This window comes from Stegostoma tigrinum, chromosome 10 (assembly GCF_030684315.1).
Source record: "Stegostoma tigrinum isolate sSteTig4 chromosome 10, sSteTig4.hap1, whole genome shotgun sequence".
NCBI classification, from domain to species: Eukaryota; Metazoa; Chordata; class Chondrichthyes; order Orectolobiformes; family Stegostomatidae; genus Stegostoma; species Stegostoma tigrinum.
This window is the reverse complement of record NC_081363.1, coordinates 25,415,599-25,537,494: the sequence shown is the minus strand read 5'-3', so window position 1 is coordinate 25,537,494 and position 121,896 is coordinate 25,415,599. Positions and strand designations below refer to the sequence as shown.

Below are 121,896 nucleotides of genomic sequence, written 5' to 3'. Positions count from 1 at the left end.
GTGTGGTAAAATACTCTCTTCTTGACTGGATGGGTGCAGCTTGAACAAAACCAAAGAAGCAGAACACCAGCTCAGGCAAAGTAGCCCATTTAATTCACATTCACAAGCACCCACTCCCTCTACCATCTTTGCTCAACTGCAGTAATGCAAACTATTTACAAGGTGCACTGCAGAAATGCACCAAGGCTTCTTAGGGAAACATTCCAAAATTGGTATCACTTCCAAATGGAACGTCAAGGGCAGCAACATATGCAAGTTTTTCTCCAAGCCACTCAGCATCCTAATTCAGAAACACATTCAAGCAGATGTTCACCTGCACATCTACCAATGTGGTATACTGTATCCACTATACCCAGTGTGGCTTCCTCCACATTGGGGAAGCCAAGCGGAGGCAGAACACCTCTGTTCGGTTCACAATAAACAACTGCACCTCCCAGTTGCGAACCATTTTAACTCCCCCTCCCATTCCTTAGATGACATGTCCATCATGGGCTTCCTGCAGTGCCATAATGATGCCACCTGAAGGTTGCAGGAACAGCAACTCATATTCCGGTTGGGAACCTTGCAGCCCAATGGTATCAAATGTGGACTTCACAATCTTCAAAATCTCCCTTCCCCAACTGCATCCCAAAACCAGCCCAGCTCGTCCCCGCCTCCCTAACCTGTTCTTCCTCTCACCTATCCCCTCCTCCCACCTTCATTTCTTACCTACTAACCTCATCCTGCCTCCTTGACCTGTCTGTCCTCCCCGGACTGACCCATCCCCTTCCCACCTATACTCTCCTCTATCCATCTTCGGCCCGCCTCCCCCTCTCTCCCAACTTATTTCAGAACCCTCTCCTCATCCCCCTCTCTGAAGAAGGGTCTAGGCCCGAAACGTCAGCTTCTGTGCTCCTGAGATGCTGCTTGGCCTGCAGTGTGCATCCAGCTTCACACTTTGTTATAACTGTTCCTTCACTGTTTCTGGATCCACATCTTGTAACTCCATCCCTAGGTGTATCTCGATCAGCCAGGCTGCAGCAGTTTACCATCATCTTTGCAACAGCAACCAGGAATGGATAATAAATGTTGGCCCACATTGAAAAAGTCATGCTGAATTTGGAATACTGACCAGTTTCCCTCTCTCCATCAATGCTTCCAAACCGAAGTTTCCTCAGGTATTCGCTGCACTTTTTCAGATTTCCAGCATTTTGAGTATTGATTTCATTCCTACATTGTGAAATTGCTTCTGTATAAATGCTCCTCCTATTCTGCTCCCTACTTTTATCCAGTTCTCTCTATCTAACCAATCACTGAACACAGTTAATCTTGACCACTTGTGTAATGAAGATTTACACAGGCATAGAAAGAGGAGTAGGGTATTCAACCGTCAAGCCTGCTTCATCAATCAAAATCATGGCTGATTTGACTGAGGTCTTCACTCCACTGCCCCCTCCGCATAACCCTACACTTCTTGTCAATCAAGATCTAACTTGGTCTTGTAAACATTTAGTTATCTAGCCTTCACTGTACTCTGGGAAAGTGTGTTCCGGAGATTTACTATATCCTTAGAAAAACGATTTCTCATCACAGCTTCAATTGTGAGACCTCAACTTTAAATCTGCATACCCTAATTCTGAACTCCCCTGTCATGGATATACCCTCTCAGAGTCCATCTGGTCATGCCTCTTTGTATTTTATACAAAGTAATCTCTCATTTTTCTAAACTCCAATAGGTACAGGCCCAAACTGCTCAACCTTTATTTCAGAAGCTAACTCTTTCGTCCCTGGCATTAGTTGACTTTGCCTTGGGCGAACTGCTTCTAAAGAAATTATATCCTTTAAGTAAGGGAACCAAAACAGTACACATTATTCCAGAAGTGGCCTCACCAAGGCCTTTGATCCAAAGATTTTCCACTGGGCCTTCTAGATAGTAATGCTGCCCCTTCAGATTGGAGCTAGCAACTTCTGTCGGATTAGTGACTTGGCTGCTCTGGGGAAGGCAGACAGATGCAAGAGGGCAGCATTACTGGGAGGAAACAGCAGTTTTGACAACAACCAGCATGTTTGTATAAAAAAAATATACACTTTGTCCATGCTATACACTTTAAGACTCATAACAGTACACAAAATCACCCTCCAAATATTCAACACCTGTCAACTCCCAGACGATTTAAAGTTGAAGTGAGAATTTAAGCCTGGTCCAGCCACTGATTAGGTAATAATGGAAAGCACACAGCTGGGCAAAGATATAACAGAACTAAAACCTGAAGTCAAATTATTTGGTAAAAACAAGTGCAGTACTCAAAAACTCCATCTCTGATATGATGCAGATCTGTTGGACTTGACGTACCAGATATAAATATCAAAACATGCTAAGTTTTTGAAACTAAAACCAACAACACTGCAGGAGTTCGATTATGGTATTTTTATTGGTTGAAGGACAAACAGTTTTAAAAGTGGGACTTCAATGTTGAGCTTTAGTAGGCAAAGTATGCATTGGAAAAACAAATTTGGAAATCCAGGCGATGGCTTGATTTAAAAATGACATCAATTTCACCTGCAAACTGGATGCAAGTAGCTAGGCAATACCATCAAGAACCTTCATCCGTTCATTTTGAAGAAGTTCAATCTCAATATACACTTTAGCAGATATTTGCATTACATATGTAACCACTTTTGGTTGAAATGTACAGTTTCAAGTTGAGTTATTAGTTACAATAGCACTTGCTCTGCATAATTTATCAGTAGTGGGTACACTATTGATATTAAAGTTTTTAATTCTGAATGTTTAAAAGACAGTGCGGTTTAATTAAATATTCATATCTCGTTAAATTTACTTTACTCTCTTCCATATTTAATTGTAAAATAGCACATTATTCATTAAGGCATATCAATAAATCAAATGCAGCAAATAGCTATATTAACACAAAACTTGAAGATTTGCAGAGATGGATTCACAGTTGGCTAACTAGCCTCAATGTGAAAATTATCAAACTGAGCCAGTTCAAAGGAATGTGTTCCAATAGCTGCCCAGCCATTCTGCGGTTGAAGTACATGAACATTCTTCCATAGTGGATAGCCATTCAACAGTCCGAACGCTAAATTGTCCTAAGAGAAAATGAAATTAAAAGGTAAATTCTGCCATTAGAGTTTTCCTCAAAGTAACCCATGTTATTAGAATATTACATACAATTTTTTAATAATTATTAAAATAAAAAGAATCTCTCATATTGAAATTTAAAAACAGGATAAATTTATTTCTGGCAGAACAATTCAAGATTTCTCAATGTTTGTATCCCATTTTCACTGGGATATTATGGTCGCATCTTCAAAACTGCTCAGCAACAGAAAATACTAAATAGCTCTTGAATAAAGGATTTAAACTTTGCTCAACCTTTTTGGTAAGAAAAGAAATAATAGGGAAAGATTTTTTCAAATGGTTTACTGTTAAGTTGGAATCAATAATTACCTAATCCTGAAGAACTGTTTCAGGGATGTGCATGTAGGAGAAAATGAAGTCATATAAAATAAATTGTATCAGTGATAATGGGAACTGCAGGTGCTGAAGAATCCAAGATAATGAAATGTGAGGCTGGATGAACACAGCAGGCCCAGCTGCATCTCAGGAGCACAAAAGCTGACGTTTCGGGCCTAGACCCTTCATCAGAGAGGGGGATGGGGTGAGTGTTCTGGAATAAATAGGGAGAGAGAGGGAGGCGGACTGAAGATGGAGAGAAAAGAAGATAGGTGGAGAGGAGAGTATAGGTGGGGAGGTAGGGAGGGGATAGGTCAGTCCAGGGAAGACGGACAGGTCAAGGAGGTGGGATGAGGTTAGTAGGTAGGAGATGGAGGTGCGGCTTGGGGTGGGAGGAAGGGATGGGTGAGAGGAAGAACAGGCGAGGGAGGCAGAGACAGGTTGGACTGGTTATGGGATGCAGTGGGTGGAGGGGAAGAGCTGGGCTGGTTTTGGGGTGTGGTGGGGGAAGGGGAGATTTTGAAGCTGGTGAAGTCCACATTGATACCAATGGGCTGCAGAGAAGACAGCCACACTGAGCCCTGCCGCATCTTCACCATCCCCCCAGACCTCCCACTAACTGAGGACGAACGGTCAGTCCTTAGCAAGGGGCTCACCTTCGTCCCCCTACAACCACACATCAACAGAATACCAGTCACGGTTGGACATAGAACAGTTTTTCCGCCGTCTTTGCCTCCACGCCTACTTCTTCCACCGGGAGACTAACCCTCCCTCCACTGACCCCTTCACCCGCTTCCAACACAAGTCCTCCTCCTCGACACCACCCCCAGGCCTCCTACCTTCCCTCGACCTCTTCATCTCCAACTACCGTCGAGACATTAACCGCCTCAACCTCTCCAGCCCTCTCACCAACTCCAACCTCTCCACCGCAGAATGGGCAGCCCTCCGCTCCAACCCCAACCTCACCATCAAACCCGCAGACGAGGGTGGCGCAGTGGTAGTATGGCGCACTGACCTCGACATCACCGAGGCCAAACGCCAACTCTCCGACACCACCTCCTACCGCCCCCTCAATCATGACCCCACACCCGAGCACCAAACCATCATCTCCAACGCCATTCATGACCTCATCACCTCAGGGGACCTCCCACCCACAGCCTCCAACCTCATTGTTCGCCAACCTCGCACAGCCCGTTTCTATCTCCTTCCCAAAATCCACAAACCTGCCTGCCCTGGTCAACCCATCGTCTCAGCCTGCTCCTGCCCCACCGAACTCATCTCCACCTATCTGGACTTCATTTTCTCCCCTTTGGTCCAGGAACTCCCTACCTACGTCTGTGACACCACCCATGCCCTCCACCTCCTCCAGGACTTCCAATTCCCTGGCCCCCAACACCTCATTTTCACTATGGACGTCCAGTCCGTATACACCTGTATTCCGCATGCAGATGGCCTCAAGGCCCTCCGCTTCTTCCTGTCCCGCAGGCCCGACCAGTCCCCCGCCACCGACACCCTCATCCGCCTAGCCGAACTCGTCCTCACCCTCAACAACTTCTCTTTCGATTCCTCCCACTTCCTACAGACTAAGGGGGTGGCCATGGGCACCCGCATGGGCCCCAGCTATGCCTGACTCTTTGTAGGTTACGTGGAACAGTCCCTCTTCCGCACCTACACAGGCCCCAAACCCCACCTCTTCCTCTGTTACATCGATGACTGTATCGGCGCTGCCTCTTGCTCCCCAGAGTAGCTCAAACAGTTCATCCACTTCACCAACACCTTCCACACCAACCTTCAGTTCACCTGGGCCATCTCCAGCACATCCCTCACATTCCTGGACTCCTCAGCCTCCATCTCGGGCAACCAGCTTGTAACTGATGTTCATTTCAAGCCCACCGACTCCCACAGCTACCTAGAATACACCTCCTCCCACCCACCTTCCTGCAAAAATTCCATCCCCATTCCCAATTCCTCCGCCTCCGCATCTGCTCCCACGATGAAGCATTCCACTCCCGCACATCGCAGATGTCCAAGTTCTTCAAGGACCGCAACTTTCCCCCCCACAGTGGTCGAGAACGCCCTTGACCGCGTCTCCCACATTTCCCGCAACACATCCCTCACACCCCGCCCCCGCCACAACCGCCCAAAGAGAATCCCCCTCGTTCTCACACACCACCCCACCAACCTCCAGATACAATGTATCATCCTCTGACACTTCCCCATCTACAATCCAACCCCACCACCCAAGACATTTTTCCATCCCCACCCCTGTCTGCTTTCCGGAGAGACCACTCTCTCCGTGACTCCCTTGTTCGCTCCACACTGCCCTCCAACCCCACCACACCCGGCACCTTCCCCTGCAACCGCAGGAAATGCTACACTTGCCCCCACACCTCCTCCCTCACCCCTATCCCAGGCCCCAAGATGACTTTCCACATTAAGCAGAGGTTCACCTGCACATCTGCCAATGTGGTATACTGCTTCCACTGTACCCGGTGTGGCTACCTCTACATTGGGGAAACCAAACGGAGGCTTGGGGACCGCTTTGCAGAACACCTCCGCTCGGTTCGCAATAAACAACTGCACCTCCCAGTCGCAAACCATTTCCACTCCCCCACTCACAATGATGCCACCCGAAGGTTGCAGGAACAGCAACTCATATTCTGCTTGGGAACCCTGCAGCCCAATGGTATCAATGTGGACTTCACCAGCTTCAAAATCTCCCCTTCCCCCACCACATCCCAAAACCAGCCCAGTTCATCCCCTCCCCCCCACTGCACCACACAACCAGCCCAGCTCTTCCCCTCCACCCACTGCATCCCAAAACCAGTCCAACTTGTCTCTGCCTCCCTAACCTGTTCTTCCTCTCACCCATCCTTTCCTCCCACCCCAAGCCGTACTTCCATCTCCTACCTACCAACCTCATCCCACCTCCTTGACCTGTCCGTCTTCCCTGGACTGACCTATCCCCTCCCTACCTATACTCTCCTCTCCACCTATCTTCTTTTCTCTCCATCTTCGGTCTGCCTCCCCCTCTCTCCTTATTTATTCCAGAACCCTCACCACATCCCCCTCTCTGATGAAGGGTCTAGGCCCGAAACGTCAGCTTTTGTGCTCCTGAGATGCTGCTGGGCCTGCTGTGTTCATCCAGCCTCACATTTCATTATCTTGGATTCTCCAGCATCTGCAGTTCCCATTATCACTAAAAATACAGAGTTCTATATTATGTGTCAAAGTTCAGGAAACAGCAAAACATTTTTTTAAAAACCTATATTGTACTGACCTGAATGATAAGAGTGAGGGTATGCCATTTTCCTGCTCGTGTACCTGACTGGCCCGAAGCCAACACAGTTTTACCAGCTTCAAAATAAAAAAAAGAGTTTGTTAACAGCAGCACAAATGTAGCAATAGCTCAATAACAGCACCAAATCCATTTCCAAATGTTCCAAAACACAAATTTAAAAGAATGTTTCTTAAGATTTCACTTAAGTAATGCTTACAAAGGTCTCTCAGATTGGGATGCAGGTCATTTGAATAAAATAGGGTGAATGCCTTTTTCTCTTCATTCAAGGTCAATAACATAAGGCATGCTTTAGATTAATCAGCAATACTTAAAACAGTGACAAAGTTTATCAATAATTTAGAAATACTGTTTCAACACTCCACAAGACAAAATTTAAGAAACATGAACAGGTGTAGACCATAGGATCACGTCCACTTTCCTGTTTATTCCCCATAAACCTCAATTCCTCTACTGATCAAGAATCTATCTCAGCCTCAAATTTATCTCAAAACTTGCAATTTCAAGTAAGAGAGCTCTTCTAAGAAAGATGAATAACCCCTTACTTTTAAACAGTGATCTCTAATTCTAGATTCTCCCATCCTTTCAATATCTTGTCTGTCAACACTGTTGGGATGTTTTAATCAAGTCAGCTTTTACTCTAAACTCCAGGAAATACAAGCTAGCCTGTCCAACCTTTCCTCTTAAGGCTAAACTCTCCAAGGTTTTAGTCTAGTAAACCTTCTCTGAACTGCTTCTTATGCATTTATATCCTTCCTTAAATAAGATGGCCAATACTGTGTGCACAGTACTCCAGGTGTAGTTTCACCAGTGCCCTGCACAAGTGAAGCATAATGACCCTATTCTTATATTTAATTACGCTTGTAACACATCATTCTATTAGTTTTCCCAATTACTTGCTGTACTTGCATAGTCACATTGAGATTCATGCATGAGGATATCCAGATTTCTCTACATCTCAGTTTTGCGGTTTCTCACCATTTAGACAACATCCTTTATTTATCTGCTTATGCCAAAGTGGAAAAATTTGACACTTTCCCACATTTTAGTTAATTTAACACATTTTTTCTTAACCTATATTAACCTATGTCTTTTTGTAGCCTTGTTATTTCCTCTTCAGAACTATCCTTCCTATCTTCAGGTTGTCAGCAAATTTGGCAACTGTACCTTCTGTCCCAACATTTAAGTAATTTATATAAATTTTAAACAGTTGGTTCCCAGCAACGTGGCACATCACTTGTTGCCATTCTGAAAACAAAACAAAAACACTATTCATTCCTAGCGTCTGTTCCCTGTTAGTTAGCCCATCTTCTATCCAAGCCAATAGGCTATTGCCTACATGGACTTTTATATTTCTCAATAGTCTTCAAAGTGGCACTGTGTCAAACGCGTTCTAGAAATCCAAGTACAATACATCCACCGGTTCTCCTTTACCTGCAGAATGTGTTATCTCTTCATACAGTTCCAAGAAATTGGCTAATCTTTGTGTCCATAAGACCATAAGACATAGGAGTGGAAGTAAGGCCATTTGGCCCATCAAATCCACTTCGCCATTTAAAATCATGGCTGATGGGCATTTCAACTCCACTTTCCTGCACTCTCCCCGTAGCCCTTCATTCCTTCCGAGATCAAAAATTTGTCGATCTCTGCCTTGAAGGCATCCAACGTCCCAGCCTCCACTGCACTCCGTGGCAATGAATTTCACATGCCCACCACTGTGTGGCTGAAGAAATGTCGTCTCATTTCAGTTTTAAATTTACCCCCTCTAATTTTAAGGCTGTGCCCACGGGTCCTAGTCTCCCTGCCTAACGGAAACAACTTCCCAGCGCCCACCCCTTCTAAGCCATACATTTTGTGTGTCCATTTTATGAAACCATGTTGACTGTGCCTGATTACCCTGAACTTATCCAAGTGCCCTGTTTGTAACTTCTTAAATGATCGTTTCTTATAATTTCCCCTTTGACAGATGTTAACTGTTTCAGCTGCTTTCTATCTCCCTCCCTTTCTGAAGAGTTACATTCCTCATCTTCCAATCAAATGGGACAATCCCTGAATCAAGAGAGTTTTGGAAAACTAAATTGTTCCATCAATTATCTCACCTGGCCACATCTTTTAAAACCCTGGGATGAAGTTTAGCAGGACCCAGGCATTTTTCAGTTCACAGATCCAACAGGGCCACTTCTCTGGGGATAGTGATTTTTTTGATACACCAGTCAAAAGTAACTCCCTCCCTAACAGCATTGTTAAAAGTAGAAGCCCACCATTGTCTTCTCTCAGGCAGAAATGGATGGGCAATAGATGCTGGCCCAGTCAGCAATGCCCACATCACAGGAACAAAGAAAACAAAATAGCTTCTTCTAGAATGATACTGTAACCTTAAAATTAAAGATCAATTCAGAAGTATTTGTTCAGTTCAACTGCCATTTCCTGGTTTTCAATTAATTCTCCAGTCACTCTTTCCACTGCACAAACAATCACATTGTTAACTCTTCTCTTTAGATATTTATAGGAAATATTACCACCTGTTTTATATTTTTGGCTTGCTCTCTCTTGTACTCTAATTTTTCCCTTAATTAAAAATTTTAGGTCATTCTTTGCTTTTCCTTCACACTTCATTCAATCTTTGGAATTGTCACCTCTCTTCCTTAGCATAATTACACGATTCTTCCTTTAGCTGGTACTAATTTTAACTTTTCTAGTTAATCAAGGATGATGGATCCATACCTTGGGCTTTTTCTTACTTATTTATATGTTTTTTGTTCTCAGCTATCCCCTAATTATCTAACACTACATTTCTAATGACCTATCCTTTAATCTGTCTTGCCAATTCACTTTAGCAGACTTCCCTCATTTTAAAAAACCACTCTTGGATTCACACCTCCGTCCTTCAAACTGACTGTAAAATTCAACTGTAATGCCTTCACTATGAGATATCAATTAATCTTATCTCCTTGAACAGAAGGAGGTCTGGCATAACCTGCTCTCTTACCAACTCAATAACATGCTGCTCTGACAAGCTATACTGAAAATAAACTTCTCATCTTGGCTACATTTCCACATTTGACCTTTCCAGTTTACACAAATTAAAATCTCTGACAATTATCACCATGCCTTTCTGACCAGCTCTCATTTGTCAAATAAAAACCGAAAGAAGTGCGGATGCTGTAAGTCAGGAACAAAAACAAAGTTGCTTGAAAAGCTCAGCAGGCCTGGCAGGATCTGCGAAGGAAAAAACAGTTAACGTTTTGGGTCTGGTGACCCTTCCTCAGAAGCTCTTATTACTTCTTCCTATCATATGGTTAGTGTCAGGGACATGTACACCAGTCCAACAAGTGACAAGTGACTTTTTGCTTTTATTAGTTAGCATTTCTACTCAATCCAAAATTAGTCAATTAGAAATGCAGGGATTATTTTCTCCCTGGACCAAGCAATATGCCTCAATGCCTTGCCAACTGCATTGACTGATAACAGCTATGAAAATATTTAGGAGAGTGTTTACTTCGCTGAAGTTTAGTACAATTCATAAAGACAGTAGCGATGAATAACGAGATAACAAGGTACAGAGCTGGATGAACACTGCAGGCCTAGCAGCAGAGGAGCTGTTATCTCAGATTCTCCAGCATTCGCAGTTCCTACTATCAGTGATGAATAACGAAGTTTCCCCTGGTAACCATGAAATCCTGCAAATTGATCAGAGTTCTTTGCTCCTTTATACATGTTCTTAGACATAATGATCCTTTACCTGTATTTTTGAGAGCTTGTTGTTTTGAGTGACCGGTTTTCACATTAACAGGAAACTTGTGCATTAGTTGAGATACTATCAGAAAAAGAACTAACTCAATATCTTGATATATTTTATTGCTCAAAATGTTTGATCGTGTACTTAAGATTGCAATTATGATCACATAATGTCAATAATGTAGAAAATGATTTAACTACTGTGGGAGAGTTCATTTCCTGTTCCACACACAATTCTCATTAAAATGATTTGCATTATAAAGTTGATTTTATAAAGGAACTGGATACAAAATGTCATTGGTTCATACATGAATGAATAATACCATTATCAGGATCACTTGCCAGCAGTTCCAGTATTCTCAATAATCCCTGGAACAGGCATGTTGAGAGATAAATTCAGTTCTGTTGATGAACGTAATCGAGCAGAATTAGCTGCCTTGAATTTAGTAGCTATTATTAAGTAACAGTAAAATGACTGTACGCTTTAGATAAAGACACCTTCAAAGCATGAGGGAATTAAAATAAAACCAAAAAATAAGCCAGAAAACAACAGTAATCATTGTCTCAAAATATAAAAGGATTAAAAGTAAACAGAAGTGAACTATGCAAACATTAAATTACTGAAAAACTAATCAACATTCACATCAACAAACTGTCTGCTTCAGATACGCTGCTGGGTCTGCTTTGCGTAGTTAGTATTTTCCAAGTTGTACTTTTGAATTTTTTCCAGAGACTGCAACTGGTCTTGAGAGAAAAGGTTGGCCAAGATGCCCATGAATAAATATTCTGAAATGCAATGGCAAACTAAGTTTTAAAAATATTACATCCTTGCCCTGCTGCTGCAGCCATCTTCTTTTAAAAAAATTCAATGTACAGCATTCTCATCCGTATGGATTATAGCGATTCAAAAACTGAGGCTGTTGGCTTGCTCACGGAGTTGGCTTGTTTTTGTTTAGGCATTTCGTCACCATGCAAGGTGACATCAGCGGAACCTCCGATGAAGCAATGTTATTTTACTCTGCTTGGAATTTATACTGTCTGGTCAGTTACAGTGAGTAGTTATTTCTGGTTTTGATCTGAAAGGGTTTGCATATGGGGTCCAATTCTACGTTTGTTGATTGAACATTCAGACAATGAGGGCCATCAGTTTAATTGGGACAATGTAACCATAGTAGCCCAAGCCAAACATAGACATGCATGGAAATTCCTACAGGCATGGTTCTCCATCAATACTTCAAATCAACAAACATATAGAATTGGATCCCATATACAAACCCACACAGATCAAAACCGGGAATGACAGTACTCACCATAACAGACTGGACAGTATAAATTCCAAGCAGAATAGAGTGACATCACTTTAGCGGAGGCTCCACTGATGACATCACCTAGCATGGTGACAAAATGTCTGAATGAGAACAAGGCAGCTCAGAAAACAAGTTAACAACCACATCCACAACCCAAACTACAGATCTTTGCCAAAAAATTCAAAAATTAATTAAATCTGTATGAACATATTGGCAATTTTCTTAACGCGGTAATGAGAAGTAAAATTAAGTTCAACTTTACCAGATATTATAATAAGAAAAAGGACTTACGGAGGTCATTTGTAACTTTGTACCTCCCATCAGCAAAGACCCAGTAGAATAAACCTGCAGCATGTCGAACAACCTGACCTCCTTTGTCTACCCTTCCAGCAATAAATACACCTCCAGTGTTGGCAGTCTCAATGAGTATATCACAAGTTATATTCAGATTTCTCCTAGTAAAAAAAAAAGTTCATATGCAGCATGTCAACTAAAATAACCAAGGTCAGTGATTGCGATAGCTTGCATTAAAAAAAAGATGCACACCTGTTAAGGCTGCAGACAGGGCACAACCTATGAGATTCTTTGAGTAAATGCCTTAAAACCATTGATAAAATTCTGGCATCACATCAAACACATACAGCTTTTATTGCTATGTACATACATCTTAGAATATCCAGGGATCTTAGCAATAGCATGAAGCAGAACAACTTTCTAAAAATATTATGACAAAAACGCCGCACATTGTGTAGTAGTTCATTGTGATTATTTATTAGATTCTCTCTCATTACTCACACAGCAAACATGATTAAAATTGATTACCACTTAGGACTGTTAAATAAATTGCCTGTTGAATAAGCAGCCATTAGTGCAACTCTGCCCATCAAATTCCCTGATGAAAGGCAAAATGTTAGAGAGAGAGAGAATGAAAGGCAGTGTTAATTTCCTGCAAGCACAAGTTGATAAAGTCCCTGAAAAAGATTACTGGGTCAATTCAACTGAAACACTTCTAAGAGGCATATAGAATTTAACCAAGGGTCCTCGGACAGCAATCTCCATATCTACAACCACCACCATCAAGAAGAACAGCAGCAGATATATGGAAACACCCCAAATGCAAGTTCCTCTCTCAGCCACTAACTCTCTTGACTTTGACAATAAGTTGGAGGAACAGATGTAGGCCATTGAATGGCCTATTGGATTGCTTGGCCATTCAACAAGATTATGGCTGATCAGAGAATCCTCAATGCCATATTGCTGTCTTTTCCCAAAACCTTCAACTCCCTTACTGATTAAAATTCTATCTGAATCTTGAATTTCTCAAATGACCCAGCCTCAAAAGTTATCTGTGGTAAAGAATTTCACTAATTCACTACTGTCTGGGGTACCTTAAAAAAACACAATTTTCTACTATTTACTGTGTAGTTTGAGATTTCACTTAACAACTGCTTACAGCAGTCCTAAACTTTCAAAAATTCTAGCATATAAAATAAAGGGAAGAATTACAAAAGAAGAGAGTGTAGTAAGGATGTGGAATGCCCTGCCTGTAACAGTAGTAGACTCGACAACTTTAAGGGCATTTAAGTGGTTGTTAGATAAACATATGGATGATAATGGAATAGTGTAGGTTAGAAGGGCTTCAGATTGATTTCACAGGTTGGCGCAACATTGAGGGCTGAAGGGCCTGTACTGCGCTGTGATGTTCAATGTTCTAAAAAAAAAGGAATTTACGATGCCCAAGACTAGCATCAACAATTCATATGGCACCAGACACACCCTATTATCAATATGCTATTTTTGAAATTAAGCTTAGAAAGAAAAGTAAACTAAGGATAGGAGGCACCACAGAAATCCTGCAGGGCCTAACCCAATTCCATGCTGGAGTAACTGCGCTGGGGCCACTGAATGGAGGTCTCTCGACCTTTCTGGTCCTCCAGCTTGGGGACTTTCCTCCTCTCTAGGCCTCAGGACTAGTGGTGAGGAGTCACTAAGTAGAAAGATATATTTAGAAATTGTTTTAAAATTGTATTTATTTGAGAAGTTATTTCATTTCCCAAGAGAGGATACAGGGAGGCCAAAACATCCTTGCAAGGTTTTCTCAAAGAAGATATCCTCAGGCACACTCTATGACATGGCCAGGAATAAGCAATGTCTCAAACAGGCAGCCTACAGCCTGATGAGTAAAGCTTCCTGGTGCAGAACTCGGGCAGCAATGGCTTCGGTTCCACTCTCCCCGAGCATCCAGCACAGGGAGAAACTGCAAGGTGAGCATGGGAACAGACCACAAGTTTGGGACGTCAAGGTTGAGGACAGGTTGCATGTCAGAAGCTAAGCATCAGAAGCAGCTTCAAGTTACAGGGTCTGAGGGGGAATTAGGCTGCAGTTAAGTGGCACGAGGTGGGTTGGATAAATAACATTAAAATGAATTTTGCGATGCTCAGGAACATTACTATAAAAAAAAACTTACAGGTTTTAAAGCAAAATAAATTTTAGCAGGGCATCTTTGAATGAGAACTTACCGTAGATACAGACAAAAATACACTAATTTTCTATTGCATTGAAATAAGTCAACTCTTCCAAAACGTTGCAAGGTTTAAAAGCTTTGAAAGCTAATTGGAGTGCAATGAAAAGTTCAAGTGCCAATCAAATTTAGTAAAATCGCCAGTCAAAAATGTTGTGCATGCAAAGTAAGTTCTATTTGCATTGTTTAAATATTTTAAATTAACAAAATGAAGCCTTACCATTTGTAGTCACCAATAACACTGATTGTTTGGTCAGCATCATTTCCCCAAGTTATAGGTCGCTGAGTTATGACCTGGCGTAGAGTGAACACATGTTCACCAGGATCTTGATAGTTTATGAAGTACTCAAACACTCCAGTCTGGTCAGCAAAATTAGGTGCTTCACTGAATGGTGGACTCTCTGAATCACAGATAATTTGAACACCAAGATTAAAATTATTTACCAAACTCCATATTAACATCAAGGACTTCAAAAGCCACACTGCTGGGAACTGAAAAAATATTATAACCATGTACACTTGACAAAGCTCTGTGGCATCTCATAACTTCAGGACTATAAATACATCAGATCACTGGTTATATTTAAATCAATTATGTTAAAGCTTTTCATAGTCACCAAATTGCTGAGGCTATTTCTTGGAGCAGGTCCAGTCTCCTCTGTTGAGCAGGAACAGCAGTTGCTACATCGCCACCATCAGCAACAGCAAAACCAGGTCTGCAAGGACAGCATTAGCTCTCTTGATATAGCGGAATTCCAGTGGATTAGGAGGTTCAGGCTGTCACTGCAGTTAAGTGCTGACATCTGCAGCCTCCTGGAACAAGCCCTCCGCCTCAACCCTCAGAGCAGTGAAAAAACGTATACACGAGATAGACAGGCCTAGCTAGATTTCCTCAGCATTCTCAAAAAGATATCTCTTTAAAGAACAGCTGCAATACAACCTGTTTCACTTTGCTCTTCTGAGGAATGCTATCTCTGTTCCACCCAATGAGGAAGCAACAGATTCAGTTCAAAATAACTTGCCACTAAAGTGCCTCCCAGGCCACATCATACTACTCCTCTGAACTAAATTTATAGTAGCAAAAGTCAGTCAAACGTTCCTCACTAATAAATTAGGATAATTGATCCTTGAAGTAATGCTATTGGGTCCCTTCTACAGATGGCACATGTTTAGCTGGGAGCGATAAGGACAGGGCTTGGCACATAAACTGATTAATTGGAAACATAGGTGGTTTAGTGCTGGTGGATAACAGGTGACAAGTTACATGGTTGGCTTTGTGATGGCAAAAAAAAGTGAGTTGCAGCACTTCTAGATACAAGTAGTAAATAGAGGGGAATAGTGAGGGCTCAAGTTCTACCTGCTCCAGAGGTGTATAGTAACATCACTGAGCAGGTTGATTATAAAATATAGAGCGTGTTTGGGGCTCTTGTGCTGCTGCAGTGATAGTGTCCCTACCTCTAAGCCAGAAGCTATGAGTTCACGTCCTACCTGCCCCGGACAAGCTGTGATATATCTGAACAGGTTTACTAAAAATATCTTGAGTTAACTGGACTAGCTTGATCGAGGTTAGTAGCATGCGTCCATTCATCTAGAAAGATCGTTGATGTCACAACCTGCACAGTCAGTACGTTTTCAGCGTCTTTATCAGTGCCCTTGAACATGGTACACTGAGTAGGGTGCATCAGAATTGTCCAGAGGCAGTGGGCAAGTCATTTTCAGCTCCTTCAGCCTCTGTAGCTCTGGTTTATCAAATTTTTTCCATGTTCCCTGGCAATGAGAGAAAGATTCCATGCCATGAACAACAATGGCTGTGGAAAAATAAAATTCTTACAACTGTATCTAAATGGTGAAAGAACAATATTTTTGCGTACTTTCCCTCAAAACTACCAAAATAGGCTGACTCACTACACTGATGATTACAAAATATTTTACATGTTATGACCCTTGTAAATTATCTTACTTTTTCCAAGGTGAACGCAGACAAGTTTATGAGGCCTTCAGTTTTTTTTAAATGCTCACTTACCAACATTAAAGCTGTCCTTATATACTTTGGGAAATGATGTAGAAGGTGGTGGCTCAGGAAAGCTGCCTCGATTTCCTGTATTGACGGTGGTCATGGTGTATATTTCATCCAACTTCAATTGCAGTGAAAATGATCCATTGATAGGCTGAATTAAAATAATCAATTTAAAATCGAGAATTTCTGCAATTTGCAGAATGCATTACAAAATGTAAGATTTTGTAGGTGTAACTATGTACCTATGCCAGATTCTAGAAAGCGGGCTGCTGTCCAACATGAATCACAAAGTCTTTTTGAACAAAAAATGTGAAGGAGTAAAATTTACAATGAATTTTTATCCATTTCATACTGTATCCCAAAACAAACTGTGGAACTCTGTTAGTGAGCTAACTTTAATGATGAGGAAATCTCTGAACTAACTTGTTAAAGAGAACTCATCATCATTGGTATTTGTCTTCCATTCAGACTTCTGTAGATTGAGTTATGGCTCAACTAGAAATGAGACCAAAAACTAATCTTCCAGCAGTTTACCAGCCTGTGAAGTCAAAGTACTAATTAATTCTTCCAAAACCTTTCAGGTGTAGGCTACTTGTAGGCCCCCAGCATTGGATTTAAATGAAGGATGCCATTGCAATATAATGCCTTAAACTTTCTCAAGCTGATGTGATATGAGTGAAACTAACTGAAAAGGCACCACAGCTAGATATAATTATGTGGCAACAGCAGAGAAGGATAAAGAAGGAAGAACTTAGTCAAATGCATTTTGTAACTCATGTTGTGCATTGCTAATCTTTTCAGTATAAAATAGCATGCTAGAAAATCAGAATTAAAAAAAGTCTCATTTTAGTTGGTCTAGAAAAGCAACAAGAATTACCTTGATTTCAGACATCTGGTTAAAAAATGTTGATGAATTCTTGACAAAGTCAAATTTTGAATGCCATACTTTCAAAGCTTCAATATTTTTCTGAAGAAAAATTACACATAGGTTATTAATCATTGCATTTATTGTTGAACAAAGGAAAATAACACATTTAAATCTACAAATAAAGGATAGCTCATAAAGGTGTTACCACAAACCATCTTAAACTAATAAAATTAGCTAGTAATATAGCTTAGGTCATTGATTACATCTCAGTCACATAATTAACATTGACTCATGTAGGCTGTGAAGGAGGGGTTTCGATAAATTTTGATTCAATCCCCTCTTTTTCAAAGCATTGTGCTACTCTCCAATTCACATTACTTCTGCAACTTTCTTACTCGTAACTAATGTTCCCTTTAAGCTCTGATGTTCTGCACATGGTGACCAAGGTAACGATTTGGTTCACAGCACTAACATCCAGAACTGGAACTTGTAACTGTGCACAAATCTTGGAGGTCCATTTAGAAGGAAAAGTGGAGGAAATTATGTTTGTGGCTATTACTAATGACAAAATGCGACTACAAAATAATTTCCTCCCTCCATACACAAAACAAACAACATGCACTGATCAACAAATGGTACTTACAAATGATCCTTGTAATTTAAAAGTCACATTTTGCTGAAAGACATCGTAAGGTGGTAGCGGTGGCCTGATACATATTGAATGATCACGGGTCTAGGTTTAGAAAAAAAAACTTAAAATGATGCTCAATGCTAAAATGTACCATAAATGAAATGACATCCAATGCAATGATAAAGAGATGCCTGCAATTTTACTGAAATCAAAGAATCTAAATGCATATTGTTGACGTGATTTCTATCACAAACCAAGTCAGTTCATTACCCAGTGTTAGTAACATGGAAACAAATCAGTCAGTTCCACATCGCCATGCTAACGTTTACGTTCCACTAGAGCATAAACTTCCCCTTAAATGCATCAATGCCAATTGCCTAAACCCTTCTTGTGGTAGAATTGTTTGGACAAATAAATTTCTATCAAATACCACAATGATTTTATTAATGACTATATTAGATTTATCACTATTAGCTCTATGTCTCGCACAACTGGCAACATCTTCACTAATTTCACCCGATTGAACATTTTAGCAATCATATCTCTGTGAAAGGTCACACTTGCATCTTTTCTTTGCTACAGAAAAGAGCCCCAGCCTGTCAATCTTCCCTGAAGGGCGTAAATTTTCAGTTCTGGTAGCATCCTAATAAATCTCTCTTGTACTTTCTTCAAGACACAAAAATCCATTTTTGGAGACTGGATCTCTTCAGATTTGGCCTAACCAAGATTTTGAACAAATTTAAATCAATTTCTCTGCTTTTCAATTCAACCCCTCTAGAAGTTACCCTCAGTCCCATGATTACATTTTTTGTGATTTCATTCATCACCGACTGCACCTGTACATAAGGTGTTGATTTGTAATCACAAACAGCCAGATCCCCTTGCTCCTCTACCTTAATTAAGCACCCTTTTTCAGAGAATAGGGAGTCTCTCTATTTTTCCAAAAGTTCTAACACCATTAGATATATTAAAATGAGATCATGAAATGAGATCTTGCTTACTAAATGATAAGGTCAGAATCTAATATATCTATAATTAAAAGGGGAAATTACTTTAAAACCGCTCTCTAATAGTAAATTTCATAGTGCGAGATTGCTTCCAATAGCAGATCCTCTAATCTTGACACCACTAAACTATTTTAACTTTCCCTTAGAGGCCTCAATATCAGCTGCAGGTTGTCTCCTAGTTACCTTTCAGATATTAACATTTCACATACTAGCAGATGGCGGTAATGAGTAATGGTGTCACCATTCTAATTATTTATTCCAAATTAGTTTGAAACAAGGGCAAATGAAAAAAAATGTAATTTTGAAGATACCCTAATTAAAAATGACATCTCATGTTTATGTACCCAGTAGTTTGAACGATTGTGTTTTATGTGATGAGAAAAAGTTGAGAGAAAAAGTACAAATACTCTGAATAAAGTAAAAAAGTATTTTGATATGAACAACTTTGAACTTACATCCTACCCTTAAGTTGTAATCTAAAAGACAGTCAAGAGTAAATACTTTTGGAAGACATCGTACTTATTCATGCCAATCTTGCACATCTAACTCATAGGCTTTGTAATAACGAGCAGTTTCATAGAATCAGAAATATTTTCATTCCAGATGCTGTGCAGCAACCATCAGCTACTACTGGGTTTTGAAATGGCTCAATAAATTCAGCAGCATTGCTTTGTCAATTCTGTGCTCAGGAAAATAACCAGAAAGGGAAAAAATGTGGTGTGAAAAAAATGGCCAAATATGATGACAGAGCAACAAACAGGTAAAGATCCATACAAGAACACAGTCTGGGGCCAGGAAACAGTGTAGTATGTAACATGATGAAATGTAGATACCATTGTTTCTATGATAATGGTGATATTTCCCTTCCCATCAGTAAGGGCCACATAACTGCCACCCTTCTGCAAGTGACCAACAGTCTTCAGGTAGTGCCATCCTGGCTGAGTGAACTGTGTGGTGTGTGCTGCAAAAGATAAAAATTAATTCAGATAGCACATCACACATTCAGCATCTTTCTTTCAAGCAAAGCAGGAAACTTAGAGCAATCGTGCTCAATTCTGACAAGATAATGAGTCACTTTAAAATGCGACGCCTTTTATCTATGCATTGTAAAAAGTAGTTGTTTCTTTCTATTTCTAAAATATGTTAACAATTAATGCACTAGGTTGAACAACCAACATGTCAATGGAGGTTCATGACAACAATGGAAGAGTAGATGTGACTAAGCTCTCTGTTAGAGATTTGTTCTGAGGTATCAGATTTTCACTGTAGGCATAAATGACTTGGTTGAAGGGAGAACCACTTTTCCAAACTGGCTGAAACACCAAGTGAAGTGGGACAGTAAACAGCACAGGTGGGAGTACAAAATTACAACGTGAGATTAATAGATTAAATTGGTGGGCATATCTGTGGCAGGCAAAGTTCAGAGATGTATCAGGTCATCTACTGTGTATGCAAAAGAGGAGGTAATTCCTTAAATGGTGAGAGGTTAGAACCATGGAAAAGCAGAAAAGATTTATTGGACCAATTACAGAAATCAATTAAAACTAGTGCACAGGATACCAAAAGGTTACAAGAGGCAAATGAAATGTTAGCCTTCAAACTAAAGAAACTGGAATTATGTCGCAGTGAAAGTCAAGTTGCAATCATATGGAGCTCTTACATAGCCCAGTATAGAATGCTGCACTCTGATCTGGGCACCACATCTCAGGAAGGGCATAATAGCCTTGGAGGTGTGCAGTGCAAATCTTCAGCATCATACTGGCGACAAAATGGAAATTATGAGAACAGACTGCACAGATCCTCATTGTCTGGAGGATAGATGCCTAAGGAATGACGGAATTGAAATGTTTATGATGATTAATGGAATGAGGAACAAAGTTGACAAGATTAACTGATGCAATGTGTAGGAAGGTATCTGAAAGTATGATGGGGTAGTTGCCACTTAAGAGGAGGCAATGACGTATTGCTTGATGGGCAATTCGGAGGTAGGCAAAGGTGGTTCAGGGAGCTGTTGGCTTGGGCTTATTTTAACAATAGTCAAGCAGGAGAGTAAGAATGCTGAGGAATACTCAAGGATTGGGGATATAGATTTGCCAAGGTACTGGGCAGAATAATGGACGTGGTATAACAGAGGGGCACCATTTGGTCCATTTGTGTTGGTGTTCATTCACCAAGTGAACAAGTAGCTGAGTGCCATTCTACTCCCTTTGTTATTTCGCCATTCATTTTCCTCCTTTTGAGATCATAATCCAATTCCTCTTGAATGCCTTGATTGAGCTTGCCTCTACCACTCACTCAGGCAGCACATTCCAGATTTTAATCACATTTCCCAAAATGTCAACTTTCCTGCTCCTCTTTTGCTGCCTGGCCTGCTGTGTTCCTCTAGCTCCATATGGTCTTTAACATCATCTTACTCTTGTGCTTGATGCCCCATTAATAAAACTCAGATAAAATATGATTTATTAACTTTGTTTCTGGCTCAGTGAGTCTGACAGGCAAGTTGCCCAGTCCCCGTCAATGACTCATACTCTACCTAGGTCTCTGTTAATTTATATTTTTAAATTTGTTCACAGAACGTGCACGTCACTGATATTAGAGGTTGGTGTCTCTGTGGAGCATGTTGCCCATTTCAAATGCAAACTAATTATATCCTGTCTTTTGTCTAGTGCTGATTGGAGTCTCATCCTGAAACATTATCTTTATTTTTTTCAGATACTGATAAGGTGTTTTTCCTTTCTATGTTTTTCACTATGTGAATCAGGTACATCTTAGACTAATATTTCTATACAAGTGAAACATTTGCATGAAAAACATTCACACTGTAAATTCAGGCAGGTTAGCAGCCTATGCTCATTTTGAATCTATACTTTCTTTCACAAAAGTTAGAGTAATGTACATATACACAGATATATTCAGAATATTTAGTACCACTAGTTTAAGGAATTGACAGATTTGAGTGTAATTCAGGTAACCACGAGGAAGAAACATGTTCATTATGTTTGATGAAGATTAGATTAGATAGAGGCTTGCGCAGAGAACAGACAATTGCATGGATATGTTGGGCCATATGATTCATTTCTTTGCTGCTACTACTACAGTTGATGACTTGACGTGCTAATGCTTGGCATTTACTAGATCACCTACCTTCTGATGGCATTATTTGCTATACAGGCACATACTTAATTGCTCCAATATTACTGCACCACCATTGTGCCACGAGTAACCGTGAGCTACATCAATCCACTGAGCTTTGGTGACAAAACTCTACCATAATTTATCTACCATAATGCTCATAAGCATTTAAAATCTGGAGAAATACAGTTCTTAACACCAACAGTGCAATTTTCCCAGAACCAAAACAGCTTTCTAAATTGAGTAATGCACGTTAATGATAAAGCATGTTCACCCATTTAATAATCACCATCTAATGCCTTCAACTATAAAAAAGTAACACAAAATTAATATGTATTTTGAATATTTCATGAAAAAGCAAAAGAATTGGATAGTCATAGAATCCCTACAAATGTAGAAGATGGCGATTCGGCCCATTGAGTCTACACTGACCCCCTGAAAAGCAGTCCACCCAGAACCAGCCCCTACCCGATCCCCACATTTTCCACCCAAGATACCACAGGCAATTTAGCATGGCAAGTCCACCTAACCTGCACATCTTTGGGCTGTGGGAGGAAACCGTAGGACCCAGAGGAAACCCACAGATATGGGGAGAGTGTGCAAACTCCGTACACATAGTCGCTTGAGGGTGGAATCAAAACCAGTCTCTAGTGTTGTGAGGCAGCAGTGCTAACCACTGTGCCACCCAGTGTATTTTTTTTTCCTCCTTTTTGTTTTACCTAACAAACAAATAATCAGAACCATTAAAACTGAGTTTTAATGCTCCTCAGTCTCTGTGTTATGTTAATTGATGCAAGGGCAAAAAATCAATTACCTGGATAACTGGATGTTTTAAAAAAAACAGATAATTTACAAGTAAGTATATTGCTACAGAGAGAAGACAATGTTTGGTACTGCGGAAATTGCTCCTAGGGAGAGCCAGCACAAAGACTGGATGGCCTCTATCTGTGCTGCAACAATTCTGTGGTTCAGTCATTAGGTGGATATACAGAATGTTTTGATTTTTGGCCCATAAAGTTTGAATCTTAATGAATATGTGTTTACCTGTAATCCAAATGGGTGACTGCACATCATAATGCCCACTCCACGGTTCATCTGCAGTCATCAGTCCATCCTGGCCAAATGGTAAATCTTTATAATAACTTGCCACTAAGTTCCATGCGATTGTGCTAGCAGAAGAAAAGCAATGCGTTGTTGTAATTTCAGTTTCCAATCAGATTCAAATTTAGGATTAGGCCTTTCAGCCTGATGAACCTACACAGTCATTCATTACGATCATGGCTGATCAAAATCTTCAATGCTTTTATCCGCACTATCCTCATTTTTAAATTGGGCCTCACGGTTCAAGAGGTTCCAAACAGGTGTAACATCTTATGTGGAGGTTTCAATGAGGTCACCTCTCATTCTTCCAAACTTCAGAGCACGTAGGTCCAGTTGCCAAATCTCTCTTCATTGGTCAGTCCGAGGAAAAGGTCTGGTGAACCTCCATGGCACTCCCTTCATGGCACAGTCATGCAGCATAGAAACAGACTCCTCGGCCCAACTCGTCGGTCTCCTAAACTTAACTCCCCATTTGCCTGCATTTGGCCCATCTCCTTCAATCTTTCCTATCCAAGTACTTGCCCAAATGTCTTTTAAAATGTTGTAATTGTACTTGCCTCTACCAAGTGGTCTAGCAGCACATTCCATATATTCACCATCTGAAAAAGTTGCCTCTCAGGTCTCTTTCATATCTTTCCCCTCTCACCTTAAACCCATGCCCTCTAGTTTTAAACTCCCCTACCCTGGGGAAATGACCTTGGCTATTCATCTTATCTATGCCCCTTGTAATTTTATAGACCTCTAAGGTCATCCCTCAGCCTCTGGTGCTTCAGAGATAAAAGTCTCAGCCTATGTAGCCTCTGCTTATAACTTAAACCGTACAGTCTCTAACATCCTTCTCAATCTTTTTTGTACCTTTCTCAGTTTAATAACATTCTTCTTATAGTGGGGGGACCAAATATTATATGCAGTGATCCAAATGTGCCCTTACCAATAGACAGCTGTAACACCATGTCCCAACTCTTGTACTTAAAGCTCTGACCGATGAAGGCAAGTGTGCCAAATGCCTCCTTAAACACCGTCTACCTGAGACACCACTTTCAAACTGCACCTCTAGATCGCTCTGTTTGACAACACTCCCCAGGGCCCTACCATTAACAGCATAAATTCTGCCCTGATTGGTCTTACCAAAACACAATACCTCACATTCATCTAAATTAAAATCCATCTGCCATTCCTTGGCTCACTGGCCGAGTTGATCAAGACCCTGTTGTATTGCTAGATAACCATGTTTACTATCTGCTATACCACCAATTTTGATGTAATTTGCCAACTTGCCAACTGTGCTTCCTATATTCTCACCCAAATTGTTTATATAAAATGACAAAGTGGACCCAATTTCGATCCTTGTGGCACATTGTTGATCACAAATCTCCAGTGTGAGCTACAACCCTCCATCACCACCCTCTATCTCCTACTGTTAAGCCAATTTTGTATCTCATTGTCTAGCTCTCCTTGGATTCCATGTGACCTAACCTTACTAACCAGTCTACAATGTGGAACCTTGTCAAAGGCTTTGCTGAAGTCCAAAATATCCACTGCTTTGCCTTCATCTATTTTCTTGATCATCTTCTCAAATCAAGCTTGAGAGACACTATTTCCCGTGCACAAAGCCATGCTGACGGTCCCTAATTAGTCTATGCCTTTCCAAAGGCACACAGATCTTATCTCTCAGAATCCACTCCAACAACTCACCCACTACCAATATCAGGCTCACTGGTCTGAAGTTCCCTGGCTTTTCTTTGCAGCCTTAAGTAATGGCACAAGTAGCCACCTTCCAGACTTCTGGCATACGGCGGCGGTGCTTTAGGTCTGTTTGTGTGCGGTTGGTTTGCAAAGCAGTGCAACGGCAACAGCACGAGTTCAATCCCCAGTGGCTGAGGTTACTATGAAGGACTCTCCTTCTCAACCTCTGTTCTCGCCTGGAGTATGGTCACTCTCAGCCATCCCTCTCTAATGAGAGTAACCTATGGTTTGGTAAGGCCATGGTAACTTGACTTTGACTTCTGGCACCTCACCCATGGCTGTTGAACATACAAATATCTCTGCTTAGGGCCCCATATTTTCTTCCCTAGCTTCCTGGGAAACACTTGATCAAGCCTATGGGATTTATTTACATTTAATATCTTTTCTGAGGCAAGGATACTAAAACTGCACACAGTATACCAGGTGTAGTCTAATCAAAATTCTATGCAATGGAAGCAGGATTTTACTGCTCCAGTACTCAACTCCTTTTGCAATAAAGGCCAATGTTTCATTCGCCTTCCTACTGGATGTCAGCCTTCAGTAACATGTTGACAATGAGTAAATCTCTTTAGACTCCCTACTTCAGGGCATTGTGGAAGGAGCATCATCCCAAGTAGCACAATAGCTCAAGAGTAAAGTTCATGAATTGCATTATTGTTATCGTTCACAAACCAAGAACATGCTTGCTATGGAATACTGCAGGATGAAACACTGTCAGATGTTTGTCAACAGAATCCATGTTTATACTTACGAAGTCATATTGCCATTGACAAAATTCTGGTTAAGTATACGAGCCCAGCAGCCTCCTCCAACATGATCATTCACAGTACTGTAGTCTTCAGATGACCATAGTTTCTTCCGTGTCTTCCTGGCGTTACTACTTGAAAATGTTCCAGGATAATGGGCTCTAAAGATATAAAAAGAAATATTCATAATAAACCCAAGAAGTTTGTATTTCATTCAAACATTGAAAAAAATTACACCTAGTTCGACTTTAAATAGTTTGGGGAAAAGAAACGACTTAAAAAAAATTACGCTATGTGCAATGGATATCACGCTCAAATCACATCAACTGTGACTTCAAAAACACAGCTAAACGGTAACAAAGTGTGAAAACTAAGAAAATCTCAATAACTTGGTAATCAGCTTCAACAAAGAATCGATTTTACCACATTAGATTTACCACAATTAATAAAAAGGACAATAAACAGGGACTTGGACACTTACGCAAAAACATTGACATGGACACACTGTTGTTTACATTTATTCCTATTTCAAGTTGTTCACTGACATTTATAACCCAGTCAAGAGTTTGTATAGTTAGACTGCTTGACTCTACATCTGCACAAACATGGAATACTTCAAATGTCAGATTTCAAACTCCAGTATCAAGACAGGGAACATTCAAAATGTAAAGAACCTGAATCTATTTTTTCCTTTCCCAAAGAAGTAGCTCACTAGCATTGTAGGCCTAATAATTTTTAATATCTTGAGAGAATGGAGGATATAAATGCCTACCCAATAATGTCGACCACATCATATAGTTCAGTATCTTGAAGCACAGACCAAGATATTGGATCCCAAAGATTATCGCTGGCTATGATTTTCACCTGCTCTAGACCCATTTTGTCCATGGTGTATCTCAGCAGCTTGGCAGAAAAAAACAGAGATAGTCAAAGGAAATGTCAGCATTTTAGCTAGCTAAGCAAAATGCAATTGAAATCAGGACAGGAGATTAATTTCTAAAATAGAAGTTACAATTAGGAAGTGTCTGCAGATACTGGACTATCAGATATCCTAACATACCTTTGAAACATTTTGGAGCTTCTAATTTTTTCTTAAAACAGTATTTTTAAAAAAAAAAATCATTATACAGTACTTCTAATGTGTTGCCATACACAACTGGCTTTCATCCTTCTAATTTCAAGCAAAACTAGCAGATCCACAAATGGAAGAGTGCAAAGCACTGAGGACAGGCATGTTCCCATATCACAACATACAGAAACAACAATCAATTATGGGAGGTTAGAAATTTTAAGGTTGGCCAATATCAAACACAGATCTCAATTTGTTAAGGTGATCTGCAAGTTGACGAACCTATAGCATACAGCAGAGAAAAGAAAAACAGCAACTTATACTCAAAATTGTTCAAGTGAAAAATGTTTAACTAAAGAATAATTCTAAGTGCAGTACTTTTGGCAGTCTTTCACTGAAAATTATTTGTAACATTAAAGTGAAAGAATCTGAGGTGTTTACTGATCTCAAATTGAGCTTTACTCTAAAATTATAGACCATTTGTTTTTAGGACCATAAGTCGTTAAATCAATGCACTACTTGCAGTCCAATTAGAAGCAGATACAAAAGCAAAGTTTAAGAGATATTTAGACGACATGTAAACAGGCAGCGCTTAGAGGGACACACAGATGGGATTATTTTGGAATACCATCATAGTTAGTACAAACATGATGGGCTGAAGAGCCCATTCCTGTGCTGTACTGTCTTATGTTTTGTGAATAAAAACAACATTTGTGGGATGTAGGCAGCGCTGCTTGGCCAGCATTAATTGCCCATCCCTAGTTGCTCTCGAAAAGGTGGTGGTGAGCCATTCTAAACCACAGCAATCGAAACGCTGTAGGTAGACCTACAATACCCTTAGGGAGAGAATTCCAGGAATTTGACCTAGTGACAGTGACGGAACGGTGATATATTTCTATATCAGGACAGTGTGCATCTTGGGAGGGAATTTGCAGATGATGGTGTTCTAATGTATCTGCTGCCCTTGCCCTTCTAGGAAGTGGTCATAAGCTTGGAAAGTGCTCTCTAAAGATCTTTGGTGATTTTTGTGCTGCATTTTCTCAAGTATACACGAATGCTGCTACTGAACGTTAGTGGTAGAGGGAGTGGATGTGTCCAGATGTGCCAAACAAGTGGCTGCTTTATCATGGATGGCGTCAAGCCTCTTGAGTGTTTTTAAAGCAGCACCCATCCAAGCAAATGGGGATTGTTCCTGATGTCCTGGATTGAGAAGACTGACCTCCAATAACCTTCTTATCTCCCAGGTATGACTCCAAGCAGTGGCGAGTCTGCTTTCTAACAAGCACTGATTCCAGTTTTGCCAGGGCTCCTTGATGCAACACTTGGTCAAATATGGCCTTGACCTCAAGGGGGTGTCATACACCTCACTTCTGAACAAGGAGCTGATTTTCATGTTTGAACCAAGGCTGTAATAAGGTTCGGAGCTGAGTGGTAGATCATTCACTTGACACTTCCGGCTGAAGGTCTCTTCAGGGCATCACTGAGCAGGTTCTGCTTGATCGCATTGTTGATGACACCTTCCATCACTTTACTGATGACCAAGAGTAAACTGATGGGGTGGTAAGTGGTTGAATTGGATTTGTCCTGCATTATGTGTATAGCACATATCGGGGCAGCGGTGTGACTGTACTGGCAGAGCTTAGCTAAAAGAGTTGTAAGTTCTGGAGACAAATATTCAGTATTATTGCTGACATGGTGTCACGGCCCATAGCCTGTGCAGCAGAGTGCCTCAACCATTTCTTGCCATTACATAGACTGAATCGAAATGGTTAAAAGACTGGTACATCAATGCTTCCTCCATGTGTTGTTCAACATGGAGGGTACTGATTCATTAGCCAAGGGAGGACTGGTATCTATAATGCTGGGGACTACTAGAGGAGGCTGGGATAGATCATCCACTTGACACTTCTGGCTGAAGGTCTCTTCAGCCTTCTCGTTTTCAATTATATATTGGGGTCTTTCATCGAGGATGGGATGTGTGTGAATCTCCTCCTACAGTGAGTTTTTTTATTTGTCCACCACCATTCATGGCTGGACGTGACAGGATTGCAGAATTTCGACCTGATCCATTAATCGTGGGACTGCTTAGCTCTGTCTTTCACTTGCTGCTTATGCTGTTGGGTAGGCAAGTAGTCTTGTTGGTAGCTTCACACGGTTGACATCTCATTTCCAGGTACGTCCAGAGCTGCTCATGACATGCCTTCCTGACCTCTCTATTGATCCCGGGGTTGACTCCGGAGCTTGATTATAGTGGCTGAGCTGGGGTTACATTGGGCCATGAGGTTGCAGTTTGTGCTGGAACACAATTCTGCTGCTGTGGATGACGATCATGGATGTCGTCTGGACAGGTTGGATCTGTTCGAAATTTGTCCAATTTAGCATGGTGATAGTCAATGTGAAAGTAAACTTGGTCTCCACAAGGACTGTGCAGTGGTCATTCTTACCGATACAGTCAATGACAGATGCATCTACAGCCAGATTGGCAAGGCCCGGTGTGGACTGTAGGCTAGGTGCCAGCGTAGCCTGGGTTGGATGACCACTGTTGTGAGCTTTAATTTCTGCAACATTGGGCCTTTTAATTTCTAAGATTCTGTAACTGAAGAAGCTGCAACTAAAGCAATTCAAATTCATACACTTGCCACTCTGAGCATTTCCTCCACAGGTTGTTCAACATGGACGATACTGATTCATCAGCCAAGGGACGACAGTACGTGGTAACCAGCAAAGGTTTCCCTACCCACATTTAACCTGAAGCCATGAGACTTCATGGGGTCCGGAGTCAACGTTAAGAACTCAGAGGGCAATTTCATCCTGAATGTGTACCACTGTGCTGCCACCTCTGCTGGATCCGTTCGGCTGCTCGGACATCACGTATCCAGGAATTGTGGCAATGGTGTCTGGACATTACAATTCTGCGAGTAGGACTATGCCAGGCTGTTGCTTGACTAACCTGTGAGACAGATTTACCAGTTTTGATACTAGTCCCCAGATGTTTGTAAGGATAGTTTTGTGGGGTTGACAGGGCTGTTTCTGCCATCGTCTACTCTGGTGCCTCTGGCAGATGAGAGTCAATCATGTTGTGTGGTGGCCAGACCAAATGATAATGACAGATTTCTTTCCCCAAAGACTTCAGTGAGCCTGATGGGTTTTTAAACAATCGAAAATGGTTTCATGGTCTTCAATCAATTCTTAAAATCAAATTCCACCATCTACCATGGAGGGATTCAAACCCAGGTTCTCAGAACATTAGACGATTAATTCAGAGCTTCTGAATTAATTGTCTAGTGATAATATCACTCAGTCATCACCTCCCTGTCCTCCATTTAAGAATGGGATTATAGAAATTCCTGTCAAATGCATACGTGAATGGACCACGGCTAGAAATGCAAACCTGGTGAGTTTTCCTTGAACTCTGTGCTGAAATTAATTTTAAAAACAAATGCAGTCTCTGTCACCTTTAGGAAGACCCAAAGCAGTAATGCAATTATGCAGGCTAAAGAAAGAGCAGTACATCCAATGAAAAGGTGCGACATTGTACTTTTTAAACATTTAAATAATCTAAAATCTTCACAGCACAGACCTAATGTAATACTTTGTTATCAACCTGTATTTCAAAATTTCAACTATTATCTAGTTATAGGCAAGGAAGATGATGGGATAATTTTAATCCTGAGACAAAGTCTAATGTTCTCGGTACATGGATTCAAATCCCACCATAACAGCAAGACTTGAAACGTTAACTCTTTGTTGTTGTTCACGGATCTGCCAGATGTACTGAGTTTCTATGGCACTTTCCATTTTTACTTAGTGTAATCTAAAATTTGTTTTCAACAAAGAAACTGAAGTTGAAAAGCTGTTTTCATAATGGTAATGATAAAACCACCAACTGCTATAAAAATACCGTTGGTTCCCTAAAGTCCTTTCTGAAAAGGAACACAAGTCCTTACCTGTTCAGACCTATATGCAATTCCAGATCTGCCACAATGCAAGTGACCTTTAGATTCCATGAAATAGCCTCGCAAGCCACTCAGTTCAAGGCGATTAGGGATTGACAATAAATGCCGACCTTGGCAGCGATGACACATCCCCACCGAAATTTTTTAAAGAAGTTTCTGCCAACCACAGCTATCGTTTAGTCATTTCAGAATATTAATCTGGAATATTTACTTCAGATGAGTCTAAGGCAATGCACTGCCAATTTAGTAGGCTCTAGAGTGTGGAATATCATACTTAGCATGATTTTGAAACTGACACTGAGATGTGTGGTGTCCAGTAAGAATGAGATAACAGGCAGCCAATCATAACGAAGATTTCTCATGAACAGCAAACCGAGAGGTTTTTGTTTTTGAACATTTTATAGGAAATAAGATCATTAAGACATATAAAAGCTTTCAAGTAGAAGCTACAACAAAAACATTTAAAAAAAGAAGCAACTTTAACTATTATGACAGACAGACCGCCACAATTTCCAACCATATGGAGGGAAGTCAAAGAAACTGACTTGTTGGCATATCTGGCCCACAAGCACTGGCCACCATACCATCAATGGGTCTCAAGAAAGAGCAGTAAGCCGTTTAGTCCATCTGCAAGTTGATATTTGTGGCCTTAACTCCATATACGTATAGGAGATCTGAGGGGCAAGTTTTTTTTTAAGGAAACAGAGGGTGTTAAGTGCCCAGAATATAATACCAGAGGAAGTGGTTTAGGCAGGTACAATGAGAAAGCTTTAGAGGAATCTTGAAGGATATGAGTAGGCAGAGAGTTGGTGGATATGGCCAGCATGGAGACAAAAGGTTTTCAGTTTAGAAAGGCATCACGAATCAGTGCAGTATAGGTGGGCCAGGGAGCCTATTCCTGTGGTACAGTTACTTGTACTTGCTTATCCTCAGTAACCTTAATTCCCTTTGTCAATGAAAACTTGGATTATTTTCAAGGCTGAGTTAAACAATGATCCAGTCTCCAGTGCTCTGTGGAAGAGAATGCCAAGAATAGTGACTCTTTCTATTCTTTGATGACGATAATGATGATGAGAGAAGAAAGTTCCTGCCAATCCCCATCTTAAAAGGGCAATAGTCTGGCGAAGACTTAGTGATCCAAACACCAATTATAAAGGCAAGAGTCTTCAGTGGCAACTGACTCCCCACCCCCAAGAAACTTGCCTAAACAAACTTCAATTATTAAGAGCTGACCAGTAAGTTTCTGAGCAAATCATAGGCCTTAATGCTAGAGTCCTGCCTTGCCAAAAGTCAGAAATTGCATTGTAGAATAACTATTGGTGGCCTGTTCTAAAAGTTTCAATCTGCACAGCTACCACAGTGAGTTAAAATTATCTGCAATACATTCAGAAAGGGAAAAAAACACTTGCACTGTAATGGTCATGTCAAGGAGGAAGCAATGAAAAGAATAAAGAAAGGAGATTGCCATATTATGCCCACTCTTCCCACAATAGTGACTCATCAGGTGAAAGAGGAACAGCGTATCAAGATTGCAACTACTTCTGACCACCAAAAGAAAAACTTCATTGCTCAGAAAGATTCATTAGAATTTGGAAGATCATGCAAGCTGAGTCATTCGATACACTAGCAACTCACCTATCCCAGCTACAATGGCCAGGCCATTGGAGATTAGTTTGGATAAGACATGTAAACAGTTAAATATGACAGTGGTCTTGTCACATGTTATTGTCAGTGGAAATTACTAAAATAAACTTAAAGGTCGGAGCACTAAACAAACAAAAAACAAAGAACTACAAATGCTGGAAAACAGAAATTTCTGGAAAAAATACTGCAGGTCTGGCAGCATCTGTGGAGAGAAGACAGAGTTAATGTTTCAGGTCCAGTGACTCATCTTTAGAATTGATTTTAGTCAGGTTGGTATATATGCTGGAGATGGGGTGTAGAAGGAGGAGGACAGAGGACTATGTGATAGGTGAAGATGGAGTCTGGAGAGAAGGCGGGAGAGAGAGAGAGAGACACAGAAAGAGGAGAAAGTGTGTCTGGTGGTGGCATCTTGCTGGAGGTGCCAGAAATGGCAGCTGAGCAGCCTTTGAATGAGGATGCTGGTGGTATGGTAGGTAGAACATGGGGGACCCTATTGCTGTTGTGGCAGGGAAGAGGGGCTGAGGGCTGGAGTGTGGGAGATGGGTCAGACAAACATGGTGGTGATTGAGAAAGATGATGGACATTTCGGAGGCCTCTTTGTGCAAGCTGGCATTACTGGAACCGATGCAATGAGGACAAATAAACTGGGAGAATGGGATATAGTCTTTACAGAAAGCAGGATGTGACAATTTATAATCACGGTACTATGGGAGTCAGTGTACTTGTAGGGAATACTACGGCCAGCCTATCTCAGAAATGGAAACAGACGTGTTGAGGAAGGGAAGAGTCAGAATTTGACCATGTGAAAGGTGAGGGCAGGATGGAAATTGGAATTGACAAACTTTTCCAATTCTGGACATGAGACGGAAGCAGCAATGTCGTCATCGATGTATTAGAGAAAGAGTTGTGGGTGGGGTTTGAGGTTGAACTGGAACTGGGAAAGTCCCACATACCCCACAAAGGACACAAGCATTACTGGGCCCGCATGACTACACCTTTGACCTTCTCTCTCTCTCTGCGATCCATCTCTACCTATTATTTATTCCTCTCCACAGCTCCAACACAATCTTCAGCAATTATGCTAAACTATTCCTCGCTGAAATCTGTTCTGAAGGGTCACTGGACCCATAATTCTATTTTTCACTTCACAGTTCCTATCAGACCTGATGGAGTTTTCCAGTAATTTCTGATTTTGTTAAAGATTGGAGCCCAAGTTTGAAGAAATTACGTAGTTTATTAATAAAGTCACTAAACAGTTAAAACATACAATGCATGCTGAACAGTATTTCATACTGTAAAAAAGCCCTTGTTTTCCTACAGCAATCACCCAATTTTGCTTTGTTAGTTTTAACAGTCATATTTGCATTAAGTAATCATATTGTCAACATTGCAATCAACTAATGAGCAGCTATTGCAATGAAAAAAAGTGACAAAATATACAGAATTGTTCTTAAAACAATTTCTACTCAAGTACCAGTTTTTTTTGGAGAGCAAATAAGCAAGAAATTCTAATTTGTTTTTCTTAAAAAAAAATCACATTAGAAGACATGCAGGCTTGAATATGTAATAACAAGGTGTTAGGGAGAAGTGTTGAAAATGCCTGTATCCTGTTATTAACAAAGCTGATTCACTATGTACAATTATGACAATATACCATTCATGGCACAAAAATAGAATTTAACACCAAACTTAATCAGGTTTCAGTCAAGCCTATTTTTAAAAAATAAACTTGTTTCACAAATTGATCTGCTCATTAAACATTAGTTTTAACAGTCTTCAGAATACACAATCCATTGCCAAATACTACAAATTTTAGTAAATAGGTCGTCCGTATTCAGTGATCACAAAATCCTTAAACTGGATTACATATGGAAAAACAAGATCTACAAAAGTATTTCCTTTGAACAATAGAAAATTGCCAGTTGTCAACTTACACTATTTATTTTTACTCATTCATGGGAAGTGGGTGTTATTCGGTAGGTTGGCATCTCTAATTGCACTTCAGTAGGTGGTGGTGAGTTGCCTTCACGAACTGCTGCAGCTCACATGGTTTAGGTTCATCTAGTGCTTTTGGGAAGTAAGTTCCAGAATTTTGGCTCAGCAATAATTAAGGAATGGTAATATAGTTCCAAGTCAGGATATGCAGCTTGGGAGTGATCTTGCAGTTGGTGACGGTGCCCTGCTTCTGCTGCCCTTGATCATCTACATTCTACATGATAGAGGTCATGGCTTTGGAAATTACAAAAGATCTTTCACGAGTTACTCCAATGCTTCTTGTAGATGGTACACACTACTGCCACTGTGTGGAGGTGGAGAGCATGAATCTTGAAAGTAGAGTAATGACAATTGAGTGGTCTGCTTTGTCTTTGGATATGTTTATCATTTTGAGTATTGTTACAGCTGTACTCATTCAGGCAATTATACACTATTCTATCAGTTTTGATTTGTGCTTTGTAGATGGTGAACAGATTTTGAGGAGCCAAGGTGGCGAGTTACTCACCAGAGAATTCCAAGCCTTCAACCTTCTCCTGAAATCAAACTATTAATAGTGTTGAACCAGCTTTGTTTCTGGTCAATGGTAACATCAAATATGTTGAACTAGTGTAGGATGGCTACCTTCTCCCTTGTAGGAAGTGGACATTTCCTGTCACTTATGTGCAAGTTACAAGAAACACTTGCTTGACTATTGTCCAGGTTTTGCTGTTTTCAGACATGGGCTGCCTCAGTATCAGAGGAGTTGTTAACAGGGCTGAACAAATCAGTAACCATCGCAACTTCTGAAATATTATGGAGGGAAAGTCATTATGAAGTTGCTGAAGATGTTGGGCCTGGGATACTACTCTGAGCAACTCCTGCCGTGATGTCCTGTAGCTGCGATGACTGACCTCCAAGAACCACAACAGCCCTCCTTTGTGTTAGCTATGACTACAAGCAGCAAAGGTCTTTTCTTCCAACTTCCACTGACTCCAGTTGAACTAGGGGTCCTTGAGGCCACCTTAACAAAATATTGTATTGATGTCAAGGGCAGATTCCCTTACTTCCCATTTGATGTTCCATTCTTTTGTTCATGATCGGACCCAGTCTGATGAGATTAATAGTGCAGTGCGCCAGGTGGAACCCAAACTGTACATCAGTAAACAGATTATCATTGACGAAGTACCAGTCAATATTGCTGTTAACGACAGCTTTCAAAGCTTTGCTGACAACTGAATGTAAACTGATGAGGCAGTAATGGGTCAGGTCAAATTCATCCTATTTTTGCATACTGGATACACCTGGGCAATTTTACATGTTGCCAGGTTGATACTAGTATCATAAATTTTACTGAAACAGCTCACTAAGGGCACGAATGGATCTGGAACACTTCACAACTATTGCCACAATTTTGTAAGGGCCCACAGCCTTTGCAGTATCCAGTACCTTCAGCTGTTTCTTGAAATCATGTGGAGCCAGCTAATAGATATACATGCTGGCATTCAAGATGATGGGAATCTCAGGAAGAGGTTGAGATTGATCATTCACTCAGTACATTTGGCTGACAATGCTTGCACATATATACTGTATGCCCCTACTGTTGTAAAGGAGGCCATTTGTGGAGGTCCCCTCAAGTGAGTTATTTTAATTGCCCACCACTATTCACAAGTGGATGTAGCAGAACTCCAAGGCATAAAATCGATCTGTTGTTTATGAGATTACTTAGCTCTATCACACGCTGGTTAAGCTGCTTGGCATCTAACTAGTCCTGTGCTGTACTTTCAGAGTGACACGCCATTAGTTGGTCATTCAGCATGGCGATTGTGTTGTACAACACAATGGAGCTACCCAAAATGTGAATGTCAAGCCCAGTGATAATGTCACAAAGAAATGCATTTACTACAGCCAGTTTAAGTCTTTTGCTTGTTTTCCTGAGGTTTGGTGATGTTAAAATTAAAACAGTTAACAATTTTAATTGAAAATTAAAACAAAAGGTGTGTGTTATCTTCTCTGTAGTTACTTTTTTGAGTTCTAATTTTCACCCAAGTTTGGATGGCAAGAGTTACAGCCAGAAAACTAGACAACCTAACATGTATAAATTAGCAAAATACTCAAAAGGACTACAAACAAAGCAGCACTTTTCTCAACTTCTCAAAATACCCGACACATTTTTCTTTCACATGTATAATACAGTGCAACATAACAATGTGTGTTCAATGTATGATTCAAATATATGTTGCATTGTTTCTGGCATTTTTGCATATGTGAGATCCTTTCAAGAAAGAGATGGATAGAGCTCTTAAAGATAGTGGAATCAAGGGTTATGGGGATAAGGCAGGAACAGGATACTGATTGTGGATGATCAGCCATGATCATAATGAATGGTGGTGCTGGCTCGAAGGGCTGAATGGCCTACTCCAGCACCTATTGTCTATAGTCTGTATATACTAAAGCTCTGGCATATATTCAATGTTGCAATAACTGACATGTAAACTGAACTTGGAGAATTATGTCAATCATAGGGAAATGTGGGCTCAGGCTGCAATAGGTACTTGCAAGAGAAGGAAGTGAAAGGATAAGAACGACAAAAGAAAAAAAGACATGAGAGCAAATAAAACAAAAAACAGGAAGAGAAAAGAGGAGGAAAGAAGGAAGTACGAAGAAAGAGAGATAACAGTTTGACACTAGTGGTTGAAACACAGCATTTACATGCCAAGCTAATAGACAGTCATCTAATTTATTGGCTCCCTGTAAGAGTTCAGTAGAAGAATTCAGAGGATTGGATTTCAAAGGAGATATGGTGAAATAGTGAGTTAATGATCTGGGACATGGATTTAAATCTCTCCATGGCAGATAGTGGAATTTCAATTCAATAACAACATCTGGAATACAGGGTGACCATGTAACCACTACTAATTGTTGTAAAGACTCATCTGGTTCATCAACATTCTTATGGAAGGAAATCTGTCACTTTACCACGTATGGCCTACGTGTGACTCCAGACCCATAGTGTGTAGTTGATTCTTAAATGCCCTCGGGATAATTAGGAGAAAAGGAAAATAAATGCTAGCCTTGCCAGCAGTGGCCACATCTCATGAACAAATTTTTTTAAAAATCAAGAGTTTTCAAAGCAGGTTTTCTTTTGTGGATTCTGAGCATTCGGCAGTCAGATTCCTTTTGACAGGCATCAAAAGGATAGTTAAAAAGGCAGAAAAAATTCACGTCCATGTCAGAAACTTTAGCTGATTTGGAAAGGAGCCAAACTCAGCTAACGATATTCCTTTTTCAGTACACGCCTTGGAGCCAGGCCAGCACAGAACAATTCAAAATATGTTCTTGAAGACACTCCTTTAATATTCAATTTCATTTTTGCTCCACGGTCAATATTTTTGTTTAATCTCCATTCCTTTCATTCATTACATAAACAAACAGGAATACTTTTTTAAAACTACTGGAATTGAACAGAGCAATCCTAATGAATGCAGTCAATCCAAACAGGCTTTCATTAGCATCCTGTACATTTGAAACAAAATTTGACCCCAGGACACAAAAACGATAAATAACATGGGTTGAAAATTCTTACACAATTTAGCCCTAAAAACTTACCCTATAACTTCAACTGCATCATTTAGGTATGGATCAACTAACATATCACTTGCGATCCCCCAAGTTCCATCAGCAGCAATAATACCAACATTCTTTAAACCAACTTTATCCAGAGACTTGCGTAGCACCTTTGCAACAGATAAAAACAAAAATCACTGGACTATATATAGAAAATGTACTAAATATCTACGCTGCAAATTCACAAACTGTTAGTAGCAGAACCAAGATCAAGCCAGTTAACTGCATAAAGCATAGTGATCTCCCTTTGTTGTTTACTGATGATTTTCTGTGGTTCATATTAACAGTTCTTAAAATGTAGTTATAATTAGATACAAAGCTATTTTTGATAAAGTGTCCATTTCACTTATTATAGCATCTGTAGAAAACATGTTGAGTGCCTAAGGAGAAGCACTGGGTTCTTGAAGAACACTTCTTTACAAACTGATGAAACAAATCCTCTCTGTTGATCTCTTTATAAGAGAAAATAGCCTCAACACCACTTAATACTGCACTAACTTTGCTTTCTGTTTAAATAATTGACTAAAGAGCCAAGAGGGCACCACCACAGATATAAAAGTAAAAGCAAATGTTAGGAAATGCCAACAAAATGCCACCTGGGGTCCAAAAAGGCTGAAGATTGGAGGAGGAGGCTACAGAAAGAGGGGTAAGGAGTCTCAAACCTGAAAGATGTCAGAGTTGAACAAATAAACTGCAAAGAATACTCAATCCATTGTGATAAGGTTGCATGGACAGGTCTGCTACAGTAATTTAATACCTTCAAGCGAATGAAAGAAACTTGAAAAAAATTAAAACTAAGAAAAGGAAAGATACTATGGATATATAATAGAAGCCAGAGACAACAGCAGCATTAATCATCGATTAGACAAGATTTTTCCTTGCGTTTTGCAGTAATGCAGAGGATTTGGAAGAGTCTCCACATACATGACAGTCGTGTTCAAGACTTCTACATTTATTAAAAAAGAGTCAAGAGAGTTAGGAGGAAAAACAGAACCAAAGTTTGGCATGGGGTAGTCTTTAAGAGTGAAGACAGGCTTTACAAATCAAGGGAAGATTTCAAGGCCAGAAGAGTTGCTAGATTAAAAAAAAAACTTCAAGATGGTACATGCATTACAACAAAGGCTATGGCAATCCTGCTGTTGTGCTGAAGACTTGCTCCAGAACTTTAAACCACTACTATAGCAAAATTTTAATACAGGCCTCTAGCCAACAAAACAGAGGATCACAGCTGTTTCAACATCGATTTTTCCTCCTAATCCTTGATTCCTCTACTGATCAAGAGTGTATCTCAGCATTAAATATGTGAAGAACTCTGCCCACACAAGTCTCTGTAGCAAGGAGTTCCGAAGATTCTCACCCTCAGAAGAAACTCCTCCCTATCAAAGTTAGAAGTGGGGATTTCCTAATAAATTAGGAATAAAACTAAGGACACAGCAACAGTCGTCTTCAAGAGAAAATAAAAATCTCATCGCTACTTTCGTTAGCCTTTCAAAACACCCACCAACAAAATCTTTAGTCAACTCTGACCAGGAAATTAAAGGTCACTCGTTTTCCGTGTCCCCAAAGTCTTTCCCTCGCCTATAAAGCTCAAGCCAAGAGTGTGACAGAATACTGCTCTTGCCAGAATAAGTGCGCCTCCAACATTCAAGAGGTGTGACACCATCCAAGGCAGGACAGTTTGACTGATCAGCACATAAACCGACCACCCATCACCTAAACTCTCCCCCTCCATTGCCAGTGCAACATTGATGCAATGCACATTCACTAAGACTCCAGAAATCATACCATTGATAACATGTGACCCACTAACTTCCAGAAAGGCAAGCATAAACTTGAAAATATATTGCTGTTCCTTCAGTATTGCTGGGTCAAAATCCTGTAACTTGCTGCCCAACAGCACTGGGCTACATCCACGTTACATTCAGGAGCAACACTGAACCATCACCATGCAACAGTTAAGAGGAAATAAAGTAGCCAAGAACACAGCTTGACTGAGAAGCTGCATGAAAGTAAATTGCTTAGAAATATCCTATCAAATACTTTGAAAAAGTGTCCACTGTATTATGGATCGATTCATTAAGTGCTCATGAGCAGCATCACAGAGGTGTTGTATGGGCAAGGTTTTCACAGAAGAAAAAGTTATTGGCAGCGCATTGCTTTTCAGTCAGTGCCTTTTGAAAGATGTGGCAGAGTCATATGGCATGATGGATTCATCAGGAATATTTTGTTACCGCACAACAGTTTTGTGATACAGAACACCATTTGTAATTATTACCTAGTTCAAAAAATGGTGGCATAGCTAAGAAAAATGGCTTTAATTAACTTTGGTGAACTGAGGTATACGTTTACAAAACAAAATGGCGCTGATTCTAAATCTAATTAGTGTTTCTTTGTTATGTCACAAAGCCAAACCAATATCAAATAATCATACAACTGATTGGAATATAATTCCAAAAGCAAGCACAAAACTAAAAGTCACTTCCTTTAATAACGATAATACCCATTATTTAAAGAACTGAAATGGTCCAACTTATGCTGACTTAATCAGACATAGCACAGTTGACCAACTGACAAACCCTCACTGAAATTTCAGTTTTTCTGAAAGCAATGGTCAAAAACAGATAACAATAAGTTGCTAGTCTTCATTGACTACTTGATGAATGAAGATTTAACAGTTAGTTACATATCATATTCACGCCCTTTCTCTCAAAAACACACAATAGTTCACCTAAGTTTTGCAGCAAAAATAGCTACTTGTATCTTTTGCCATTTTACCACAAAGGGTGAACAAATGAGCTGTCTACTTTAGTATTAAGGCAATGACGATCATTTGTTAAAGACTGCGCATTCATCTGATTATTCAAAAGTCAAAATTTGCCAAAATTAAAATCTTACCACGTCACAGAAACAATGCCTCTCCTAACATGAATGGCCACTGTATTGAAAATTACTTACTTTTGGAACAAAGGAGCAAATTTTGAGAGATATTTTAACCTATTACTTCAAATTCATGAAATGAATGTGATTTTCTACAAGTTCTACAAAGAAAATGTTTTAATCCAATGGACAAAACAGCGCAATAGCAGCAGCGCTCCTTTACCACAAAACAGAAACGTTACTGTAGCTAGTTCTAGTTACAATTTTATTATAGCGAATGACAATGTTGGACCACACAATTTCAAAACCAATTATATTTTACATAATGAGAACTAAATTAATTGTATATTTTATTGTTTGTTCAGCCTCAATGCTACAATTTGAAAAATGATCTTTCCAAAACAAGATATTCACAAAATATGTATTCGGTAAATCTCTCACAGATGGTCAGCATACAGAGAAATGTGTCCTTGTGAAGTTCATTTTATATGTATAAAATCAAAAGTGAAAATAATTAAAAGTTTAGCATCAAGAAATATTCTACACTTACCTCAATGTACTTTCTGTCAAATGCTCTCTCATTCCAAATCTAAAACAGAAAACGCAATTAAATTCCATTTTTATCTACAGATATTTTTAAAGTCAAAATACTTTGTTCTCAAAAGCAATGTCATGCTAAATCCATGAAGCAGCAACAACTTTAAGAATAGTACCAAAAACCAGACAGATTCAGCTACATCCTGCATGCCAAACTAAAATTGGTAATTTTGTTTTAAATTCCAGAAATCAGAAGCAGCTTTGCTGCATGTGCAGATTTATAGGAAAATGCACAGACAGCATTATTCCAAGGATAATTGTTAAAATAAAATTCCTTTTGCTGATTGACATTCATGCCTGGAACCAGTGTACTTCCAGGATCAAGGACAGTCTCTAGTAAATCAGGTAATCTCTCTGCCTCATAAGTTTGCATGGAGTGCAAGAATACTCCGAGACATTCATATAGAATCACAAAAGCTACAGCAGAGGCTGTTATTTGACCCCTCCACCCCCATGTTGAATTTAGCTCAATAATCACGTTTCCATGTCCTTTGGAGCCGAAGAAATTTTACAATATGGAAAAAAGGCAAATCACTTAATCATGTCAGCACTTCTAAACCCACTTCTCAGCACATGATCCACAGCCTTGCAGGTTACCACACGTCAGGTGCAAATCCAAAGGAATCTTTGAAACGAATTAAGGGTTTGTCTTCACCAAATAACCAACCTGGTAATGAATTCCAATATCCGCACCCTCTGGTGAAAGTTTTTCTCATGTCACTTCTAATTCTTTTTCCAAACAGCATAAATCTGCATCCCTAATAATTGACCTTGTTGCTATGGACAACAAGTCTTTCCAATCTGCACTATCTAGGCCCCTCATTGAAATTTACCAAGTCACCCATCAGCCCTCTGTTTTATGGAAATAAGTCGAGCCTCTTCAATCTTTCCCCCATAGCTGCATTTTGAAAATCTCTGCTGTATCCTTTTTGGAGTAATTATGTTCTTCCTGCAAAGCAGTGACCAGAACTGCGCACAAAATTCCAGTGGTGACCTAACCAGTATTTTATACAGTTCCAAATATCTTACTATCATCTTCCCAACCCCAATCAATTCTTCATACTCCCTAGTCAGAAAATTCACAATGTTTGTAAAGCACGACCTTTCTTAACAAAACCATTCTAACTGTTCCCAATTAATCCTGGTCTTTCTACCAAACAATTTATCCTGTCTCTCAGAATGCGTTCTAATAATTTGCTTATAATTGTGTGTGACTTGCTCCTTGCAGTTTTTCTAAACAAATATACAACGTTTGCAGACCTCCAATCCTCTAGTACCTTGTCTACATCCAGCAACAATTAGATAATGATACTCAGAGCATCCTCGTGGTACTCCCTGGCATCTTTTACCAGACCAGGATACAATCCATCTTGCCCTGGTGATTTATTCATCTACAAAGGTGGTCAGTTCCTCCAGTACATCCTCTTGCATCACGCTTATCATAGCTCCTATTCCACATTCTTCCATTTTCATATGAATGTCTGCAACATCCTTACTTCGTCATCTTCACAAAGGATGACGTACTCATGAAGAACCTTGACCATATCACTGGTATCCCCACACAAGTTACCATATACACATCTCTGATCAAGCCTACATTTCCTTGGTTACCATCTTGCTCTGAATGTACTGATAGAACATTTTTGTGTTTTCTGATTTTACTTGCTTTTTTTTTTTTTACACACTTTCCTATTTTACTTAACCTCTGTACTTATTTCTAAACAAAAATCATTCATGGGATATTGTCATCGTTTGGTCACGCCAGCATTTATTGTCTATTCTTAATTAAGTTTTTGTGATGTGCAGCCCTTTCTTTCTTAGAAAAAAAAGGGGAAAAAATTTAACCTACCCTGGATGAACAGGAGGCTCTAGATTTGGCAGTGCTACCCTTTTTCCTCGGTGTGGCGGGGTGGGGGGGGGGGGGGGGGAACGTCTTACATTCTGCCCTCAGAATCCTGCTTTGAGTGCCTCCCACTTATTTGTCACTGGCTTTTCTTCAAGTAGTTGCATGCGGTTTGCCTTCGCCGGATCACCTTTCAGCTTTGTAAAATATGCGTCTCCTCACAACTTGGAACTTTTTACTCATTTCCGTCTCTGTCGCTTACCATAAAGAAACTAAATCTAACCGTATTATAGTCACTATTTCTAAACTGACAATCCACTGCTACATTTCCTAAAGTTGAACCTAGAGTTGTATCCCATGTTGTTGAGTGCTCTCTGTTCTCTTGAATGTAGTACAAGAATTTTGTAGCCTCTGTGCCTGTCACACTATTCATATCCCAAACGATACTACAGCAGTTGAAGTCTCCAATTACTATTGCCATTTTTTAAAAATCACACGCAGAAATTAACAATCATATTTGCTTTTTTTTTTCCCCCGTCTTCCATTTGCTGTTTGGGTGTATATAATGCACTCCTAGCAAAGTGCTTAACCCACATGGCCCGATTTAATGAGTCAATTAGTGTATCAGTTGTCTCAATTTCAACTGATTCCTTCATAAGTCATATTACACCCAACAGTATCATCTCATTTTCTATGCAATCTTTTCAAGCATATTATTATACACTTCTGGAGCAGATGGGATGTTAACCCAGGCATCCTGGTTCAAAGGTAGGTATACTACCAGTGCACCACAACAGTGCCTACTGGCCTCTTATATTCACTTTATAAACACTTTCAGATATTGCCAATGGCCCTCAGGTGGGGTGGTTCCATAGGCAATAACAATACTTAAGTTACAGATTTCTGGGTGCTACTCCGAGTCCAAGGTTACTTTGTAATCAGGCCTGTAATCTCATGACTTGCAGAAGACTTGTTTGTCCTTCCCTCTTCATACAAAAGGGCTCAATTGATTGTTAGGTTAGGTGAATAATGAGTATGGGAGGAGCAAAAGTTTAAAAACAAATACAAAATTTCTGACATATTGGAGTACTGTCCTCGACCAATTTGAACATATGTTATTATGGAAAGAATGGTTAGGAAATAGTGAGCTGGTCGATCAATCCTTCTTTACAATTGTGATGTTCTAAGCACCATTCTACAGCACCCTTCCGGAACCAATGTCACCAGCAGCCATGAAATGGTCACAGAAAGATAAGTCATCCAAGGTAAATTTATGGACACAAAAAAAAGGAAAATTTTTCTGCCCTTTACGTGATCAAAACTAGTCTAGGAGAGCACACTGGTCATGATTTATATTGCTTAGCATTCTACAACTATTTGTACCTCTGTCCCTACCAGGGACTATGTTTGACTTTCTCGGTGGAAGAATGGATGTTTACTTTGTTTGATGTTCATTTATCTTTCAATTCTCAGTAACAGAACAAACATATATCTTTCATATTCAGATATTAACTTCTTTCCCTGATATCAATGTACTCCCTGTTTATTCATCGCAAAGAGCAGGCAATGAGCTTGATACTGAGGAATAAAAGCAAAGGCAACTGATGGATAACAATCAATTGAGCCTTTTTGTTTCGAAAGGGCATAAAGAGGAAAGGAAAGTCAAGTTTTCTGCAAATCACAGGATTACAGGCATCTTAGAAATGTGTAACACAGGGGACTGTACGCGCTTATTCTTTGAAAGAACTGGCTTATTTAAGTTCCTCACCCCAGTGATTTCCCAATGACTCTGCAAATTAGTTCCCTTCAAAATAAACATCCAATTGAATTTTGTAAGTTCTCCTGGAGTTGTGAATTTATCATCCTTTTCAAGTTATAACAGCCCTCTGACAAAATGTGAAAGGCAACGTCTGAGCTCTGAACTATTTAAATGGGTATCTAACTGTGTCAATAATTTGGCTTATCATTAATTGTATCTTTTTATGTCCTTTCACTTTAATGATGTGCCAAATAAAATCTGACGGTTTTGTGCCTCTGAATTTGTGTTAAGTTTTTTTTGTCTCCAATAATGCCTGACTCCAATCTTATTCTGCAAAACCTGAAAGAAATCCCCAAAAACAGATTTTTAGATTAGTAACTAAAAAGTAGGTTTAAACGATTCATTACAATATCTTGTATCTATTTGACTGATTTAAATGTGAACTCTAAATTGAATGAAAACTATATGATGCGTCATGAAATAAAACACCAAGGCTTGTCACAGGAATATTGTGAAGCAAAGTACGGCATCATGTAATACAAAGCACTGTTAGACAGTTGAGTAAAGATTTGATCAAAGATGTTGATTTTAAGAAATCTCAAAGGAGGAGGCTGAAATAGAGACATGGAGGTGCATAGGAACGGTAATTCAGGGACTAGGGCTGAGGAAACTGAAAATAGGGCCAACAATAATACAGCTACTAAAAATCAGGGATCCCTAAGAATCAGAACAGTTCAAATATTTTGGAGGGTTACAGAGAGGCTTTGACAAAGAACAGTAAGATCAAATATGGCAAAGGTGGCAGGCAGATTGCAACAGGAGCCAAGAGAAATTGAGAGGGGTGAGACCTGGGGAGGGATTTAAAAAGAATGATCAGCAGGAGCCAACGTAGGTCAAATGCACAAGGGTCATTGGAACATGGTGCAGTGTTTTAGATAAGCTCAAATTTACTGAGGAAACTAGCAACGGGTGCAAATACAGAGATAACAAAAGGTAGGAACAGGAATTTCAGTAGCAGACTAGCTGAGACAGGAGTCAAGTTGGTTGATATCAGAGGTAGAAATAATCTGTAATAATGATGGCAAGAGTACAAGAATGGAAGTTCATCACAGGTTCAAATATGAAATCAAGGATGCTAAGAGATTGACTTAATCTCAGGCTTTTGCTCTGGAGTGGAATGGATTTGGTATTTAAATAATAGAATTTGGAACAGGGACCAAAGACAATAGCTTCAATCTTGGGAAAAATTTCTGTCCACCCAGTACTGGATATGAGGTAAGGGGTCTGATATTTGAGCAACACAGTGGGAGAATTAACAGCAGTGGTAGCGAGTTAAAGCTAGATGTTGTCAGCACATTTGTGAAAACTAATGCTGTGCTTTCAGATGAGATGATTGAGAGAGAGAGATTCAGGACAGGTCACTTGGAGTTACCAGGGGTAGTGGTTTGGTCGCAGGTTGAGAATCCAGTGCAAGTGGCTCTCTCTTATTATAATTAGATGGACAAAGAATGAAGCTAGGTGAAAAGAATTTCACACAGCTGACAATAGTGGAGAGGCTTTGACAAAGAACAGTAAGATCAAATATGGCAAAGGTTGCAGGCAGGTTGAGAAGAACAATTAGGGAAACAACTTTTCTAACAGTCACAAAAGGTACAATCTGTGGCTTTCATAAGATCTGTTTTAGTACTATAACAAGAACAGAAACCTGATTGGAGGAAGTCACCTTAATAGGAACAGGTAATGGGTTTCATAGGCAAGTTGAGTTCAGGGAGGACATGAGGGTAGGTAAGAGATAAACTAGGGAAAGGTGAGAGTTCACTTTTAGACAAAGGTTGCCCAACAAAGGAAGTTTGGTCAAGTGGATTAATGAAAAGGACAGACGTAGCAGAGGGTAACGGATTTCATGGTCATCATTATAAAGTCAAAGAAGCCTATCTGCTCGTCATTCATTGTTGAAGGGTAGAGAAAACAATGAAAGTTTCATTATTATATGCTATGACATTATCTATATCAGACTATGATTTCAACAACATTCATAATATAGGTCAAAAGAAATCAAATATTATTTGTTTTATTAAGTCTGTACTAACCCCAACATAATCAATATCCAGATTATGATACAATTTAGCACCATGAATCCATGAGGCAACATAATAGGCTGTTTTGTCTGGGCAGGTATAAGGCCAGTCGTTTCCACAGCCAATCCAACCAGGAAAGGCCCAAGGCAGCCCTAACAAGAAAATAAAAACTCACTAAGAAAATGCAATTGGTGAATAAAGCAACATTAGAAGTCTTTCAAATTCAATTTTGTTGAGTTTGTACTTTAGAGTTTCTCTTGAATATGTTGTGATACACTTCCAAGGCTCCAGTTTAACCCACTGCCTCGCCCTTCACTCGGGGGTCTCGAGGTAAATTGCAAAATCCACGCTTCCACTATTGTCGAAATCATCCAACTCATCCAAAAGCACGGAAGCAAAGAGATTGCTTTTTTTTGGTGATTCAATGCCTCAGCACCAATTGTGCGTATGCTTGTGATTGAGGAATGATTAGAAAATATAATTCCCTCTACTCACCAAAAGGCTCCCTAGAAACAAACAAACAAACTCACTCAAGTAGTCATGCGTACAGCATGAGAAATGTGAGTTGAACTAAGAGCAGTGTGAGTTTCCCTCAACTCAGCAGCAGTCCAAGGTTACAACTCATTAGCATGTTCTCCAGGGCAATTAGGAATGGGAAAACAAATGCTGGCTTAGACAGTGATACCTACATCCGATGAATTATGAAAACAAACTAAAATAAAAGTGATTTGATTTATTTTCGTATCAAATTTAAAGGTTAGGAAACTAAAGGGACCTTGTCCTTTGATTCTAAAAGTATTCAAACTAGTCTCATGTCCATTCAAATTTACTCAATGCTTAGATCTATACATGGTAAGATGTAATATCCATTCTATATTTAATGAATAATGAATTTTTTTTGCCTTTCAATTCTGAGTTCCAAGGTCTCAGTTTATTGACCAGTTTTCTTTTAATTCTTTACCAAATGCCCTTTACACTTCAGAAAATCTTGTCTGATTTCCTTAAACAGAATAGAGATGGACCCTTCAATACATTTTGAATGCTATTCGTAGGGATAAAGTATTTTTGGCAAACATAGCATTTCTGCAACAAACCTGGAGACTTTGTTACAAATATAAAAAAAGAGAAAATGGAATATTTATATTCTGTAATGTAAGAGTCAAATAATTTGAGAACATTCTAGAAAAAAAAAACTTTTCCCTTCAACAGCAAAGTTTTTAGTTTGGCATCACTCTAATCTTTGGGTTGGATGGACACAGGTTCAAATCCAACATTTGGTGAAAATAATCTATGCTGTCACTTCAGTATAGTATATAGGAGTGGCACACTGTTGCAGGTGAAGCCCTTCAGAGAAAGTAGTCAGTCAATCATGACCCTTTCGGTTCAGGTGCATGTTAAAAAATTTGCACAGTTAGTTTGAAAGGAGCAAACAGTCCTACGTTCCTTAGCCAACATTCTTCCTTCAGACCAAACAAAAAAATCAGATTTGTCAGTCAATAATTCCGACTGCAATTTGAGAAGCAAAATGATTAAACAATTGACAGAGTGTTATGTTAAATACATACCTATTAATTTAATATTAGGATTCCTCTTCTTAGCTTCCTTCATCAGCCACCACTCATATCCTCTGGAGTAATTTTCATCATTTTCATTGCGCATATGTGATGGTTCAGTTCCATCTATTTAGCAAATATGAAAACACACTTTAAAAACAATTCAATGTTAAAATACAAATTAATATTTAATAGATATTTGTTTTGTTATTGTATCAATTACTAAGGTATCTAAAATAGATGGTACCATACATGTGGCAAATACAAAATTATTTGGTGACACCTAACGTCTATTACAGTCCCTAATGTCGTCATCCGGAAGAGATATTGATAAAGAGGTCGTTGTTAAGATGGTTCAGTATTCAATGATTGCATTCCTGCACAAAGATAATCCTTAGTTTCACTGCACTACCATTATCTGATAGCACACAGTAACAACACAAGCAGCGTTTGCGACTTCATAGTAAGTTGCTGTTGAGCTAAAATGTCATTCTGCCTATCAGACAACTGAACAACACGGTACACGAATGTTAGTGCTCATGTGAAATGAGGAAAATAAGCCATGTGTCACAATAATTGGCACTTTGCATCAAACAGCATTGTTTTGTTCATATTAAGCAAGATACTGATCATACCTAAACCTTAGAATTCTCAGCTAAAATATTGAGGAAAGGGAGCTCAACTGATTGTTCCATTTGTAAAGTAAATTTGAACACAGGACTGAGAATCTTAAAACATGCAAGGAATTTTGTTACATGCAGCTGCAGATTCAACTGTAGCAAATATCCTGTCTGCATATTGGAAATATGTGGGGAAGTAAGGCAGTTGTCCTTCCATCAAGGACACGTCTCTCATTGTTACCTACGAAGATATTTGAGACAGCTGGATCTAGAGGGGATCAAGAGTGGGCCAGAGAGGCAGTGGCAGTTAGCAATGAGAGTGGGCCTTTCTCATGGCGTCGGTCTCCTGGTTGTCCGAGTAATTGCAGCAGCGCCTGTGCCATTGTGGAGATGGGGCTTGGGACAGGCAAGGCCGCCCCAGCAGTACAGATCCCTCCTGCTCCAATACTGATGCAGGTGTCCACGTAAAGGAACCCCTCATTTCCACACCACTCTTTTAGCCACGTGTTTACTTCTCTTTTCTCGTGTCCCTATGACAATTTGCATGCGGCTTGGGCAGTAATCCGGACAGTATAGCTTTTGATGACCTGTTCTTTAATTTCATTCATAGCTCCTGATAATACCTGAATAGGTTCCCTTTCCTTGTCTTGCCTACGTTGTTTGTTCAGATGTGGACCATAACAGTTGGATCTTCCCCCACCCCAACCTTCCCCAATATCCTTTCAAACCAGTCAGAGATATCTCTTACCCTGGCACCAGGCAGGCAACACACTATGAGACTCTTGATTCTGCTGACAAAGGATACTATCTATTCCCCCGACTATAGAATCTCCGACAACTACCACTTGTCTTTTTGCTTCCACCTCTTGAATGGCCTCCCGTACCAGGGTGCAGTGATCAGTTGGCTCATCCTCCCTGTAGCCCTGTTCCTCAGGTGTACAAGGTAATGAGAGGCATGGATAGAGTCGATAGTCAGAGACTTTTCCCCAGGGCAAGATTGACTGCCATGAGGGGTCATAGTTTTAAGGTGTTAGGAGGAAGGTATAGAGGAGACGTCAGAGGGAGGTTCTTCACCCAGAGAGTTGTGAGCGCATGGAATAGTTTACCAGTGGTAGCCGTGGAAACAGAGTCATTAGTGACATTTAAGCGACTGCTGGTCATGCACATGGACAGCAGTGAATTGAGGGGAATGTAGGTTAGGTTATTTTATTTTTGGATTAGGATTATTCCACGGCACAACATCGTGGGCTGAAGGGCCTGTACTGTGCTGTGCTGTACTTCACTTTTCTATGTTCTATGTTCTATCCCCACAGGGAGCAAGTGCCTCATACCTGTTGGATAAGGTCAAGAGCTGAAACTCCTCTGTTCCTGAATGCAGGATACATCTATCTGCCTCACTTGTAATTACCCCCTGCCGTCCCTGGGCACTGACCAAATTTGAAGTACTTAATCTACAGGTACTGCAGCGTTTGAAGCTCAGATTCCAGCTCAATGCTGATCTGAAGTTCCTCAAGCTATCAACACTTGCTGCAGATATGGTCACTGCCATTCACAATGGGATCAGCGAGCTCCCACATCATACAGCTGCAACACACCACATGCCCAGCCATTTCTACTTAATCACTTTATTGAGTTAATTAAATTTATGATACTTCTTTGCAATGTTCTTTTTCAAATTTCGTGCAGAGTCTGTCTGTTAGCATGTTGTACAGCTCTATGGCGCTATAATAATTAGCATGCATGGATGGGAACGAGCATAAAGCAGGTCTTAGGTGACTTCCAGCATGTACATAAACAGTTGAAAACCTGCACCAAGTGGTACACCAGCATTTGGCCAGAGATCCTGCTAAACCTTTACTATTCATATACTCATCCAGATGCCTTTTAAATGTTCTAATTGTACCAGCCTCCACCACTTCCACTGGCAGCTCATGCAGCACACGTTGTCCCTTAGGACACTTTTAAATCTTGCCCCTCTCACCTTAAACCTATGCCTTCTAGTTTTGGACTCCTCTAGCCTGGGGAAAAGACCTTGGCTATTCACCCTATCCACGTCTCTCACGATTTTATAAACCTCTATAAAGGTCATCCTTCGGCCTCCGATGCTCCAGGGAAAACAGCCCCAGCCTGTTCAGCCTCTCCCTATAGATCAAACCCTTCAACTCTGCCAACATCCTTGCAAATCTTTTCTGAACACTTTCAAGTTTATAGCAAGGAGACCAGAATTAAATGTATTATTCCAAAAGTGGCCTAACCAATGTCCTGTACAGCCTATTGTACTAATAACTAAAATGCAGCCACTTACTAGGAGACTTTGCTCCAGTACCGCATGCTTCACATGGCGAGCAGCTTCTCCTTTCTTATATGGACATCTGACAGTGATTTATTGTAGTGATAATTGTTGTTTCTTTCAAATAGGTTGCTGCAAGCTACCAAACGTGTCTGCTTTCCCATATCAGATAGGCTGTCCAGGGACAGTGCTTTCCATTAAGATATTTGTCACCAAACCTTCATAGAATACACATAGTTGATTTAATTTCTTCTTCTAGAACTGCCAGTCCCGATTATGTGACTTCACATATTTTATTGTGACTGTACAGCTGTGTTCCAAACCCCATTCAGTACTTGCTCAGTGTAGTTACATATTTGTTCGGCAGTTTTAAATTTCTATAAAGATGTTAACACTTTAGTTTGTATGTGGTATCAAAATAATTTGTATAATGACTGATTGTTTGTATTTAAATGTCAATTCTCAAAAGAGTGTATTTACTTTCTGTCCATCCTAGTTGGCTTATTCAGAAGTCAAAACTCCATACCAGCTTCCACCTTGTGCTCCCCAGCAGTGGTAATAAATCTTGTACTCAAGTCCTTGATGTGTTTAGAAATGACAGTATGTTTAAGCCTTATTCAATGAACACTGCAGTTGCTAAATATACACAGTTTGGAAATTTATCACAAGCATTTCATTTCCACAAAGAATCACACATAATTATCCTGCTGGGAGCCACAGGGTGTATTGAAAGATATTTGTGTCTTGACTACTGTAGCCTGAATCCACATCTGGAAAGTGCAGCATGAGCTATCAGCGCAGAAGCACGGGCTGAATTCAGTTACTTTTTCCTTCCCTATTATGAGAACACTATTCTTTTCGACTCTTGCTGCTACCCAGTTATTATTTAAATAAGAAGCAAATGTAAAATAGGAGCAAAATGGTATATTTTTATTTCTGCAGTTTTTATACTTGTGGATTGAAATGAGAAAGAACTATTTTAAAAACACTGTTTAAAGATTGCCCGAGTAATCTAACACTCATGGCAAGCATCATGTAAACTACAATTTGAATAAGCAGTAATTGAAGTTTGAATTGTAACAAATTGGACCCAAGGGGCTGTGCACAGATACAACAGTGACAAACAGGAAGTTGCTTTTTCTGTAGACTAGAGACCAGTTAGCAATGACAAAAGCCTTTTGCCCGCGAACAAGGGTGAGACGGATTCTCAGGAAACTGAATAACATGGGGCTCGGAACATGTTTTCATTTATTTTTCTGCTTTTATGTTCTACGTCTTAGCTTATTTTTCAAAGTTTTAACATGGCATTAGAGAGTGGTGCCTCTATACAACACTTTTCACTGTATTTTCTAAGATACATCTGATGATAAAATCAATCAAATCAAGTACGTGATAAGCCTGCGTTTGCAAAACTCCATCGTACTCAACATTAGGTATGACTCTGTGATTGGACAATGTTTACTACATAATTCTGAGTATGCAAAGAATTATACTGACCCTCAATTCAACACTGCATCAGGCCCGTGGTGTTGCAAACTTACGTGCATGAAAAGATAGACATATTAATACACAGGGCCCTGTTATTTGCAGATAGAAAGAAGATATGTACATACAACACCTTGAAATACAACAAATTAGGTGACAGCCAGCTAAACTCTGGTTTATTTCTGAGTAATGCCTTGATCAGAGTTAACCTGCTTAAAATTTGGCAGTTAACTGTCAGTCACAATTAACTGCTACAGTGTAACAGCAATACCTTTATCAATCAGAATCCATCTGCCAGCCAATGAGCACTCTCCTGCCATTTAGTAAAAAGGTTTTTTCCCATTTACTTTGATATTCCTTGCAAATTGTCCTGATCAGTCAAAGATGAAAAGCTTTGTTAAAATGTGACTTTTATCCACAAAAAAAATTCAAAATCCCTTTAATCCTGCTGTACTACCAGGCAATTCTCAGAAAGTGAGAGCGACGCAACTGGTTGTGGTTTCACCCGAGGGTCACTGTGCCTCAGGGGATGCAAAGGGTTGAGAAGGAGATCCTTCACAGTAACCTCAGCCCATGCAGGAAATGAACCCAAACTATGGGCATTACTCTGTATCAAAACTAGCAATCAGCGTACTGAGCTAACGTACCCTCCCTGCCTCATCCACTCTTACCTCTGAGCAGCTACTTGGGCTTGACCCATCAATTCACAAAACAACAAGATGGAAAATAAGCAAATATTTCAAAAAGTTGAGACAACACAAAGCGTAAGATCTAGCAATGTCTGCTCTGTTTGGTCCTAATGTTTATACACAAGATTTAAATACCATGAGATTATATTACTGCAGGGATTCTCCTCACTTTCCATACAATTTTCAGATTCCTACAGAAACCTGAAGGAAACAGTGCAAAGGCATTACGTCCATTATAGCATGGAAAGCATGCTGAGCACAATCTAGAAAACCCTGATAAGACATTTAATCACTATAACCTTTTAAATCAGTGTTTTTCAAAGTTAAAAGAGTTGAGATTCCTACCTGTTGTTTGGGCATCACCACCAATCTCAACTTTCAAGATATGCAGGGAAGCACCAAAGTTTGGCTAACAACAGAAAATAGGTTATGTGAACAAATTATTACAAAGATTATTATTGATTTATGTTACCAAATACCACATCTAACAGATAAGAACAAAAACAGGACTCCCATTCATTTAGTGTTTCTTATTAGTTTATGAAGGATGATGCAACACAACTTGCACTTATACACAGCCTCCTTAATATATATGCTAAAAAAAACTTCAGAAATGGAAATAGACATCAGGCTGTGGAAATGAAATTAGTGGTAGACAGTTGGGAATTTGAAAAGGCTTTCAAAAGATGATAAAAGAATTGGTGAAGTCAAGGGATCAGAAAGAAAATGTTACTGTATAGGTACAAAAAACAGCAAATACCAAGTTAATTTCTCAGCAGTAAAATTCATTTATCCAAAACTAAAGTCATATGTATGAGTTGCATACAGATTTCATGGTTTGTAGTCAGAAACAATTAGCAAAAATCTTTGTGTGAAATGCCCAATTGGCAGGAATTCATGCAGTAGAGTTGATAGTCACTTTTCAATCTTTCTGCTATTTAAACAATCTAAAGATTCCAGTTAAATGAGGTTCTAATCAGAACAATGCTCAATAAAGACAGATACAGACTCTACAGTATTACCATCAGGAGGAGGCACCATCATATACATAACCACATCCATGAGTTTCAGTACAGCTTGTGAGGAACTTGTGGCTGCAACCACCAGTTTCCATTTGAGGTTTTAATGTAAAGTCGATACCTTCACATACTTTGCAGAAGCAACTTCCTACAATAATCGTGCACTTTCGCCTATCTTAAACTATTTAACCATGATTTCACAGATCCAGATCACGTGAGAAACTCAAAAACCTACCCATCACAGAAGAAAATAGAAAGTTTTAGAATAGTAACATAGAAGCTTATTGCTGTCTTTATAAATGTCAAAAAGTATTCTTAGATCTACTTAAATGGAGATAACCTTCATTGGAGGCAAAGCTCCAATCATAAAATCATACATGCCAAAAGACAGATCCTTCAGTCTCACAAGTCTGCCCTGCCAAAAATGGATGACTATCTACACAAGGCCTACTTTATGCCACTTAAAGTATTCATATAGCTAGTGGGACCCTTAACCACGTGCTTTGACAATGCATTACATAGTTACACTCCAAAGCAAACCAAGGCGGTACCAATACACCATCATAGGATCTGTAAAATGTGGAAGTGGGCTAGTCAGCCCACTGAGCCCATACTGACCCTCTAAAATATCCCACCCAGACCCACTCCATCACCTTATCCCGGTATCCCTGCGGTAAGCCCTGGTGCTGTGAGGCAGCAGTGCTAACTAATGTGCTGCCATGCCACCCTATCAGTTGTACCAAAGAGAATTTACAGCGCTACTGCCCTTATCAGTTGATTGTTAAACATCATTACTACACCCTTGGTGTCAAGGATACCACATCATAAATGTCGTTATTTGGATATAATTGCTACCTTGAATAAATAGTCCAAGATTTGGCTGCGATATGGCTCTGGGTAATTCACAAGAAGCCGGGAAGTTGCCTAAAAATAAAAAATTACACAATTTTCAATCATTATTCAAAAACAAAATTCACTGAAATTTACTACACACAAAAACCTACGATAATTACACCACCTCAAAACAGATAATTATTTTCAACAAAGTCAAAGCCAGCAGCACTGAATGTATGATATCTGTGGGTTGCTGTTTCTAAAAGTTATTCTAAGCCCAAATTGTGAACTTATCTGTTTACGCCATGGTTGGTGGCAGATACTTTTCCAGCATTTCTTTCTTTTTTCCCCTGCCCAAAGATTTCCAGTCTTTATAATGTTCTCTGTAATTAGCTCAAATGCTGCAGCCAAGATTAATGTATCAGATACTAGCCAAGTCGATACTACCAGGATTTAGAAATCACCATTGGTTGAGCTGAGTTTTAATAATAATTTCTTTATTATGATGATTGCCATTACCTGCTTCTTTGCAGAATCTGATATTTTAATGAATTTTCTGCATGGAGAAACCAAACCCAAGTTCTGAATATGCAACAGGGCAAAGAGACCATCTTGCACTTATCACATAAGAGGCATTATCTCAATGTTGTTTACAATAAGAGTACTACAAACTCTATAGGAAAGGGAACACATGCACATATAGGGACAAGGACATAAATCCATAAGAAGCAGCTGATAGTGTAAAATAGCTTTACCTGCAGTATCATCTAGAACAGTTTGAAACCAATAATTGCAAGCGATGGCCTAGATACCACAGTCAAGTCAATAGCAGAGCAGTAGAATAGCAACATCCTGATCTTTACTTTTATTCACACACATTCAGTCAGAGTCTTTACAGCACATAAAGTGGCTCTTCACCCTATTGCGTCTGTGGTAGTCATGAAACAGCCAACTATTCCAGTGCCACTTTCCAGCACTTGGCCTATGGCTTTGTATGCACCTAAGAGCTCTTAAATGTCTTGAGGGTTCCCATTATTTTAGGCAGTGAGTTCCAAACATACATAACCAGTGATTTTTTTTTTCTTGAATCTCCAATATCTCATTTCTTACCTTTAAAAATGCTCCTTGGTTATTGACCACCCTCCCACCCGACATTAAGGGCACAAGTTTCTCCATACCTACCCTGTCCATTCTCCTCAGAATTCTGCACACCCCAATCAGATCGCCTATCAACCTTCACTGCTTTAATAAAAAGGCTGGACAGCACTGATTTGTTCCCTAATAACACTGATAGAATTGGTGCTATCCCCATTCTGAAATCTGGGTCAATGATTCAACATTGCAGCACAGGGGATACAATTTTAAAAGATACATGCTTTCCTGTGCATTAGTTTAAGGGCAAATCAGCGAATTAACAGTAGCCACACAAGAAAAGAATATTTACCTTCTGCAGCCTTTTGGAATTAGGGAATGAGGGTTAACTTATTAGGAATTGCTGGAAGAAAATCATTGGGCCTTTTAAAAGAAGTTTTGAACATTTGCATTTATCAGTTATAAAAATAAAAAAAATTGCATAAAGTCAAGTCACTGCATTGAAAATTAAAGATTTGCTCTGGCAATGCACAATCAACTTATAGAGTGGCCAATTGTAGGATATCACCATGATGAAAACTCTGCGATTGAGTCTAGTCAGAGCTGGGAACCCTCATGGAAACAGATACATTCAAGAGACATCTGGATACACATCTGAAAGGAGATTAAGTACATGCAGGGTTGTAGACTTGTTTGCTGAGCTAGTGTGTTTGATTGCAGACATTTCTTCACCCTGTTGGGGAACATTGTCAGTACGCCTCCGGCTAAGTGTCAGTATTGTGTCCTGCTTGTTATTTATATGCCTCGGTTTGCTGGGGTGATTGACATTACTTCTGGCTCTGTTTTGCAATGGTTTATATATACAGTCCAGTTCACTGTATTTGTTGATGGAGTTCTGGTTGGAATGTCAGGCCTCCAGGAATTCCGTGGCGTGTCCCTATTTGGCTTGTGCTAATCTGGATGTGTTGTTCCAGTCAAATTAGCATCCTTCTTTGCCCACGTGTATCGAGACCAGTGAGAACGGGTCATGTCTCTGGGTGGCTAGCCTAACAAATCTGTTAGAATTCTTCGCAGAAAGAACAAGCAGGTTTGACCAAGGACAGCCAATGTATGTTATTGACCTGGACTTCCAGAAGGCCTTTGACAAGGTACTGCACAGGAGGCTGCGGAGTATGAAAAGGGGCCATGGTATTAGAGGCAAGGTACTAGCATGGATAGAAGATCGGCTGTCTGGCAGAAGGCAGAGAGTGGGAATAAAAGGGTCCTTCTCAGGATGGCAGCCGGTGACTTGTGGTGTTCTGCAAGAGTCAGTGTTTTCACTTTATACATTAACGGTATAGGTGAAGGAATGAGAACATTCTGGCTAAGTTGGCAGACATTACAGAGTTAAATAGAGGGACAGGTAGTGGTTAGGTTGTGGGGAGGCTGCAGAAGGATTTGGACAGGCTAGGAGAGTGGGCAAAGAAGTGGCAGATGGAGTACAACGTGGGAAAGTGAGGTCATGCACTTTGGAAAGGAGAATAAGAGCATGGACTATTTTCTAAATGGAGAGAAAATTCAGAAGTCTGAAGTACAAAGAGACTGAGTTCTAGCCCAGAATTCTCTTGAGGTGAACTTGCAGGTTGAGTCGGTAGTTAGGAAGGTAAATGCAACTTTGACATTTATTTTGAGAGGACTTGAATATAAAAGCAGGGATATACTTCGGAGGCCCTGTAAGGCTCCGGTCAGGCTACAATTGGAGTACTGTGTGCAGTTTTGGGCCCATATCTCAGGAAAGATGTACTGGCTTTGGAGTGGGTTCAGAGGGAGGTTCATGACAGTGGTTTCTGGAATGAAAAGCTTAACATATGAACAAGGTTTGAGGACCCTAAGTCTATACGTCATATAGTTTAGAAGAATGAGGGGGAATCTAATTGAAACGTACAGAATGCTGAACAGCCTGGACAGAGTGGATGTTGGGAAGATGTTTCCATTGCTAGGAGAGACTAAGATCTGAGGGCACAGCCTTAGAGTACATGGAAGACCTTTGGAGAATGGAGATTAGAGAATGGAGCATGGTATTTTGTATATTATGTTAGTTTTATTGGTTGTGGATATAGGATACTTTACGTTCATCAGTAGCAGGGCGGTTGTTGGTTTGTGGGCTACGTTCATACCCAGGGGTCTGAGTAGTCTTGTGGTCATCTCTAATGTGTCTCTGCTGTATGGTAGGGTGACAAGTGTATCTGGCCATGTTGTGTTTGTCACAGAGGTAACGGTGGATTGTGCTTTTTGGTTACACATTCCTTTCAAAAACTCTGTATAAGTGAGTTTTTTGCTTCTGTCTTTACGACCCTAAATGAGTTTTTTGCTTCTGTCTTTACGAAAGAAACGACCTGTGTAGTGAATGAAACCTTTGAAGAGCAGGTGTGCATGCTGGAATGGATAGAGATAGAGGAAGCTGATGTACTGAAAATTTTGTCAAACATTAAGATTGACAAGTCGCCAGGCCCGGATCAGATTTGTCCTCGGCTGCTTTGGGAAGCGAGAAATGCAATTGCTTCGCCACTTGCGAAGATCTTTGCATCCTCGCTCTCCACTGGAGTCGTACCTGAGGACTGGAGAGAGGCAAATGTAATTCCTCTCTTCAAGAAAGGAAATAGGGAAATCCCCGGCAATTATAGACCGGTAAGTCTCACGTCTGTCGTCTGCAAGGTGTTAGAAAGGATTCTGAGGGATAAGATTTATGACCATCTGGAAGAGCATGGCTTGATCAAATACAGTCAACACGGCTTTGTGAGGGGTAGGTCATGCCTTACAAACCTTATCGAGTTTTTTGAGGATGTGACTAGTAAGGTTGATGAGGGTCAAGCTGTGGATGTGGTGTATATGGACTTCAGTAAGGCATTTGATAAGGTTCCCCATGGAAGGCTCATTCAGAAGGTCAGGAGGAATGGGATACAGGGGAACTTAGCTGCTTGGATACAGAATTGGCTGGCCAACAGAAGACAGCGAGTGGTAGTAGAAGGAAAATATTCTGCCTGGAAGTCAGTGGTGAGTGGGGTTCCACAGGGCTCTGTCCTTGGGCCTCTACTGTTTGTAATTTTTATTAATGACTTGGACGAGGGAATTGAAGGATGGGTCAGCAAGTTTGCAGACGACACAAAGGTCGGAGGTGTCGTTGACAGTGTAGAGGGCTGTTGTAGGCTGCAGCGGGACATTGACAGGATGCAGAGATGGGCTGAGAGGTGGCAGATGGAGTTCAACCTGGATAAATGCGAGGTGATGCATTTTGGAAGGTCGAATTTGAAAGCTGAGTACAGGATTAAGGATAGGATTCTTGGCAGCGTGGAGGAACAGAGGGATCTTGGTGTGCAGATACATAGATCCCTTAAAATGGCCACCCAGGTGGACAGGGTTGTTAAGAAAGCATATGGTGTTTTGGCTTTCATTAACAGGGGGATTGAGTTTAAGAGTCGTGAGATCTTGTTGCAGCTCTATAAAACTTTGGTTAGACCGCACTTGGAATACTGCGTCCAGTTCTGGGCGCCCTATTATAGGAAAGATGTGGATGCTTTGGAGAGGGTTCAGAGGAGGTTTACCAGGATGCTGCCTGGACTGGAGGGCTTATCTTATGAAGAGAGGTTGACTGAGCTCGGTCTCTTTTCATTGGAGAAAAGGAGGAGGAGAGGGGACCTAATTGAGGTATACAAGATAATGAGAGGCATAGATAGAGTCGATAGCCAGAGACTATTTCCCAGGGCAGAAATGGCTAGCACGAGGGGTCATAGTTTTAAGCTGGTTGGTGGAAAGTATAGAGGGGATGTCAGAGGCAGGTTCTTTACGCAGAGAGTTGTGAGAGCATGGAATGCGTTGCCAGCAGCAGTTGTGGAAGCAAGGTCATTGGGGTCATTTAAGAGACTGCTGGACATGCATATGGTCACAGAAATTTGAGGGTGCATCCATGAGGATCAATGGTCGGCACAACATTGTGGGCTGAAGGGCCTGTTCTGTGCTGTACTGTTCTATGTTCTATGTTCTATGTTCTAAGTGCTCCTGTTCTGCTTTGTGCAATTCTGTGTTGCTGCAGTGTGTTGTGGCCTGTTTGAATAATATCCTGATACAGCTCTGTTTAAGGGTGTTGGGGGTGGTTTTTGGTGTGGTCTTTCTGTTTATGCTAGTCTGGAGCTCCCTGTTGTTCTTACATTCTACCGTTTTGTCTAGAAAGGGTAGTTGGTTATTGTTCTCTTCTTCTCTTGTGAATTTTATTCCAGTGAGGATGTTGTTTCTGTGTCAGTGGGTTGTATAAATCATGAAGTCTTATGACTCATGAAGTCAGACCCCTGGGTATGAAAGTAGCCCACAAACCAACAACTGCCCTGCGACAGCTACTGAGGAACGTAAAGTATCCTATATCCACAAACAATAAAACATAATATACAAAGTACCATGCAAGGACTGTGAGAAACATTACATAGGCCAAACTGGAAGAAAACTGACAATAAGACATGGGAGCAGAAATTAGACGATTCAGCCTATCGAGTCTGCTCCACCATTCAATCATGACTGGCAAATTTTGGTAATCAGGTGTTATCTACATAGCGGACCCAGAGTTTGAGTTATATAATGGGGCGAGCTGTTTGTTCTAACTGTTGCATTACCGTTTCTGCGATCAGTACTGATATTGGGGATCCCATTGGTGTTTGTTAATTTGTTTGAATATACATTCGTTGAAGGTGAAGTGGGTTGTGAGGCACAGATCCAGCAGTTTCAGAGTGCCGATCCTGTTGATACTGTTGGTATCATGGGGTGCCTGCCTTCCTGATTCGTCTAGCAGCATGGCAATTGTCTCCTCTGCTAGGTTGATGTTTATGGATGTTAATAGTGCTGTTATGTCAAAGGATATCATTATCTCGTCCTCTTCTATTCTGGTCTCCTTGATGATGTTGAGGAATTCTTGGGAGGAGCGGATGGAGTGGATAGTGTTGTCAACTAACTGTTTCAGTTTCCACTGCATTTATTCGGCTAGTCTATAAGGTGGTGCTCCTGGTAGTGAGACAATGGGTCTGAGGGGGACCCCTGGCTTGTGTACCTTGGCGAGTTCACAGAGGTGGGGTATGTTGGATTCTTTTGGTTTCATTTCTTATAAGTGTGTCTTGCTGACATCTCCGAAGTTGTGTAATTTCTTCAGGGTTGTTTTTGAACACAGAACATAGAACAGTACAACACAATAGAGGTCCTTTGGCCCATGATGTTGTGCCAACCTATTATCCTATTAAGGTCAATCTACCCTGTATACCCTACATTTTACTATCCTCCATGTGCCTATCCAATAGTCGTTTAAAAGCCTCTGAAGTATCTGACTCCACTACCACTGCTGGCAGCACATTCCACACGCCCACCACTCTCTCTGAAGAACCTACCTCTGATATTGCCCCATACCTTCCTCTGGTCACCTTAAAATTATGCCCTCTCATAACAGTCATTTTTGCCCTGGAAAAAAGTTCTGGCTACCCGCTCTATCCATGCCAGTCATCATCTTGTACCCATCTATCAAGTCACCTCTCATCCTTCTTTGCTCCAATGCAAAAAGCCATAACTCCATCAACCTTTCCTCATAAGACCTGCTCTTCAGTCCAGGCAGCATTCTGGTAAATCTCCTCTGCCCCCTCTCTAAAGCATTCACATCTTTTCTGTAATTAGATGACCAGAACTGAACACAATATTCCAAGTGTGGTCTAACCAGAGCTTTATGGAGGTGTATTACTTCACAGCTCTTAAACTCAATTCCCCTGCCAATGGGGATTCGGTTCTCTAACTGTGGCGTTGGGTCTATCGCCATGTGTTGGAAGTTGGTCAGTATTTGCTAGTAGTGCATTAGCTTTCTCGATATCACCATACATCAAAAGATCAGAATGAAGAAAATAGGCTGACAAGAAAATCTATCCAAACTCACCCATTCAGTTCAACCACTCTCAGATGCTGAGAGCACTGTCATGGTGCACAAACTGAACTACAGCTACTGAGACGCCAAAAAAACTGACTTCCTGGCTGTACTGGAATCAACACTAAAGAACAAGGGGCTCAGAGAGGAAATACAACAGACCATCAGACAGGCGACTGTCCCAACGCTAAACAGAAAAGGTAAGTGGAAATCCAAGATAATAAAGTGTGAGGCTGGATGAACACAGCAGGCCAAGCAGCATCTCAGGAGCACAAAAGCTGACGTTTCGGGCCTAGACCCTTCGTCAGAGAGGGAGATGGGGAGAGGGAACTGGAATAAATAGGGACAGAGGGGGAGGCGGACCGAAGATGGAGAGTAAAGAAGCTAGGTGGAGGAGTATAGGTGGGGAGGTAGGGAGGGGATCGGTCAGTCCAGGGAAGACGGACAGGTCAAGGAGGTGGGATGAGGTTAGTAGGTAGATGGGGGTGCGGCTTGGGGTGGGAGGAAGGGATGGGTGAGAGGAAGAGCAGGTTAGGGAGGCAGAGACAGGTTGGACTGGTTTTGGGATGCAGTGGGTGGGGGGGGGGGGGGAAGAGCTGGGCTGGTTGTGTGGTGCAGTGGGGGGAGGGGACGAACTGGGCTGGTTTAGGGATGCAGTAGGGGAAGGGGAGATTTTGAAACTGGTGAAGTCCACATTGATACCATTAGGCTGCAGGGTTCCCAGGCGGAATAGGAGTTGCTGTTCCTGCAACCTTCGGGTGGCATCATTGTGGCAGTGCAGGAGGCCCATGATGGACATGTCATCTAGAGAATGGGAGGGGGAGTGGAAATGGTTTGCGACTGGGAGGTGCAGTTGTTTGTTGCGAACTGAGCAGAGGTGTTCTGCAAAGCGGTCTCCAAGCCTCCGCTTGGTTTCCCCAATGTAGAGGTAGCCGCACCGGGTACAATGGATGCAGTATACCACATTGGCAGATGTGCAGGTGAACCTCTGCTTAATGTGGAATGTCATCTTGGGGCCTGGGATAGGGGTGAGGGAGGAGGTGTGGGGGCAAGTGTAGCAATTTCCTGCGGTTTCAGGGGAAGGTGCCGGGTGTGGTGGGGTAGGAGGGCAGTGTGGAGCGAACAAGGGAGTCACAGAGAGAGTGGTCTCTCCGGAAAGCAGACAGGGGTGGGGATGGAAAAATGTCTTGGGTCGTGGGGTCGGATTGTAAATGGTGAAAGCGTTGGGTGGTGGGGTCGGATTGTAAGCCCTGCAGCCTAATGGTATCAACTGGTGGACTTCACCAGTTTCAAAATCTCCCCTTCCCCTACTGCATCCCTAAACCAGCCCAGTTCGTCCCCTCCCCCCACTGCACCACACAACCAGCCCAGCTCTTCCCCCCCCCCCCCCCATCCACTGCATCCCAAAACCAGTCCAACCTGTCTCTGCCTCCCTAACCGGTTCTTCCTCTCACCCATCCCTTCCTCCCACCCCAAGCCGCACCCCCATCTACCTACTAACCTCATCCCACCTCCTTGACCTGTCCGTCTTCCCTGGACTGACCTATCCCCTCCCTACCTCCCCACCTATACTCTCTCCACCTATCTTCTTTACTCTCCATCTTCGGTCCGCCTCCCCCTCTCTCCCTATTTATTCCAGTTCCCTCTCCCCATCCCCCTCTCTGATGAGAGGTCTAGGCCCGAAACGTCAGCTTTTGTGCTCCTGAGATGCTGCTTGGCCTGCTGTGTTCATCCAGCCTCACATTTTATTATCTTGGAATTCTCCAGCATCTGCAGTTCCCATTATCTCTGATACTAAGGTAAGTGGAAATGTTCAACAGAGAAGAGAAGAAAGCCCTGGAAAGGCTTAGGATAAGCAGAAAAATCATAATCATACTGGCGGACAAAGGAAGCATGACAGTAATCCTCGACAGAGCTTCATACACAGTACTGCGTTAGCTTTTTCAGATACAAACACCTACCAACAGATGGCAATAGACCCAACACCACAGTTAAGGAACCGAATCAAAACAAGTCTGAAGAAATTACACAACTCAGGAGATGTCAGCAAGACACACTACTAATAAATGAAACCAGAGGGATCCAACACACGCTGCCTTCATGAACTCGCCAAGGTACACGAGCCTGGGGTCACCCTCAGACCCACTGTCTCGCTACCAGGAACACTACCATATAGACTAGCTAAACAGTTTCAATAGAAACTGAATCACTTAGTCGACAACATTACCCACTCCATCCACTCCGCCCAAGAATTTGCAACATTATCAAAGAAAACCAGAACAGAAGAGGACGAGACAATGATATCCTTCGACATAACAGCACTATTAAAATCCGCAAACATCGACTTAGCTGAGGAGACAATTGCCACACTGCTGGGCGAATCAGGAAGGCAGACAGCCCATGACACCAAGAGCATCAACAAAAACAGCACCCTGAAACTGCTGGATCTGTGTCTCACAATCCAATTCACCTTCAACAACCGTATATTCAAACAAATCAGTGGAACACTAATGGGATCCCCAATATCAGTACTGATCGCAGAAGCGCTAATGCCAAGATTAGGACATTATACAACCCAATCTCTGGGTCCGCTATGTAGATGTCACCTTCATGATTATCAAATGCACTGGACCAGAAGAAACTCACTGACACAGAAACATCCTCCTCACCGGAATAAAATTCACAGAAGAAGAGAACAAATAACCAACTACCTTTCCTAGACATAATGGTACAACGTAATAACAACAGGGAACTCCTAGTGTATACAGAAAGACCACACATACGGGCCAGTTACATAATTACGCCAGCAACCACTCCAACACCCTTAAATGGAGCTGCATCAGGACATTATTCAAATGGGCCACAACACAATGCAGCAACCCAGAACTGTGCAAAGTAGAACAGGAGCACTTATTAGGTTTTGGAGTAGATCTATAGCTCGGCTTGTGGGTGTTGAGGTTGGTTGGCTCGCTGAGTTGGTTTGTTGTTCTGCATCCTTCTGGGGGTGTTACCAAGTATGGTAACAATGTCTGTGGAACAACAAACCAGCTCGGTGAGCCACCCAGCCTCAACAGGAGCACTTAGACAACAAAGTGTGAAGCTGGATGAACACAGCAGGCCAAGCAGCATCTCAGGAGCACAGGAGCTTTTGTGCTCCTGGGATGCTGCTTGGCCTGCTGTGTTCATCCAGCTTCACACTTTGTTCTCTTGGATTTTCCAGCATCTGCAGTTCCCATTATCACTCAACAGGAGCACTTAGAGTTTTTAAAAGAAATGGAAACCCAAAAATGCACAATCCGCCGTTATCCCTGCGAAAGACCACAGCAAGATCCAACACGGCTAGACACACTAGTCACCCTCCCGTGCAGGGGTGACATATCAGAGATGACCACAAGACTACTCAGACCCCTAGGGTAACCCACAAACCAACAACCACCCTGTGACGGCTACTGATGAATATTAAAGGATCCAATACCTACCACCAATTAAACTAACGTAATATACAAAATACCACGCAAGGACTGACACATTACATAGGCCAAACTGGAAGAAAACTGACAAACACCAACTAACTACAAGAGACAGGACCAATTCTCACTAGTCTTAATACGCAAAATCAAGTGGGACAACACATCCATAACAGCACAAGCCAAAGAGACATGCCAGGGAATTTCTGGAGGCCTGGCATTGCAACCAGAACTCCATCAACAAACACACTGAACAGGATTCAACATACAAACCACTGAAAAACAGAAGCGGAAGTAATGTCAATCACCCCAGCAAACTGAGGCATATAAATGATAAGCGGGACAGAACACCAAAGCTTCACTGAGGTGCACCTATGATGTTACCTAGCAGGGTGACAAAACGTCTTCAAACAAACACAGTGGCTCGGCGAGCAAGACCTAACCTCATCGACAACCCGAGCCACAAATCTTCTCAAAAACTTTAAATAAAGTACATGTCTACGGAGAATGTAGGATATAAAGTGGAGCGGGAGGGGTGCAACTTTTTTTTTGGAAACAGAGGGTACATGTGGAATTAACTTCCTACAGAAGTGGTGGCCATGGGAACAAGTCCAACATTTAAAAGACATTTGGATAAGTGTATGAATAGGAAAGGTTTGGAGGTATATAGGCCAAGAACAAGCAGAAGGGACGAGTTTGGTTTGGGATTATGTTAGGCACAGACTGGTTGGACTGGAGGGTCTGTTTTGTGCTGTAGGAATCTATTACTTAAAACCAGGTTCCCTTCTTGCCTCTATTCTTCAAATGTTTATGTGACCCAGGAGGGGCAACACATGGGCAGTGTATTGAGTGTACGAGTTGAGAGGTTATGTTACAGCTGTACAGGCCATTGGTTAGGCCACTTTTGGAATACTGGTACTGTGTGCAACTCTGGTATCTTTACTCGAGGAAGGATGGTGTGAAACTTGAAAGGGTTCAGAAAGGATTTGCAAAGATGTTGCCAGAGTTGGAGGATTTGAGCTGTAGTGGAAGGCTGAATAGGCAGGAGCTATTTTCCCTGGAGGGTTGGAGACTGAGGAGTGACCTTATAGAGGTCTATAAAATCATGGGGGGGGGGGGGGCGGGGGGGAGGCACATGGATCGAGTCAATAGACAACATCTTTTCTATAGGGGTGGGGAGTCAAAAACCAGACAGCGGTTTTAAACGAGAGGGGAATGATTTCACAGGGACCTAAGGGGCAACCTTTTCATGCTGAGGATGGTGCATGCATGGAATAATCTGCAAGAGGAAGTGGAAGTTGATGGGCCTGGTAAAATGATAACATTTAAAAGGCACTTTGATGGGTAAATGAATTGGAAGATTTTCGAGGGATATGGGGCAAATGGAACATCTATATGGTTTACCTGGTCGGCATGGACAAGTTGGATCGAATTGTCTGTTACCAGTCCCGTGCAGCTCCCTGACTCTAAGGATATGTGACAAACTCCAGGACCATACCCAATCAAGGCCAGCTACCTGAAACAGCGGGACGGGAGGGGATTGGGATCGGGATTCACACGTTGGCTTCTAACCAGAGAGGGATTTAAGCTAAAATACTGCGGGTCCTGGAAATCTGAGATGAACACAATTCGGAAGAAGTCGTACTAGAATCGAAACGCTTCTCTCCTTCCGCAAATGCTGCCAGACCTGCTGAGTTTCTACAGGGTCCTCTGCATTTGCCGCTAACCAAAATGGGGGGGGGGGGGCGGAAATCAGCAAAACAACGACGGGCTGAACAGCCTCCTTCGGCGTATCTCACTTTTCTCTGTGATGGGATGACAACCAGGCTCTCCTGAAAAAGACCCCGTGTAACTTACCCCGCCGCCGCTCAAGCCCCCAATACCGTCAAACTGCGGGCCCAGGCCTCCTTTGTCGTCCAGGACGTAGACGGCGGCTCCGATACGGGCAGTGAGAGTGAGAGTAAGCCAGGTCCAGGCCCAGTGGAAAGAAGGAAGCCCCTGGCCCCGCTGCCGCCGAACTCGACCGACCCGCTCCGCCGCATCCATGGCAACACTACCGGTCACCTGATCACAGTCGTCACAATCGAGAGGCGCGAGACACTCGGCGGTGCCAGAGGCGACACTGACTTCATTCATTCATTCACAGAGATAATGTGGAGGTGCTGGTGTTGTACTTGATTGGACAAAGTCAGAAGTCACACGACACCAGCTCATAGTCCAATAGGTGATAATGGGAACTGCAGATGCTGGGGGATACAAGATAACAAAGTGTGGAGCTGGATGAACACAGCAGGCCAAGAACCTGAGATGCTGCTTGACTTGCTGTGTTCATCCAGCTCCACACTTGGTTATCATAGTCCAATAGGCTTAGCTTGTGTTTTGAAATAAACCTGTTAGACCAATAACAAAAACAGAAGTCGCTGGATGAGCTCAGCAGGTCCGGCAGCATCCGTGAAGAAGAAATCAGTTAGCGTTTCGGGTCTGGTGACCCTTCCTCAGAACTCTGTTGAACTGTAACCCGGTGTCGCGTGATTTCTGAAGAGAGAGGGACGATGAATAATCTTGGCTGAAGTTGTTCAAACAGTGAGAACCACCACACCCTTCGCCCCCAAGCAATCAACGTTTATTTCAGCTGAAATAAAACAAAGAGCTGTGGAGACTGACATCTGAAACGAAAACAGAAATTGCTGGAGAAAACCTGCTGGCACATGTGACAGCCGTGAGGAAAGCCGAGTTAATAAAATGTGAGGCTGGATGAACACAGCAGGCCAAGCAGCATCTCAGGAGCACAAAAGCTGACGTTTCGGGCCTAGACCCTCTCTGATGAAGGGTCTAGGCCCGAAACGTCAGCTTTTGTGCTCCTGAGATGCTGCTTGGCCTGCTGTGTTCATCCAGCCTCACATTTTATTATCTTGGAATCTCCAGCATCTGCAGTTCCCATTATCTAGGAAAGCCGAGTTAATGGTTTGAGACTCCAGCAGGGTCGAATTTCATCCAGCAGTTTCTGCTTTTGGTTCTTTTCAACCAAACATCCAGCTTAACGATCCAACAGTTGCTCCTCCTTCAGAACTAACGGGAAGCATTAACTCTGTTTTCTCTTCACAGATGCTGCTGCAATACATACTGAGTTTCTCCAGCACTTTCTCTTTTTTGTTTGTTTTGGATACCAGATCTTAACATCAAGGCTGCATTTGACAGTGTGTTGCATCAAGGAGCCCGACCAAAACTGGAATCAATGAGTGTCAGGGGGCAAACTCTCCGGTGGTTGGAGTCATACCTGACATAAAGGAAGATGGTGGTGGGTGCTGCAGGTCAGTCATCTGAGCTCTAGGACATCTCTGTGGGAGTTTCTCAGGGTAGTGACCTAGGGCCAACCAACTTCAGTTGTTTCATCAATGACCTTCCCACCATCATAAGGTCAAAAGTGATGATTGAACAATGTTCAGCACCATTCGCAACTCCTCATACTGAAAGTTAATGTTCAAGTGGGACTTGATCTGGACAATATCCAGGCTTGTGCTGACAAGTGGCGAGTAAAATTTATGCCACACAAATGCCAGGCTATCACCAATAAGAGACAATCTAACCACCATCACTTGACCCTCAGTGGTGTTGTTCTGGGGTTCGCATTGACCAGAAATTCAACTGAACTCACCACATAAATACAGTGGCTTCAAGAGCAGGTCAGATCCTAGAAATATTGTGGTTAATAACTTACCTCCTGACCCCTCAAAGCCTGTGCACTATCTACAAGGCACAAGTCAGGAGTGTGATGGAATACTCCCCATTTGCCTGGATGAGTGCAGCCCCAACAATGCTCAAGAAGCTTGACACCATTCAGGACAAAAGCAGCACACTTAATTGGGACTACACTTACAAGCATCCACTCCCTCCACCACTGATGCTCTGTAGCAGCTTTGTATTCTATCTACAAGGTGCAGTACAGAAATCCACCAATGATCCTCAGACAGCACCTTCCAATCCCAAGACCACTTCTATCTACAAGGACAAGGGCAGCAGATACATGGGAACACCACTACCTTCAAGTTCCTCTCTAATCCACTCACCATTCTGACTTGGAAATATATCACTTTTCCTTCGCTGTTGCTGGGTCAAAATCTTGGAATCCCCTCCCAAATAGCATTGTGGGTTAACCCACAGCTGGTGGAGTGGAGCAGTTCAAGAATGCAGCTGACCTTCTCAAAGGCAACTAGGGATGGGCAATAAATGCAGGCCAGACAACAACATGCACATCCCACAAATGAATAAATTTTACAATTAGCAATCTGGCATTCTTTGTTTTTGTTTTATTTTACCAGTTTTCCATTATCTGCTGTACTTTGCACCCTCTTATCTGCCACATGTGTGGAAGCCATTGTTCTCAGAGGAGCAAATGGCTGGTCTGTCATGAGATTAAGAACTGCTGATGGTTTAATCTGAAAGCCACCACCCCACAAGTGAGGGGTAAGGTTGAGAAGCTGGGTCCTTCATGTTTATCTCAGCCAGTATAGGAATTGAACGCATGCTGTTAGTATCACACTGCATCCAACTGAGTTAACTGACACCGTTGCATGGAAACAAAAGGTAAATGTCAAATTACCCTAGTCCGGTTGTTTTTGAGCCAGTCTTCTATGTGGGACCTTGTCAAAGGCCCTACTGAAGTTGATGTAAACCATGTCAACTGCACTATCCTCATCAATATATTTAGTCACCTTTTGAAAAAATCAATTAAATCAGACAGGATGTCTCACTAACAAATCCACATGACTATCTCTGATCAGTCTCTGTCTCTCCATGTATTGAATAATTCTGTTTTCAGAATTTTTTTCAATAAAATCCCTACCATTAATTTCAGACTAACTGGTCTGTAATTACCTGGCCAACTTCTGCTGCACTTCCTGAGCAAAGGAGCCAAATTAGCTGTCCACCAGTCACTTGGCTCCTCACTTGTGGTCTGCCAATGTTTCTCTTGCCTCCCATTGTAGCCTGGAATACATCTCATCAGGCTCTGTGAATTTACGCACCTTTATGCCTGCTAAAGCATCTAATACCTTCTCCTTATTGATATTAACATGCTCTAGGAACTCATTATCCCAAATGAAATCTCCAGCTACAGTGTCTTTCTCCTTTGTAAATACAGATGTGAAGTATCATTTAAGACCTCACCTATGTCCTCTGGCTCTATGCATAGATTGCCCCTGTAGTGACTAATAGGCCCCAATCTTTTCCTCATAATGCTCTTTCTCTTGGAGTTTTCTCTAGCCCTATCCACTAAAGATATTCTATGCCCTCCTTTGATCACCTAATTTGTTTTTTTAAGCACCTCCAACATATCCTATACTTCTGAAGGGCTTCCCCTGTTTTTAATGCCCTGTACACACTTCTTTCTTTTCCTTCATTAATCTTTTGATATCCCTTGACATCCAGGCTTCCCTGGAATTACTATCCTTGTCCTTCATTCTTTGAGGAACATACTGGCTCTGGACTTTCACTATACCACTTCTGAAAGACTCTTACTTACAGAACTATCCCCAAAATGTTTGCCTATTGACACTTAAAACATTTGATTGGCTTTATTCCCTAGTACTGGCTCACCTCTAGTATGATTATTGAAGGCAATCACAACTAGAATCAATGAATCTCTACAGTGTGGAAGCAGGCCATTCAGCCCATTGAGTCCACACTGACCCTCCAAAGAGCACCCCACCCAGACCAACAGCCCCTATCCTATCCCTGCGACCTTGCAGTTCCCATGGCTATTTCACCATTTCTGCACATCCCTGACCTTATGGGCAATTTAGCATGGTCAGTCCACGTAACCTGCACATCTTTGGACTGTGGGGGGCAACTGAAGAACCTGGATGAAAAAAAATGTTAATGTTGAGGAATTGATGATGAATAATGCGGACAGTGCCCACCCAACAAAAACGCGGAAATTTGCAAAGCCATAGGTTCAGGGGTGAATTAGAAACATTAGTAATTATATTGAGGGGTTGAATGTGACGGAAGAGGTTGAAATGTCGTTGGTGTCATAGGACCAATGGGAACATTATGTTAGGCTGCATTATCCTGTGTATTAGACTGATCTTGCAACAAGAACACAAGTTGAAACCATCTTATTTTAATACCAATTCCACCTGCATAATAGGAAGAGGAAATGACTACCATGACATGCAAAGTGGGTGAAATAACTTACTGTTTTTCTTTCTGGGAACAGAGTGGAACTCTTTGTATATGAGGTCATGCTATGGGCAATTGCATTAATCATGAATTTATTGGTTCAGCAATGTCACCTACCAGGAAGCAAATTGTAATTCATTGGCAGCTCATTCACTGCAGGAATAAACAATAAAACTTAGGACCCTAAGTATTTGTGACTGTTATACAATTTGCATCATTTGTCACCTTGCCATTTCACGTTAACGGATCCATTAAGATACAACCTTAAAAGTCTCATCTGTGTTTGGCATTTCTGCATCACTTCTTATAGCTGAGACTGGAAGACAATGCTTTGGAGCTGTCACATTTACTCACTTAACAGTAAGTGTGCAAGGTCTGTGATGTTTAAGGGTAACTTTTCTTTAGGCCGGGGTGTTATTCACAGTTAATGAATGAGGTTCACTGCCAGTGTAGCATTCACAGCCTTGTTCTGAAACATTCATCTTGGATCGTTTGCTCAGAGCTACATAACATTTTCTGTCAGGTATAATACAATCCTTCATTATATATATATATATATATATATATATATATATATATATATATATTAGTATATATAGAATCCCTGCAATGTGGAAACAGGCCATTCAGCCCGCAAGTCTGTGTCAACTCTCTAGCATCATCCCACCCCACCCCCTACCCTGTAACCCTACATTTTCCATGGCTAATCCACCTAATTTACACCCCAGGACACTGTGGGCAATTTAGCATGGCCAGTCCACCTAACCTGCACTTCTTTGGACTGTGGGAAGAAACCAGAGGACCCGGAGGAAACCCACGCAGACACGGGGAGAAAGTGCAAAGTCCACATAGGCAGTCACCTGAGGCTGGAATTGGACCTGGATCCCTGGCGCTGTGAAGCAGCAGTGTTATAACCACTGAGCCACTGTGCTACCCCTTAGTGATTAATGTGAGGGCTGAGAATATCATTATTGATAATGTGTTCTACTTCCTCTTTGGAGATGGAGCACGCACTTCAAGAAACAACTGGGGATCTGTGCAACATCTCCCAATTCTTATATGTGCATAGAGGTGTCGCCAATGCCATTTTCTCCAGCTTACACCAAGTCCTTACACGATATCCTCCATCCATGATAGGGAGAGTCAAATCGCCCAGGCAATGAATTCTCCAACATTGCACCCCCAGGTGCAGGCTGCATGCTGTACACTACCCTTGTAATATTTTAGAAGTGCCCAATTGCTAACCTGCAGTGCTCATCAAACAAAAAGGTCTGGCTGATCTTTGACCATTGGTGGCAGATTCTTGAGCAGTGATCTAGATTTCCTGCGATAAGTCAAAAATGCCTGCATCCCTCCAATGCTCTTCAGGCCACAGAGGGATAGCTACTAGGTGACAGGGGCTTCCCTTTCTAAATATGGCTGACAGCGCCTTTTTGAAAGCCTCAGACTGATGCTCAACAGAGATAGAATACTCTATCCGGGCCATTGTGTAACAGATGATAGATCTTCTGATGATGAGGTCTCCTTGTCTGAACTGCTCCTGCAGAGCCTGGCAGTCTAGCCCAGGAAGGGTGTCCTGCATCATCATGGTGTTCTGGGCTCTTCATAAATGAAACTGACAATAGGGGGATGTTCTGGCTGGGAAAGGAATGGGGCATTGAGAAAATCATTCTAAGGCAGGGGATGAGAATGAGGATCCCGCCGAGAGTTATGCACCACCAAATGGGAGAAAATAGGGAGTGCCTACTTGAATAATGAAATGTGAGGCTGGATGAACACAGCAGGCCAAGCAGCATCTCAGGAGCACAGTAGCTGCTTGGCCTGCTGTGTTCATCCATCCTCACATTTTATTATCTTGGAATTCTCCAGCATCTGCAGTTCCCATTATCTCAGTGCCTACTTGAAACCTGTTTTCAACATGAATGAACCTCAAACAAACACAGAGAATGCTGGAGAATTCTGGGGCAGTTTAGAAGGTCTGGCAGCATCTGTGGAAGGATGAACAGGGTTCAGGTTGTGATTAAATGAGCTTGTAGAGCTTTCTGTTCTACAAGCCTCTACTAACCAGCTTCTGGTCAGTTCAGAGTTTATGTGGACCCGGTTATTTCTGCGTAATCTGAACTTTTCAGTTACTGAAGAAATGTTTTCTTTTATACATATGATAATCTTTAAATGGAGAAAGACTGCAGGATTCTAAAGGACAGAGGGATATTGGAGTCTTTGTGCATAAATCAGTAAGGCAAATGGAATGATGCCTGACATTTCAAAACTCATGGGTTATAAAATTAGTCTCACTAAAACCATACAAGGTAATAGTCAGACCACATTTGGGATTAATATAAACAGTTTAGTCCACTTTGTCTAAGGTAAGATATACTTGCATTGGAAACAGTCCAGAGGAGGTTCACTGGGTAGATATTGGGTCTGGAGGGATTGTTTTATGAGGAGAGATTGAGCAGGTAGGGCTTCTACTTATTGGAATTTGTAGAATGAGAGGCAACCTGGTTGAAACATACAAGATTCTTCGGGAACTTGGCATATTAGGTAAGGAGAATCTGGGACCTGAGGACATAATCTTAGAGTAAGGGGCTACCCATCTGAGACAGATGAGGAAGAATTTATTTTCTCAAAGGGTGGTATCTTTGGAATTCTTCAAGGTTGTTGATGTTGGATCACAAAGTATGTTCAAGACTGAGATGGAGTTTTGATCAGTCAGAGAATCGTGGGAAAGGCAGGAAAATAGAGTGCGGATTCAGATCAGCTATGATCTCATTGATGGTGGAGCAGGCTTGAAAGGCTTACTGGCCTATTTCTGCTCCTATGTCTGATGGCCTATGGTGCTTATGATTGTATGCATTGTACCTCAGCTGATCCCACCTTTACGTATCTGCACTTTAGAGACCTTCCTCTCTATTTGGGAAAAAGCAGCAGTCAGTGAGACACGTCTGTAACATCATGTGGCGCTGAGGTTGAGTGGCTATTCAGGCTTCAGTCAGCATATGTTTTCGAGGTTTTGAGCAGGGATATGTCACCAGTGTGTTATTAAAAGCAGAACAAAGCTTGAGGTATACATGATGCTGAAGGAGACTCAATAATTAGACATAGAGAGGATGTTTCCTCATGTGGGGAAACCTAGACTGAGAGGTCACAGTTTTAGGAAGGGATAGCAGATTTAAAACTGAGATGAAGAGGAACTACTTCTCTCAAAGAGTTGTGAATCTGCAGAATTCATGACCATGGAGTGTGGAGCATTCTGGGACATTGAGTAAATTTAAGGAGGAGATGGATTTTTAAATCAGTAATGAGTTGGAGAGTTATTCAGAGTGGGCAGGAAAATGGAATTGGGAACAAGGTGAGATCAACATGATCATGTCGAAACCAGCTTGAGGAGCTGAATTGCCTACTCCTGCTCTTAGCTCCTACATAGAACATTCGAGAAATTTGAAACAGGAGATTCCGAGAATGAAGCTGAGGCAGACCCTTCCAATGTAGGTGGAGAGTAGAGTAATTTTTAGAAGGTGCTAGATTAAGCTACGCAAAGGGGATGCAGATGTAGAGAACCATGAGACAATATAGAAGCGTTTTCATTTAATGCCTTCATGGAATCAGGTCAAATGTAAGGAGGGGATAAAGAGTGAGTAGGACATATATAGGACAGGATATGAGCAGTACAGTTTTGATCAATTTGGAAATTGTGCATGTCGAAGGCTGAGACGTCAGCAAGAAGTATATTTGAAACAATGAGTCTAGGGGTGATGAAAAATGTACAGAAATTTTGTTACAGTAGGTTAATGCTACACCAGTGAAGGTCAATGATTTTGGCAAATGATAGGAAATGATGCTAAGGTCGTAGGTAGCTTAATTTGGCTGCAGGAAGCAACTGGGAATGGTGGCAGGATGAAATATTTGTTGCAAGACTATCAGCAATATTCTTTTACATTTGTTTTCAGAATGTTCTGCAGCCTCAGCAGTGTTCCAGGGCATTGAGCCAATGACAATTGCATTCATATAACATCCTGCAGTGTTAGTATAGCATAAAGTGTTTCTTAAGAATGTTATCACAACATTGTGTACAACTTCAGGGGAACAATGATATTGGTCCTATCAATGTTCAATTAAGCTATATTGTGGCTTATCTGTGATTTACTAACAATCAGGCTGTCTAACAAACAAAGGTGATAGTAATGTTGTGCAAGGCTTCAATTGTTGCTTTATTGTGAATATACATGTTGAAGCTTCCAGTGATTACTGTTGATATTACCATCTAAGGGAGTGTAGATTAGGATCTTTGGGAAATTTAGATGTTTAGGCCATGCAGTGACTGGTGGAGGACCTGCATTTTAATGGGACTATGTGACAGCAATGCTGCTATAATGAACTAGAGGAGTGTTGATGGAGTTGACTGATCTGATTGACCAAATGGAACATTGCAGATGTGCCAGGGAATATAATATGAGATAGTGTTTGAAGTTATTGGTACCATGTCACTTGTCTGTCAATTGAGTGGGGATGCAAAATGTTCTGGAATAATATGAAAAGGCAGTTGTGGGAGAGAAAAACATGTAATTGAAAGGCAATTATACATATACTGTACTTTGACAAGTAGCTGGTTTAAGAATGAAACAGTAGACTAGTCAGGAATTTTTTTTGAGAATTTTGAGAAGGTTGAGAAGGGGATTTTGTATATCTCATTGTTTCTGTCCCCAGGACACCTATAAATGAAGAATTCATTCTGAAGAAAGGTCTTTGGAGGCAAAACATTAACTCTGCTTTCTCTCCACATGTGCTGCATGAACTGCTGAGATTTTCCAGCAATTTCTGATTTTGTTACAAATGAAGAACACTTAACTTCTCGTTAAATTTGCCTTCCTTTAGGTTAATTTACAGTACATGCTTCTGACTGAAGTGAACTAACTGTGTGCCGCAATGGACACTCATCAAATCAATGATAATGGGAACTGCAGATGCTGGAGAATCCAAGATAATAAAATGTGAGGCTGGATGAGCACAGCAGGCCCAGCAGCATCTCAGGAGCACAAAAGCTGATGTTTCGGGCCTAGACCCTTCATCAGAGAGGGGGATGGGGTGAGGGTTCTGGAATAAATAGGGAGAGAGGGGGAGGCGGACCGAAGATGGAGAGAAAAGAAGTTAGGTGGAGAGGGGAGTATAGGTGGGGAGGTAGGGAGGGGATAGGTCAGTCCAGGGAAGACGGACAGGTCAAGGAGGTGGGATGAGGTTAGTAGGTAGGAGATGGAGGTGCGGCTTGGGGTGGGAGGAAGGGATGGGTGAGAGGAAGAACAGGTTAGGGAGGCAGAGACAGGTTGGACTGGCTTTGGGATGCAGTGGGTGGAGGGGAAGAGCTGGGCTGGTTGTGTGGTGCAGTTGGGGGAGGGGACGAACTGGGCTGGTTTTGGGATGCAGTGGGGGAAGGGGAGATTTTGAAACTGGTGAAGTCCACATTGATACCATTGGGCTGCAGGGTTCCCAAGCGGAATATGAGTTGCTGTTCTGCAACCTTCAGGTGGCATCATTGTGGCACTGCAGGAGGCCCATGATGGACGTGTCATCTAAGGAATGGGAGGGGGAGTGGAAATGGTTTGCGGCTGGGAGGTACAGTTGTTTATTGCGAACCGAGCGGAGGTGTTCTGCAGAGAATGCCCTTGATCGCGCCTCCTGCAACACATCCCTCGCACTCCGCCCCCGCCACAACCGACTAAAGAGGATCCCCCTCGTATTCACACACCACCCCACCAACCTCCGGATATAACACATCATCCTCCGACACTTCCGCCATCTACAATCTGACCCCACCACCCAAGACATTTTTCCATCCCCACCCCTGTCTGCTTTCCGGAGAGACCACTCTCTCCGTGACTCCCTTGTTCGCTCCACACTGTCCTCCAACCCCACCACACCGGGCACCTTCCCCTGCAGCCGCAGGAAATGCTACACTTGCCCCCACACCTCCTCCCTCACCCCTATCCCAGGCCCCAAGATGACTTTCCACATTAAGCAGAGGTTCACCTGCACATCTGCCAATGTGGTATGCTGCATCCACTGTACCAGTGTGGCTTCCTCTACATTGGGGAAATCAAGCGTAGGCTTGGGGACCGCTTTGCAGAACACCTCCGCTCGGTTCGCAATAAACAACTGCACCTCCCAGTCGCAAACCATTTCCACTCCCCCTCCCATTCTTTAGATGACATGTCCATCATGGGCCTCCTGCAGTGCCACAATGATGCCACCCGAAGGTTGCAGGAACAGCAACTCATATTCCGCTTGGGAACCCTGCAGCCCAATGGTATCAATGTGGACTTCACCAGCTTCATAATGTCCCCTTCCCCCACTGCATCCCAAAACCAGCCCAGTTCGTCCCCTCCCCCAACAGCACCACACAACCAGCCCAGCTCTTCCCCTCCACCCACTGCATCCCAAAACCAGTCCAACCTGTCTCTGCCTCCCTAACCTGTTCTTCCTCTCACCCATCCCTTCCTCCCACCCCAAGCCGCACCTCTATCTCCTACCTACTAACCTCATCCCACCTCCTTGACCTGTCCGTCTTCCCTGGACTGACCTATCCCCTCCCTACCTCCCCACCTATACTTTCCTCTCCACCTACCTTCTTTTCTCTCCATCTTCGGTCCGCCTCCCCCTCTCTCCCTATTTATTCCAGAACCCTCACCCCATCCCCCTCTCTGATGAAGGGTCTAGGCCCGAAACATCAGCTTTTGTGCTCCTGAGATGCTGCTGGGCCTGCTGTGCTCATCCAGCCTCACACTCATCAAATCAATGTCTCTTTGTAGTTTAGTATACCACTTCCATTTCTGAAATTTTTTAACTTGGAATAAGCATGGAGGGAGGCGATGGCCTAGTGGTATTGTCGCTGGACTATTAATCCAGAGACCAGACAACATTCTGGGGACCTGGGTTCAAATCCCAGGAATCTGAATTCAATAAATATCTGAAATTAAGAATCTAATGATGATCATGTATCAGTGTTACTTGTCAGGAAAAACCCATTTGGTTCACTAATGTCCTTTAGGGAAGGAAACTGCCATTCTGACCTACACATGACTTCCAGACCCATAGCAATTTGGTTGACTCTTCGCTGCCCTCTGGGAAGTTAGGGATGGGCAATAAGTGCTGCTTGGCCAGCGATGCCCTCATCCTGTGAATGAATGAACAAAAACAGCTGAAAATCATACCCCCATAATAAGTAAAGTGATGCTAACACAGTTGATAGAATCATACAGCACAGAAGGAGGCCATTCCCGTCTGTGCCTTGTTGAATAATAAGTTCAAATTATAGATGCTGGGGCCTCTAAAAATACAGCACTTTTAATATTTTTTAATATGATTTGTTTTTCTATGACTTGCTACTAATTGGCAGAATCCCAGTGTAAATAACAGACATCATCCGTTTGATTGCTTTTTTATTCAGCAATTGTGTTGACTCCATTTGATCATTCAGACTGACTTGTTGTTAAGTACGGTATTTAAAATTTAAATTGAGAATATTTCAACTTTCTCCTTTCACATTGCTGTGATGGTATCACTGTAGAAGGGTGCATTGTTTCCACTAAATTGCTGCATTGCAATAAGATTACAGATGAGTTTCTAATTGCAGCACACTGAGCCATTTAAGTTCTTTTGCAGTTTGCAGCTATAATAGCTCTTTCTGTTTAAGCCAATGCTCCTGATAACTGTAACATTGTCTTTTTTGTCCACAGAAGCTTGACAGTGCCATTCAGACAATATGAAAGAACACTTTTAATAGGAGATGTCCCAGATCCCCCAATGGTTAAACCATGAAATGAACCCTGACTGCAAATTAACATTTAAATTTTCAGCCAAAGTGGATCCTGTGAGCAAAGTATTCAAACGCTTATTTCTCCCAATACAATAATAGGTCATAGAAACATAGAAGATAGGAGCAGGATGAGACCATTTGGCCCTTTGAACCTGCCCTGCCATTCTTTACGATCATGGTTGAACATCCAACTCAATAGCCGAATGCTGCTTTCTCTCTTGAATACATTCAATGTTTTGGCATCAATTAGCTCCTGTGATAATGAATTCCACAGATGCACTACTCTTTGGGTGAAGAAATGTCTCCTCATCTCCATCCTAAATTGTCTAACTTGAATCCTCAGACTGTAGCCTCTGGTTCTGGGCACACCTACCATCGGGAACATCCTCCCTGCATGTACCCTGTCCAGTTCTATTAGAATTTTATAAGTCTCTATGAGGTTCCACCCTCATTCGTCTGAACTCCAGCGAAAACAATCCCAATCTAGTCAATCTCTCCCCAGAATCAGCCTAGTAAACCTTCGCTGCACTCTCTCGAAAACAACAGCATTCTTCCTCAGAAAAGGAGACCAAAACTGCACACAGTATTCCAGTTGTGGACACACTAAGGCCCTGTATAACTGCAACAGCACATCCCTGCTCCTGTACTCGAAACCTCTCACAATGAAGGCCAACATACCATTTGCCTTCTTTACCACTGGCTGCACCTATGTGCTTACCTTCGGTGACGGTAGGCAAATGTAACTTTGATTAAATTGTGCTTATAATGTACCAAATGTAGTTACACAAGTCAGCAGTTTCTCAATGAAAGCATCAAAATGGGGGTGGCAGAAATCAATGCCTGAGGAGAACAATCTGTTTGAATAGATTGTGTCTCTACACAAAAAAAACTATGCAAATAGATATCGTATGCGTCATGTAACAGAAGGACAAGTTTAACAAATATGATGAATGTGTAGGCTGTAATTTATACTGAAGTATATATTAATCTTTTCACTGAGGAGCATCTTTATCAGAACCATCTTGTTTATTCATTCATGGGATATCACTGGCTAGGACAACACTTGCTGCTCATGCCTAGTTGCTCTTGAGAAAGTGGCAGTGAAGTGCTTTTTGAATTTTTGTAATCCACGGTGCAGTTAGAGAGCGAGTTCTAAGGTTTTGATCCAGTGACAATGATAGAACATTGATGTATTTGCAAGGCAGGTCAGTGAATGTTTTTGAAGGGATCTTGCAGATGGTGATGTTCCCATGTATCTGCTGCCCTTCTCTCTCGGGGTCAGTTGGCCTGTCAACCACACTGTGGCCTGCTGAAGAGTCCTGTCCAGTGCACTAAGTTGTTTGAGTGGAGGATTTTGGAAGGAGCTGCTCATTAATGAATCTATCAGAAGCAAATGCAGGAGAGCAAAGCAGTATGAGCAATTTAACTGAGTCTGAGGCTTGGGTTACCGCACAGGATCTGCAGATGGGGTCTTGGAGGCTCTCATGAAGCCACTCGTGAGAGAGAAGGGGAATGATAGTTGGGCTGGTGTGAAGTGGGGACTGTGGGTCAAGCAGGCCACTGGGGAAAGGCTGTGTGTCAGGTAGACCATTGGAGTGGGGTGGCTGAGTTTTGATGGTTGTTTGTGTGTTGAGTAAGGGATGAGATATTCAGGTGGGACTAGAGATAATGGGAATTGCAGATGCTGGAGAATCCGAGATAACAAAGTGTGGAGCTGGATGAACACAGCAGGCCAAGGACTAGAATGGGTCTGAGAACCAAGTAGGTTTTTTGGGTGGGGTGTTAGGTTGAAGAATGTTGGGTGGACTGTTGGTGCAAGGTTGTATGTGTGTGTCAGGTAGACTATTAGCATGAGGGTGTCTGGGTGGGGGGGCGGGAGTGAGGGAGTACGTGGTGAGGAGTTGGGTCAACTTCTTTCACTTGTGATTAACTTTTACGCAAATGTGTAGGCACTTTGTGTTTATGTACCAGTCAGGGATGGTGGCAGCAGTATAGCAGCATTCCAGTTACTGAGCCCAGGGCTTAGCCACTTTCTATCTGCTTTTCTGTTTTTTCTGTTTCTTTTTCTGTTTTTTGTCTCTATATCTTTAAAGTCTTCTTAAAACCTAAAGTAAGTTTTCTCTTACTTTTTTGCCTTTGCAGCAACAGCATCGGTGGTGGTATCTGTGAGAGGGAGCCCAAGGTGGAATGGCAGATGAAGATGGCAGCATGGGCTCGGGGAGCGGTGAGGCCCAGTGTTAATATTGAAGGAGGAGGCACACTTTGGTGGCAGCAATGCCAGGATTAGACGGATGTGGCTCCATCCCAGCCCGAAGTCTTCTAGCGAGCGAGGAGCAGCTGGCCCCAGGCTTCATCCATCCCCTGCTCCATCCAGACTCGCAGGCTGAGCTGAGGCTCCCGGTCCGTGGCCAGGCCCGGGTGCCAATGGCGGTGGTACCAGCTGCTGCATTAGTGAGGGCCAGCCCAGCTGTGGTGGCGGTGTTGGTGGAGGCGAGCCGGTGCTGGAGAGTGGTGACTCTATGTTCCAGCGGTGGTGGCACGGTGAATTGTTGTTGCTGCAGTGTCGTCGGCTCAGCAGCAGGGAATCAAGACATTGAGGTGGAGCAGCCCTGATCCAGGCTCGTGGCTTAGCTAGAAGCTAGTAGCTGTTCCAAAGGACGCCTAACTTTATTCAGATAAGACTACAAGATGAACTTTATTGGTCTACTTTTCTGGCTTTATATTCTGTGTTCTGGCTATTTTCTGTGTTTTAAGATGGTGCTGGAGTGGTGACACTGAATACCACTCTTCACTCTATTTGCAATAATGACAGTAAATAAATCAAATGGTAAATAAAAAGGAATTTTTTTTGTACTTGGAAATATATTTCTATTCATTCATTTTCACAGGTTCAAACCCTAGAACGCTCTCCGTAACAATATTATGGGTTTATCTACACTCGGCGGGCCACAGTGGTTGATGAAGACAGCTGACAATCACCTTCTGAAAGACAACTAGGGATGGGCAATTACTGTTGACTCAGCCAGCGATGACCACATCCTAAGAATAATTAAAAATGTAGTTTCAAGTGGTGTGTGGCTTATAGGGGAGTTTGCAGGTGGTGGTGTTCACCTGCTGCTCTTGTCCTCCTGGGTGGTAGAGGTTGCATATTTGAGAGGTGCTATCTAAAGAGTCTTGGTGAATTGTTTAAGCTAATTTTCTAGGTGGTGCACACTGCTACTATCTGTGCATCAACGGTGGAGAGGGTTAAAGGTTGAATTAATCAGACATGGTCAATTGTGTTGCCTTGTCCTGGATGATGTTGAGCTTCCTGAGCATTGCTGGAATTGCCCTCAGCTGGGGAAATGGAGGATATTCTATCACACTCCTGTGTTGTGTAGTTGGCAGACAGACATTACGGAGTCAGGAGGTTATAGAGTCATTTGGCATGGAAACAGATCCTTCAGTCCAACTAGTCCATGCTGACCATTGCCTGCATTTGGCCCACATGCATCTAAACTTCCCTGCTCATATACTTATCCAAATGTCTTTTAAATGTTGTAACTGCATCTGCATTCAACAATTCGTATGGCAGTTCATTTCACGCACGAACAACTCTGTCTGTAAAAAAAAGTTGGCCCTCATGTCTTTTTTAAAACTTTCTCCTCTTATCCAAGGACTGTTTAAATGCCCCTAAAGTGGCTGAGTTAACTACATTGGCAGGCAGGGCATTCCACATTCTTACCACTCTCTGAGTAAAGAACCTGCCTCTGACATCTGTCTTAAATCTTTCTCCTCTCACCTTAAAAATACATCTGCCACTCCTCAACCCTTTGACCCAATTGATCAAGATCTGTTTGTAATCTTAGATAACCTTTGCTGTCTACTATACCGCCAATTTTGGTGTCATCCGCAAAAGTACTGACCTTGCCTCCTATATTCTCACCCAAATGGTTTATATGAATGACAAACAAAAATGGACCCTGTACTGATCCTTGTGGAACCCTGCAGATCACAGGCCTCCAGTTTGAAAAGCAACCCTCCACCACCAACGTCTGTCAACTACCATCAAGCAATTTTGTATCTAACTGGCAAGCTCACTGAATTCCATGTGATCTAACTTTGCTAACTAAACGACCATGTGGAACCTTGTCAAAGGACTTACATAAACAATGTCTACTGCTCTGTCCCCATCAAAATTTTTGGTTACTTCCTCAAAAAAACTCAATCAAGTTTGTGAGATACGATTTCCCTCGCACAAAAGCCAGAGAGTACAAAACTCTCGTGGGGCCTCACTTGGAATATTGTGTACAGTTCTGGTCACCCCATTACAGGAAGGATGTGGAAACAGTGGAAAAGGTGCAGAGGAGATTTACCAGGATGTTGCCTGGTCTGGAGCGTAGGTTTTATGAGGAAAGGCTGAGGGGCTTGGGTCTGTTCTCATTGGAGAGAAGAAGGCTAAGAGGGGATTTAATAGAGATATACAAGATGATCAGAGGATTAGATAGGGTGGAGAGTGAGAGTCTTTTTCCGAGAATGATGATATTGGCTTGTACGAGGGGGAATAGCTACAAATTGAGGGGTGATAGATTTAAGACAGATGTCAGAGGCAGGTTCTTTACTCAGAGAGTGGTAAGGGCGTGGAATGCCCTGCCTGCCAATGTAGTTAACCCAGCCACATTAGGGGCATTTAAACAGTTCTTGGATAAGCATATGGATGGTGATGGGATGGTGTAGGGCGATGGGCTTAATTTAGGCCAGCACAACATCGAGAGCCGAAGGGCCTGTTCTGCGCTGTATTGTTCTATGTTCTAAAACTACACTATCGCTAGTGAGCCCTTGCCTCTCCAAATGCATGTAAAATTTAACTTTCAGAATCACCTCCAACAACTTACCCAGCATGGCTCACAGGTCCATAGTTCCCAGGGTTCTCCTTACATAGAGGTGCAACATTATCTATGTTCCAGTCCTCTGGCACCTCACCTGTGATGGTAGATGATATAAATATTTTTGCTCGGGGCACGGCAATTTTTTTCCCTATCTTTCCACAATGTCCTAGGATACACTTGATAAAGTCCTGGAGCTTTATCCAACTTTACACTTTCTAAGACCTCCAGCACTTCCTCTAGTGTGATGTGAACTGTTTTCAAAACATCAATATTTATTTCTGAAGGGGGCCAAGGCACGTTTGGGGCTTGGGGTTAGGATGCAGTCAGGGCTTAGAGAGAGGAGAATTTGTTATTCTCTGCTGAAGATTGCAAAACTAAATACAGTGTTCAACAATGACTGGCCTTGCACAATTTGTAAGCTGCAATGTCAGATAGAAGCTGTTACAAAAGCTGTTGTACAGCATGTGTTTTGGCATGGCCTTGCTCTAATCTCTGAGTGATGATAAGAAGCCACAGAACTTTGGGCTGGAGATCTATGGCTGAACTTTTTGTTATTGTAATACTAGTATGTTGAAAACAAAAAGTAGAATTGAAAAAGTCAGTCATGTTAACGCTGCAATAAATGAAATAGCATGAATGCAGTAGTAGTAAATAGCACGAATGTAGCAAAATAGTGAGTAGGGATGTAAGTATGAATATGTATATATATATATGTGTATTTTGAACAAAAGGTAATGGGGAGAAAATGGGAGAAGGGACACAAGAGCCTGGATAATAATTTGATCCCTTCTCCTTCTGAAAAACGGGAAGTGCTCCTGATCGGCTGTATTTTGCCACAGTATGAACAATAGAGTGTACAAAGACATGGGGGGGTTGTCTGACCAGTCCTGCGAGACTGTGTCATGTTCTCTATCTGCTGTAATTGATTGCCACTTGAATAAAAGCTACAGATTAAAGACTTGGCAAAGTGCCCTCTTGCTTTATTTCAAGCGTATACCAGAAATCCGCTCCTACAATTTCCCTGAGTTCTCTAGCCTCCATTCATTTCTTCATGTACTCTTCATCAAATTTCCAAGCTCTGACCTGCTATTATAACCACAGTATTTACATGACTAGTGCAGTTAAGTTTCTGGTCAATGGAAGCCTCAGAGTTGAAAGATGGATATTCAGTGATAGTAATGCCATTGAACATTGAGCATCAAGGTTGGATTCTTTCTTACAGGAGATGGTCATTGCCTGGAATTTGTGTGGAGTAAATGTTACTTTGCACTTATCAGCCCAAGCCTGACTGTTGTCCATGTTTTGCTGCATGGAATGTTCGAGAATCTGTGGAGAACATTGTTGTAAAGTACATACTTTATCTACATTATTTCGAAAGCAAGCCAGATAGAGAAACATCTAAATGCTGATAACTTAATCAATGATGTTGAATGGAAAATATCCACATTTCAGAGGCATTAAAATTTGTTATTAATAACATTCTGCAATCTATTTCTTTAATAAAGAAGTTTGGTGCTTTAGAACTGTCATGTTAGTTTTGATAGGTTGACTGCTTGAAACATGCATCAATTTTTTTGTACTTGTTGGGTCAGCACCTTTCCTCCTTTTCATTGATTGAGTCTTTCTTACCTTTCAAACATTTTCTTTCATGTTTTTGTAGTTCATACAAAACCTTTCTGTTCTATTCATAAACATACTCTACAAAATATGTTTTCCAGGAGATACAGACTTTTACAGCATCATCTAATACTTTCACTATATGCTATTAAAATAGTAAGGGAAACTCAGTGCTAGGGTGTCATGAGTGAACATAGTGACATGGGAGAGGGCAGAAAATTTGGGGAGTGTGGAGCGGACAAGGGAGTCATGGAGAGAGTGGTCTCTCCGGAAGGCAGGCAAGGGTGGGGATGGAAAAATGTCTTTGGTGGTGGGGTCAGATTGCAGATGGCGGAAGTGTCGGAGGATGAAGCGTTGTATCTGGAGGTTGGTGGGGTGGTATGTGAGGACGAGGGGGATTCTCTTTTGGCAGTTATTGCGGGGATGGGTGTGAGGGGTAAGTTGTCTGAAATGCTGGAGACACGGTCAAGGGCGTTCTCGACCACTGTGGGGGGGATGTTGCGGTCCTTGATAAACGAGGGCATCTGGGATGTATGGGAGTGGAATGCCTTATCCTGGGAGCAGATGCAGTGGAGGTGAAGGAGTTGGGAATAGGGAATGGAATTTTTGCAGGAGGGTGGGTGGGAGGAGGTATATTCTAGGTAGCTGTTGGAGTTGGTGGGCTTGAAATGGATATCGGTTTCTAGGTGGTTGCCTGAGATGGAGACAAAAAGGTCCAGGAAGGTGAGGGATGTGTTAGAGATGGCCCAGGTGAACTTGAGGTTGCGGTGGAAGGTGTTGGTGAAGTGGATGAACTGTTCAAGCTCCTCGTGGAAGCATTAGGCGGCAAAAATACAGTCATCAATATAACAGAGGAAGAGGTGGGGTTTAGGGCCAGTGTAGATTCGGAAGAGGGATTGTTCCACGTAACCTACAAAGAGGCAGGCATAGCTTGGGCCCATGTGGGGACCCATGCGGGGATCCCACAACAAAGACATTTTTCCATCCCCACCCTTGTCTGCTTTCCAGAGGGACCACTCTCTCTGTGACTCCCTTGTCCGCTCCAGACTCCCCTCCAACCCCACCACACCTGGCATTTCCCCTGCAACTGCAGGCAGTGCTACACTTGCCCCCACACATCCTCCCTCACCCCTATCCCAGGCCCCAAAAAGACTTTCCACATCAAGCAGATGTTCACCTGCATATCTGCCAATGTGGTATACTGTATCCGCTGAAACCATTGTGGCCTCCTCTACATAGGGGAAACCAAGTGGCGGCTTAAGGACCGCTTTGCAGAACACCTATGCTCGGTTCGCAATAAACAGCTTGCACCTCCCAGACGTGAACCTCTTCAACTCCCCCTCCCATTCTTTAGATGACATGTCCATCATGGGCCTCCTGCAGTGCCACAATGATGCCACCCGAAGGTTGCAGGAACAGTACCTCATATTCCGCTTGGGAAGCCTGCAGCCCAATGGTATCAATGTGGAATTCACCAGCTTCAAAATCCCCCCTCCCCCACTGCATCCCAAAACCAGCCCAGCTTGTCCATGTCTCCTTAACCTGTTCTTCCTCTCACCAATCCACTCCTCCCAACTCAAGCCGTACCTCCATTTCCTACGTACTAACCTCATCCTGCCCCTTTGACTTGTCCGTCTTCCCCAGCCTGACCCATCCCCTCCCTACCTCCCCACCTATGCTCACCTCTACTGGCTCCATCCCCACCTCTTTAACTTGTCTGTCTCCTCTTCACCTATCTTCTTCTCTATCCATCTACGATTCGCCTCCCCCCTCTCCCTATTTCTTTCAGAACCCTCTCCCCCTCCCCCTTTTCTGATGAAGGGTCTAGGCCCGAAACGTCAGCTTTTGTGCTCCTAAAACGCTACGTGGCCTGCTGTGTTCATCCAGCTCCACACTTTGGTATCTAACATTCAGGGACTATTTAACATTAAGATGTTTTATAAAGGACAAAACGATACTTGTCTACATATGCAACAATAGCTTACTTTAACATGTCGGGCCACTTTGTGCCCGCAGCTACACAATTGAATCTCAATTTAACTGGAATCAGAAATCAGGTTTAATGCTTGTGGCCTCTTAAAGGAAGAAATAAGCAAAGTTGTTCAGTTCAATTTATGTAACAAAAACAGGTAATTAGGTTTCATTTCAAGTGCACTCTGGGCTTCTACCCAAGTTTTTCCAATTGCAGTTGGCCTGCTCTCCCTTGATTCCAGCTGTTCTCATAATTTCAGCCCTAAAACTCAATTCTACTCTTGTCTGTGCAATACACTAGATGGAATTACATAGATTTTACAGCCCAGCCACAGGTCACTAGGCCTAAAAAGTTGAAGTCACTGCTAATAGTCCATTCCTCTTCATTTAACCCAATTAGCATTGCCCCATTTTGAAATTCTGTTTAATTCATATGGGGCCCAGCAAAGATCATGTCACCTTCATCAATACAGGAGTGCCAATATGGCCAGTGGAACAAAAGGCAGATTGTAAGACCCTGACTTGGAATGGGAGGAATGCTAAATGGGAGCAAGTGCTTTAAGCAGAGCCCCTGATTCAGTGACCCTCATTTCAACTTCAGTCCAAAAGCCTGTCTGCACTTTCCTGCTACCAGGACTGGAGAGAATTCTGCTGCATTTCATTCAATTCCGAATATTCAAAGACTCTCTTTATAATATCCTAGTTAAAGGGGAAGCCTGATGGTCAAATCTTGTGATGGTAACAAGAATCTTGGGCTACCAGCTGGGCAACAAACAGGAGGCACATGTTGCTTCTTTCCAAGAAAGCTCACCATGTCTTCTGCTACTCAGGTGTTTAGCAGAACATCAGAGGGTTTTCCCCATCAAACAGCCCAGACTGGAGGTCTTGGGAGCTAAGTAAATGGGTACAGGTATACTGGATGGGCACATAATGATGTGAGATCAGACTGGAAACAGCTTGTAAATGGAGAAGCCTTAGACACTACATGAGACAGCTGCATTTATGTATGCATGTAAATACTATATACATAAGAATGAAGTGTGTTACAGTCCTGGAAGGAGTGATATCCTCGGATAAGTAGCCCAGAGGAGAACACATCCCGATCTATATCAATGTAGAGCAGGTTGAAAGGGTAGAGACAGTTAAATTCCACCGGAATGAAGATAACCAACAACCTGTTCTAGACCAACCCATGGGTGCGACAGTCAAGAAGGACAATTACTCCTCTTCTTCTTCAGGCGGCACAGGAAATTTGGTATGTCCACAATGTCCCTCACCAACTTCTACAGATGCACCATTAAAAGCATACCATCTGGGTGCGTGACAGCTTGATGTGGAAACTGCTCTGCCCAGGACCGTAAGAAACTACAGAAGTTTACGTGCATATCCCAGACCATCATGGGATCCAGCATCCCATCCATGGACTCCACTTAGACCTCTTGTTGCCATGGAAAGGCGTCCAATCATCAAAGACCCATCTCACGGCAGTAATGATCTCCTACATCCTCTTCAGACAGGCAGAAGACAGCTTGGCACACTCACCAGCAAGTTAAAGAACAGCTTCTTTCCTGATGTTATTAGACAGATGAATGGACTCTCTAACTGCTTTTTTAATGCTGATCTTGCCTCATGCACATCCTGTGCAGTGCAACCTGTACACTGCACTCTGTCCAAGAGTTTTTCACTTTGTGATCTCTATGTCCTTGATAACTATGATCTGCCTGTACTGCTCACAAACAAAGCTTTTCACTGTACTTAGGTACACATAACAATAAATCAAATCAAATCAAAATTGAAGTTCTCTAACAATTTGTGCATAGAGTGATATTAAGGAATAACTAACTGTGCCAGTAAAAGGATTGTTAGCCTAAATAGAATAAAATAATGGGTACTCTCATGCTATTAAGTTCCTGGTTGCCCCCTGTAATGCCTGCCTTTCATGTTGAAACAAGGGTAAGAGGATAGCTTTCAGTTTGTCATTCTTCCCAATGCCAGGGAGTGTCTATGAACAATGGTATACCAATCATTGGAAAGCCCCCTGCCATCATCCATTGACATTAGTTTAAATGGAATGAACTGCTTAGAGGCCATTAAAGGCCCACTGAAGGTCCTTATTGGTGTTGTAGTGGGAAGGTAGTCTGTGGGCCATTCCACCACAGATTTAACTGGAATGGAGATGGGAACGTGATGGGGTCCTCACCCAGTACCTTCTAACTCAATTAAATAACCCCCAAATCAAATGAAAAGATGATGGAGGGCACAAGATTCTTCCTTCTGTGTGTAAGCCATTGGTATAGGCTCCTATGTAGTCTTTTGACGGCGCCACCATTTTCATAGATGTTAGATAATGCTGTCAAAGTCTGAGACATCGTGGCTCTCATGCTTGAGTTGGGCTCCTCCAATCTGTCTCCAAATGTATGCAGTGTGACTGAAAGGTTGACAGATTTTGACTCAAGAACAAAAACAAAGTTGCTGGAAAAGCTTGGCAGGTCTGGCAGCATCTGTGGAGTTAACTTTTCAGATCCAGTGACCCTTATTCAGAACCCGGGCCTGAAACATTAACTCTGTTTTCTCCTCCACAGATGCTGCCAGACCTGTTGAGCTTTTCCAGCAACTTTGTTTCTCTTCCTGATTTACAGCATCCACACTTCTTTTGGTTTTGACAGAGTTTTCTGTTGTTCAAGATTACTCCTTTGCCGATAACCTCCAAGGCTAAGCATCTGTGTTTAGTTGAGCAGAGCTTGGAGACTCCCATGTCCTTCAATAAGGACTCTCCACTGCCTCCAGCACCTGATCCTGCTCACTTGTGATGTGAGCTTTATCACATGCTCAGGAATGACCTTACAGAGGTTTATAAAATAATGATGGGCATGGCTAGGGTGAATGCACAAGATCTGTCCCCCAGGGTGGAGAAGTCCAAAACTAGAGGGCATAAGGTGAAATAGGAAAGATTTAAAAGGGGCCTAAGGGGTAACTTTTTCATGCAGAAGGTGGTACGTATGTGAAATGAGCTGCCAGATGAAGTGTTGGAGCCTGATGCAATTACAATATTTAAAAGGCATTTAGATGGGTATGTGAACAAGAAGAGTTTAGAAGAATATGGGACCAAATGCTGGCAAATGAGATTAGATTTATTTAGGATATCTGATTGGCATGGACAAGTTGTGTGGAAGGGTTCCCATCTCCATTCCAGTTAAATCTGTGGTGGAATGGCCCACAGACTACCTTCCCACTGCAGCACCAATAAGGACCTTCAGGAGGCCTTTAATGACCTCTACGTGGTTCATTCCACTGAAACTCATATCAACTTGTGGTGGCAGGAGGCTTTCCAATGTTTGGTATACCATTGTTTGTAGGCACTCCCTGGCATTGGGAGGAATGGCAAACTGAAAGCCATCCTCCTACCCTTGTTTCCAGCCACCCTTCCAGCACAATGCTGTCCAGTTCTATGACTTAATAACTCTATGACTTTGCAATGTTCACCATAAGTTTAGATAGGTAGCTACCACTGTCTTCCCTTTCTGACTGAGACTACAAGGCCTATCTGGTCTGATGTGGTAGACTAAAACCATGACATAGTCAAATGAGAAGAGGCTGTTGTCTTTAACAAGATGTAGCTCCTTGTATGATGACAGTATAGACATTGTTCTAAGAGCTATTGGGAAACGTAGAATGACAAGTTTGTTGACTTTGATATCCGAAGATATTCTGTTTTTCCCTGCCCAAGTCCTTGAGACGTCTTGGATTAGGTGCAGCTTAATGCAATAACTCTTCAGCATTAATTCTTAGAAAGAACCACTATCTTATCCAAGATAATAAAGTGTGAAGCTGGATGAACACAGCAGGCCAAGCAGCATCTATCTTATCCAACTTGCTTCACCATGTGCCTTTGTGCCTTTACCATTGAAGAGATGTGAGATGTGAATGAATCACGTGATGGTGTCCACTTAAAGCGAGGTTCCCTACTCTCTGAGGTCTGTAACCTCCTCCAGCTGTAGTTGCTCAGAGATGCTTGTGGAACTGTTGGAATTGAAAAGATAAGGTGAGAGGGTTCGATCTTTAGTGTTCATTGCTAAAAGGTTGCACCAGGGGGCACTGTGCACTAGTGATAACTGCATTCTGCGAAATAATGTTGCAAAGTATTGTTTAAAACGGTCAGCAGATGACAGTATCATGCAATTTTCACACAAGGTGTATATGACAGTGCAAGAACTAATAGATTAAATTTATTGTATTTGTGTAGATTATATCAACTGTAATATACAAATTTTGAGAGGATTTTGACCCAATTAACAAGTTTATTTGAGAAGTGAACTGTGCAAATAGTGGTTGAAAAATAAACATATAAATCCCTTTTTCATGAATGAATTTCATTAAGCACTCCTATATAAATACATATTTTGTAGAAATAAAAATCTCTTTCAGTGATCTATTTGTCTGGATACATAGTGTTGGTGAGGGTTTAAAAAATATACATGTCAGATGGCTATTTTAAGGTGTCTCAGCTGAAATTGGTCATGACTATATAAATCATCCACGGACAGTAAAACTGTAACTGAAGCTTTCTTTTCACAAAATGATTTAAGTGTTCTACTATAGTGAATGTTTTATCCATTCCAGCCTTTGAGATAACTGACGTATCAATTACAAAATGTACACAAAAATGTTTCATGTCTCTTATTTCAAAATTTCATATCTCATAATATTGACTCATTATGAAAGATTGATTTTTAAAATTTGAAGTGTACATTGTGACTTGCTTCATAATATCAAACAATATTTGTGTACCAATTACTCAAATGTTTCATTGTGTTTTATGTCAGTATTTTATTTTCTTTCTTGGTAATATAGTTTCTTTGTTAGTAATTATTGTCTTTGTGATAACTTTGATTTTGGATGAGGCTTAAGTAGTAAAATGTAAACTCTTAAAGAGTTTAATAAGCATTAAGAGTCCCCTGTTTGGCTCTTGTGCTTTTTGTTTATCATAAATGTTTATCACTTGTTCAGACAATTGAGCAGTAATGAGCTTCTAGTGTTACAAATTCATCATGGGCAAAATAATGTACGATAATGGTTATGATGAGCCTTCAATTCCGAATTCATTCTAATTACATTCTTCAGAGACAATCTCTTAGGATTCACAAAAGATTTGATATTTATCTATAAAGCCAGTCTTTGGGTAGGAATGAAATTAGAGTGAAATACTTTTGAAACTGTTTCTCAGATATTCAAAACTATGACTATCCTAAAAGGACTAAAATGAAAAACATTTTCATTTTCTTAGCATGACGTGACCAAATTAATTTTGGTAATGGGATTGAAGCCATGAAACTATAATAATGTTAAGGTCTCCTGTATTACAAAAATAATTATAAGATTTGGTTATGGAATCTTACTTTTTTAAATCTTGGAAACATTATATCTGGTGAGGTATGTTGCCACGTTTCATATTTGAACATAGATTAATGCTTTGGCTAATTTTATCCATGAATTATATTGCTAGCAGTTTTTAATCACCATTCTTAATGTATATTTTCAAACATAATAGTTGTCATGCTGTATTCACTTGGCTGCATTTTTGGTCCCGATACTTTACTGTTGAGCAGGGCAGCCATCCCTCCTATTCTGGTCAATCAACAGCACATAAATAAATTATCTAGTCATTATTGCATTGCCATTTGTGGCAGTTTGCTTTGAGAAAATTGTCTACGACATTTCCTGCTAGAAATATTTCACTGGGTGCAAACCACAGTGAGAAATCAGGTTAAGGGATAGAGATAATGGGAACTGCAGATGCTGGAGATTCCAAGATAATAAAATGTGAGGCTGGATGAACACAGCAGGCCAAGCAGCATCTCAGGAGCACAAAAGCTTTTGTTCTTTTTCGTCTCGGGCCTAGACCCTTCATCAGAGAGGGGGATGGGGGGAGGGAACTGGAATAAATAGGGAGAGAGGGGGAGGCGGACCGAAGATGGAGAGTAAAGAAGATAGGTGGAGAGAGTGTAGGTGGGGAGGTAGGGAGGGGATAGGTCAGTCCAGGGAAGACGGACAGGTCAAGGAGGTGGGATGAGGTTAGTAGGTAGCGGGGGGTGCGGCTTGGGGTGGGAGGAAGGGATGGGTGAGATGAAGAACCGGTTAGGGAGGCAGAGACAGGTTGGACTGGTTTTGGGATGCAGTGGGTGGGGGGGAAGAGCTGGGCTGGTTGTGTGGTGCAGTGGGGGGAGGGGACGAACTGGGCTGGTTGAGGGATGCAGTAGGGGAAGGGGAAATTTTGAAACTGGTGAAGTCCACATTGATACCATATGGCTGCAGGGTTCCCAGGCGGAATATGAGTTGCTGTTCCTGCAACCTTCGGGTGGCATCATTGTGGCAGTGCAGGAGGCCCATGATGGACATGTCATCAAGAGAATGGGAGGGGGAGTGGAAATGGTTTGCGACTGGGAGGTGCAGTTGTTTTTTGCGAACTGAGCGGAGGTGTTCTGCAAAGCGGTCCCCAAGCCTCCGCTTGGTTTCCCCAATGTAGAGGAAGCCGCACCGGGTACAGTGGATGCAGTATACCACATTGGCAGATGTGCAGGTGAACCTCTGCTTGATGTGGAATGTCATCTTGGGGCCTGGGATGGGGGTGAGGGAGGAGGTGTGGGGACAAGTGTAGCATTTCCTGCGGTTGCAGGGGAAGGTGCCGGGTGTGGTGGGGTTGGAGGGCAGTGTGGAGCGAACAAGGGAGTCACGGAGAGAGTGGTCTCTCCGGAAAGCAGACAGGGGAGGGGATGGAAAAATGTCTTGGGTGGTGGGGTCGGATTGTAAATGGCGGAAGTGTCGGAGGATAATGCGTTGTATCCGGAGGTTGGTAGGGTGGTGTGTGAGAACGAGGGGGATCCTCTTGGGGCGGTGGTGCTCCTGAGATGCTGCTTGGCCTGCTGTGTTCATCCAGCCTCACATTTTACTATCTGAGAAATCAGGTTGCCATGATAAACAAGTATCTCTTTTTTTTCCTGTTTGTCTTTTCTAATTCTCCCCATCTCTTAATTCATCCAATTAGGAAGCAAGGAACAATATAGACCCCAAACATTAAAAAAAAGATCTTTCATAATGAGTCAAGTATTATCAGACACAAGATTCCAGAATAAGTGATATAAAACTTTCTTTTTGTGATTGATAATGTCCGCTATCTCATTAGCCTGTAGTGGCTAAAGCTCATACTGCTGGTGTTAATTTTAAGGGATGGCAGTATTTTTGAGGATATAGATGCAATATTATTGGAGGTTTCTGGCCAGATAGGCAGTGAACTTTGAAGATATGATGTCAAGATCTGTGACATTCCATTATAAAGGTTCCTACCTCACATCTTGTAATGCTCTCAATAAAACAGAGTCAGTGTTACATGTTTATTTTGTATGTTATATGCATGCTATGCACAACAACATCAGTAAGAATCCAACCCAGACTGTGTGGAAGTGCGATCTTACGGCAATGTAAATAGTTCATCGAGTCATAGAGATGTACAGCATGGAAACTGACCCTTCAGTCCCACTCATCCATGCCAGCCAGATAACCTAAATTAATCTCGCCCAACTTCCCAACATTTGGCCCATATCCATCTAAACCCTTTCTATTCATATATCTATCCAGAAGCCTTTTAAATCTTGCAACTGTTCCAGCCTCCAGCACTTCCTCTGACTGCTCATTCCAAACACGCATTAACCTATGTATGAAAAGGTTGTTCCTTAGGTCCCTTTTAAATCTTTCCCCTCTCACTTTAAAACTCTAAAACTAGTTTTAGACTCCTGTACCCTGGGGAAAAGAGATTGACTATTCACTGTATGCGTGCCCCTGATTTAATAAACCTCTATAAGATCACCCCTCTGCCTATGATGCTTCAGGTAAAATAGTCAGCCTCTCCCTATAGCTGAAATCCTCCAACCCTAGCAGCATCCTTGTAAATCTTTTCCAAACCCTTCAAGTTTAACAAAATCTTTTCTGTAGCAAGGAGATTCCAAAAGTGGCCTAATCAATGTTCTCAACAGCCAAAATATAACCTTTCAACTGTTAATAAACTTTGAGATGTCTGTCTCAACAAGAAACCAATTTTTTTTTTGTAATTTGTTACGTGAGCTAAAATATCTGGTAGCACTTAGATGATATCATACTGGCAGTGGCATTTGGCCCAAGAAAACAGGTCACTATAGCAGAAAATGGGCACTGAAAGCTAATAGTGACAGCTAGTTAGTTGTAGTAAAGGTTGAAATGTCATTGTAGCAGTGGTGTTTTAACAGACAATTTCCAATCATCCGCCAGAGTTCAGATCTGAAGTTAGCAGTCAAGACTAAAATGCTGCTAACAAGGTTAAAAAGTTACAACCAACACTCAAGCACAGTAACGACAAAAAGGTAGAAACCAGAGAAAAATTACGTGCGAGTACTTCTCCCCCTTTAAAAAGAACAGAAGCCAGTGCTCATCTGATTTTTTAAAGAAGTGAAGTCTATAAAGGAGCTGATTGTTCTAGTCTGTTTGAAGAATAAAATACAGAAATCCTGAAAAACACCACTATCTTTACCAAAAGGGCCTTTCCTTGATTCAGATATAGGACATAGGACATAGAACATTACAGCACAGTACAGGCCCTTTGACCCTCGATGTTGTGCCGACCTGTCATACCGATCTCAGGCCCATCTAACCTACACTATTCCATGTACGTCCATATGCTTGTCCAATGACGACTTAAACGTACCTAAAGTTGGCGAATCTACTACCGTTACAGGCAAGGCGTTCCATTCCCTTACTACTCTCTGAGTAAAGAAACTACCTCTGACATCTGTCCTATATCTTTCACCCCTCAATTTAAAGCTATGCCCCCTCGTGCTTGCCGTCACCATCCTAAGAAAAAGGCTCTCCCTAACCACCCTATCTAACCCTCTGATTATTTTATATGTCTCAATTAAGTCACCTCTCAACCTTCTTCTCAGGAATGAAAACAGCCTCAAGTCCCTCAGCCTTTCCTCGTAAGACCTTCCCTCCATACCAGGCAACATCCTAGTAAATCTCCTCTGCACCCTCTCCAAAGCTTCCACATCCTTCTTATAACGCGGTGACCAGAACTGTACGCAATACTCCAAGTGCGGCCGCACCAGAGTTTTGTACAGCTTCACCATAACCTCTTGGTTCCGGAACTCGATCCCTCTATTAATAAAAGCTATCATTGGATTCTGTCATTAGATTCATCATCTTGCTTCTCAGAAAATGCATGAAAATATCAAAAGTCATACATGATGTCAAACACTTTTTGTCACTTACAAATGATACAACACAGATAAAAGAGAAGATACAAGACTGTTAGACTATAACAGGTAAGGGCAGAAGTTGACCATTCATTTTGTCAAGACTTATCTGCTATTCATTGAGGTCATGGCTGTTTGATAACACTACTGAAATAAAGACCAATAATTTTTTTTTTGCCTATCACAGTGGGCTATTCGTTTTCCCTATTACAGGGCAGCATGGTGGCTCAGTGGTTGGCCCTGCTGCCTCATAGTGCCAGGGACCGGGTTTGATTCCAGCCTCAGGCAACTGTCTGTGTGGAGTTTGTGCATTGTCTGCATGGGTTTCCTCCATGTGCTCCGGTTTCCTCCCACAGTCCAAAGACGTGCAGGCTAGATGGATTGGCCATGCTAAATTGCCCGTAGTGTTCAGGGATGTGTAGATTAGGTAGTTGTGTTTGGTTGGCTGCGATGCTCTGAGGATCGGTGTGTGCTTGTTGGGCTGCAGGGCCTGTTTCCACACAGTAGGGATTCTGTGGTGTATAACCTGCTCAGCAAGGATGCTCGATTTTTATGATTCATTCACAAGGACTCCTAAATCCCTCTGTATTGCATCCTTCTGCAGCCTTTGTCCATTTAAGTGATATTCAAATATTCTATTCTTCCTGCCAAAATGTATAACCTCATACTTGCCCACATTATATTTCATCTTTGCCCACTCACTAATCTATCTACCCCTATGAAGTAATGTCATAGTCATTATTTGCCTTCCCACTTATTTCTGTGTCACTTGTAGACTTACCAATTGTAAATTCATTTCTTCCATCCAAGCCATTAATATATATTGTCAATAATTATAGCCCAGCACCGAGTCCTGTGACCCTGTGGTATTATGTTGAATATTAAATCTCATTTCTCATCCAGTCATCCTGAAGATGTCTCCTTTTACCTAGCCCTCCATTTTTGATTAGTTAGCCAATTATCTACACATGCCAACATACTACTCCCAACACCACAAGGTCTTATCTTATTAAGTAGATTTAAATGTGGTACCTTTGGAAATCCATATATATATATTCCATCTACTGCTTCTCCTTTATTAATCTATTGGTTACCCTGTTTGTTACTTCCTCAAAGAACTATAATAAATTTGTCAGGTTTGATTTTATCAATATGGGCAGCATGGTTAGCACTGTTGCCTCACAGTGCCAGGCACCTGCATTTGATTCCAGCCTCAGGTTACTGTCTGTGAAGAGTATGCATGTTCTCCCCGTGTCTGCGTAGGACCCTCTAGGTGCTCCAGTTTCTACCCATAGAAAAAGATGGTGGGTTAAGGGGATTAGCCATGGGAAATGCAATCTCAGAGATTAGAATCAAGGGAGGTGGTGGGGGAGGGCATGGGTCTAGGTAGGATGGTTCTTGGATGCTTGATGTGGACCTAAAGGGCCAAATGGCCTGCTTCCACACTGTAGGGATTCTACATAAATCTCTGCAGCCACATTGTATTAAAAACCTATGATACAACTCGTCAGCCCTAGGGTCCTTATCAGCCTTTAGCCTCAATAATTTCCCTCGTCCTTTTTCTCTACTAAGTGTTATTATGTTTATTTCCTCCCTTCTTAAGCCCCTTAACTTATAGTATTTTTGGAACCCTTTTGATGCCTTCTACCATTACAACCGATGCAAGGTATTTATCCAACACATCTTCCGATTCCTGCTTCTTCATCATTTCCTCAGCTAGATCTTTAGAACATAGAACATAGAAAAGTACAGCACAGTACAGGCCCTTCGGCCCATGATGTTGTGCCATGGAATATTCCTAATCCAAAAATAAAATAACCTAACCTACATTCCCTCAATTCACTGCTATCCATGTGCATGTCCAGTAGTCGCTTAAATGTCAATAATGACTCTGCTTCCACGACTACCACTGGCAAGCTATTCCATGCGCTCACAACTCTCTGGGTGAAGAACCTCCCTCTGACGTCTCCTCTATACCTTCCTCCTAACACCTTAAAACTATGACCCCTCATGGCAGTCAATTCTGACCTGGGGAAAAGACTCTGGCTATCGACTCTATCCATGCCTCTCTTTCTGCTTTATAAGAATATGTATCCACTAACTAGTTTAAAGATGTTTCAGTAGCTCAAATTATTTGATTTGCCAGGTCACTGCTCCAAGCATGGCTCAAGTGAATCTACCACGATACTGACACCAGTGCCTCATGAACCGAAACTCTAGCAAACAATAAAATACAGAATAAAGGTATTACATAGAAATTTGGATTTTTTTCTGACATTTTTAAAGACCATAATGAGCAGAATAAAGATGGAGAGGAAACCTATGAACATACTCATTAGGAGCAGGAGTATGCTATTCTGGCCCTTTAGCCTATTCTGTCATTCTTTAAGATCAAAGCTTATCTGACTGGAGCCTCAAATCAACATTCCTGCTTCCTGTTCATTATCTTTCAACCCTTTGGTTAAATAAGATTCCACCTCTGCCTTAAAAATGTTCAAGAATCAGCTTCCACCATCAGTACATACGGAGAGTTCCAAAGATTCACAACACTAGGAGAAACAATTGCGCATGATCTCTGTGGTGACTCCTGATTTTTAACCAGTGACACTACTTCAATATTCTCCCATAAGTTAAAACATCCTATCTACATTTACCCTGTCAGGATTCATCAGGATTTTATATTGGATCATGGGTTGGCACTCCATTGACATGCTATTAGAATTTCAGTTATTTAAGAAAAGAACCAATCTTCATAGATCAACATATCTTATGAAGAAAGACAGGCAGTCAACCTTGTTGTCGCTTTGGTAAATTAAGTATTAAGAAGTCTGAGATACTCCAGTGTTTCTCATGATGATCACAACGATTCTGACAAAAGTTTCCTGATTTTAGGTAATTCAAAGTTCAAATCAGCTTCAGGCCACCACCCTCATACTAACAATAGATAGGTAAGTTTATTGTCCAATTCATAGGCAGATGCTGATGTAAGGTTATGGCACGTGATTTCTTCAAAACTGACAACTGAAAGCTGATGGAACTGGGCAATGCCTCCACTCTCATTAAATCCTTCAGAAAAGCACTTCTAGGTAAGCCAAAAAAAAAGTATTATTAATACACTGCTAGAAGGATGCAAATTCCAAGCAATTGGGCTAGTATGGTGGCTCAGTTGTTAGTACTGCTGCCTCACGGCACTCGGGATCTGGGCTCAATTCCAACCTCAGGTGACTGTCTGTGTCAAGTTTGCGCATTCTCCCCATGTCTGCGTGGGTTTCCTCTGGGTTTCCAGTTTCCCCACACAGTCCAAGGATGTGCAGTTTAGGTAGATTTGCAATGCTAAAGTCCATAGTGTCCAGGGTTGTGCAGACTAGGTGGATTAGCCATGAAAATGCAGAATTATAGAGCTAGAGTAGGTGAGTGGGCTGCTCTTCAGAAGTTCAGTGTAGGCAAATGGCCTGCTTCCACGTTACAGGGATTTGAGTATTCTAATTGTGGCCTATCAGCACCATCTTCAGGTGCTTGACTTCACAACAACAATAGCTATCAGTAGGTTCAATAAAACATTCAAATCCTATGAGTTGTGCATTGTCTAACCCACCAAGACCGCTGTCAACATGTTCAAGCTGTATTTACAAGACAATGTTGGGCCGAAATATATGAGAAATCTAATTACCCAGAGAAGCCCAAAATCCAACACAATGGTCCACAGTAGCAAGTGAAGAAGAATCAACCAAGCATCAGGGTCAAATATATTTTGAACATTCCTTCCATGGCTTGCAAGTATATGAATGAAGTCTAAGCGCTAGCTGTAACATCACAGCCTACAGTCCCAAGTCGGAATGTACATGTGGTCAATTTAACATGCTACATGGACACTGAAATACTGACGTCTTTACTAACATCTAGGTGGCGTATCTCTAAAGGAATTGATAACATGCAGTGGCAAGATTGTATGCGCACATACCATTACCACCTATTTCTGCCATTAGCTCTCCTTTGGCCTTTTGCTCTGTGCACCCTCACCATCTGTCCCACTCACTTCTCCTTACCCTTTGTCAGCAATGTCAAAACCATAATTTTCCAGCCCCTTTAGTTCCAAAGAAGTCATATTGAACTTGAGATATTAGTTTGTTTCACTCTCCGCAGATGCTGTTCAACATGTAGGATTTCTCCATCACAAATTGACTTTATTTCAGGTCTCCGGCATCTGCAACACTGTGCTTTTATTTGATTATTTTTATTGTCGCTGTACAGCAAAAAGGAAATTCAATACATGTACAGATGTGGGCAGCATGATGAAAAACAGTATGAAATGGCAAATCTTTGTCTTACTTTAAATACAACCATCACTGGCTGGTAATTGAAGTTCCACATGATCTATTATATGCAACTTGTACTGAATGGTAATCACATTTAAAATGTAGTTACATGATGATCATGGTCAATGTAATTCAAGAGTATCTGGACACCGGTGACTGCGAGCTGCAGGTGTTCTCATTTTTTAATAACTAGAGACTGTCATTTTTCATTTCTATTTTCATCGCTCATGAGTTACTGACCTTTAACACTTGTAAAAAGGCATTTGTAATTCAATATCCTCAGCGACTCTATTTTAAACTTGAGTTTGCATTGCCATTCTAACCATTGTCACCATTGAGTATTTCAAAAACATTGATCAGGAGAATTCATCAACGTACCATTACTTAAAACAAAACTTTTCAGGTAAATCATGTCAGGCCGGTCAGCATCAGAAAGAGGAAATATCATTAGCCCAGATCTTCCAAGTGTCAGATTGTTGCTCCACTTGAACATTTCCTTAACTCCACACTGCTTCACGTTCATTTCTCGGCCCAACATTTTCAGGATCCCGAGGAGAGCTTCTCAGAAAATAGAGTTGGGGGCTTTGCTGGGGAGATAGGGCTTGGTCCTTTTTTAAAGGTATTTACTGACATATTGTAAAGTCTAAAGTTCCATTTGAAGTGTTGTTGAATGGGTAAGTGGATTAATGAGTGAATTGGTAGGCAGAGTAGTTAGATGCGGTTGGTAGGGAGGTGGGTGAAGTTAATTGGCAGGGTGGTCAAGGTAGTAGGTGCCCGAAGTGCTAAGTGGGCGAGATGGTGGCCAGGTTTTTGGGGTTGGTCAGGTGGTTAGTTGGGACATGTCTCAAGTGGGATGGACAAGGTATATTTGGAACAGGGGTTCAGGAGAGGTAGCTGGATTAGATTGGATTTAGATTTTTTGTCACATGTATGCATAAAATATGCAGTGGAAAGTGTTTTTTTGAATGTTATGTGCAAGGCATTACCATGCTGTAGCACCACCTTGAAGCACAGAATCTAGTGCAAGATTTTGCTGCAATAGAGTTCATCCTTCTGCCAGCTTCTTGTTCCTTCACTGCTGCAGCTCTAGTTGCTGCTTGACATAGGCCAGAGTCTCTGTAATGGGGCCTAGGGCCTCAGTCACAGGCCTCCGCTGGCACCATAATTGTGACTGCCACATCTGACTTGGAGCCATGGACCTGGGGGTGTGCAGTTTGTGTAAGTCCAGTTCCCTATCCGATGCTCAACCAAATGCTGCTGCTGGTCGTCGGTCCCCCACCATACTTTCACCATTGCTACCCCTCCTTCAGGTGCCCAGGTCTAGTGTGGACCGGGAACCTCACCTCTGTCAGCGGGGCCAGACTGGGGGAGTCAGCTCCTTACTCACCGGGAGACCCTGGGCTGGGGTGGAGGTGTGTCCAGCTCATGCTGACTTTGCTTTTGCTGCTACTGTCAATGGAGGTCTCCTCCTTCACCAGGCTTTAAAGAAAAGAGACAAGAAAAAAAATAGAAAAAGAGCAAAAGAAGAATGAAGAAAAGGGGAAAAATGCAAAAATAGAAGCATTTGGGAGTGGTGAGCCCTGGGCCCAGACCTACTACTCTGGGTTGGTGGGTGTGGGGTTGGGGGTTTCAGCTGTAAAGTTTCCATACATTAAACTGGGTTTTAATCTGTCCACCATTTCCTGCGTATTAACCTGGGTATCACATGGGAACTGCCTTAAGTCTCTCAGTGTAGGTTTATAGACTCTCCACTCATTGAGGGATCTATGTACCCAGCTGGGGGTGTTTTCTGTTCCAGGTTGGGAGTGTACTTATAAAATCACTTGGTGACTGGCCCCCTATCTTCCTGCCCACCACTGAACACATCCCATACAACACTAGCTGAGCAGATTCCAAACTCTGCAAACCACTTGCTGTGTTTAAGTAAAGAATTATAAAGCAGAGTGGCTTGAAAATGCCTTATTTACCCACTTCCTTCTACATCACCTGCCCAGCAGAAACCAACCCCGCATTCCCCTCCCTCTCCACGTCCCTGGAGTCTAAGTTCCCATTTCAAATTAAAACCCTGAGACTTATTTTCTCAGGAAACCTTGATCTTCCTCATCCTTCTCCTGGCCACTTCCCTTATTGTTATTTCTGGATCTTATTGAACACAAAATTGTTGCAGCATTTGGCCACGTGAAGGTAATTCGCTATAGTGTCGATATCTCAGTCCATCTCACAGTCCATCAGCACCTCTTTTCATGGTCTTCGTCTGCAACAATGCAGACCTAACTTTTCCTGAATATAGAAGCCTGCAAATACGTTCCTCTGGCTAACATATAATCCTTCGAGTATTCGCATACAGTTACTAATTTAGTGAATATTCAAAGATATTTCAAAGAGGCAAATGTAAAATTTACAAAGCTAAAATCGGAGGGAACATGTGAGGAATGTAAAGAAAGCAGGAAAGAACTCAGGTTGGGAATTCAGAGAGCAAGAAGGGGCCGTGAAATGACCTTGGCAAGTAGGGCCAAAGAGAATCCCAAGGCATTCTATGTACACATATAATAGCAAAAGCATAACTAGGGAGAGAGTAGGACCTCTCAAGGATAAAGTAGGCAACTTGTCTTGGAGGCAGAGGATGTGAGTGAGATCCCAAATGAGTACTTTGCATTGGTAATCACCCAGGAGAAGGATGTGGAGGATAGTGAGATTTGTGTGGAGCATGTTATGGCATTTTGAGATCAAGAAAGAAGTGGTATAGGGTCTCTTAAAGAGTGTTAAGATGGATAAGTCCCCAGAGCAAAATGCTATTACCCAGTTTATTGAGACAGGCAAGAGGAGGTTGGTGGGGCCTAGACCGAGATCTTTGTGTCCTCACTGGCCTCTGGAGAAGTCCCGGGGGACTAGCTGTGTGCTGCAATTTGGGAGATCAAATGTTAAGGAAAAGTATACAGTTAATGGCAGGACCCTGAACAGCATTGATGTACAGGGGGATCTTGGGGTTCAAGTCCACAGCTCCCTGAAAGTGGCCACGTAAGTAGATATGGTGGTAAAGAAGCTGCATGGCATGTTTGCCTTTATTGGTTGGGGAAATGAGTACAAGAGTCAGGATAATAAAATGTGAGGCTGGATGAACACAGCAGTAAAAGCAGCATCTCAGGAGCACAAAAGCTGACGTTTCGGGCCTAGACCCTTCATCAGAGAGGGGGATGGGGAGAGGGAGCTGGAATAAATAGGGAGAGAGGGGGAGGCGGACCGAAGATGGAGAGTAAAGAAGATAGGTGGAGAGAGTATAGGTGGGGAGGTAGGTGGGTGGGAGGAGGTGTATAACAACCGCACCACAGCTACCTAGAATACACCTCCTCCCACCCACCCTCCTGCAAAAATTCCATCCCCTATTCCCAATTCCTCCGCCTCCGCCGCATCTGCTCCCACGATAAGACATTCCACTCGCGCACATCCCAGATGTCCAAGTTCTTTAAGGACCGCAACTTTCCCCCCACAGTGATCGAGAACGCCCCTGACTGCGTCTCCCGCATTTCCCGCAACACATCCCTCACACCCCGCCCCCGCCACAACCGCCCCAAGAGGATCCCCCTCGTTCTCACACACCACCCCACAAACCTCCGGATACAACGCGTCATCCTCCGACACTTCCGCCATTTACAATCCGACCCCACCACCCAAGACATTTTTCCATACCCTCCCCTGTCTGCTTTCCGGAGAGACCACTCTCTCCGTGACTCCCTTGTTTGCTCCACACTGCCCTCCAACCCCACCACACCCGACACCTTCCCCTGCAACCGCAGGAAATTGCTACACTTGCCCCCATACCTCCTCCCTCACCCCTATCCCAGGCCCCAAGATGACATTCCACATTAAGCAGAGGTTCACCTGCACATCTGCCAATGTGGTATACTGCATCCATTGCACCCGGTGCGGCTTCCTCTACATTGGGGAAACCAAGCGGAGGCTTGGAGACCGCTTTGCAGAACACCTCTGCTCAGTTCGCAACAAACAACTGCACCTCCCAGTCGCAAACCATTTCCACTCCCCCTCCCATTCTCTAGATGACATGTCCATCATGGGCCTCCTGCACTGCCACAATGATGCCACCCAAAGGTTGCAGGAACAGCAACTCATATTCCGCCTGGGAACCCTGCAGCCATATGGTATCAATGTGGACTTCACCAGTTTCAAAATCTCCCCTTCCCCTACTGCATCCCTAAACCAGCCTAGTTCGTCCCCTCCCCCCACTGCACCACACAACCAGCCCAGCTCTTTCCCCCCCACCCACTGCATCCCAAAACCAGTCCAACCTGTCTCTGCCTCCCTAACCGGTTCTTCCTCTCACCCATCCCTTCCTCCCACCCCAAGCCGCACCCCCAGCTACCTACTAACCTCATCCCACCTCCTTGACCTGTCCATCTTCCCTGGACTGACCTATCCCCTCCCTACCTCCCCACCTATACTCTCTCCACCTATCTTCTTTACTCTCCATCTTCGGTCCGCCTCCCCCTCTGTCCCTATTTATTCCAGCTCCCTCTCCCCATCCCCCTCTCTGATGAAGGGTCTAGGCCCGAAACATCAGCTTTTGTGCTCCTGAGGTGCTGCTTGGCCTGCTGTGTTCATCCAGCCTCACATTTTATTATCTTGGAATTCTCCAGCATCTGCAGTTCCCATTATCTCTGATACAAGAGTCAGGATGTTTGATTAGGCCATGTTTAGAGTATTGTGTTCAATTTTGGTTGACACATTACAGGAAGGATGTGGAGGCTTTGGAGAGGGTGCAGAAGAGGTTTACTGAGATGCTGCCTGGATTAGAGGGTATGAGCTATGAGGAGAGTCTTGAAATACTCGGGTTGTTTTCTCTGGGCCAGCAGAGGCTGAGAGGAGACTTGACAAAATCTATTAAATTATGAGATGCGAAGGTAGGGTTGATAATCAGAATCCTTTCCCAGAGTTGAAATGTCTAAAACAGAGGGACATACATTTAAGGTGAGAAGGGGAAAATTCAAAGGAAATGTGAGGGGCAAGTCTTTTTCACATAGAGTGGTAGGAGTCTGGAACATGCTGCCAGAGAAGCGTTAGAGACAGATATGATAGGAGTGTTAAGGGGCTTTGGATAAGCACATGAATATGCAAGCAATGAAGGATATGGGTGAAGAGCAAGGAAAAGGGATTAGTTTAATTTGTTGCTGTAAAATCCCTACAGTGTGAATCATAGAATCCCTACAGTGTGGAAGCAGGCCATTTGGCCCATTGAGTCCACACTAACACTTCGACAAGCATCCCACCCATACTCACCTCCTCCCGTAACATTGTAACCTTGCATTTCGCATAGTTAACCCACCTAGCCTACACTTCCCTGGACTTTGGGCAATTTAGAATGTCCGAGCCACCTAACCGCACATTTTTGGTCTATGGGAGGAAATCAGAGCACCGAGGGAAAGCCCACACAGACACGGGGAGAATGTGCAAACTCCATACAGACAGTCGCCTGAGAGCTCCATTGAGCCCAGGTTCCTGGTGCGCTGAAGTGGTAGTGCTAATGACTGAGCTGCAGTGCTTCTCCATGTTTGGCACAAAATTGTGAGCCGAAGAGCCCCTTCCTGTATTGTACAGTTCTTTGTTCTATGTTTTGTTTTTAGCATTTAGTCTTACTCCCTCTAATAACAACATCCAACAGCTGTTAAATTTCTGTTATTGTTAATTATTCAGGCAGTAGAGTGTCCATTCTGAATGAATATTGATACAGTTAGCATATGCTCCTAAAAGCGAGAGCATGTCATAGCTTTAAGGCAATAATTTTGGACACTTTTTGGAGAGAGCAGAAGCTCATATTAGGGTAAATTGCTTGCTTTCTGTAGATTGACATGCATTGTTAAAAAAAAGCAGATCTTTGTGAAGATACGATTATTTTAATATAACTCATTGTGAACTGTGGATTTGAAATGTAGATTAGCTTTACTTTTCCTTCTACCTGCAAAGACAAGCCATTTTCCTGATATTAGAACTTTTTAAAAAATGTCACTGGAAGTGAGAAATGATCAGCATTTAATTTGACAAGCTGCCTTCACATCTCTTCCCCCAGTGCAATCATTCCATGTTTCCTGAAGGGCAATTTTGTTGTCATTTCTACAGTGTTGCAATGCCATACACCACAATTATACTGAAGTGAAAGGTTACTTTTGTGAAATTCTTCTCTCTTATTCATTTTTCCTGAACGAGTTGACTTTTGCCCAAGTGGCCATTCTTCAATTTGAAACCTAGCACACTAATAACTATGAAATGCATTTTCTCCTGACGTATTGTCCAGGGTTATCAATCGCATTGTGGCTAGTATTTTGTCCCCACCCTCATGGGAATAAGGTTTTATGTAGAAACCAAACTGATGCCTTTGCTGAGATCAATTGCCCCATCACCAAAGCAGGACTGAATCTAGAATATTCTGGTCTGCACAGCTCAAGATTGACTATCTAAACCACTATATTATAAGTTTTATGACTACTCTTCATATGATTGTAAAAGGGAGCAGTTTTATTTTGCAATCAGCTGTAAATTAAATGTAGCTAAAGGGAAAACTGGCAGCATCTTTGTCTCGACATTGTAATGAATATATGATTTTGCAATTGGCTTTTTTTTAACTGTTCCCATCTGCACAGTGTTTATTCATTTTCTGGTTATTTAACACGGATTGTTAAACACGAACGAGATATGGGAACAATCCTGAAAATTTTATTTGAAGATTGTTAGAAGCATTTTCAGGCTATCCTTGAACTCTTTTTTTCCCACTTGCCACCTCATTGAATTGTGGCATTGACATGTTCTGCTAATTATGTCAATGGCGACACAATAACCCAGAAATTGGGCAGTGTATTGTCTGTTTTCATAATATGTGATGAAACAGCCTTTCAAGAGTACTTTTTGCAAACATAAGTTCAATTCCACCAGACTTTTCGTCTTAACCATCCCACTTGACTGGGAGCTTAGCATTTGATCTTAATACATTTCCTTGCGGGTATAGATCTGTGGAGACAGTCTTATCTCTGATGCAAAACATTGTGAGCTGCAGTCTTGCTACCAGTATGTGAGCACAAAATTTCAGCTGATGGTGCAGTGCTGAATCAGTGAGTTTTGAGAATCACAAGTTGGTGTTGCTAGGCTAGCATTTAATACCCATTCCAAATTTCACTTTGAACTGAGTGGCTTGCTAGGTCCATTGCAGAGATCAGTTAACTGGCTACCACAATGCTGTAGGCCTGGAGTTACATGTAGTCAGAGCATGTAAAAACACAGATTTCCTTCCCTAAATGGGATTATTGAATCAGGTTTTTTTTAGAAAAAGCAACAGCAACACTGATAACACGATCACAATTATACTAACTTATACATTCTAGTTTTTTAAAAATTGAAGTCAAACTTTAACATCTGCAATTGTAGGAATTGAACCCAAGCCCACAGTGTATTGGGGTGGGTCTGGGATTACTAGCCCCATGATATGATCATTATACCACTACCTACCTTATGTTTTAAAATATAAATGCTGTACATTGTTGAGGGATACAGCCTGCTGGGTGGGACAATAAACTGAAGTTCTGTCTTTCCTTTCAGGTGGGTGTAAAACTTCCCACTGTACAATTTTTCATTTTTCAGCAGCAGAGGGAGAGGTGACAGCAAGGACCAGGGGGCTGCTGGGATGATATTTGGTCAAACCAGCTCGGTCAGGGTAGCCTTGAGGAGGAGTTCGTTGAGTGTATCCGTGATAGTTTTCTTGAACAGTATGTAATGGAACCGACGAGGGAGCAAGCTATCCTAGATCTGGTCCTGTGTAATGAGACAGGAATAATTAATGACCTCATAGTTAGGGATTGTCTTGGAAGGAGTGATCACAGTATGGTTGAATTTAGAATACAGCTGGAGAGTGTGAAGATAAAATCCAATACCAGGGTCCTGTGCTTGAGCAAGGGGTCTACATTAGAACGAAGGAGGAGTTGGCTAAAGTAGACTGGAAACAAAGATTTTATGGTGGGATAGTTGATGAGCAGTGGAGGACTTTCAAAACAATTTTTCAAAGTGCTCAGCAAAACTTTATTCTAGTGAAAAGGAAGGACTGTAAGAAAAATGGTAATCTGCCGTGGATGTCGAAGGAAATAGGGGAGGCTATCAAATTGAAAGAGAAGGCATACAAAGTGGCCAAAAACAGCATGAAACTAGAAGATTGGAAAAACTTTGAAGGTCAACAGAAAGCCACAAGAGAGCTATAAAGAAAAGTAAGATAGAACATGAGAAAAACTAGCACAGAATATAAAGACAGATAGCAAAAGTTTCCCCCAATATATAAAACGTCAAAGAGTGGCCAAAGTAAATGTTGGCCCTTTAGAGGATGAGAAGGGCAACTTAGTTATGGGATATGATGAAATGGCCGAGGCATTGAACAGGTATTGAACAGGTATTTTGTATCAGTCTTCACAGTGGAGGACACTAATAACATGCCAGTAATTGACAAAGAGACAAAGGTAGGTGAGGACCTGGAAACAATCATTATTACAGAAGTAGTAGTGTTGGGCAAGCTAATGGAGCTAAGGATTCATAAGTCTCCAGGCCCTGATGAAATGCATCCCATGGCACTAAAAGAAATGGCGGGAGAAATAGCACGTGCACTGGCGGTAATTTTCCAAAATTTGCTGGGCTCTGGGGCAGTCCCCAGCAGATTGGAAAACAAAAGATGTGATGCCACTGTTTAAAAAGGGAGGTAGACAAAAGATGGGGAATTATAGACTGGTTAGCTTAACCTCTGTAGTGGGGAAGCTGCTTGAGTCTATTATCAAGGATGAAATTGCAAGGCATCTCGATAGAAATTGTCCCGTTGTGCAGATGCAGCACAGGTTTGTGAAGGGCAGTTCATGCTTCACAAATCTTTTGGAATTCTATGAAGACATTGTGAGCAAGGTGGACAATGAGGACGCAGTGGATATGGTGTACCTAGATTTCCAAAAGGCCTTTGACAAGGTGCCACACAAGAGGCTGTGCATGAGATAAGGATGCATGGCATTAGGGGTAAAGTATTAGCATGGATAGAGGATTGGTTGACTAACAGGAAGCAAAGGTGGAGGATAAAAGAGTGCTATTGTGGTTGGCAATCAGTGACTAATGGTGTGCCACAGGGATAGGTGGTGGGACCACAATTATTTACAATTTATATAGATGAGTTGGAGTTGAGGACCACGTGTAGGGTGTCAAAGTTTGCAGATGACACAAGGATGAGTGGCAGAGCAAAGCATGCAGAGGACTGTGAAACTTTGCAGAGGAACATAGATACATTGAGTGAGCGGGCAAAGGTCTGGCAGATGGAATGTAATGTAAATAAATGTGAAGTCATACATTTTGGTAGGAGTAATAGTAAAAGGGATTATTACTTGTAAGGTAAAAAGTTGCAGCACGCTGCTATACAGAGGGATCTGGGTGTCCTTGTGCAGGAATCACAGAAGGTTGGTCTGCAGGTGCAACAATTAATTAGGAAGGCAAATGGAATTTTGTCGTTCATTGCTAAAGGGATTGAGTTTCCAATTTATCATATTATCAAAAAATTTAACAATCACACATTCAGTCCATTCATCTAAGTTATTACCATATAGCCTTATTAGATTGTGGTACCACAATAAGAGTGACTACACCTTGACTCAGACTTAATTTCGTAAAGTACATTGCAATCAGCAATTAGGAACTTATGGTTGTTGATAGCCAGCATATTTGTTGATGTCAGATTGTTTACTTCTTTCTGAATCTAAGTTTTCAGGATACCTACTGCAAAATCATTGAGAGACCTTAATGCTGCTGCAAACTTTTCAGCAGCAAGACTGTCATTCAAAGCTGCACATATGCAGCTGTTAACCTGACTGCTCTATACTCTGGCTGTTTTTTGCAGAGTTCTGCTTGACATGAATCCAGCAATTGTAATACCATATAATATGCTATATGACATGCAATAAACGATCAAGTGATTAAGATGAATCGAGTGAATAATGACGTGAAGTCAAGCAGCTTACATAGCCATGCTCTGAAATAACCATCCTTAAGGACCTTGTGGGCTATGAATATGTTTTATTGATCAGTTTGACACATTTTGCGTATTTTGATTTAACAAACAGAGGAGGGCAGATTTGGATTGTTACAGTGTCACAAATTAAATACAACTAGCTTCATTAAAGGCCACCCTTACACTCACCTTTTCTGCTTCTGGTATTTTTCAAACAGCAGAGACAACAACTGAGAGCATCAGTCAACCATTTGCAATATAAGATCAGTGTCTGAATGTCAAGCGGTCTTTATTTCATTCATATTCTCTCTTCCTTGTTGTATTTTATCTTTTTCAACATGTAGTATCAAGGAAGCAAGAGGTTGTAAGTACCCTGGCTAGTCTCAATCATCAGCATGCAGTTCATAGTTGATAATGTGTACGTACATAATGCAGCTACAACAGCTTGGACAATTGCTTTTCTATGGAAACATCTGAGGGAATGCACACTCCCAACAAAACATTGGGGGTATTGCCTAATATAAGAGCACTCCCTAGATGTATGAGAGAAAGTGATCATTCAGCTCCGTTTGCCAAGCTATCACCTCCCCCATTCATATCCGAACCCTTATCCAGCTTCTATCCTAACCACTCACCCCTTTGCCATCTTACTTGGCCACCTACCTTCGCCCCCTCCCCCACCTCATCTAGCTGTCACTTGGTCCTTCACATTCCAAATAGTCATGGCCGGTCATCCATCTCAGTGTCCTGTCCCACTTTCTCCCCATACCCTGATCATCCATCTCAGTGTCCTGTCCCACTTTCTCCCTGTACCCTGATCATCCATCTCAGTATCCTGTCCCACTTTCTCCCCGTACCCTGATCATCCATCTCAGTATCCTGTCCCACTTTCTCCCCGTACCCTTATCATCCATCTCAGTACCCTGTCCCACTTTCTCCCCGTACCCTGATCATCCATCTCAGTACCCTGTCCCACTTTCTCCCCATATCCTTATCATCCATCTCAGTACCCTGTCCCACTTTCTCCCCGTACCCTGATCATGCATCTCAGTACCCTGTCCCACTTTCTCCCCGTACCCTGATCATCCATCTCAGTACCCTGTCCCACTTTCTCCCTGTACCCTGATCATCCATCTCAGTACCCTGTCCCACTTTCTCCCTGTACCCTGATCATCCATCTCAGTATCCTGTCCCACTTTCTCCCTGTACCCTTATCATCCACCTCAGTATCCTGTCCCACTTTCTCCCCATACCCTGATCATCCATCTCAGTATCCTGTCCCACTTTCTCCCTGTACCCTGATCATCCATCTCAGTATCCTGTCCCACTTTCTCCCTGTACCCTTATCATCCATCTCAGTACCTTGTCCCACTTTCTCCACATATCCTTTGACCCCTTTAACCTGAAGAACTGTATTGGACTCTTTCTTGGGCATATCCAGTGTTGGCCTCCACCACCTCTGTGGCAATGAATCCCGCAGGCTGACCACTTTCTGAGTGAAGGCATTTCTTCACATCTCAGTGCCTATCCCTTAGACTGTGATACTGGTTGCGGACTTCCTGGTCATAGGGTATACACAGAAAAGATGTTCCCAGTTTCGTCCAGTTAGAATTTTATAGGATTCTATGAGATTGAACCCCCACACACCCCCGCCCCGCCCCCCCACCCTCGCCCCTGCCACACAAAATTCTACTAAGTTTCAATGAACATGCTCCTAATCATTCCAACATCTCCTCATATGTCAGATCTGAATTAGCCTGGTAAATCTTTGTTACACTGGCTACACAACTGGAACCTTCCTCAGATAAGGAGACCTAAACTGCTCACAGTCCCTCAGGTGTGGTTTCACCAAGGCTCTGTGCAATTGCAGCAAGACATCCTTCTCCTGTACTTAAATCCTGTCATGATGAAGGCCAATATATTATTTGTCTTCTTCACCATTTACTGCTCTTGCCTGCTTACTTTCAGCGACTGCTGTACCTGGACACCCATGTCTCCCTACGCCATAATATAGGTGGCATCTCAGCTCAGTGGCTAGCACTGCTGCCTCACAATGCAAGGGGGTGTGGGTTTGATTCCACCCTCAGGCGACAGTCTGCACTTTGCATATTGTTCCCCTGTCTGTGTGGGCTTCATCTGGGGGCTCTGGTTTCCTCCCACAGTTCAAAGGTTTGCAGGTTAGGTGTATTAGCTACGCTAAATTGCCCATTGTATCCAGGGATAAGCAGGCTAGGTGGATTAGACAGGGAAATGCAAGGTTACAGGGATGAAGTGAGTCTGGATGGGATGCTCATCAAAGAGTGAGTGTGGACTCGATGGGTTGAATGGCCTGCTACCAAACTGTAGGAATTCCATAATTCTATAATACCATCAGTTTCCCCAACATTATTTCACTGCAAATATTGATCTTCTTCAGTTCCTCTCCCTCTCTAGACCATGTGTCACCAATACTTTGGAACATTATTTGTGTCCTTGTTTGTGAAGACTGAACCGATATATGTATTTAATTGTTCTACCATCTCTTTGCTCCTTTGCCTGTTTCTGATTATATTGGGATTACAATTGTCCTCAATAATGTTTTTCTCTTCAGATACCTAAAGAAGCTTTAACAATTAGTTTGTAAGATCTACCTCATTCTGTATTTTCCCCCTGTTAATCCCTTTGTCCTCTTTTGCTGAAATCTAAACTGCTCCCAGTTCTGATGTCTGCTGCTCTTTATGGCCAATTTATATGTTGCTTCCTTGGATCTAACGCTATCTCTAATTTTCCTTCTTCGCCATGGCCAGGCCAACTTTCCCATCCTGCTTTTGAGAGAGTTCGGAATGAACAACTGTTGCAGTTTCTCCATGCACTCTTTAAATGTTTGCCATTGTCTCCATTGTCATTCCTTTACATAAAACTCCACAATTTGTTACAGCCAGTTTGCACCTCACACAATCATAGTTTCCTCTATTTAGATTCAGGACCCAAGTCTCAGAATCAAGTATGTCACACTCCATTTTAATAACTTTGTCACATTACTGTCACTTTACTCTAAGGGGCTTCACACAACTAGATTGCCAATTAATCATTTCACATACCCTGTCTTGAATAATCTGTCCTATAATTAGTTCCTCAAAGTATTGAGCCAGAAAATTATCTCATACACAATCCAGGAATTTCTTGTCTTTGGTATTGTAATTGATTTGATCTCTCTAATCTCTACGCAGATTAAAGAATTTTGAAGCAGATTAAGCCCATAATTACAGGTATAACTTTATTGCTTGTGTCTTTAATTTTCCGTTAAATGCCTGAGGACTTCTTGTGATTTTGGAAATATCCTTCAATCCATCGATTTCTCCCAATTACAAATGTTACCAAAGCATGAGGACTTCATGTGACTTTATTCATGATACTGATGCCAGATACATATGTTCCCTCCATAGATTTCAAATAATTTGTATAAATAATGCCTTTTTGCATGCCTCTTGAATTTACAATGACATATTTTAACAGGGAATAAGCTTGACATCTTCAAGTCTTTTTCGGTAAACAGGTTTTTGTTTGAGGGTATTACAGAGCAACCGAATGCAGAAAATAATGTTACATAGGATGGACATGATGTGCTGAATGACCTTGTTCTATGCTGTAAATTTCTACATATATAGTTTTGTAGCTTGAAAAGTTGAGTGTCTTATATGCAAGAGTAACTAGATGTTGTAATAATATATAAAACAATAGTTATATTAAATTTCCCACAGAATTTCTTTTTTTATTTCAACTAAATAGGACTTATAGTGGCACTTCATCAAGTATTGTTTAGTATTTAATTTATAATTACAAGTTTTATTTAATGAACGTACGGTCCTAAATTGTGTTTTGTAAATCAGTGTTGCTTATTTTGTTGCTGCGTTCCGGCATGCTGCATGTTCTGCGCCCTTGGCTGAAACACCAGCTGCTTTGACACATTGCATTGAGTGCTCACACAAACGTAACAACTTTCAGTTCATTGTGCACTGAAGTTGCTATTCTGTTAACCAGTTCAGAGGTAAAAAGTGTCATTGTTCAGTGTCTTTGTTTACACCACTGGGAAAAGGTATAAAGTTTGAAATCCTATAAGAAAGGCAACTCAGTTTTGCCAAGGGGGATAAAGGGCTGAAAACGACAGTTACAGCTGAAACCATTGTGGTAAAGCTGTGAAGAGAAAACCCTGAGGATCTGCAGGCTCTGAATAAGTTTTATTGATTGGTCTGACATGTTTGGGGGGAGTTTAGATTGTGCAAACTGATGATGCACTGTATGCTCTATGGAAGGAGTTAAAAAGGACTTTGAATGTGACTGTGTTACAAAATTTGAACTGCTGATTCCCATACACTTATTCTCATTTTATATGTTGCTGACATCTTTCAAATTCTAGAAACAGGAACTGTGGACATCAATCAACCATTTGCAAAGCAATTCCTCAAGTCATTTCTATCTTGCTTAGATGGACAGGAAAGCCTGTATATGAATGTGTAGGTGGAATATGACACCAAAGTGAATTGTCGTGGATTTGTTCCATAATTATCTTGCCCAGACAGAACACAGAAGTGACTTTCTTCCTATTGCGAAATCACTTATGGATGCTCTTGCAAACAAAATTGGTATAATAACAAAGTTGAAAAGATATTCTGAATTATAATTTCATACTTAAGTTAAATTAGCCATTCTTCATCTAGAAAAGAAGAAAACAATTTTATTTTATGTTGTCTGCACTGATTACAATATTTAAGATTATAAAAATAACATAACACAATCATTAATTGAATATGATGTCTGCTTTAGCAATATGTGTTTATTTTGCAGTTTGGAAACCCAAGACTTGTAAACACTTATTATCATCATTGACTTGTAACCTGAGTATATCTAACCACTCAATCTTCTGCTAAGTAAGTGTCACGATTGGCTAGAGCTACAGAAACAGGGGAAGGATATATGCTATCTCTGCAGAAAATGTTGTAGCAATTTTCCCAAGGGCAACAATGTTGCCAGTAATTCTTAACAGTATGAAAACAAACTGAATCCCTTTGGGAATAGGTGGCAAGTTTGGAAAACTCTCGGAGGTTACTTGGCAGCCAAGTAAATGTAGTGCTATTGAATCTATTCCAGTTGTATGTGGTAATGAATAAATTCATGTACTTAATGAATATATTTTGAACAAGTTAGTCAGTAATAAGTTTAGAAAAAACGTTTGAAACCCTATCATATAAATCATTGGAGAGTATTTGGCATATTGAACAATTAAATGGAACGCATATAATTTTGTGCAACAAATGCTCCAATATTCAAGCTATTGGACAAAAAAAAGATGAAAATTATTTATTCAATACATCATGTTGCACCTTAAAATAATTTACACTGACAAAAAGTGTAGTTTAAACCAATGTTCAAATTCCCATCTTCACAATTAAGATCCTTGCTTATGTGCTAATTGGGCACTACATTCACAAATTACTTTGCGATGAAAACCTCATCAGGTATGAATTCTGTCACCTTACAAGCACTACATAAACTACTCTGCATGTAATAAAAGATTCAGTCTAATAAATTTCTCATTTACAACAACTGAAGAATGACATCTTCAGTGGGATATCTGATGGCTCAAGGTTCTGCTGTTTCGTTATTCCTAATGAGCAAGATTCCTGTCAACGTGGTTTCCCTTGTTGATCACAAAAATTTCCATGCGTGTGTTTAATTGTAAAACTACATGGGGAGTATTTTCAGTTCACTTAGGATTTAGTTCATAGACTCATTTGAACAAAGATCTTACCATTGGTTGTAGGAAAATCATTATTGTTGAGAAAAATGGATATGACATCACAACAGCAGCACAGAAATTAGTATCTTGTGGCCATTATTTCAATTGTCACAAGTCATTACTTAAGAATCAATTCTTACTTAATTGAGATCCAGATTATACCTTTATTTATTCATTTTTTTGAGTCTGAAATTTTCATGTCAACTTTGTTGCTCATGTTCAGCAATGCAGTTTGTGAAATGCAACTTTAGAAAAATGTGAGCACGTTGCATGACTCTAACAGAAAATTAAAGTTACACTTGACTTTTATTAACTGCTAATGATGCCATCTGAATCTGACTGAGTCAATTTTTGGGAGCATCCTGAGGGTTCTTATTATTCAGCTAAATTGGATTAGATCAGAATCTATAGGTGTGAGGCTGGAAAAGCACAGCAGGTCAGACAGCATCAGAGGAACAGATAAGCCAACATTCCAGGCCAATACCAATACCCTTCATCAGTATTGAAGAGGGGTGGGGAGTCAAAACGACTGCTGATGCCAGCCAGGATTCAATGCCTTCAGAACTTCAGAAGTAATTAAACAGATATTAAACTGTGGTAGGCTAGGATTCCAGGGACATAGTGGGATTGCATAGAATTGACAGGTTTCTTGGTTAAATAGAACCTGTCAGTGTTTCAACCTAATTAACAATCAGAAAAGCGCTCCATAACAGCTATTAATGTATGGTTTAGAGATAAAATTGTTAAACTGAACTGGATCAGTCACACAAGAAGCGTAACTACACCCGCAAGTTAAAAACTGTGAATTCCATGGCATAAAACCTCTCTCCTTGCGACCCAAAATCTGTTCACTATCAAAGCTACCAGTCAGATGGAAAACTTCCTACTTATCTTCATGGATGAGTGCCACTCCAAAAGCAATCAGTGAGTTCAAGGCTATGCAAGACTAAAGAACTAACTTGATGAGCATTCCATCCACCACTCCTTCCACTACCTATACATAGTAACAGCACACAGCGCCACACACAAGATGTATAAATCCAAAGTCAGCACCTTCTAAACCCATAACCTCTATCACCTAGGTGGAGAAGAGAAGCAGGCGCGTAAGGGCACAACCACATGCATTTTCCCAATGAGGCCACACACTCTTTGTACTTGAAATTATGTTGCTGTTCTCGTGCTGACACTGGATTAAAACCCTGTATTCCTTTCCTAGCAGCAATGCAACTGATGGAATACAGTTCAAAAGATGGTTCCCTACCACTTTCTCAGTGCAGTTAAAGACTCATTGTTTAGCACTGCTGCCTCACAGTGCCAGAAACCAGACATCAATTCCACCCTCGGGCAAATATCTGTGTGGAGTTTGTACATTTTCCCTGTTTCTGTGTGGGTTTCCTCCGTTTTTTGGTTTTCTCCCACAATCCAAAGATGTGCAGGTGAGATAGATTGGCCATGTGAAATTGCCCGTAGTGTTCAGGGGTGTGTCGATTAGGCAGGTTACATGGGGATGGGGTCTGGGTGGGATGGGCAGCATGGGCTTGTTGGGCCAAAGGGCCTGTTTCCACACTGCAGGGATTCTATGATCTATGATCTATAAGCAACAAATTCTGGTCTTGACAGTGATGTCTGCATCCTTGAAAAAAAACTAGAAAACTATCACATCATGAGTCTTGTTTATGCAGTGTTTAACATGAAGCTTTTACTGCTTTAATAGCTCTGATAATAATTAGTGCAAAATTGCTCCTATTTAGAACATATTCAACAGCAATTTCTGCCATGTTATCTGGAATAATATGTTTTGATTGACTTTTTCTTGCAATTTAGTTGATTCCTATTTAAAGATGGCTTCCTTTCTTTAAATCCCATGTTTGTTACAGTGATTTTACTGTAAGAAATTTACAGTGAAATATATTGTATTATTCATATTCTATCGAAAAGTTCAACAAGAATGGAACGTTCTAAAATATAGATTATTTCAAGGAAATAGTTGCCGATTGTCAAAATCTTCTAATTTGTTGAAATTTTAGGCCATATTAAAGAATGCTAATTGTGTGCAGTTTTAACATAAGACGATAAATTGTGAGCTAATTCTGCCCATGTCTGCATTATAATGTTGTGAGTTCAAATTCCATTCCATAATTTGAGCACATAGTCTTGGCTGATGCTCTGGTGAAATATTAAAGGAATGCTATATTGTCAAAGTGCCGTCTTTCAAATGACACCTCTACTGTTAGCTCTGAAGAAGAATTGAGATCTCCTAATGACCTGGCTAAAGTTTTTTTTTCAAATTGTTGTCACTGACCAATCTGGTTGGTCACTTATTTCATTATTTTTTTCATTTGTTAGATCTGACTGATTGAAGTAATTAGCATGATCCCCTCTCATACAACATGCAATATACTTTAAACATTCACTATAAGCCGAAAATGATTGGCTTGAATTTGACTACATGTCACTTGACAGGCCATAACACAATTTGAGCGTATGGCTCACATGGCAATATATTAACACGAAAAGAGGTTAGCTAACAGAAAAAAGGGAGTAAGCATAAATAAGTTATTTGTGGGATCACAAGATGTAGCCACTAGAGTGCCACAGGTTTCAGCTATTTACAATCTACATCAATAACTTGAATGAAAGGACTCACTGGGCCATCTCCAACACTTCCCTCCCCTTTCTGGACCTCTCCATCCTTATCTCTGGTGAACGCCTTGAAACTGATGTCTATTTCAAGCCCACCAACTCTCATAGCTACTGGATTACATTTCCTCTCATCCACTTTCTTGCAAGAATGTGAACCCATTCTCCCAATATTTCCCCCTCCACTGTGGCTGCTCCCAAGATGGGGCATTGCACTCCCGAACGTCCCAGATGTCCTTCTTGTGCAAGGACCATAACTTCACCCTTCTGGTGATTGAAAAAGCCCTAACTACATCTCTTGCATTTCCCGCCCTTCTGCCCTCACACCCCCTCCCCCAGCAAAAACAAAGGCACGATCCCCTTTGTCCTCACCTATCACCCAACCAACCTCCACATCGAGCATATCATTCTCTGCCACTTCTGCCACCTTCAATCTGACCACACAACCAAGGATATACTTCCCTCCCCAACCCATCTGCCTTTTGTAGGAATTGCTTTCTCTGTGACTCCCTCGTCTGCTCCACACTCCTCACTAACACCACCCCCCCAGGCACCTTTCCCAGCTATGGTAGAAAGTGCTACACCTGTCCCTACACCTCACCCTCACCTCCATTCATGGCCCAAAACAAACATTTTGTATCAGACAGGGACTCACCTGCACATCTGTCAACTTGGTGTACTGTATCTGCTGCTCCCAATGTGACCTCCTCTACATTGGTGAGGCCAAGCAGAGGCTCGGAGATTGTTTCAGAGACCATCTGCGCTCTGTACATGACAAACAACAACACCTTCCAGTTGACAACCATTTCAACTCCACTTCCCACTCTCTGGGTGACATGTCCATCCTAGGCCTCCTCCAGCGTCACAATGGCACCACCCACAAACTGGAGGAGCAACACCTCATATTCCGCCTTGGGAGCCCACAACTCGATGGCCTTAACATGGATTTCACTGGTTTTAAAACATCCCCATCCCCAGCCTTGTCCCATGTCCAACCCTTCCTCTCATCACTGCCTCCTTGACCAGACCCAACCTGCCCATCTTCTCTCCCACAAATCTGCATGCCCCCACCTAATCCCAACCACTGCCTACCTGCACTCAGCTATCACCATCCCAATGACCTTCCCAAGCCTCAGCTCTCCTCCCTCTATTTATTTCAGAGCTCCCTTCCCCCTCTCAATTTCTGAAGAAGGGTCCTGACCCAAAACGTCAACTTTCCTGCTCCCTTGATGCTGCCTGACCTGCTGTGTTCCTCCAGCTCCACGCTGTGTTATCTCTGCCTCCAGCAACTGCAGTTGTTGCTATCACTGTGTATATGGGTTGCAACATTTGCTGATGATGTAAACATAGTACTTATGAACAGGACAAAGGGTGGCTACAATGGGATATAATGTGGGAAAATGTGGTATTTTCCAACGCTAGCAGGAAGAATAAAAAAGCAGTGTGTTATTTAA

The 121,896-nt window shown here is 41.8% G+C and overlaps 1 protein-coding gene across 4 annotated transcripts; it reads right to left on the bottom strand.

Annotated features, from left to right (window-relative positions):
* Positions 1 to 2,392: 2,392 nt before the first annotated feature.
* On the bottom strand, positions 2,393 to 68,209 carry LOC125455615 (galactocerebrosidase-like). 4 transcript variants are annotated; one of them, XM_048537808.2, is made up of 17 exons: positions 67,820 to 68,206; positions 55,502 to 55,570; positions 53,973 to 54,036; positions 48,556 to 48,669; positions 47,003 to 47,142; positions 41,264 to 41,302; positions 37,819 to 37,946; positions 25,575 to 25,730; positions 23,021 to 23,145; positions 19,678 to 19,805; positions 17,850 to 17,939; positions 17,216 to 17,305; positions 16,345 to 16,489; positions 14,542 to 14,722; positions 12,092 to 12,255; positions 6,738 to 6,814; positions 2,393 to 3,090 (listed from the first exon to the last, which is right to left on the bottom strand). In XM_048537808.2, exons 1-17 carry the CDS (start codon positions 68,096 to 68,098, stop codon positions 2,947 to 2,949), a joined length of 2,133 nt encoding a protein of 710 aa, XP_048393765.1. In that variant the 5' UTR covers positions 68,099 to 68,206; the 3' UTR covers positions 2,393 to 2,946. The 4 variants fall into 4 exon arrangements, with proteins under 4 accessions (XP_048393765.1, XP_048393764.1, XP_059505033.1 ...); XM_048537807.2 differs by lacking the exon at positions 37,819 to 37,946 and adding an exon at positions 26,342 to 26,472 and having other exon boundaries at positions 67,820 to 68,205; XM_048537809.2 differs by lacking the exons at positions 2,393 to 3,090; positions 6,738 to 6,814; positions 12,092 to 12,255; positions 14,542 to 14,722; positions 37,819 to 37,946 and adding exons at positions 14,730 to 16,088; positions 26,342 to 26,472 and having other exon boundaries at positions 67,820 to 68,209.
* Positions 68,210 to 121,896: the final 53,687 nt, after the last annotated feature.

Coding starts and splice junctions, on each gene's coding strand:
- LOC125455615 (XM_048537807.2), bottom strand. CDS start 68,098: ATGAATGAAGTCAGTGTCGCCTCTGGCACCGCCGAGTGTCTCGCGCCT. Junction 41,303..47,002: donor TGGATATTGATTATGTTGGG/GTTAGTACAGAC, acceptor TTTCTGTTTTAG/ATTTGGAATGAGAGAGCATT. Junction 12,256..14,541: donor GTTATTGGTGACTACAAATG/GTAAGGCTTCAT, acceptor TTTTTTTACTAG/GAGAAATCTGAATATAACTT.